The 142,595-nt window shown below is 50.7% G+C and overlaps 2 protein-coding genes across 15 annotated transcripts; both read right to left on the bottom strand.

Moving 5' to 3' along the window:
- Positions 1 to 56,504: 56,504 nt before the first annotated feature.
- On the bottom strand, positions 56,505 to 63,322 carry AAR2 (AAR2 splicing factor). 2 transcript variants are annotated; one of them, XM_035344091.1, is made up of 3 exons: positions 62,541 to 63,322; positions 60,873 to 61,102; positions 56,505 to 57,725 (listed from the first exon to the last, which is right to left on the bottom strand). In XM_035344091.1, the coding sequence occupies exons 1-3, from the start codon at positions 63,295 to 63,297 to the stop codon at positions 57,558 to 57,560; spliced, it is 1,155 nt and encodes a 384-aa protein (XP_035199982.1). In that variant the 5' UTR covers positions 63,298 to 63,322; the 3' UTR covers positions 56,505 to 57,557. The 2 variants fall into 2 exon arrangements, with proteins under 2 accessions (XP_035199982.1, XP_035199983.1); XM_035344092.1 differs by lacking the exon at positions 56,505 to 57,725 and adding an exon at positions 59,875 to 60,690 and having other exon boundaries at positions 60,824 to 61,102.
- Positions 63,323 to 64,235: 913 nt separating this feature from the next.
- Positions 64,236 to 136,374, bottom strand: EPB41L1 (erythrocyte membrane protein band 4.1 like 1). 13 transcript variants are annotated; one of them, XM_035344233.1, is made up of 25 exons: positions 136,325 to 136,374; positions 102,234 to 102,426; positions 101,051 to 101,215; positions 97,935 to 98,039; positions 97,810 to 97,852; positions 96,678 to 96,753; positions 96,118 to 96,336; positions 95,924 to 96,011; positions 94,751 to 94,903; positions 93,871 to 93,968; positions 93,157 to 93,332; positions 92,537 to 92,685; positions 91,745 to 91,780; positions 89,499 to 89,690; positions 88,009 to 88,107; positions 80,060 to 82,762; positions 79,387 to 79,494; positions 77,805 to 78,203; positions 76,322 to 76,429; positions 75,794 to 75,874; positions 75,501 to 75,563; positions 74,486 to 74,581; positions 69,915 to 69,995; positions 68,794 to 68,910; positions 64,236 to 67,404 (listed from the first exon to the last, which is right to left on the bottom strand). In XM_035344233.1, exons 2-25 carry the CDS (start codon positions 102,399 to 102,401, stop codon positions 67,396 to 67,398), a joined length of 5,532 nt encoding a protein of 1,843 aa, XP_035200124.1. In that variant the 5' UTR covers positions 102,402 to 102,426; positions 136,325 to 136,374; the 3' UTR covers positions 64,236 to 67,395. The 13 variants fall into 13 exon arrangements, with proteins under 13 accessions (XP_035200124.1, XP_035200126.1, XP_035200125.1 ...); XM_035344235.1 differs by having other exon boundaries at positions 80,063 to 82,762; XM_035344234.1 differs by lacking the exon at positions 136,325 to 136,374 and adding an exon at positions 109,233 to 109,359.
- Between the last annotated feature and the right edge of the window lie 6,221 nt (positions 136,375 to 142,595).

Here is a 142,595-nt window from a genome sequence, read left to right as displayed (position 1 = left end):
AGGAGGAATTAATGTGAAAGGCTTTATCTGGAAGCACTGTATGGAGAGAGCATGTGGGACATAGCTGGGGCAGCAGGTGCACGAGGGAGCAAAGCTCAAGGTGGTGCAGAGCAAGGCAGCACCGAGGTCTTCTCTGCTGAGCAGAGACAGGGGAAGGCTGCTGTGAGGGATGGTGAACTTTGCTTTCACTGTGCTGAATTGGGCTGATGGGCCTCCATGAGGAAACGTCAGCCAGGCTGGCTGATTTTTTTTATTATTATTATTTTTTTTTTTGAAAGAAAGAGACAAGTCTGGCACAGCACGGTAGATCTGAGAGTCACCATAGAGATAGCGAGCGGTTGGAGTTGGTGGGTGGTGGAGATTACCCAGAGATAATGTGTGAAAGGAGAACAGAAAGGGCTGAAGGACAGGATGCTGTGGGCATCCAGCAGAAGAGGCAGGCGTTAAGGAAGAGGCAGATAAGTGGAGATGAGAAAGACAGGCAGAAAACCAGGGGAGGACATCAGAGAACCCCAGAAGGATCAGACTTCTAAGCAGCATGGCTGAATGTGCAGAGACCATGAGAAAGATCAAAGAGGAAGAATGAGCATAGCTTTGAAAACATCATGAGACACCTGGACTCTGTGCTGAGTAAGTGGGACAGAACAGAGATGGTGTGGCTATAGAAGTGAGGAGAAGAAGGCCTGAAGGAGAAGAACAAGAGCCTGAGGGGATTTCTCAAAGCACAGAAATGTTTGCACTGTAAGCATAAGGGCTTCTAGTACAGCAGGAGGTTAGGGAGCGAGCAGAACAGAGAAGAAGAGGGGTGTGAGGGGGCTGTCCCCGTGGGATGGAGGGGACAGGGTGGCCAGGGGACTCAGGGGGGTCTATAAGAATCCCACTGAGTTGTCAGGGGGGATTTGTTCCACAGAGGAGCAGAAGAGGACAGCAGTGGCCAAGTCAGAATCTCTTACATCCCTTATGAAGGTAGTGGCAGGAGGCTGTGTGGGAGGTCAGTTTAATAAGAGAAACAGAGTCATTTAGGGAGGAACCAAAGCCAACAAAAACTGATTTAGCTCTCACTGAGAACTCGATGAGACTTGCAATACAGCACTGTATGAGGCAGTGTAGAGTCATAGACATAGTGGTGAGCATGCACAAAGCAATTCTGGAGCTGTTGAGTCTATAGGACCCTGAGAATAACAACTGTTAACTGCTGAGAAGCTGGAGTGGGCAAGGGAGAGGCACATAGTGAGCCCAAACAGGAGCACTGCAGTTCATGCTCAGGCGCAGGTGCCCTTGCTCTCAGACACGGGAGGACAGAAAAGGGGAGATGCACTGAACTTGAGACAAATTGGCATTTCCTATGAAGAGTGATGTGGCTCTTCCTCTGAGAACTTACAGTCCCCTGCATGTTCAGGATGTCGCAGACACCTCAGGAGACTACTGTGGGGTGAAAGGACAGAAAAGCAGCGGTGGGTTGTAATTGTTCAGAGCCATGTGCACAGCTCAGAAAGGCTCAGTGCAGGCCTCCTGAGCCTCCCAGATAGGCAGAGCACAGGCCTGGTTTGCTTTGATTCCTGTAAATGAATCATTTAGAAATAAACTCTTCTCCTTTCTGATCCTTGCTGAAAGCAAATACTGTTGAGTAACAGCCTGGCCACAATACCCCTAAAAGAAAATAAAATATCCCTAAAGGTGAAAGCCAGAATCAGCCCAAGTGTCACAAAAACTAGCACTGTCCGAAAAGGGTACCCCTTACTGCTGAGCTTCAGTGCAGTCTGACCATGAGGAGTCTCCAGGCAAAACCAAAGACTTGTCTTTCAGGAGACAGAAAACAAAATGCAGTGTGTGAAACTAGTGCCTACCAGTGCTGCCTGCCAAATGAGGGACAGTCCAACACGGCTGCACTTTCAGCTTAACCACCAAGAAATCAAGACAACAGTATTCAGAGCATGCACACATGCCCAAACCTTGGTCCCGGATTCCTGTGCTCTCTGTGTCCCTCTCACAGAAAGTAACTCCCTGTCCCCCTGCACTCCTTTTTGTTGGCAGCTCTGCACAAAGTCTGTTCCCTCCAAGGAGGAATGGTCCATCACAACAGCCTCTTCTACTCCTTGTCATAAAATTTCTCCTAACCAGGTAGGTAATGTCTCATTCCTCCAGACAATGTGGTTTCACTGGAGTCTTGAAGCTCACCTTCTTTCTGAGGAAGGATGGGGCAATTATCCCTCAGGCAACTAAAACCAGATTATGGATCTCTTACCATACCTGAATGTAACAAACCACTGGCACACCTGAGGAGAAGCAGGTTTCAAACGAAGTACAATCATCACCTGTAGCTGATGGTAAATAGCACTACCTCAGACAGTGTGCAGGAGAGAGCACACCAAGAACTGAAGACTTGGGAAGGAGAAATAATTAACTGGACAAAACTCAGCCACACTCTAGTATTTGTAAAGCACCAAAGTCAATTCAATACATAAGATGAGCAACGAGTGCAGGAGAGCACTCGTTGTATAAGGCCATATCTTTTTACGTGAAGGGATGTCTGGAAGGAAGGCTGAGGAGTAATGGGATAAAACTGAAGGAAAGAGCTCAGGCACTTCAGAAAAAAGCTTAGGCACTTAGAGAGAAGAGGAGCATCTGCAGCCACACTAGGCCAGATAGGGAAGTGAATGCGGGACAGGTGACCTCCTGCTACAGAACAGAAGCTGCCAGCAAGCTGGATCAGGGGAATCTCCCCAACAAGAGGGACTGCAGAGTTAAGCACGTTATCCGCACTTCATGACTTCCTTGGGAGCATTTGCCACGAGCCACTGTTGGACATAAAGTGCCACACCAGACAGGCCATCAGTCTGCTCCAGTGTGACTGCACATTCTAGTGCAAGAAATCATGTCCTGGGCACTAGGAAACAGTTCGCAATAATGCCCAAGTCTTCCTTGAGAGATACTTAGTCCTTGCAAAGCTCTGGGTAATAGTCTATGAGAGAGGAGCCAGTACCAAGAAAGGAAGAGGGAAATGATTAAAGCAGTTCTGGCCTGTCTTCCATTAGCTCAGGAGGCCATCTTGCTGGCTTGTGCTGACTTCAGCGAGTGGGCAGGCCTGCATCTGCTGCAAAGGGGAGCAGCTTCACTCTGCGGCCACCCAGCAGCCACAAGCACGGGCAGGGACAGCCGTCGGGGCCAGGGCCATGCGGGGCAGCACACTGCACTCACCTGCACCTCCCCACCACGCAGCAGGTGCCCAGGTGCCAGCGTCTGCACTTTGCTTTGCAGCACTTGGCTCCTGGAGGCTGCCCCTCGCTGCTCTCCTCTGCTGCCAGCCCGGCTGCAGAGCTCCAGGGGAGGTGCTGTGAGCAAGAGAGGACAAAACAGTTTGCAAAGAGTGCAGTGAGTCAGTCGGCTAATTCAAGGCAAGAATTCCTTCCAGAAAGGAAGGAAGGATGAGGAAGAAACTGCTTCTTCTGTAGGGATGAGGCCGGGGAGGCTAGATGGCAGTGCCAGCACTGCTGTGCAAGTGTCTCTCTGTGCTCCCTGCCTCCTGCTCCATTTTGTCATATGGGCTCTGGGCTGCAGCTGCACACTCATGTTCACCCTCTGAATACAGGGCCAATTTCCCAGGCTGTTATGTGGAAAGCCCTGGGCTTGACCCACAGAGACTTAGACTTAGACTTAGACCCACAGAGGCTTAGACTTCATGTTTAGAGCAGCCTGCTGCCTCTGGTACCAAATTTCATTCCGACTTCATTTCACATTCACGCTACTCCAGCAGTACTGGGGGGGGGGGGGGCCCCAAGTGATGCCATCCCAGGTCAGCCACTCTGCTGTGGTTCTTTTCTAGTTTAATTGCCAACAACCACTGATGAATGCCTGTGCAATGAATGGTGAGGTGGCCCTGTCTGAGGCTTTAAATGCAGCAATGAATACTGGATGGACTCTGGGTACCTACATATCACAACTGAGATCATTTTCTAGATGCTTGTTGCTTGGCAGCCAAAGGCTTAGAAATGTCAATTTCTAATTAAAACCATGCACCCAAAATCTACACACCCTCCCTAAGACTCAGTATTTTTATACACTGCTCTCAGCTGCAGTGGGCACAGTAATAGCTCTCAGCATGCAAACGACCAGGAGCAAGCCATGTTTCTGCCAGGGAGAATGCAGGTGAAGTATGTGCACCAGCTCAGCAGAAGCACATTCAATGAAAAAAAAAAAAAAAAAAAAAAAAAAGAAAACAAAGAAGAAAAAAGTGCAACCTGGTAAGAAGGGAGATTTAGGATGTGACCCAGAAAAAAAAAGGAGGAAGACTTCACTGGAGCACACACAGGAGCAGAAAAAACAGTGTTCTAACCCCAAAAAGATGGCAGTGTGTTGTCACTTTGCCACATGAGATGTCCATGACAGGGGCTGGACCTGGGAACAGGCTGCACAGAGGAGCTGACAGCCTGGCTTTATCAGTGCAGCATCCCTCTGGGTACCTGTGCCTTCCCCTAGCACCAGGATCCTACCCTGGCAACTGGTCAGTGATTGATGAGAATTGAGTTTCTTATAGGAACTGGTGTGTGCAATGCCAGGAAGCTGAGTCTAAAGGCAAGCCACAATACCCAAGGCAGTCCAGCTCTCACCCAGCCCGGTTCCTGGTTTCGCTCAGTCAGCAGACAAAATAAACCCAGGCTACTGTGACACCAGTTCTCTGGTAGGGGCAAGGGGTAACTCCATGGTGAAGTCCAAGCATGAAAAAATCAGCCTCGCTGAAAAGTACAATAGGATAAATTGCTGTTTCTTAAATCCATGTGATTGGATTACAGATTTGGAGAGGTTAAAAATAATAATTTTGGCAGTTGTATTTGCTTTCTGGTATATAAACCTTTACACTTCACACTTCTGCAGTTTCTCTACATGAGCGTGCCCCCAGCATGGAGAGGAGCTGGGACACTCACCTGCATGTGAGCCAGCACTATCACAGATTGCACCTACAGTGAAGTTCCTGGTGAAACCTGATGCTGCTGGGTGTGCTCACCCGCTCTCAGAGGTCTATGATGATGGGTACAGTGATGCTGGAAAGATCCCAGAGCAGCTGCACCAGACCAGACTCTACTAGGGGTAGCCGGGCTGAGGGAGCATGGGAGCTAGAGGAGCACTTTGCCTTGGTAGAAAATTTTATTTTTGGAAAAAAGTTTGAAGAACCTCTTTTTAGCATTTTTCTCACAGAATAATTCTGGGTTTCTGCTTCTAAATGACATTCGATTTCAACATCTGAGCTAGTGATAGAATGAATATTTTTACAACCTGACTGAATTCAAACCAAAACGGTTAGAAATGATGAAACTGTCATCTACAGAGCAAAGCAGAGGTGGGCAGACATCCACCACGTTGATGGCTGCAGGATTATACTTGCTTGGCTCAGGCTGGAGAAACGTTTCCAAACCTGTCCGTTTGCCAGTACCTCTGACCTAAACCACACTGGGGTTTGCCCAGGGAGGACTTCGTCTGGAAACCAGGTATGAACACACCTGCGGGGTAGTAGCTCTTGCTATTTTGGAGATGTTTTACCATGATGAATAAGCCTCAGTACTAGACTAATCTTTTTCATCTTCTTCCCTACCTTTCTTTATGCTATATTCAGCTGATCTCGTAAGATGTTTGATTGGCAGGTCATACCTAACACATTTTCATTTAGCTTTTCCAGATACCTTGTCAAAGGCTTTCTCAAAAGGACTTTGATACCTTACTTTATTTGCTTTGGATGGAGTAAGCAATTCTGAAATTGGGCCCAGTGTGAGATATTTCTTCTCACAGATATGTCTCAAATAACACTTCTGTTTTCCTGAGGGGGCTAAGGATCTGACATCATGTATGCCATAAAATCATCCTTTCTAGCTAGTGAGGCAAAAATGTGCAATGGTGAACAGAGGGACTCTTTTTTTTTTTTCTTTTTTTTTTTTTTTTTTTCTCATGCTTAATGGTCAAGCCCATCAAGTTACCACAGAAGGAATAAAATCCGCTTTTCTTGGTTCAAATCCACTACTCCTTTATAAAAAATGCAGCGGTTGCATATCAGCAAAAATCTTCACTTGCTCCATCTTGTTAGCAAGTGGTGGCCCCAGAGGTGAGGGTATGGCAGGTGGTGGTGACCAGCAGCTTCCATTTCCACGTACCATCTCCAAATACCATTCCTGACCAAAGTAAAAAGCCAAAAGTCAGGTGTTGCTTCCCATTTTACAGGGTGCTTCTTTAGAAAAACTCAGCTGGGGAAAGGACCAGCTTTTACTTGGAGACAAGAGAAATGCAGCTTCCACATAAAGATCAGGTCTGAGTTCCCTCAAAAAAAGCAGGATTTCCAGGGGCTGAGGGTGAGCAAACTCAACGAGTGGCATCGCTGAGCTATCACAGAGCAATTAGCTTAACACCTGCATGGAGGAAAGTCAAGCAACACAAGGAGGTATTTTGTTCAATGGGTTTAGAGGCATCCACAGACAAGGGGTTCTTGGTTCAGGGTGGCAGAGTATGGCTAGTTTGAAGGTGCAGCATCAGCATACCATAGGATAGGGCCAACAGTTAATTATCTAAAAAAGACAACTATAAGCTTCATGAAAGCTTATAAAAGCTTTACAAAAGCCTAATAGAAATAGAAATAGAAATAGCTGTGTTTTGTTTTTAAAATCACTTACAACATGGATTGTTATTAGTCTTAATTACTTCCCTGCAGTTTGGAGATACCACTTTTTTTTTTCTATGTTTCAGACACAGAAAGCACACGAGGCACATTTTAGAGATGAAATAAAAAGGCCATTGTAAAGTGCAGGGAATGCTGTGATGCCTCAGGAGTGGAAGGGCTCCCTGCTCCTTCAGAGGAGATGTATGGCCTGGGTGCGTGGGGCAGGGGGGCTGCACAGGACCCCAGGAGCTGGCCAGCACCATGATGCTGTCTGGTCCTGCGGTGGTCAGGCTGAGAAGGAAGGAGATGGCAGAGCCACCAGGCAAGCTGAAAACCACCATTTTGCCCTTTCCTGAGCAACAGCTGTGGTTCTGCTCCCCTGAGCACACAAAGAAATTAGAACTAGAGGAAGTTCACAGCATATTAATTCATTAGTTTCATTAAACTGATGGCAGCAAGGTTTGGGCCAAATGGGAGTGTTGGGATGCAGCAGGGGCAGGCCTGTGGTACTCCTTGCCACGGAATGTTGCAGGTGCCAAGAGCATATGGGAATAGAAGAAGACCAGATAACTGCTTGAAAGAGAAATGCATGAGGGTTCACCTGTAATAAGCATGAAAATAAATTAATAAATGGAAATAAGTGAAATCCTCAGGGAGGTTATTAAATATCCACAAACCAGATCTGGCTTGTGTAGTCCCTGAGCTGAAAATATTGGGTAATACTAGGAGAAAAGATGATGTGAACTTGTCCTCTTCTTCCTCCTTCCTTGACATCTGTTCCTGCTGGCATGGGTGGAGCCCAGAGCCAGGGCTATCTGGACCCACAGCTGGGCATACATTAATTATCGTCACTAGGCTTTGAGAATTTTTTATCTTTTATTATTATTTTTTTTCCTGAACCACCACAGCAGTGATTCTAGTCTGAGAGGGGAGTTAGACCCCTAATGCGGAGGACAGATTAATTTGGGAAGAATTTTAATAGTCCTTGTAAATAGCACATCTGGGTTTGGTACATCTGGCACTGCTGTGAGCACATCAGAAGCATAGACCTCCTTGAGGTCTATTTTTAATGGACATCTCTGAAACCCATGAATAGCCTTGACAATATTGTTAGTAGAGGAAGGATCCTTTGGTGAGAGCAAGCAGAGCTGCAGGAGAAGGCTAGGGCTGAACTCAAAACACCCAGCCGAGCAGTGCATATTTGCTTTCCACTCAGGTCCCATTTAAGGAGCAGATGCAGCCTTAGAGGACTTCATGAAGGCACCACCTCCAACAGCTTGTCAACCTGGTCATAGTTGTATTGCTAAGATGTGCACTGGGTCTCCCAGGCTTTGGGCAGCAGAAGGCATGGTGAGGACCACCAAAAGCCAGGCAGAGCAGGGGAGCAGCTATTTCCAGGTGGTGTGGATTTGTGCCAGGCAGGAAGGGAAGCCTTTGCTGTGAGAAGGGCTCTCCAGGGTTACACAGAGCCTGTCCCTGGGTTTTTGGGATGAGGAGATCCTCCTGCCCTTCATGAAGGAGGATCTGATCACATCTGTGCTGGGGATGGAGGTTCACCTCAGGCCTTGACTAAGATGGCTGACTCCCTGGACCAGTTTTGGAAGGAAAAGTTAGCGAGTCCCCATCATGTCTGTCCCCAAGACAGGTGGGAGCCCACCTGGTCAGCAGCAAGCACCTGCATGGGAGCAGCTCCCAGCTGTGCCTGGGCCACAACCAGGGTGGTCCGGGCACATCACCTGCTTTGAAATGCAGAGGAAGAGCCCTGCCTGTGTCCAGGGACAGACCCACAGCATGGACAGACCACACTAGGCATGCACCGTGAGAGCAGCGCTCTCCTTTATACCAAATACATCATTTTGAATCTTTGAAACACTCAGAAGCCCTTAAATCCACATTTGTTCAAGGCATTGACACCACTGAGAGGCTGAAGCTGAGGGAAGAAAAGCAGATTTTTCTGAATTACCCTGTCATTCTTAGAGACATACATATATATATATATATTTTTTCACTGACAGCCATTTTTTTTCTCCTTTACTGACAATCTGTACATTTCCCAATGGCTGCTGCTACCTGTTTGGGGCTAGGGCATTAAAAGTAGCAGCTCTGGCACTGGGCATCCCAGCTCCTCTCCAGAGCCTCTCATGGAGCAGCAGCACCAGGTCCAAGGCCACGCAAATTTGCAGAGATGCCACTGGGGTGTGGGGTCTGTGGGGAGGGGGAAGGGGAGGGGGAGTGGGGGGAGCTGATGAGCCCTGGGCACATGCGTTCAGGCTTGCTTTGGCTTGTGCCATGTCCCAGGGCCAGGCTGGGCACTTTACACAGGGGCGCCTTGGCCAGCTCTGCCCTTAGTGAGCCACCCATCCAGGTGCTCCACGTGCAGTTTCCTCAGTCCTCCAGGGGCACCAAGGTGACCTTCACTGGAGCCGAGGTCACCCAGCCAGGATGCAGCCACTCTAGTGGGTGTTTTTGCTGGAGCTCACCTGCTTCAGCCCTTCTGTGCTGCTGCAGATGGAGTCAGAAGTGATCCTTCTGGCACTGTTTCGTGGGCACAGGAACTGCTCCTGCCCTTCATGGGGACAGATGTCTACGTACAGTGGCAGCAGATCTTGCAGAATCTCTCACCAGGGTGAAAGCCTCATTATTTTACCGTTGGGTCAGATGTGGCAGTTGGAGGTGGCTGCGAGGAGCCACCTCTGCTCCTCTTCATCCCTCCAGGCCCCAGGGTGCCTGGTGCTGCGGCAGCACTGGGAGTTCCCAGTGCATGACAGTGGACAGCAGAGGCCGGGTGCTCCGGTCAGACGCCTCCGCAAGGTGGTTTCCTGGGTGCCTGCAGGGTCTGCATGAGGGAGGGTTGTTGTCCATCTGTTTGTCTGCCCCACTGAGGCTGTGAGAGGTGAACGGGACTGGCTGTGCACATGCCTCAGAGCTGCCCTACCTGTGTGCCTAAGCAAGGAATTTGGGCAGTGCCCCCTGACAGATTTGTAGCATCTCGGCACTTCCCCAGCTGCTGGTACTGCCAGTGAGTTCTAGCACTACCCTACAAAGCATGAGAAAGAAATGTATGGATCTCAAGCCAAGGTAAGATGAATGGGTTATGTCTTCCAGCCAGGATTACCTGCTTAGCATATATATGAAACACCCAGCTGAAGAGAAGACGTGAGGCCTGCCGCCTGACCAGGGAGGCTGGGCAAAGGGATGTCGTGGCTGCCGCGTGCAACTCTTGGGGCAGGCTGGCATGTGCGCTGTGGAAATTTGAATGGGGGCCAGAGAATTGCTCAGAGTGGGAAGAGAAACAGGGTCATGGCATGGGGACAGGAGAAAAATGCTGCGGGGACATTGCTCTGTGGCTCCCTGGACCTTCTTGAGCCACCAGAGCAACAAGGAAAGGGTGAACAACATGCAGCTCACCCCAGGCTGCCCCCTCACAGTACGTGGTATGGGTAACAGGTCCTCTGTCCAACACAGTGACAATGTTAGCAGCGACAGACCACATGGGTTGGATATGCTCCCGGGAAGCTCAGAATGTACTCAGAGTGATATCATAGCCCCACGAGGGAGCTGGGCCTCACCTGTGCAAACAAGGAACAGAATTAGAGCCCAGAGGGAAATCCAGAGGCTGACAGCGACTCCCTTAGATGCTGTCTTCTCCAATGATTCTGTAGGTCCATGGAGGATCCCAGTACTCCCAGCAGACTAGTTGTCCCTCAGCGCTGCCCTGCTCTGTGCCGGCGGGAGCCTGGAGGGGAACTTCCAGCAGCGTCAGCTCCATCCCTGTGTGCCTGCAAATTTTGTGAAGAGTGTCAGCATCACGGGAGAGTAGGGAGACCCACTTCTGGCCCCGCTGCATCAGTCTGGGCCATGGTCATTGCAGTCACCAGGCTCCATGACTGCAACATGGCCTCTGCAGCCCGCAGGGAGCCTGGCACTCGCTGCCACTTGGCGCAGGCAGGCGGTGCTTGGCCTGCAAAATCCATGGGCAGGCAAGGGGCATCCAAATGAAGGGCAATGAGCTGCTGTTACCACTCACCGAAACCTGGAAACTGCATTGAATATGAAATTGGCACATTTGAGGACCTGCTTTAATTTCGTCTCAGGAGAAAACTGTCCTATAAAATAAGCAATTCTGGAGCAAATATAGTTTGGAAGACAGAAGAACAAATTGTGTTTTAAAATAAAATGTTCATTTCATACTATTTTATTTTATTTTTTCTTTCCCTCATGGATACAAATTGCATTTCTTTACATTTCTGTCATTCAAGATGTGTCAACAGGTGTACTGTGGAATATACATCAGACTCACACTGGGGCAGAGGATTCTGGCTCTTCCATTATTTTACTCAAATTACTGTATTTGTTTTATATAATTCTGAATGACATATTTAGCATAGACTGAAACATCTTATTTTCTAGATCAAAGTGTTTCTTTGTGTTTTAATGAAATACTTTGACACAATAGCTCTGTGCTAGTTTAAAATGATTATTTAATATATTGAAAACTTCTGGTCCTCTAATTACTATGCTGTGTGCTTGTCTTCCTACCTTTAGTGAATCATCAAAACATTTCACTACAAAACAATTGTATTAGGATCAGTAACAATTGTACACACCGTGATGTGTCTTTTGATGAGGTGATATGTACACTGGACCACCATATAAAAATAATAAGTGATACAAAACAGAGGACTAGAGTAATGATCTTGAAAACAAAACTAGTTTTGCAAGTAAATATTGTTTCCTGAGTGAAATTTGAAAAACATTTTAAAATGTCAGGACTTGACAGGATTTGTAGGTGGGTGAATCTGAAAGCTATTTGTCTCCTATCCACCTCTGAACTTAGATGAAGAGCTGTCTAAGTAATGTGTTTGCACAGCTGCAGTGCCCTGGGACAGGCTGAGCTCACCTGGTGCTCTGCAGCACCCTCCAGACAAATGACCTGGTGCTTGTGAGGCTTTTACATGCAGTCCTGCAAAGTATCCAGACCGGTAGGCCAGGGCTGTTGTTTCAGCATCTGGTCAGCTGCTGCTGCGTTCGGTGATCTTCATTGAGTACAATCTGCTGGATGAGCACTATGGCCAGCTCTGCTGGGCAGCTGATTCCCCATGCAGGGCAGAAGGTTCTCCTCACTCTCTATGGAGTAACTCCTGCAATATTCAGTCTGTTGCTTCTCATAGAGGCATGCCAGGCAGACGCAGCCGGACACCACAGATGGCAGTGACCTGTCCCAGAAACGACAGGATGCAGCCCTCAGGTGTAAGGCACCTGTTCAGTGCATAGGAATGCCTCCTGTGCTCACTTTCCCATTCCCACTTGTATTCTTTTATCCAGGTTTAATATATATTTACCTGCATGTTGCCCAAATTCCATCCTATTCCTCCCTTTTTCTGTCCCTCATCTGTCCATTCACAAAATGCTCTTTTCCTATGGATTTCCTTCACTTGTTGTCTGTGCATCTGTATATCTCTCTTTTTTTGTTTGTTTGTTTTTCCACTCATCAGGTGATTAATACATGTCATGAAATAGGGAAATGCTCTCTGCCAGTCTCCTCATCCTTCATTACAAATGCAAGTCATGCTCTTTTCACAACAGATTTCAAAAATATTGCAAATTTTTACATTCAAATGATCTATTCTCTATTTACTCAGTAAAGTAAAAATAAATAAATAAATAAATAAGTGTGATTTGGGTTGTTCTCAGCATGGAAATATCCACTTTGTGAATTTCAGGAAAAAGGCTCAATTTTTAAGAAAAAAATCTCAAAAGTTGAAAAACTGTGTACCAGAAACATAAAATTTTGTCTCTGCAGAGCTGAGATCTTCTGTTCTTTTGCACATCTCAGATCACAGTTCAGTATGACCAGGTTTGGAAGATTAGGAGTCAAAAGTCATTGGCTTTATTAACCAGGGACCACATCTGCCCTCAGTGTAGACCATGCCAAATGTACATCACTCATGCTCCTGCAGACTGCAGAGAGATGTGCTGTCTGTTCTAGATGAGTCTTATTTACTGCACTGTAGATGAACCATGAAAGGATCTTTAATGCTTTTCCACCTACTGATCAGCTACTGTACCTATTCCCTTCTCTGTTTACCTAGGTTTGTGCTCACCTGGCAGTTGTTTGCCTGAATCTGTCTATCTAGACAGAATCACTATCTAGTGATTCACCTTCTTGTCAACATACCCAGAGATCTGGTAGCATTGCAGCCTCTTGTCCATCAAGTAACTTCAGATTGCTGTACTGTGTACATGAGCATGTGCCTGAAAGACACAGTTAATGTATAAAACCAATGTATAAAACCACTGGATTTTATTATTTGTCATTGTTTTGGCTACTGTTGTATTCCTGGACAAGAAGACCACAGCAGGAAGACATCTGTAAATGGCTCTGACAATCTAGAAATTAACTGCAGGGGAGGGACAGAGCTATTTCATGCCCAGTCCAGGCTCCACGTCTCACATACAGCTTGCTTAATTTTTGCCAATTCAGATGGGTTTTGTCTAGCCAGCTGCTATACAATCCAGGTCTGGACTTCCTGGAGCTGAAGCAGGATCAGGTCAGAAGAGAAGCAGTTGGCTGGCATGGGCAGGTGGGCAGGGAACCACAGGTTGCCTCCTGTCGTTGGCTCTGCCAAGGCCCCAGGGACCCAGACAGAAAAAGCTGTGGAAAGCCAGCTTGCTGCTTGCCTGTTGTGAGCATTAGCCAGACTATAAACTTGTCCTGCACCTTATTTCAGAGTTTCAGGAAGATAAAAGACTTTGTTCTGAGAAAAATAAATAAATAAATAAAAATGAAGGGAAGCATCCCATCAGAAATGTCAAACATTGCCCAGTGGCTGGGTACTGCTCCCCAGGGTCTGCAGGATGTAGGTGGTGAGACAAAAAGGATGGGAACACAAGTCAGAGAGAGTTATTCACTCTTTTTCTCACTATGTAGGAGCTGAGCCAGGATGGAAGCCAGCTTTACAACTTTCAGAAGCTTCTGAACACCATGACACCACGATGAGATGGCCAGGGAGGACAGCCGGGGCTTGTTCTGCTTATTAAGCTTCTCCTCATAAACATTCTCTACTGGTCACAGCCTGTTCTGGCAGCAGAGCTTTGAGCTCCTTTCCTAAAAACCCAAGTTGAAGGAAGGATGTTTACTCCCCTCCTCTGTGTGATAACTGCTCTTTTCGTGTGCAAATGTACAGCAAGTGTACAGCTTCTTGTGCCTAGCCTGTGATCTGGGAAGGTGCTGGGTATCAGGCAGCACAGGCAATTTGTGCTCCTGGTCCCTGATCCTTGACAGTGTGCTGCAAGACAGTACACTGCTCTCTGTAGCTCCCCTGGCTGCAGGAAACATCCAGAAGCACTGCAGGAATTCCTAGCCAGATGCATAAACCATATTTATTCACATGGCATATTATGTAAAGCAAGATTTCGGCTCGTTCTATATTTGTTTACCACAGGTTAAAGGAAACTAATCCTTTCAGTGTTGCACTGTAGGTGTGGTGGCAGTAATGGGGGCTGGACACAGGTAGTGACCACTCAGCAAGGCCGGAGCAGTGCTGCAGGCCAGGGCTGATGCCACCAAGTTGGCTCATGGGCTCAGCAGAGCCAGGGTCCAGCCTGGTGCAGGCTGGGCTGTGGCAGGGGCTGGCCACCACGGTGCCTCCTGGAGCCATTCTGTGCCTGGCCTGGAGCCCTGCTAGCCTTGTCCTTGTGGGCGGATGCACCCAGGAGCTATGCAGCGTCCCGCTGGTGCAGATGCTGGGATGGTAAAATGTGGCTCGCAAGCCTAGCAGAAAAGGTGACAATGGCACTTTCAGATGCTTCTGGGTGTGACAGGCACCCAGAAAGCAATGTCACTTTGTGTAGGATGCAGACAACTGCTGTTGGCAGGCTTGGTGTGGTGGGGCGAAGCTGTCCACCCCCATGTGCCAGCACATGTACATAAATCAAGAAATACTCCTCCAAGGAGGCAGCTGTCCTTGTGTGAGAGACCAAGAAACATCACACTAGTCAGCTTGACAGCGTTGCACAGGCAAGCCCCAGCAGCTGACGTGTATCAAACATCTGGCAGAGAACCAGCTGAAGGCAGAGGGAACTTCCCCTTTCTCACTCCATCCTACCAGTTCAAGGCTTTTGTGGACTCTCATATGGCAGAGATAGGACCCTGCAGCCCACCCAGCCTTAGCAGCCAGCAGCAGCCAGCAGCTCTGAGGAGACCTTATAGCAGTCTTTCAATACTTAAAGTCCTACAAGATAGAGAGGAACTCTTTACCAGGGTGTATAGTGATAGGACAAGGGATAATGGTTTTTTAGCTGAAAGAGGGGAGATTTAGATTTGATGTAAGGAAGAAATTTGTTACTGTGAGGCACCAGAACAGGCTGCCCAGAGAAGCTGTGGATGCTCCAGCCCTGGAAGTGTTTAAGGCCAGGTTGTATGGTGCCTTGAGCAGCCTGCTCTGGTGGGACTTGTCCCTGTCCATGGCAGGGGTGGTGGAACTGGATGGTCTTTGTGGTCCCTTCCAACCCAGGAGAGGTGCTCCAGCCCCTTGATTCTTTTCAAGGCCCTCTTCTGGACTCATTCTAATACTTCCATGTCTTTCTTGTGTTGGAGGTCCCAGAGCTGAACACAGGACTCCAGGTGGGGTCTCACGAGAGCAGAGTAGAGGAGAATCACCTCTCTCAACCTGCTGGCCACACTTCTTTTGATGTAGTCCAGGATACGTTTGACTTTCTGGGCTGCAAGTGTACATTGCCTGCTCATGTTGAGCTTCTTGTTGAACCAACACCCCCAGGTCCTTCTCATCAGAGCTGCTCTCAATACATTCATTCTGCACTCAGCCTGTATTTGTGCTTGGGATTGCCCTGACCTAGGTGCACGACCTTGCACTTGGCCTTGTTGAACCTCATGAGGTTCGCACAGGCCCAGCTCTCAGCTATGTCCAGGTCCCTGTGGATGGCATCCCTTTCCTCCAGCATGTTGACTGCACCACACAGTTTGGTGTCATTCACAAACTTGCTGAGGGTGCACTCCATCCCACTGTCCACGTCACCAACAAAGGTGCTAAACAGTGCCAGTCCCAATACTGACCCCAGAGGAACACTACTTGTTACTGATCTCCACCTGGACATTGAGCTATTGGCCGTAACTTTTTGAGTATGACCATCCAGACAATTCCTCACCCACTGAGATGTCCATCCATAAAATCCATGTCTTTCCAATTTAGAGACAATAATATTGTATGGGACAGTATCAAGTGCTTTGCACAAGTCCACATAATAATGTCTGTTTCTCCTCCCCTATCCTCCAATGCTTTAACCCCATTGTAGAAGGCCACCAGATTTGACTGGCAACATCTGCCATTAGTGATGCCATGTTGGTTGTCACCAATCATCTCCTTACTTTCCATGTGCCTTCGCATAGTTTCCAGGAGCATCTGCTCCATGATCTTGCCAGGCACAGGGGTGAGACTGACTGGCCTGAAGTGTCCCAGGTCTTCCTTTCTTCCCTTTTTAAAAATGGGGGTTATGTTTCCCTTCTTCCAGTCAGTGGGAACTTCACCAGATTGCCACAACTTCTCAAATATGATGGACAGTGGCCTTGCAACTTTATCCACCAGTTCCCTCAGGACCCCGGGAGGCATTTCCTCAAGCCCCATGGACTTGTGCCCCTTCAGGTTCCTTATCTGGTCTTGAACCTGATCTTCCCCTACAGTGAGCAGTTCATCAGCTTCCATTCCTGCCTTTTCCTTCTGGGGCCCAGGCCATGTGTCTGGAGCTCTTGTCAGTGAAGACTAAGGCAAAAAAGTAATTGAGTACCTCAGCCTTCTCTATATCCCAGGTAAGCAGGTCTCCTGTTTCCTTCTGGAGAGGGCCCACAATTTCCCCAGTCTTCCTTTCATCACTAATGTACCTATAGAAGCCTTTCTTGTTGCCCTTTATGTCCCTGGCCAAATTTAATCCTAAAAGGGCTTTGGCTTTCCTAACCTGATCCCCGGTTTCTCAAACAATGTCTCTATGTCCCTTTCAGGCTATCTGTCCTTGCTTCCACCCTCTGTAGGCCTCCTTTTTCTGTCTGAATTTGGCCAGGAGCTCCTTGTTTATCCATACAGGCCTCCTGGCATTTTTACCTGCCTTCCTCTTTGTGGGGATGCATCACTTCTTAGCTTGGAGGAGGTGATCCTTGAATATGAACCAGCTTTCTTGGGTCCTTCTTCCCTCCAGGGTTTTGTCCCATGAGAAGATCCCTGAAGAGGCCAAAGTCTGCTCCCCTGAACTCCAGGGTAGTGAGCTTGCTGTGCACCCTCCTTGCTGCCCTCTGAATCCAAAACTACATGGTCACTGCAGCCAAGCTTGCCACTGAGTTTCACATTCCCTACCAGTCCCTCCTGGTTGGTGAGAATGAGGACCAGCATAGCACCTCTCTTCGCTGGCTCCTCCATCACTTGAAGAAGGAATTTGTCATCAATACATTGCAGGAACCTCCTCGATTGCCTATGTCCTGCTGTGCTGTCCCTCCAACAGATATTGGGGTGGTCCCCCATAAGGACCAGGGCTTGTGAGCACGAGGCTCCTTCTGTTTGTCTATAGAGGTCCTCATCTGCTTGGTCTGTTCCCTGTCCCTGCCCTCCCTGTCATCCTGACCCTTCAGCTCCTCACGCATCCCTGGGCAGAGCTCCAGACACTCCAGCTGCTTGTTGACATAGAGGGCAATGCCCCCTCCGTACTTCCCTTGCCTGTCCTTCCCAAAGAGCCTGTGTTCTTCCAGGTCTCTTGGGGTAAGGTACCTTGCTCCTATTACCCCCACCCTCCATGGCACTGATTCTCACACTCCTGTGTTACAAGCACACCATACACAAGTCTGAGGACTCTCTGACTCTTTCAGGAGGGGACCTGGTCTTCCTCAGAGTATAACAAGAAGAAAAATTGGTGTCTGTCTTCCTCAGGAGTTTTCAGGAAAATTAATGTCAAGCTGTGCTGGTAACATTTGTGTCCCTGAGAGACCAAAGTTTGGATATAAAGGACTGAGAGTCCCAAATAAAATGAACTGGTGATCAGAAACTGCATCTGAGACATCTGAGGATGCCAGCACTGAAATGGTGGAGAAGGAGCACACAAAGGGCAGCAGGATTTGGCACAAGGGAGCAGGGAGCAATGGATAGGCCAATGCACTGGGCAGGGGGGAGGAGGCTGGAGGATGCTGCCAGTGCAGGGGAAGCAGTAGGGATGGGGGCTCCTCAGCATTAAGGCCCAGCAGCAGCTGTGCAGATGGGGGAGATGGGCACTGAAAAGATCCTTCGTCCTCCAGCTGAGCTCCCAAAATGTGCTGCTGCCTGTGTAACCCCAAGCCTCGCCATTCCCCCTCTCTTGCCCAGTGTGTTTCTGATGTCGTTATATTTCCCATTCTCCCCTTTCTAATAACAGCAGCTTCTGGCACAGCACACCATCACCCTGCTGCCAGACAGCCTTGGAAGCTGACAGATCCTTCATGTGAAGCTGTCTCAGCAAACTGACAGCCCTTTGTAACCACAGGGACTAAATCTCAGCTCCGGTACTGGGACAGGAAAATCCCCACATGGGCGTTTGTAAGAAACCTCGTGGCACAGAGCAGCACCTCAGGCAATGGATGTCACGTGCAGATAATGTCCACATCCAAGGGTCAGTGGCCCCAGCTCCTTCACGGCCTCTCTGAGTCCTGCCTTCAGTGACAGCAGCGGAGAACACAGACACTGCTGCTCAGTGAGACTTGGGGATCCTGGGTGTCTGGATGACATTAGGCAACATCCCACAGCTGCTAATTGGGCCAGATGTCCCTCCTGCTGCTATAATTGGCATTTTCCAGTGATCTCCCAGAGCCAAGTCTGGCACTTCATGTTGTTCATCTAGACGTTATTTAGTGAGGATATCCTTTTCATTAATTTAGTTCATTAGTCCTGACTCTTCACAAAACTTCTCACAGGTCTGGTCATGTTCTTCAGTCGTTTCTCTTAGATCAAAAAAACATCAGTGGCAAACCTGGGCCTGCCATACTCTTCAAAATGGACCCTTTTCTGGGAAGTACTTCAACAGTGAAGACAATGGACAAAGATGAAAACACCTCTTGTTGTAGATGCTGAATCCTCAAAAACATGGGCTCGCTTTCTCTAAGGGCATCTCCCAGACACTGCAGATTCACCTAGGGCAGGAATTAATTTGTGGGGGGAGCTGGCTGAGACAGCAGAACATGCTTACTTGCATAGAGATGCACTGTATTCCTTCAGGTCTCCTTCTACTCATCAAGGACCAGTGAAGGGATATGGGCTTTTTCTCATCCCTCTGTTTGCACCATGCTGCACAGGGCACTGAACCAAAAATGGTTCTCATGTTTCCCTGCTGCTACATGCTACGTATCATCCCTCCAGAGCACCCCTCCAGCATGAATGCTGAACCAGCTGCTTCTTTCCCCATCCTGGGCAACTCCTTTCAGAAATGCCCACGGACTTGTGTGCTGCAGCTTGTAAATTCTGAGCCAGGGTGTTCCCTCTGCAATGACCTCTAACAGGTCAACAGCAACAGGACAACTTGTGCTCCAGGAGCCAGCTTGGATATCTTCCTTTGGTGAGCAAGTCCTACTTGGTTTGAGGTTAATTCTGTGTCTTTCTGTTGACTTTCTGAGCTTTTTTTCCCCTATATTTGAATTGCTAAGAGATCTTATCCAGTAGCCCTGGTGATTTTGCCTTTTTAGATTTATAAGAGCCACAAACTCTTCTGTGCTCTGTGTTGATTTCTGCACTTTATTCAAAGGCACCTCTCAGCTGCTCAGGTTTTGTGCAGAGTGTGGAACTCCTCAATTTTCTGTAATACGCTGTGATAGTTTCCTCTGCCTGCCTTAATTTAAAGTATTAAAAACGTCATGTGCTTCAGAGCAGGTGACAAGTAGGTGTAAGAAATGAAGCTGTCTTCTGATAGTCTTCCTTCTCCAGCTCGTCTGCTGCTTGAAGAGAAACAAGAAAGCACCATTTATATTTTCCCTTCTACCCTGCCACCTTTGCAAGAAGTCACGCCTTGTGCAGGGCTTTTAGTAGGTCTGTGCTTGTCCCTGGGTTGCTGATCACCTTGCTCTTGTGGTTGATGAAGTCTGTCCTAAAGCCATCACATCCTGCACCAGCCCAGGGCTAGGAGACTCAGAGAGGCCAGTTATGAGTCTGGAGGAGATGATTTGAGACCTTCTCTGAAAAGATGGGTGACCATCTTACATTGCCACATGGTGCTCTGCTGAGAGGAGCCAAAGTGGGCTGATGCCAGGGTGGGCAGGGCCCACAGCAGTGGTTGTGCTCAGACAACAATCGTAGACTGGTGAAGAAACATTTAGAGCCACCATCACTGGAACCATTACGGATCTACAGCCTTGCCTGGCACTGGCTTTCCCAGTCCTGTCTGCAGCAAGGACAACACAGCATGAGAGCTGACACCAGCTCCAAACCACCATGGGTGAGGCTGAACATGGCAAACCTCCTCTGCCCTTGGTTTGCTCACAGAGGGATTAAACCCTCTCAGTTTGTAGCAAGAGGCATTTGCTGCCTGTGCTCATACAAGGTCATAATGGCTGGCATCAGGGCTCTATCCCAAGAGTCATGAGAAGTGGTAAATTGAGATTGGTTGTCCCATGATGTATCGGATGCCCAGGTGTCACTGCCAACAAACCACAAGCTCTTCTCCACTCCTCTTTGCTCCCAGGGATGAAACACCACCAGGAACATTTTTCTGCCTTGTTTTTCTCATCTTTCTGTCAGCACTGTTGAGGGAGAAAGGTGAGGTCTTGCCAAGGCACAGCACTTACCTTGTTCTGCCATCAAAAATCAAGTCAACCCAGTGACGCGCTGTTATTAGCACTGAATGCTGGCACGCTGGGACATTGCAAAAGAGAACTTAATGCACAGGGCACTGCATGTGCATCCACACAAAGGAAGTAAGACATGAGGGAAAGCACAGCAACCTGGAAGATATGTAAAGGTCCCAGGTGGCCTGGGGTTTTGGAGTTGTGTGTCTTTTCCCTACCTTGTTTGCTATAGAAGAGAATCGTGGTTCCTGGTTCTGTCAGCCTCATTTTCAGACTTCATTGCGGAGAGATGGGAGTACCATAAGTAGAAGGATCATTGCCATTGCTCAGGAAGAGTAGAGGGGAGTGGTGGTCTTAGAGGGGCAGTGAGTCTAGACCTGAATGGCCATCTCAAAGCATAAAACCTCATGCCAGCCTCTCTCTCAATGTGTTTTAATGTCACAAAGCCAGTCACAAAGCAATGTCCATCTCTGCTGCATTCCTGTTTGCAAATGATGCTGAGTAGCAGCTGAGCATAAGGTGCTACACTTGCAGCTGGGACTGGATGGTAGCTGTGTCAGGTGTGTAATAAATTAGTGGGGGTTTGTTCATTGTCTTTGAGGAATTTGGAGGATCTGCTGAGGAGATAAGGGTGCACAATTTAATGGCCTTGATAAGGGGGAGGATTAAGCAAACAGATAGCAGGAGGGGGTGTTGGGTAAACATCCTTGAGTGAAAACAGACTCTGTGAAGTTCCTTACCACAAGACATCCTTTTTGCCACTTCACTTCCCCCACCTGAACACGAGCACAACGCGTGATCACCGGCAGAGGAACAACGACCCCCCTCTCAACAATAGACTGCGCAGCCTCAGCCAGTTCAACAAGTCCTGACAAGCCGGAATTCGACTGCTATAAAACAGCAACCCTGGAAAGGGAAGTTGCGTGCTGTTGCGGAGCGGAGACTCCCCAGCTGCCCAGCGCTGTTTTGCTTGTGTCTGCTTACTTGATTAATAAAATAATTTCAATAGACCAGAAAATTGTGTGGTCTAATTTATAACAGGTGTGCATCTAGAAGAAGAGCTCTCTGGACATGTCCAGAAATGATTTCCTTTCTGTCCTTTACCTTCACAGTAAGAATGAGCTGAACTTGATCTAAACTGGAGCCCTGAGGAGTTGAGTGACCTTTAACCTGTCTCTGAAAGCTTTGTGGTTATCTTTTTCTTTAAAGAAAAAAAAAATAAAAAAAAAAGAAACAAAGAAAGAAACCAAAGACAGTGGCTATCCCAGTAGAACACATAATCTCAATTGATTCCAACTGGCAATTTGCTCTTGCCTAGCAAGAAGCTTGGGAAATTAAAAAGCCAGCAACAGTCACAAACAAGTGACAAATAGCAACAAGCCCAGTAATCAGAAAGGCTAGGGAGCTGAAAAGATGTTTGCAAAAGGCCAAGCATGTCTCTGGTGTAATGTGGCTCCAGCAGGAACTGCACTTCTTGCAGTGCTGTTGGTTGGAGACAGCCTGTCCTTGGCAAGCAGCAGGGAGACAATTAAGTCTGCTCATTTCTGCTAAGGCCACCTCTTGCTCCCTGACAAAAACTTCAGGGGCTAAAATGCTTTTCATCCCCATTTTTCTTGGGGAGCAGAATGCTTTGGGTTGTATTTTTTTTTTTTTCTTCTTCCTATAAGTAGGGGCTTTTAGTCCAGGATATTTTGACTCAGTCTTGGCTTTGGGACAGTATTGCTCCTGCCCTGTGCCTGGAGTTGTGGTGGCAGGGATGCTCTGTGGTCACAGGGCCCCGCAGATGTGACCTGATGGCTTGGGGGACATCACACCACCCTGTGCTTAGGTGATGTCCCTGGAGGGCATCAGATGGATGCCCAAATGGAGTTCTCGACCACCTCAGCTCTTCACCTCAGCTTTCTTGAAGGCAAGCAATGCTATGTCCTGGCAGGGCTGTATGATTTTGCTTCGGGGCTGGAAGCTGCTGTCTCCGGTGCAAGCAGGCAAAGAATTGCACATAGGCTGTGAGCATTAGTTGTGCTACATTGCTGGCCCAGTGGCCTGAAGGATTCAAGAGGCAGGAGCAGTCCTGCCAAAGTCAAAGGAAGGACAGGAACTTCCAACAGCCTTGATCTCACTTATCCCTTCACCTTCCCCTGTCCCCCCCAATGTGCCAGAGCCTTTGCCAGCACAGTAATAAACAGGAAAGCTGCCCCAGCAGGACTCCAAGATCCTGCCTTCAAAGTCTTTTCAGTGTGGACAGGGCTGCTGATAAGGGAATGAATAAATCAGTGAAGGGATGGAGCCTGCTGCTCCCCTTGCTGCAACAGCCAAAGGGAGTTGGGAGGTGACCTGGGTCTGCACAGGACACAGAGGAGATGGGGTAGGGGGCATTTATTGTGCCCAATAGCCCAGGGGTTGGCACAGCTGTGGATGGCATTAGGCAGCTTGAGCCAGCCAGCTCCGGGACTATGCTGAGCCACCAAGGCAGCCTGACAGTACAAATTTCCTGAATGATTCAGGGACAGACTTGTACACCATGAAAAACAAAACAAAACAAAACAAAACAAAACAAACAGATCTAATTCACAGATTGAGTTAGTGGAGAAGAGATAAGAATCAATCCACTTAGCATTTTTGCTGAGCTGTATTTGGCTAAACCAGATTAGGGGCAGATGCTCAGCTAGTGTAAGGTGGCACAGTGCTTTGGGAGCCCATAACAAAGCACTAGTGTGCTTCCTTCTTAGTAATCTCTAGTCTCTAGGGGCAGCGCAACACTAGTGCAAGAGCTGTAAAGTGACATTAATACTGAGAGATGGATTAAATTGGAGACTTGGAGGCAGAAATATGCATGAATTTCTGAATTCACTGGGCATCTCATGCTAGCCCTTTTGCAGAGAAAGGTGATGCACAAACGACTCAATACCTTTAACAAATGTTGCCTCTGGCTTTGCTAACTCCCTTTGGTCATGGTGTTTGCCTGGGGCTGTTCAGATCCCCAAAACCTTTATGCAATGCTGCAGGTGCATGGGGTTCTTGCTCTGCACACCAAGGGGAGAAGGGGAAAGGGTGGAACCCTGATATTTTGTAGATTCCTGAGACCTTACAAACATATATATCCTCCCTCTCCTTCTCTACACCTTCCCCAAGTCTTTACAGCAAATTCAGCCTTTTTTTTTTTTTTTTTTTTTTTTTTTCTTTTCCTTTCTTTTTTTCCCCCAACACTGAAAAGCAAGCTTAACTGCTACGTTTGTCACCCAGCTGGCTCCTCAGCCATGGGACTCCCACAGCTTCCAATCTGAAGCACTTTGCAAACCCATTTAGTTATGCATTAATTTCATGAAGAGACCAAGGCTGAAAGCATAGTTTACCCAGGACATGCCATGGTTTGGTGAAAGAGCATCATATAACAGCCATGAGACCCTGAATCTAACATCGCTTTGCTGCATGGCTGTGGGTGCATCACATGCATGTTCAGCTGCAAACCAGCAATAGGGCCATTCTGCTTGGGACAAGGCAGTACCCCCTTGGTGTGGCTGAGGGAATGCGTCTCTCTAAGGTGTAGGCAGTCCTTCCTTGCTTCCTTCCTTCAGTCCCTGGGGTCTCTCAGAGGATGAGGTGCGGGGAGAAGGGAGAGGCACTTAGATGTCAAAACAATCCACTTCTGAAATTTTATTTTGATTTTTTTCATGAATATTTAATGAACAAAACTGTTTCATCCCAGTTTTCAAACAGTTTTTTTCACCTTAAGATACTGCTGATTCACAGAGACGAAGGTAAAGCAGGGAATGGGACAATCCTGTATCTTCTCAATTCAATCTATACCAAAGCTCCTAAAACCTTAGTATCAGTGCCGGAGTCATTGTCTTTCCACTTTGTCACATGTTGCTTGTAGGATGAAGATAAAGGTGGAAACAAAATCCTTCACAATAAACAGCACCTTGGATAATGGTGACTAGGGCTGCCTGCCATCTCTTCTTCACAGCCACACAGCAAGTGGTCCAACTCCCTGAGCTGCAAAGAGGGGCTGGCTTCCTGGCACTGCCTCCTGCAGTGTGGGACTTGCCCAAACAGGTGCAGTGTCCCCAGAGAAAGAACAAGTCCACCTTCACTACTGTTAACACACAGCTGGGATCAGGTACCATTGTTCTGCATTTTGTGCAGACAGAGTCACAGCCAAGACAAGCCCAGAAGAGGGGGCAGGGGTAACTGGGAAGGGGCAACTTGTCTTCCAGCACCAGCTGGGGACTACTGGAAAACAGTATATGCCCCTTGTTGGCCAGCTGGCCATGTTTCCCCAAAGGTCTCATGAATTTTATTTTGGTTATTGAGTCCGTAGAATGACAGAAAGGTTTGGGTTAGATGGTCCTCAAAGTCCACACACTTCCAACCCCTCTGCCCCAGGCAGGGACACCTCCTACCAGACCAGGCTGCCCAAAGCCTCATCCAGGGATGGGGCATCCACAGCTTCTCTGGGCAACCTGTGCCAGGGCCTCACCACACTCTGAATAAAAAAAATTCTTCCTTACATCAAATCTAAACCCACCCACTTTTAGTTTAAAACCATCACCCTTGTCCTATCACTACATACTCTTGCACAGAGTTTCTCCCCAGCTTTCCTGTAGCCTCCTTTAGGTCCTGGAGGACTGCTGTAAGGACTCTCTGGAGCCTTCTCTTCTCTAGTCTGAACATCCTCAACTCCATCAACCTATTTTTATAGGAAAGGTAATCCAGTCTCCTCACCATCCTTGTGGCCCTCCCACATGGACTCCCTCCAACAGGTCTATGTCCTTCTTACATTGGGGGACACAGATCTGGATGCAGCACTGCAGGTGGGTCTCATGAGAGTGGAGCAAAGGGGAAGAATCACCTCCCTGTGCATTCACACACTTCCAAGAGGATAAAACCCTCTCGATAAACAAGGGGCAATCTGGATCATGAGGAGGGGCTTGGGAGATCCTTTCTGTGCACAAATCCCAAACAGGAATGGAGGGAAGTGGAGTTGTCCTCAACCACCTCCAAGCCCTACTGGTGGCCCTGGCAAGGACATACACCCCATCCACCTCTTAATCTCCTGTGATTCCCCCTCTGGGCAGGGCAGCTTCCTTTCCCCTTGCTTCAGACAGGTCCAAAATCAACGGTACCAGCAGCCCTGTGACCATGGTCCTGCACCACTCTGTGCTGCACTGCAGCGTGCCACCAAGGAGCCCATGGCGAGACTGTCTGTTCCCAGTGAGTCAGCCAGCATGGTGCAAGGCTCCTGGTGTGCCAGCACTGCCAGCCAGTGAGCACACAGCTTGCCTTTGCACTAGCACCAGTGGCAGGCTGCAGGGGATGTGTCTGCAGCAGATAATGGGAAGAGGAAAGGCAGCGCCCTGAGCAAATGTCCCGCTTGCCAGCATACCATGGAGGCTGCTGCGGACACAGCCGCCTGCTTTGAGCAGGGTTTGCTTCAGTGAATGAATGAGGCAGCTGATGAATATTCAAAATTGGCAAAGCAGATCACTTTCAGCTAAATTTGATCACAATATGGGATAAATTAAGACACTGGATGAATGCATTTGAAATGAAGTTTAAAAGAACACACTGTACAAAGTCAGGAAAGTAGGTTTAGCCAAAATCTGACAATGTACACAAACAGACAAAAATAAAGTTCCTTTCACTGAGCAAATAATGAGGTCGGGATATCAGCCTCTCACCAAGTTCCTATGGAAACATTTTTTTTTTTTTCTTTTTAATTTAAAAATTAAGGAGTGTGGGGGAGGGGGGGGGGAAAGGAATAGCAGCTGGGAAACGAAAGACGCTCAAAAGGTTCAAGAACAGAGGGAGGTGTTCAACATGGGCATTATCTGGTGAGAAAAACAGCCTTATGTCCAGTGAGGCCCAAGGAAAAAAGACAGGCTTGTTGGGAAAGGCACCGCTATGGAGCATGAGCAGGGCCCCACAATGTGTGTGTGTGTGGGAGGGGGGGGTCATCCACTGATCCTCTGCCCACCCAGGGAGGTGGGGTGGGATGGAAGCAGACACTGCCTCCCTACCCCATTAACAGCCAAGTGAGAGGACAGCTCATAGTGCTCATCAGCTAACAGAGACCAACAGGCATGTGTGGGGCTGCAGGATGGGGCAGTTCTACACAGAGGGCAGGAGCAGGGGGTGCTGGCACCCAGCACATTTCCAGCTCATTGCAGGACACTGGACTCTTTCAGCAGCTGGGAGAGGGGAGTGGGGAGCATTTGGGCTCGATGCAGGGCAGTGGGCAGCACAGACCCCTGAGAGGATGGGAGAGCTTGCAGGAGACACAGAGGTGACAAATGGAGGTTCACGCTCACTCTTCTGAAAGAAATAAATTAGTGAGGGTCCCTAAAGGAAAGTGAGGGACAGTACTAGACCTGCCTTGGCTTGAGGATCCACGGAACTGAAAGCAGAGGGAGCAGTGCAAGCAGGCAGGCAGAGAGCTTGCTTCTCCCAGGTGAGCAGCATCCACTTGGGGATGGTTTTAGCCCTTCTGGCAGGTCTGGGGACAGGAGCAGGAAAGGACATGCGGGTAGCAGTGAACAGGAGAGCTGAAGGACCTTGCCGAGGTCCGTGCCTGGCCCTCCCTGCCCATGCCAAGGCACTGTTCTGCTGTCAGGTGGCCCCAGCTAGCCGAGCCTAAGGCCCTGTGCCAGCCCCAGGCATGTGCAGCCCAGGCCCTGCTGACTGCAGGGACCAGCACCAAGCAGCGTGACAGCGGCTGAGGGCCAGTCAACATGGGCCATGTCCCACCTTGCCCTGTTGCAGACCCAGACTATGAGACAGACTGCAAACATACCAAATGTTGGTGAAGACCAGCATCCTGCCATCCCCAGCTACACACCAGAAACAAATGGGGCATGACAGCATGGAGAAAGGGCTTTGTCCCAAACCAGATGTTGATGCGCGGAAAAGACTCCACAACCGTAAGGTTGTAAAGTAGGTATACTTTATGGAGGTGTACTGGGTGGACTGGGAATAGCTTCCCTCAAAAGTGCGCACCTGCCCAGTCGTCTCTCACAGTTTTATACATAAATACAATTACATATTACATGAGCTCTAATACATATTCATTATTTTCCCCAAAAAGGTGGACCTCTTCCAAGTACTCATTTCCGCCCTTAGCGCCTCCTGGTTGCGCCTGCACAATGGTGGTCGTGGGCAGGGGTCTTTCAGGATGAAGACAGCAAGGAAGAGGAGGTTAAACTTTTTAACTTTCTGGACTTTGACCTTCTGTTGGACAGTATTTAGGCTTTTTTTGCTTATCTTTGCCTTGTTTCCTGCCAACAAGTTGTTCATCCTCCCCTAACGAGTTGTTCGTTCTTCCCTCATCCGTTGGCCTTCAGCAATATCTTCCTTTTTACATCTGCTTCTCATAAGGTCTTCATCTACATCCATGATAATTAGGGTATTTTTAGGTTCTCATCTACATCCCTGATAATTAGGATATTTTACCATATATGTAGCTAAATATTAATTCGGATAAGTTTTAGCATCTTCCCCATCACAATGTCAGCTCCCACCTTCCCACCCAAGTGGTTGGGAAACCTGCTGGCCTATGAGGACTCTTATGGCATATGGCCTCCTTCTGGAGCCACGCAGTTTGCAGGAGGAGAAAATTAAAGGGCTGTCTATCACGCTGACATGAACAAGTCTATTAGCAGCCCCTGGCAGGTGAGAGGAAAGCATTAGCATATGGAAAACGGGGGAGGAAAGGCAGCGTGTCTGGGACTGTTACGACTGAGCAGACAGGTGAAACCAGAGACGTTATAAATAAATCCCCTGCACACACCCCCAGACGTTCTTGTGCGAAGTCTCTGACAGGCTCAGTGGTGCGGGGTCAGGCCCAGTGCAGGCAGGGCTGGCTAGCAGGCTGTGCACTGCGCACAAGGAGCTGCTGGCACCGGCCGCACAGCAACAGCAGAGCAGGCAGCAGCTCCAGCTGAGAAGGGGAGCAGGAGCCCAGGCTGCTGGGGTTGGGATTGGACTGGGACCAGCCGTGGCAGAAAGATGTGGGGGAATGGCTTTCCTCAGCCATTCTTTCTGCCCAAGGAGCTTGATGACTGGGTCAATGTAATGCCTTCTCTGTCATGCACCCAGGAGGGTGTTTATTGCAACATCACTGCCCTCGATAAGCGCTCTCAGTGAATGAGAGGAGAAAGCCAACAGCACTGGAGCTGGCAGGAGCCACATCGGGAGTGACCCCAGGCCAGCGCTTAAGAGTAGTGCAGAGACAGGTGGAGGCAAAGGCCCATACCTTCAAGCTGTGATTTTGAGAAAATGACATACAAAAGGAGGTGGACACTTGCATGCCAAGAAGAGTACAGGCTCTGCAGCACAGCCCCTTAGGAAGGCGTGTGGACAGTTAGATGCCCCTCTAACAGTGGCAGAAGAGGCTTCTCAGACTTTCCTGTAAATCTGACCCTGCAGCAAGACGTGGTATGGCAGAGCAGTGGGGCCTGTGCAGCCCCCTCACCCCTCCTCAAGGTCCAGGCAAATGACAGTTTATAGCAATGTCTAGTTTTAGGCCTTGAAGAAACAGTGATCTGAAGCCTGTGACTGAAGAAACAGTGATCGGAAGCCTGGGACTGCAGCCAGCTCAGGCAAGTAAACCTGCCCTAGGAGTCTAGGTTCAGTCCCTGAGCACAGGAGCAGGGTTTGGTAGGTGTGCAGAGCTGTGGCATACTCACTGCGCTATCATCCCCATGCAAACCCATGAGGTTCAGCAAGTATGGGTTATTTTTATACAAAATAATAGCCAAGGTCACCAACAAATACAAGCCCTATTCCCCTCCTCAGCTACAAGAGAGCTGACCAGCTTTCCAAATGCACAGGGATGCACAGCTCTGCACATGAGTTGCTGATGCCTTTATGCATGTCTGGGTTTGCATGCATAGTTTGGGAGGCAAGGCTGGCAGCCTGGACTGGTTAGAAGTTAAACCTGCACACAAACATCCTTAGAAGGCTCCAGGATGGCTTCTTGACCTCCACACATCCCTATCCCAACCCTTGGCAAGTCCTAGAGAGTCATGTTGCTGCCTTTACTGGAAAACACTGCTGTACCAGGGATGTTAATTTTTTATTTATGGCTCAGGTTTGGAAAACAAAATCCTGGTGAATATGCCTTTTTGGGAGCTTCCTGTAAGCAATAAGAGAGACAGAGGTCAGAGACAATGAAAGGAAGAACCAGCTGCAGGAAACCTCCTGCCTACCCTGTGACCCTGGCTCTTCCCTACTTCTCCAACTTCAAGGCTCCTGTCTCTGGCCCTGGTGATCATACTGTGCTCAGCAGGTCTCACCCCCTTGCTTCATATGCCCTTAAGGAGAACTTGTCTTTGAACTTAAAGTGCTACATATCTGTCAGAGGCATCCTGTAAGAGTGCATTTCTTTCACAGCCCAGGATTTCAACCCAGTGTCCTGAGCAGGAGAGCAGCTCAGTGTGGTGGGAGACTTAAAATACTGTCAGGGCCACTGACAGGCTATGGGTAAGGGACGGTGCAAGTTAATAGGGTCCAGAGGCCAGGTGTGCTTTAAGAGATTGCCACCAGGCTGTCTTCCACAAGTGAAGCTGGACTACAGCATTGAAGTACCTTCCTGTGGCATCCCAAGAGCTGGATCAGAGAGACGCCTGGTCATACCAAGTGCTGCTGTCCTTCCATTGCAATGGAGGTGTGACCTGTAGGAGAGATCCTTTGTATATTTGATCCCTGGCTGTTACAGGGGAACAAGACCTGGAGTCTCTTTGGGAGCAGGGGTGGAAGACAGGTGTCCTGCTCCCTCTCCTCATCCCTGGAAATGAGGAGGATCTGGAAATGATCCGGAAATTATCATATGCAAGGCTGCAGTGACATGCATGTGCTGAGTTGTCTGCTGTTGCAATTAATGGCAGCCATTATAAGTGCTACAGTAATTATTTCTGTGTTGCAGCTCAACTTCCATGTCTGTAACTTGTCTAATCTCAGACTTCATCTGAATCCCACTTCTGGGAACTTTCCAAAGCCTTTGTGTTCAGCTGGGAACATGCTGGCAGCAAGAACACCGACCTCTGCTTGGGATATGGCTATGGGAGTGCAAAGCAGTCTCTGGAGGAGGACCAGAAGCAAACCCCTGGCCTGGGGTGATGTCTGCTGCCACTTGGGTCATTTACCACAGCCAACTGCATACCCAGACAGCTTCTCTTCTCCAGGTGCTTCTGTCCTGCCCCATCTATAACACCCACGTTCTGACAAAACAGAGCCCAGCACATCACAGCTCTGATAGGAAACAAGGTCAAAAAGTACAAATGGGGGTGGGCTAACCCCACAGATATCCCACGGGGCTCAGGACCAGCATTACCATAGCAAACACCAACACACCACACAGCAGTGATCTGGGAGGCCTTAGAGGCAGGAGGTGCTGGTGAGATGGTGGCAGGAGTGCAAGTCTCCTTTAAACTCTTACCATTCATTCCCCCCCCCCCAAGACTAATGGTGCCTGAACTTCACAGCAGAGTTCTTTTGCAGAGTCCCTGGTGGAGGCAGTGCGGAATAACTCATCCTTTCTGTGTCGACTTGAGTTGTCAGCACCAAGAAGAAGCTCTGGTGAGCCACGTGGCATTTATGCTTATGAGAGAGCAGAGTAAACATTACACAGTTGTGAATGTTTTGTGTAAATGAGTCAGCATGGTCAAAATACACTTCCTAGGTACTAAACCTACATGGGTTGCCCAGGGAAGTGGTTGAGTCACCACCCCTGGAGGTCTTTAAAAGACGTTTAGATGTGGAGCTTAGTGATATGGTTTAGTGGAGGATTTGTTAGTGTTAGGTCATAGGTTGGACTAGGTGATCTTGGAGGTCTCTTCCAACCTAGATGATTCTGTGATTCTGTGATCTGAGGAGACTAATCTTTCTGGGTACCACCAGTTTGAGATCTGATAGATATCAGTCAGAGATCTGAGGGCCAAATGGGATCTCAGATCTTGCATGCTCAGGAGCTTGAAAGCACTTTGTCATTGATTTTGAAGTTGTAAACACCCCAGTCTGGCATTACATTAATTGGCTGGCAACCAGTCCAGTGCGCACAGTGTGGATGAGACATTTTTGTGTAGCTCTACCCCATGCAAAAGGTCAGCATGTTCACTTTGAAAGCACTAGGGTTTCAAAGAGATATCTTCCAAGCCTCTTCTGTTCTTTGCAATTGCCAAGACTACGAGGTGGCAGAGACACACCTAGCACAAGCAGGCAAAAGAAGATGTTTCCTTCCCTCTCCACTGGGACAACAAATAACATCCAAGGCTCTGGTATGACACCAAGCTTGTTATCTTAGGATCATAGAATATCCCAAGTTGGAAGGAGGGACATAAAAGGATCATCAAGTCAACCCCATTATTTTCAAAGATTGATCAAGAGATAACAAGAGGGTGGGGAAAGGTCAAGCTAATCTTAACCTTTCTGAAGCTAGATTCACAGCCCAAGCTGTCAGACAACCCCAGGACCACTGGCTCAGGTGGTCAATACCCATCACGGAGCACACTAACAGAAGACAGCTTTATGCGCTATCAAGGGAGCTAATAAACAAGCAGTTTATTAACACTGTCAAGTGGACTTATGTCCTTAGTGAAAAGGTAGAGGGACACTTATAACACCCCACTATAATTCAGTAAGTGAATGAACAAAATACCCTAATGGAGTTATAAATCTTGAATCCAGAATTCTCCTCTTTAAAAGATATAAATAGTGAGTGCTTTTGGGCCACAGGACCAAGAGGCATTGTTGAGAAATGCACAAAGCAAAGAACCAGTTAGACAGCCCTTTGTCAAGGGCAGTTTTCCTTGGACTTTTCCATGAACTCCCAGACAGGCTCTGCTCAAAGGGCCTTTCTCCCAGTCTCAGCCAGAGACAGGCACAAGAGGTTCCTGCTGAAGAAAGACCAACCCTTTGGATGCTTCACCTGGTACCACTCAGAGGGCTAGGTCCATGAATGGGACAGACACACTGGATGTGCAGAGCCAATATTTTTGTTACAGCAAATCTGATTTGCATGTGCAGGAAGGAAACTGACTGCACAAGAGATGGGTGCTGTCATCAGCATGCACAACCTCCAGCACCAGAAGAGCTAGATCCCACCTCCCCCTTTGCCCTGAGCCCTGAGATGTGCAGACATGGCACCACGGTCTGCTGCACTAGCAACTCCACCTCTCAGGAATCAGGCTGGGAACAATATTAGCCCCTGACAACAAAACCATAGTCTGTCATGCTATTGTGACAAGAAGAGCTTTTTGAGCTTGGCCAGAAGGCCAAGTACACCCCTGTAGCAGCTCTGTTCTGCCTCCAGCACTGCACCCATGAGGTGACTGTGGATCTGCTCGGCTCTTGTGGTGCTTTGGATCCACTGAGCCAGTCCTGCACTGGGTGAGGAGCTCGCATAAAATGTCTGAGCCTTGCACTAACAGTCAGAGAGTCGAAAGGAGGCCTTCAGACACAACTCAATTTAAGAACCCTGGGAGCTACAGGTCCACCTTGTTCTACATTCAGAAGCACAACACCATGTGGTTATTTTGGGGTGACAACCTGCCACCTCTCTCCAGCAATAGCATCTCTTTGCCAAGAGATTGCTATGGAACGTCTGCAGGTAAAAGGCACCCTGCCAACAGCTCAGTGTAAAAGTGTGCTCACAGCACCCAGGCCAGTGCTGCCCTTGGCCTCCCATTCCTCTACCTCTGGATCACTCCCCCCTGGACACTGCAGCACCCTGGGGAACAGGAGGGTCCCAGGCCCAGGGTAGCAGCTTACCTTCTGAGGGCTGCAGGCACTCCAGTCAGAGAGCTAGATCCTGGCAGAATGCAGCAGCACAAGGAAACAGAACAGCCATCACTAGCTTGCACAGCCCTGGGCACTGCACAGACACAGTGCTGGCCAGGACATTGGGTTTATCATTCTCCATTAATTAAACGCACTATGGGAGTACTGGCATCCACCTGGAAAGTCATCAAGGACAGGCATGAGGAAACTTCATATCAAGAAAGGCTGCCATTGCTTGGCATTTACTTCTGGGAGTCCTTGACTTAGAGTCCTGTTTCCCCTTGAGATAACAAGCCTGTTTATATTCAACCTCTTTATGCATGGAGGGAGGGCAAATGACCTCCAGGCTTGGACTGCTCCTAAGGAAGTTCATTTGCACCCTTCAGCTTGGGTCAAGCAGGCTGGAGTACTGACTGTCCAGACCACAGAGGGCTTAGGGACTCGGAGGACAACATCTAGTAGCAATGAGCAGAAAGGTGCAATAAAGTGGGCTCAGGACAGCCGGACACCGATGACCCCTCCCAAACAGCACCTGTGAGTCCCATTCTGACACTGTTCACGAATGTTCACAACATACCCACCTGACTCTGGTAACATCTCTGTGTCTGCAAGGCATCAGCTCTGCAAATACCTGTTGGACTGCAGGCATGCTGTTTCCTCCACCAAGATGCACCATGAACAAATAGAGCTGTCAGTAGCACTGGCAGTGCCAGGAGGAGCAAGCAAGCAACATTTCCTGCTCATAAGGTAACAAACTTCCACCTGCAGTAGCTCACACCGGCCCAGAAGCAACCACAAACCCATCCCAGAGTCCCATTGCTGTGCAGACACCCAGGCAGGACTGGGCATCTTCACTGTAGGGTGGGCAGCAGGGCTTTAGCATGGTGTGAAGCTGATGGCCCGTGCTGAAGCATGGCTGGTGGCAGGGGGTGTAGGTGATGTGCAATGCAAAGAAACCTGCTCTGAAACAGCGGTGACATGGCTGGATGCCAGCCCCATCCCTCTGGACAGCAGCACAATGCTGCCCTGGATGGGCACGGTGGCAGGACGGGAGCAGGGCACCCCAGCAGCACCAGCTCTTGCCCTTGCTGATGGCTGTGTGTCACCGCTGGCTCTGTGTCCCCACAGACACTTGGCACCTGCAGGCAGTGCCTCTGCAAAGCTGCTGTTACTGAGCACCACAGCACATCTGCACAGAACTGCTATTGCTGTGCGAGAAGGGAAGGGTGACCTTGTCCTATATTTTAAAGGCCGCTTTTCATCTACAAAAAGCAGTCAAATGATGGCAGAGGAAGGGAGGAGAAGAGATGAGCAAAGCAATGTGGCCGCTGGGCAGAGAGGCAATGCCTTCCAGCTCAGCAGTGCTCTTCCCTCATTGGCACAGGGGTAGTAAGAAAGGGGGTGCCCCGCTGGCCCCATCTCTGCGCCCCTCCTCTCCTGCCCTGCTCCATGGCAGTGAGGGCATTTGTGGAGGGCTGGAGCTGTGGGTTAGAGAGCAGGGCAGCAGGGCTGTGCCCAAAAGGGCAGAAGAGGGCAGGGAGGAGCAGGAGTATTTGAGCGCAGCCATACAGCTCTGAGTCAGGACCCCCGAGGAGCCTTGGCCTGGGCTCGCTACAGCCCCCAGCACCCCAGCGGGCCTCCCACTCGGGTCCAGTGCTGGTCTGCCAGACTTGTGCAGTGTCTGCAGCAGTTAGTGAGTTTAATCACCACCAGGCATGGGAACTGGGACCCCAGCACATCCCAGTGATGTCCTGTTGTGGGAGGCATACGGTAGTCCTCATTTTTTCAATGAAAGGTAAAACATCTCTGCAAGATCACCAGGTTGGACCATCCCAGTCCAAATGTGCCCTCTACCCGGTCTCAGAACTTCAGGACCCAAATGGAGAAACCCAATAGCATGGTCAGTTTTGCCAGGGAAACACAAGCCAGACTGAACCATGCAGCCACCTTCCCACAGCTCCAGGGACACCACCTGCCCCTGTGAGCAGAGCAGGCCCCCAGCCTGCATAACAGGGCTAGAAAAACTCCTCCAGGCACCTGGTGGGATTCAGCTTTGTGCTGCAGCTGTGAGATTTCACTCCAGGCTCTGGAAGGCACTTCAAAAATATGCTTGAGCATTTTCCTGCTTCAGAGCTTTAATGACAGTGCATCACTTGGTTGGCAGGTGCTGAGAGCTTGTGCTTCCCCCCTCACTAGCGACCAAGCATTAGAAGGAGAAGGAAAGCTGCATTATGGGTTGATGCTCTCCATTCAGTCTCCCATTTTCTAGAAGGAAAGATTGTGCAGCCATTAAAGAAGAAGGCATTTCCTGTACCCCAACCCCTCAAAATGGAAGGCTTACTCAGCATTGTACAATTCAAGAATTTCAAAAAAAAAAAAAAAAAAAAAAAAAAAGCCATGCTGTCTGCAGAGAGGAAACGACAGGGAAGGTCAGAGCAGGAGGAGTGCTGAGGGGCCATGGGTTCTTCACTTTTAGTCCTTCTGACAGAGGCAAAATGTTGTCATGAGCACAGGGAAACACCAACACCCTGCTTTTGTACAGCAGAGCTCTCTGCAGGCCCTTCTAGCAGTTTGTGTACAGACACATAAATATGCTGCAAGGGTCAAGTGAGCCGCAGTCTGGGCTGGCTGCCTGCCTCCTTTGGGGTATGAAGGCAGGCTGAAAAGCAGATGGTGTGTTATCCTTTCTTCAGTCTCCTCCCTTCCTACCATTTCCTTCCACACTGCCAACCTCTCCTAAACTTTGGTAGTGCCACAACTTGAGAAATCTCCATGTCTGGAAGGAAAGGTTGGGCAAGGAATCCTAGGCCTGTGCTGATCTTCAGAGGTAGAGTACAAGCTCCTTGATGGCCCTGGAGAGCAGCGTGGAGCTTTTAAAAGCTGACTTTCTTTCCTTTTCCTGCTCCAAGGGGAGTACTTGGGAAGAACAAGTGGCAAAACGGAGCAGAGGACAAAAAGCCCCACTGCTGCATTTGGAAGAACAAGACATCCACACAGCTGCAGAGACAGTTTTGTTGCTAATTGTTTTTACAAGGGGTTAGGCTAGGTTGATCATTAATATTAAAGTCCCAGTAAATTATGCATATTATGCATTTGTATGAGGTGTCCTCCAGTGAAGCTTCATGCAGTTCCCTGCATTGTTAGTCAGCTTCCCCCGAGCATGCCAGTTTCCTCAGCAGCCTGCTCACAGAACTGGTGGCTGCATGTCAAAATGCTTCATCCAATTAAGAAAACAAAACCCAAAGCAAAAAATGAACACATGCTCTCAGCCATGGGGAGCTGATCCCTTCCTGCCAATGGAGCACAGACTCCAGACAAGAGGGGCAAACAAACATCATCACTGCCGCCTTCTAGCAAAGGTGACAGAGTAGCCAAAGTCAGGATCTCTCTACCAGGTGGAGGGGAAAGGAAAAGGCCATTTTTTGCCCACCCATCCTCCCCCAGGGATGGACAGATCCATAGCCCTAAGCTAGAAACAACTATCCTGTCGCAAGCCAGATCTACTCTTCTCCATCTCCTTCCCACAGCTCTCTCTCTCCCAGTTGTGGTGCTTGGCTCCTTGAATTCTGCTCCTGTCTCTTGTTGCTGCTCATATTGTATGGAAAAAAAAAAAAAAAAGTATCATATCATATCATTAGCAGGCCATGCACACGATTTTCTGGTACACTGTTTATTCCCTGGGAGGCAGCTCCTTGCAGCTCTGTGCTTCATTCAGTACAAGACAGAAAAATCATGTTGCAATGAGTTGAGCAACACCACTTTGTACCTGTCAGCTACCACGTGCTTCCAAATGCCCTGCACAGCACGAGCTCCCCAAGCCTGCGTGCCTGGAGTAAGACACCACCATGGACACTCAGTCCAGGTTACCAGGGCTGTACTGCAAGGCTTCCAACTGCTCTTTTCCCTGCCACTCATGGCTGTGATAGCCCCATGGCCTGTGGCAGCAGCTTGGCTTGACATGCCTTCACAAGGACGGGGAAGCCATCGTCTGCTTTCTGGAGCTCCCCCTGAAAGCTGCACTTTTCCAGATGAGCAGAGGAAATGACAGATGTTTGTGTTGCAGACTGCCATTTCACAGCTGCCTGCCCAGCTTGCTGCAAGGAGTATGAGTTCACAGCCAGGTAGCCCCTGCGCACCCACTACCCTGAGCTCCCAGTACTTCCTCTGCACATTTTCTTCCAGTTCCCAAACTCCACAGCCTCATTTATTCCACTAGCACACATCTTTTCTCTTAGCCTGACAATGTGGCAATAACTGGGAGAAGCCTTGGCTGTGTTTCCCAGACCTTCTACACTTACCCTGGTCCCTGGGGTCTTTGTCACCTTACTGCAATATCCCCAATGAGCAGCTGCAAGGGACCAGAACCAGAACACTCCATATAGAGAGCAAAACACTGCAGGAGCACCTCATTGCTTTGAGGGAGTCAGAAGGCCACATCAGGGCCCTCCTTGCTTGGCCTGCATTAAGGATGGGCAGACACAGAAAGGTCTTCAAAGCTTAGGAGGAGCAGCCCTCCTCCTAAATGTGTTTGGCAACATGTTGGCAGGGAACACTCTGAGAGCCACAGCGTCCGCCACTGCTCACCTTCATCCCCACCAGTGTGTCAGTGTCAAGTGCCACATTTTGAGCACAACCCCTTTGGCCAGACAGTCCCCGACCTAAGCAACAAGGTTTCCAGATCCTTTTTTTTTTTTTTTTTTTTTCTTCCCAGGTGCTCCTCTAGACAAGAGAAGGCTGTCATGAAGGGCATCAAGAGATGGTTAAGCAGCAGAAAATGAAGAGAGGACAGACAGGCACACGTGGGACTGACACATCTAGAAGAATCTGTTTAGTCCAAAGAGGACAAGTCAGCTCAAGACGCAGCCCTCTTTTTCAACTATTTCCCATGGGCACAGCCAGTAGTTTAGGACAAGGGCTTATCACTGTCAGCTGCAGACCCCACAGACTCCTCTCTGCAAGGACCCAGAGCATGGGTACCAGCTAGATTCCCCCTGGTCAGACAGATTTGGGTCATTTCCTGAGCCAGAGGTTTCAGATATATTACTGTATTTGCCCAGTTGTTTCAAATCTCTTTTAATAGTTCTGATCTTTACAACATGAGTAAATCAGATGCTGAGTGGAATAATGCTTTCAAGGTGATCGAGCACTTGCAGCAGCTCTGTCTACCCCAGGACTCAGCTCTTCCCCACACCTTTCTGGTTTCTCAGACATGGTGCTACCAAGACACAGGCACACACCAGCATCCCCACACTTCTCCCCATCACAGTCTTGTCACTGCAGAGCAAGGGCACAGCCAGTAACACCCGCTGAAGGCCCTGGGATCACATGGAGGCTCTGACTGAGTGGGAGACAGACAGAGCAGAGGGATGGGGAAGCACTGGCAGGCCCATGTGAGCTGCACCGGGCTGATGCATGGCCAGTGGAGGGCATGGGAGCTGCTGGAGGCCGTTGAGGACCAGAGTCACCCAGAGCTGAAATGCTCCAAATGCTGAGGTCCCTCAAAGATCTCCTGAGAACAGCTGTCTATCCCAGGCAGCCTGGCACAGGGGTAAGAGGGGCAGGAGATCCCCATTCTGGCCTCATGGTGGAAAGGGGTGTGTGTACCCTCAGCAGCTGCCTTGCCCTAGGTCACTGGGAAGGAAGGGACGAGCTGGTACACAAAGGCCACCCATGGTGTGGATAGAGCAGTGCAACTATTTCTTCCCCAAGAGCTTATATTCTCTGCAGAAGTCTTTTCCATTTGCTTCTTTTTACAGAGCACAGTGATTAGCCACTCCTCAATGCCTCTGCACCTGGGGCTGCTACACGTGGGACAGGGACACCCACTGTTCTCCCACTGCACAAGGCAGGCGAGCATGGATGCTGAACCAGCACGCAGCCTCCCAGGACCAGGTGGCAGGGGATGGAGCCCCAGCAGAGGTGCCTTGGGCTACGAGCATGCCTGGGCTGAGGGGTGAGGCAGACATCAGGGCTTGACCACCAGCTTCAGCCCTCAGCTACCAGCTGCTTCCTCCTGCACCCCAGTGCCACCATGGGTGCTGAGTGTGCCTGGGGGCCCTTGTCATGTTATGCTGTGTACCTCGGCACTATCAACTGCCATGTGGACAGACAGCTGGGTACCAGCTTTGCCCTGTAGCCAGATGCAACTTTGGCTGAGGCTTGCAGCTGCAAAGAAGCAGGAGGAGCTGGGACAGAAAGGTAGCTGCCATCTTAGCTGGACGCATCCTATAAAACACTAGATCCCTGCCCAGCCCCTGCCCCATGCCAGGGCACTGACAGTAGGAGAGGGCTTGCTCTGCAAGGGGCTGCACACACACATTGCTCTGCAGAGCTGCTCTCTTCAGTGCAGCAGGAAGCTCTGAAGCCTTTGTCATTCAGTATCCCCATATGCTGTGTACACAACCACCCTGCACCAGTGAGCTCTTCTGCTGAACTACAGATACAGCCTGCTTGTCGAGTGTGGAAGGCGACTGCCCAGTGTTAACATGATGTTTTCGCTTGGAGCAGTCCACAGCAGCCTGTGAAGAGCAGATGGGTGCTCCATGGTCTCACACATGAGGCATGGGGTTATAACACAGCATCAAACTGGATGTGGCTTGATGTGGTCAACAGCATAAGGCTCATAGGACTCTCCGTTGGGTCCTTCTTCATTAACAAGCTCATAAGGTGCTGTAATGGCAGTACTTGGGTGGATAGGCATCTGCTGGGGAAATGCAGGAGGAACCGCAGCTCAGCAGTCTCCCCACCAGACCATGATCACTACTACAATAGCCATTTCCTCAGAGCATGTAACTCTCCCTTTGAAGCTGTCAACTTCCATGAGAGCCAAACCTCTCTCTTGGTGTCAGGCAAAGGCAGAAATTCCACAGGGAAACAATGCCAAACACCCTGTCAGGGACTGCCAGTAGGTGGTTTGCTGGAAACCCTATTCAGGGCAAGAGCATTCCTTGCCCTTCTCTGCAAGCCACAGCTATGGAGAAAGCATTAAGCCCATCTCTGAACCTTGAACCTCTGCTCCCATCCAGGCTCAGGCTAAAGGACTGCCTTGGCTGCCTGAGAACCACGATGCACAAAGCCAGGATATACTCTCTTTCATGGCCAGGGATGTTGCAGGTTCTACCTGTGGGCTGTACAAAGCCATGCACAAACCCGTCATCCTCAGCAGCCTGTGCCATGCAGATCAGAGGAACACAGAGAACCTTAGGTTTTTGAAGGGAAAGAACGACATGACTCCAGGCTGTTGTGTAGCTGAAGCAACTTTATTGTCTAACCCATCTACTTATATAGGCTTAGCATAACTACATGCTTTTATCACACAACTTGGCAAAGTTTGCTCGTTAGCCGTTATTATTGTTCACAGGGTGATCACGCAGCAGCCCTGTCTCCGGATGAGCAACAGGCCTAACTGCACCTGTTGTTTTTTAACCTTCCAGTCTCCCAATTATACCTCCTTTATCTTCAGGCTACGTGACTTTTGCCTCATTCTGCATTTTCCTTTTCTTACTTCACTTCTGTGTCTAACACACTCCACATACTTTCTGACTGCTTTCCCACAATTCCCCCTCTTTTTATTTCTAACAGCCATGCTGATTGCATTGAGCGCAAAAGCATTCTTTGTAAGCATTGAAACAAGCATGGTACAACTAGCAACAGGGTGAAAGTCACATGCAGAATTATGATTGTAAAATAGCATGCCTACTAGAATCTACATCAGTCAACAAGCCACTAAGCACTAGGGATGGTGCTTCGCTGCGATGCTGCTTCTCACTCGCACAGCACAATCACACACAGAGGCCTCTTTCACTTTTCATTCATACCACAAGAAAACATCACTTAAAATAATTTGTCAGCGGCTTCAGGAGGTCCTTGTCTACTCCCGTGGTGAGCGGCTGAGAGTGGAGACCCCTCCGAGGAAAATGCTCGGGGTGCACCTAGGGGCGTCCATTCCACAGTCGATCCCACAGCCGAGCAGAGCTGCTCCTGGCACAAGGAACGATGCTATTATAGTTTTGTATAATTACACCAAAGAGATGCATTGCAATAAGGAGCAAGTGTGACATTGACAATTTGTCTCATGGTTTGGTTTTTGCCCATGTAATTGAACCTTACACATGATGTGGCTGTTACACTTCCCAGGATATCTAATTCCTGTGGCTCGAGGGGCGCTCGTGGCAAGTAGACAGTCCAATCTTTGTTATCTGCCAGGATCCCCACCAGACCTTTAGCACTAGCCAGGGACAGGCACATCGCTTCTTGTCCTCTCATCTTGGCGAGGGTGACCCAGATGTTGCGGCATGGTTGGATGGAGACCCAGGGCTGGCAATAACTGCTGACAGCGGCGATTGTGAGGAGGAGGCCAACCATGGCCTTAGCCTCTTGCTGGTACCCATTTTGGTCCGTGACCTGTGGAGACACAAGCATACCCTCGACCCCAAGTTATTAGAGGCTGGGGTCCCTCCCAAAGACCTGTATTTATTTATTTATTTCCATCACTAAGGCCTGCTCTGATTGTGGCACCCGTGACAGCGTGGAATTCATATTTTTGTAATGTTTTACTATGTGCAGTACCTCTTTGTGAGGAAAGGGTAATGCTAGGTGATTCATTACTCAAAGCGCTTTTCCCAACCTGTTCTGTGGTGTTTCCTGGGTGTCTCCCCCTTTTTGTTTATTTAGCAGTGCTTTCAAGGTGCGATGTGTGAACTCAACAATGGCTTGACCCGTGGGGGAATGAGGAATTCCTGTGATGTGTCGGTTACCCCAAGTTTGAAAAAATGTTTGAAGGGAGTGGATAGTGAATAGGCGGGGCCATTGTCAATTTTTATTTCCTTTGGGATGCCTAGCACTGCAAAAGCAACATGGAAGTGAGCCTGGATGTGGCGACTAGTTTTACCCACTGCAGCTGTCGCCCAGATAGCAAGAGAGAAAGTATCTACCGATATGTGAAATATTTCAAGCAACCAAATTCTGGAATATGCGTTACGTCGGTCTGCCATAACTGTAAGGACCGTAGACCTCTATGGCTTACCGTTAAAGACGGGGTCGAAACATGTTGTTGACAGTCAGGATGTGTTTGGGCGATCAATTTGGCATCAGTGATCGAGATAGCGAATTGTTTTGCCAAGACTTTGGCGGATTGATGGAAAAAAAAAGGCATGGGATAACTGTGCTTACTCCAGCACCTTAGGCACCAGGGCAGTCTGGGTCATATTAGTTAGCTGGTCGGCACGTACGTTACCCTCTGCAAAAATACCAGGTAACATGGTGTGGCTCTGCATGTGAATAATACAATACAGGTGCACTCACTGCTGTACCAAAAATAACAGCTCCTTAAATTTTAGAAACAAGGTTTTTTTTTTTTTTTTTTTTTTGGCATGTAACTCAAATGTGCCCTTTCAATGCGTTGAGCAACACCTACAGCATATTGCAAGTCCGATCCACTATGTAAAGGTACTATTTTTTTTCCTTTTTTCTTTTCTTTTTTTTTCTTTCTTTTTCCCAATTTTTCCCTTTTTTCTATTTTTTTCTTTTCTTTCCTTTTTTTTCTTTCTTTTTTTCCTTTCTCTTTCTTTTTTCCCTTTTTTCTTTTTTTTTCTTTTTGTTTCCTTTTTTCTTTCCTTTTTTTTTCTATTTTTTCTCTTTTTTTATCTTTCTTTCCTTTTTTTTTTCTTTCAATTTTTTCTTTCCATTTTTTCTTTCCTTTTTTTTTTTCTTTTTCTTTTCCTTTTTTTTTTTTTTTTTTTTTTCCTCTGGCTGCAATGTCCTCGATCACTGCATTGATTCATCACAAATCATGCAGTAATCTCCATTTCCCGCTCTTCTTGATGACAAACACTGGTGAATTCCATGGGCTGTTTGTCAGAACAACATGTAAACCCACTACATGCCACCCCTTGCCTCTCTGGAAGGCATATTTAAGAATAATCACAATATACTCTTACTTTACAATCATCACAATCTTCACAAGCTTCACTTACATCAAAAGGAAAAAGAATTCCCCACTCCAAAATAAACATAACATCATCACTACACCGACGAGGTGGACAATTTACACACACACCACCCCTCGTCCCTTCACCACACTAATATGAAACATATTCCTTACAATTACAACTTTCTTGAATTCTTCACAACTTTTACATTCACAAAAACATTCGATCTATGTTTTGCCCGTTGCTTCTCTCAGCTGTCATCCTTATCTCAACTTCCTTGAGCCCCACGTTGGGCGAGTAAAAACCTAAAGAAGTTATCACAGATTTGGGGTAGGAGGTTTAAAGAAACCAATCTTCCAGCAGTATCGGACAATAAATGGCACAGAAACTATAGTAATGCTGATTTGTACTGGAGCAAACAATTTGTGAATAGCATATGCCAACAGAAATGTGCCTGTACCAGCAGCCCTTTTAGATTGCAGCGATGAATCACGGAAACCAAGTTTGAAGAGAACTGCAGTCATACACACACCATTTGACACAGACAGGTAGAAGATTCCTAGAGATACTAATGAAAATCCAACGTGGAATGAAACCCCTACAGCACCACGTTCTTTGAAAACTTTTTCAGCTGCTGGGATTTATTGCGTTTCTTGTGTTCACAGCTGAGATCTGTGGCTGCATTTTCAGGGGATCCACCCACATCCTTGGCCGAGCTGCCGGCGGCGGCCCGCAGCGCCAGCAGAGGGGCCGGCGGGCTGAGGGGGGGGCCGGCCCGGGGGTGGAGGGTGGGGTGGTGGGGGGGCAGCAGCGGCGGCGGCGGTGCGCGGGGGCCCGCGGGGCGGCGGGCCCGGGCGCAGCAGCAGGCGGAACATGGCAGTGCCCGGTGCGGGCGGGCGGGCGCCCGGAGGCGCTGATAGTCGCAATTGCATCGAGCGCAGAGTGGCCGCTATGGGTTGGGATATCGTCTCTGCCTCTATTCCCAAGTCTGTCAGGTTTGCTTTCTCTGGCGGTACGCAGTCACCGCTTTTTATTTCACCTGCCTGCGTAGCCTGTGCGGCCATTGTCATTACCCTTTCTTCCACTTGTCATGATCTCAGTGTCTCAGTTGCGAAGTGCCAGGTCGTCATCACCTCAGCAGCTGTTTTATCTCCCCCAGAGACAGCGTCCCATAGAGTTGTCCCAGCATTTTTCCAAGTTTGTAAATCAAACACCACCAAAACCATTGACGGCGCACCATTCTTTTGTAAAAACTTTAACAGTAGTCTCAACTTATATGAATCGTATTTCGTCCCTCTTTTCTCTAACAGCTTGCTTAACAATTTGACTATCGCCTCCTCCTCGGCCAATAGATTTGCCCCCATTGTTCTTCCCACTGCTCACCTTGGGATAGGCGTGGATCCGGATGGGGAAGTTGCAGTCCAGCTGTCAGCTTGATTCGTTCAGCAGGGTTCCCTTCGGATGCTATGCCTGCGTTGTCTGTCCGTATTTATCCGTATCACGGCGGGGTCACCATTTGAAGGGAAAGAACGACACGACTCCAGGCTGTTGCGTAGCTAAAGCAACTTTATTGTCTAACCCATCTACTTATATAGGCTTAGCGTAACTACATGCTTTTATCACACAACTTGGCAAAGTTTGCTCGTTAGCCGTTATTATTGTTCACAGGGTGATCACGCAGCAGCCCTATCTCCGGATGAGCAACAGGCCTAACTGCACCTGTTGTTTTTTAACCTTCCAGTCTCCCAATTATACCTCCTTTATCTTCAGGCTACGTGACTTTTGCCTCATTCTGCATTTTCCTTTTCTTACTTCACTTCTGTGTCTAACACACTCCACATACTTTCTGACTGCTTTCCCACAGGTTTTACCAAAGGAGCTGCTGTACCAGACACCAGCAGATGTGCCAGCACAAGGATGCTCAAGAGCATTTTCATCTCTGCTTTCCTCCATCAATCTAAGCCTGTTCATTTGGTGCTGAGGTATAAAGATTCAGCAAGACTGTTAATACAGCCTGCATAGACATGCATATGGTGCCAGAGCCCTCTCCTCAGCTGCAGCCTGTAAGACCCAGACAGGTGGATAACATCTGCAGGTGTACAGCACTTAGCCCAGCACAGGTCTGCAGGAGACAGTCCAGAGACACCTACAACCAGAGGGAAAACACACTGGTCAGAGATAAAGGCTGTAAAACACAGCCAGCTTTCTTCTGCTCAGAGCAGGTCCAGGTCAAGTGAAAGGAATTGACACAGGAATGGCTATCTCCTGCAGCTAGGGTGTGAGCCTTCTGGAAGGTCCCCAAAGAGACAGAGACATCTGGTGACAGTCATCCACACTGCCCCTTCCCACCCACATCACCCCAAACACCAGCCCTGTAGCTGCAGCACCTGGTGGTCACTGAACACGTGGCACAGGCTTCATTTCAGGGAAAGACCAAAGTCCCACACTGGCCATGTGAAGCTCTGGGTCTGGCAATGGGGGACCCCTGCACCCTCCTGCACAGGGAGGGTCAGGGGAGCAGTGCTCCAGCAACAGTGCTGGGCCAGCATTCAGGTGACACGGTGTGCCTGTTCACAGAGCAGCTGGGCTCTGCCGTCAGTGCTAATGAGATGCATGGCTTCCTGCATCTGACCTTCTTGTGAGCAGCTTGTCACTTGCCTGGGAGAAAATATGTGCCCAAAGAGAAAAAGCTGTGAGAGAGGGAACACGCAGAGAGAAGAAACAAAGCTGGGGGTCACTGGCTGTCATCCATGGATGGAACAGACCCACAATCCAAGGTCAGAGCAATTTGGAGAAAGGCAGGACCAGGCCTCTTGCCTCTAGCTACAGTGAGTTATTCTGATCCCGGTTACTTCCCTTCAGGCTGGGCACTGCAGCTGCTGCAGAGCCTCAGTAACCTCAGCAGCAAGCTCCTGCTGTCCTCCACACTAGCTCCTCTTGCTCATAAGAATTCAGAGAGAATATTTCTTGAAGTCTTCATTACCAAAATGCTAGCACGTGCCAGCTGCATGGAGAATCACCATGAAGGGAACAAGTCCAGGGGTGGAAGCACTGCTGGCCCTGGGGAGACTGCTACCCAGCAAAAGGGTGATTCAACCACCAGAAGGACACAGGAAAGGATTGCTGCACCTGTGGTGGTTTAACACCAAGGGGTAGCTAAGCACCACCAGGCTGCTCTCTCACTTCTCCTCAAAAGGACGGGGGAGGAAATAAGATGAAAAAGCCCATTGGCTGAGATAAGGATGGGGAGATCACTCACCAATTACAGGCAAAACAGACTCAGCAATAAATGAGATTAATATAATTTATTGCTTCCTGATAACAGACTAGAGCAGGAAGAACTCAATGCAAACTATAAACACCTTCCCACCACCCCCCCTCTTCTTCCCCCCCCCCCCCCCCCCCCTCCCCCCCGAGTGTTGCAGGGGAACTGGGAATGGGGGCTTCGGCCAGCCGTCAGCACTTCTTCTTTAGCTGCTCATTCATGGTCATTCCCTGCCCCTGTTTGATGTGGGGTGCCTCCCATGGGATGCCATCCTTCTGATCCTGTGTGGGCTTCCCACAAGCAGCAGCTCTTCAAGAACTGCTCCCACATGGCTCCATACCATGGGGTCCATCCCCCAGGAGCAAACTGCTCCAACCTGGGTCCCCCACAGGCGGCAGCTCCCCCAGATCCCTGCTCCTGCGTGGGCTCCTCTTCACAGGCTGCAGCTCCGGCCCGGGGCCTGCTCCTGCGGGGGCTCTCCATGGGCCGCAGCCTCCTCCAGGCCACATCCTCCTGCTACACTGGGGGCTCCTCCAGGGGCTGCAGCATGGACATCTGCTCCATGTGGGACCCATGGGCTGTAGGGGGACAGCCTGCTCCACCAGAGGCCTCTCCACAGGCCACAGGGGAACTTTCACCTCCTGCCCTGCTTCTGCACTGACCTTGGGGTCTGAGGGATAGTTCCTCTCTCAGTTTCTCACTCCGCTCTCCCAGCTGCTGTTGCACAGTGCTTTTCTCCTTTCTTAAATGTGCTCTCCCACAGGCACAACCAGCATCACTCATGGCTTGGCTCTGGCCAGCTCCTTTTGGGGCCGTCTGGAAGTGGCTCTCCTATAACATGGGGCAGCTTCTGAGCTCTATTCACAGAGGCCACCCCTGCAGACCCAGCCCCCCTCCCCCAACATTGCCACATAAACCCAGTACAGACTCATGTTGCTGCTAACAGAAGGGGCTCACCCCAATGAAAACGGCATGCCTCAGACTCAGCACAGCTTTCAGCCTGCAAGACAGATGGGGTTTTCCTGCTTTTGCATCCAGTGGTTCAGGAGTGAGAATGGTTGACTTCAAACTGTTCAAAATAGGGCTGCTTGGTGCTGCTGCTTGCAAAGGTTGCTCTTTAGGTACGTTACTATCCAGCTAGGTAGCTCATCAGGCTGCTTGAAGAGGGACCAGGAGTCATTTTTTCACGAGTACATTTCCAACCCACATCAAGTAGCAACTGCCAGATGGCCAGTCAGGTCCCTCACTGCAGAACTACAACCTGCCACAGGCACCCATGCATCTCTAACATCTCTAACTGTGCTCTGAGTTGAGATCCAACGAGGGAAGTCTTGCTGTCAGGGCACTGCCATCAACCCCAGCTACAGGACCACCAAAGGTAGGAGGGAGCAGAAACCCATGGCTCCTCCAGTCCTGAGCCCCAGGCACCTCACCTAACCAGCATCCTGCTCAGCATCTGCACACCTTTTTCACACCTTCAAGGAGCTATGTCTTGCCTGAGCTGATCAGTGTGCTCATCACCAGTGAATTAGCTCAGGCACTGCCTCCACTGCTAGCTTTTATAACCAACATGAGCATCTGGCTCTTGCATCTGAAGTCTGGTCTTATGGATTAACCACAGCAAGTGAAGAAAAGCACATGACAAATCACTAGTAAAGATCACTTGTGAAGCCTGGCAAGTTGGCATCTATTGGAGTGCAAACCACCTGGGCAGAGCAGCCACATGTATTTCCTAGGTGGCGATACCCTCATTTTCAGGCAAGATTTTTTTTTTTTTTAAAAGGCCATAACAAAGATGCAGTGGGTGCTGCTAAGTCAAAATAGAGAGCATTTTCCAAATACTCTGGGCATGTCAATGCTGACAAAACCAGTACTGGTTACTCAGAGCAAACCAGCAAAGTGCAAAGCAGTACTCTTGATCCCAGCTTCATTTCAGGAGGCAGAGAACAGGTTCCCACTGAGCCTTGCATTACAGTTCTAGACAGCCATTAGGCTGAGTGGGGTGAACTCAGAGCCCTGCAGCTGGTGGAGCCAGGTAGCAGTCAGAGGGCAGGTGCCTGGGACAATCATCCACCTGCTCAATGACTTCTGCTTCCATTCCCCTGGGGTAGAGACCAGGTCAGGACGGCAGGGGAGGCATGCAGAGCTCTACTCCACCACATTTTCTCAGCAAGTCAGTAGAGTCAAGAGAGGCAAAGACAAGTAGCAGAGGGAAAATCTAGTGAGGTGGAGAGGAGGAGAAACAGCTTTGAAATCCAGTGCACAGACAGGTGGCTACTGGTGAACAGCAGAGGTCAGGCAGCAGCTGAGTAGGACATTGCATCCCACAGCTCCACTAATTGCAGAGCAGGCATAAAGATGCTGCTGCTTTGATTCTATGGACACAAGACTTTGATATAGACACCATAGTCACAGCTGTACATGTCTCTTCCCAGTGGCTGGATGCAGTAATCCTTTGCTCACATACCTAACAGAATGATTTCATTGCCTCACAATGCTTTCATTATTGAAACAGAATCATAAAGTTTGGAAAAGACCTCCAAGGTCATCTGGTCCAACCACCCCCTAAACACCAATATTACCCACTAAACCATGTCCCTAAGTACCATATCATCCAACCTTTCCTTAGACACCCCCAGGGACAGTGACGCCACCACATCCCTGGGAAACCCATCCCAATGCCTGACTGCTCTTTCTGAGAATAAATGTCTCATTTCCAAACTAAACCTCCCCTGGCGCAACTTGAGGCCATTCCCTCTAGTCCTATCACTAGTTACCTGTAAGATGCTGACCCCCAGCTCCCAAACCTTCATTTCAGGTAGCTGTAGAGAGCAATGAGGTCTCCCCTGAGCCTCTTTTTCTCCAGACTAAACAAACCCAGTGCCCTCTGCTGCTCCTCAAGCAGCTGAGGATCCACATCTTCAGGACATCCAAAGCCTTGGTTGCACTTTCACTTTACTTCATGGAGTGTTTCACATCTGTTTTGCACAGGTGCTCACCAGTGTGTTCAGTGTGTGTTCAGAGAATAGAGGGCTAGCTGTGGATGCTGAGCTCTTGCAGACCCACAGGTCTCATCCCAGGCATGCCTCTCTATAGCTCCTCCATCCTTCACTGCAATAGCAGAAACAATGCAGGTTTGAGACCACACCCATGCAACAAAAGGGAGAGAGGAGGTTTTGAGAGGCATCTGCAGTAGCCAGGGCAAGGTCCAGAGGTAACTTGGGCTGGCAGCTGTGCTCTGCAAGCATCTGCACCTCCAGAACTGTGTGCTGCACAGGCTGCTCAGTCAGCTCCTGGGGAACCTGCACAGTGACACAGGCAGAGCCAGCCAAAATATGCTTTTACTGAGTAGTGACCTGAGATGAACATGGAAAAAAAAAAGTTTATAGCTGGTTGAAGACAAAAACTGCAGTTTCCTTTCAGTATTGCAGCACAGGGGAGGCAGAAAGAGTCAGTCACGTTTGAATTGGACTGGGACCCCTGACATGGCAAGAGAAGTTGGCCAGTCTTTTGAAGCACAGATGAGTGCTTTGTCACTGAAGAAGCAAAGGAAGAGGTGAAGAAAATGTAAATCAAAGATAACATTTTCTTTGTGAGTGTAAAAGAATCTTTGCAGGGAATGGTGGATAAAAAGGAAGGTGGAACATCTTGCTAATGTGGAGAACTCTTGACCTGTCTGCTTCTGCTGAGGAATAAAGGGAACGAGAGCTCCCAAACAAACATTAGATCACACTGGTAATTGGTCTCGTTAAGAAAGTAAGCCCATTAAATGAACACACTTAGGCAGTGTGAACTTCTGGCAATGCTACACATGCACAGCCCTCCCTGGTGATCCCCTGCTAATGAAATGAAGCCACAAGAGGCCCCAAGGGGTCACACACAACTGCTGGATGACGTGCTTAACAGGTCTCTGCTGGATTGCACATAGATCTCTCACTAGTTTGTAAGGCTCACAGTAATGATTAGCAGAATCTCAAGTGATGTTTTTTAAATTCTGAAGTGTCTATTTTTAAAAAACAACAACAACAAACAACAAACAAGAATAACATCAGACAAGAGACCACACTCAGTGAAAACAGGATGTGGTCTGCAAGGCACCCAGCCCTGCATCGCCTCCCCTCCCCAGTGATGCGATGGCCACCAATCCATCCCTGCTGCTCACAGGCCCGCGGGCATCAAAGGGCAGTGGGACCAGGGCCCTCCTTGCCCCCTTGGTGTGCCCCTGGGCTCAGGTCCCTTGTCAGTTGAGCCCCCCCCCCAATGTCAGCGAGGCCTCAGGACTCCCCTCTGATCAGCTGAACTGCTGAGCTCACCAGAGACCATAGCTGGGACTGTCCTCCCCACCGCTCCCCACTTCCCTGTCGCTTCCTGCCCCTCGGTGCCGCAGCAGAGGTGCCCTGCCAGCGGCCCCGCCCCACAGCAGGACCCCCTTGGGGGGAGCCAGCTCCCAGCCCCTGTGGGACCAGCAGCACACTGTAGCCTCAAGGGCACAAGGACTCCCACAGAGAAGGAACAACAAGCAGCACTCTGTGTAATCATTAACGTAAATACATCATTGTAAGTGCTTAAAGTCCTTGAGAAAACCCTATTCAATGAATAATTCACCTTCCTGTGCCTGGGAAGAGTCAGCCTCTGCTTTGAAGGAACAACTGTCCCCAAAGTGCGGGGTGTCCCAGAACAGCCTGGTGCAAAGTCTGTTTTGTTGCTCCTTCGAGCAGGCTCCAAGAGCAGCCAGCCCCTTCCCAGATGAGCATGTGAATGCAAGGCCTCAGCACCAGCACCAGTGTCACCTTTTTGGCAGAAAGCCCAGCACAAACACAGAATATGTCACCAGTGATTGGGAGCACTCCGTGGAAGAACTGCCAGTACAACCAATTCCTTGGACTGGCCGGAGCAGGATGATCTCTAGCTAGCTACATGAGCACCCAAAGCTGCTGAGTGCCTAAACCACAAGGATGGATTGGCCAAATAAAATTGTTCATATAGCATGCGTGCAGGAATTGCAATATCCAGTGCCAAACCTGTGAAGACAGAGACATTCAAAGGTCCTTCAACTTCACTGAAAACTGTTTTTCTGTAAGCTTGGGATGCACAGCACAGACTCCCAAAAATGATTAACAGAACTCTATCTAAGCAAAGATGGCATGTTTAAAAACCACCACCACCACCACCACCACCCAACCAACCAACCCTGCCTCCCCAAAAAAGCAAAATCAAAAAAGGATTAAACTGGTCAGATTTTCAAGGAAATCCATTTTCCTTGGAGATCCTTTCTGGACAAACATGATCATCTCTCTACTTGCTCACGTGCACTTATTCTGTGATTCCTGAAAAATACTAAATTCTGCTTTCAGTCAGAAGCAGCAGCTCTTTTATCACAGGATTTCATACAACATTCAATACCTCCAAAGCAAGGACAAAACAGTAACTACACTTCCAATGCTGAGAGGGAATGTCTTCTCCAAACTTAGCTTTTTTGATAGCAACATCCTCCATGTCCCTCATTTCCAGACCTTAGCAGCCTCCTGTGAGACTGCAGCTCCCAGATGAAGCCTTTCTAGATTCCACCTGCTCTTTCTCACCTGTAAAGCTGCTGCTCAGGTAGATGGAAATCCGGGAGTCTTGAATCTAAAAACAAATTACCATTTCCTTTTTTTTTTTTTTTTTTTTTTTTTTTTTTTTTTTTAAATGAATACCTTTAAATTTGAAGTTTGTCATCTGTATTAGCGTTTAAACTTGCTTTATAAAAATCATGGTAGTTACTTTTATGCTGTCTTCTCATTCTAATGAATTCAGACATAGTGACAAGGGCTGGGAAGGAAAAGCAACTTTTGCTTTTAAAATAAACCTCAGCTTCCTAAATAAATTGAATGTTGCTAGATCCAGCTTTGAAAAGAACTGATGAAAACTGCAGCCCAGGATAACACCACCTCCCATTCTGGTAAGTCCTGCACATGCCCCAGGCAAATGCTGTCCCTCGCCTCTAGCCCAGCACAGAGGCTTTCAGCATCTCCAGCTGCAGCCAAGAGCTCCTCTCTCCGCTCTCAAGGAGGCCTGGGGCACCATACCTCTCACCCACCCACTCACTGCCGACTGCCCCCATTTTTCACCACCCATCCTTTGCAAGTCCCATTAGATTTATTGAATTATTTCTAATGGCTATGGTGGGAAGAGACATGATTTTTACAAGATGAGGAACTCTGGCAAGAAGTGAATGAACAAAGGGACACTGCTGGTGGAGGGCAGAGTGCTCCTGCTAACTAGCACCTCTAGTTAAGAGGGTAGTTTCTAGATACAGGGTAGTGTTCCAGGGCACCCACGCCATTGTGACTGAGCTGCAGGCTCACAAGCAGATGGGGAAAAAATTCAAGCGTTAAGACTCTGGAGATGTGAAATTTGGGAAGTTTCTCTGCACTTCAGATCCACATCCTGTTTGCCCGAGGAGGTGCAGGACATGGGAATGGCCAGCCAGGCCACCAGCACAGCTGTCACATCCCTACAGATGTGCCTGAGACGAATAATTAACCCTTGTGTGATTCTTTCTCCACCTCACTTCTTGCCTGCCCAAAACTGAGGCATGGCAGGGGCTTACCAACACGCCATGAGTCTGGGAGCGTAAGCCAAGCTCTGCTGGAGGCCCTCAAGGTCTGGACCTTGGCCCACTGCTACAGCTGCGTGACCCATTTCTGCACTAACTGCTGCACCCTGAGAGCGGCACGCTCCTCCTGAAATTGCAAAGCCCACAGAGCCAGCTGGAGCACACCCAATTAATCCAAAACAGTGGCTCTGAAAGTCTGTGTATATGGATTTTTCCTCCTATTGATTAACCCATTTAGACTTAGTTTATTTATTTGTAGTAAGGCTGCCTGGCAGTTCATTTATGCTCTCTTAAAGTGGCCCCTGCAGAGTCAATAACTCCTCTGCATTAAGTACAGGCTCCAGCTCGGCCACACTGGTTGGAGCATCCTCCCAGCTGTACTTCAGCTCCACTCTGTGGCCTGTACAACACTTACCTCAGTGGGACAGGCTCCCTGTCTGCTCAGCAGCCTGCATACAGTGAAGATGGGAGGTGTACATTCTCTGAGGGGGAGCAGAAATAGCTATGAAGTAGCTGACCACATCATGAAGGAATGACCATTCACAGCACATCCCTTTTATAGTAACAGGGCTACAGAATAAACCACTGCTATAGCTTTGCTGGACAAAGCACAGCAGTATCAGGGGAAGATTATTTCCTTTTTCAGAGGAAGGGATCCAGACATTCTGTTTCATCTCTTTCCATATTCCAGAAGCTCGATGCCAACAGCTCCATCTACAGCAGCTGACATTTTTTTGTCCAGCTGTCAAAGGTGCACCTGAGCAGTAGCAGAAATAAACATTGCTCCAAACAAAGGTGATGTATGTCAAGATACTTAAAAATCTCTCTCTTCTGCTAATTGCTAGAGGCACAAATGACAAATGGGTATCTATCATTTGTTATTTTTGGATTAGAAAAATAAGGGTACAACACTAACAAGCAATAGAATAGCCTAATAAAAACAGAAAAGATTTTAACTGAAATAAGACATACACAGAAAAGCTTGAGTTAGCATAAGAGACCATTCAGCAAATAATTAAAATTCAACTCACCATTAAGCAGTATAAAAAGGACTGAGGAAAAATTGCTGTTTCAAATAATAAACAACCCTAAGCTCACTTAACATTGTTAAAATCACAGTACTAACAAGCTATGCAGTGTCAATGATTGCTTTCTACAGCTTCTGCATCTGCTTGGTTTCATCTTCAGTTTGCACTGGGAAGACAAAAACACCTCTACCTGTCTGCACAGCATTAACAATGGCCTTGGTGCTGTCCGAGGTCTGCAAGCATTGCTGTCACAGGAGCTAAAACACTGGTGAGATAGTTCCCATGTGAAAACAAACTTCAAAACTACACTGTGGATGTTCATTGGTGACACAATGAAGTCATCAGCAGCAGTCCACCTGAAAACAGATGAAAATGGTTCATCTGCCTTTTTGACTGTGGGAAAGATGTAGGTCAAATGGCAAAGGAAGCAGCATTAACTGGCAGGACAGGTTGTGCCATTTCTTTTCCCAGTGAAGTAAGGGTGTGCCACAGCACTGGGATGGGAGGGCAGCTTTCTCCAACCCCAGCTAGATCATTTCACATCTTTGAATTTGAAGGGTCAATGAAACAGGAGCAACTCTCTTCAGTGTGGTGCAGGAGAACAGAGGTCATCACAAACAGAATAAATAACACTGAGTCTCAAAAACTCAGATTTAGCTAACGTTAATGAGCCTATGAGTAAAGTGAAAAAAAAAAATGGAATGGTGCTCTCAGGGTTGAATGTAATCACAATGAGCTTTGCATTGTAGACATGGTCTGCAGTGCATCTTCAGGGAATCCAGTGTCATTGTAGATCCCTAAGTGATTAGCCTCACCCAGTACTGAGCAGAGTCCAAGCTTCAAGACAATTTGCAGTGCAAGCACAAGTCACAGGACAGAAACAATACCAGTTTGCCTCATTTGCACAACTCTGGCAACTGGACAACTCTCCACATAAACAGAAAGCCAACATACCTCACACATCAGTGCTATTTCACAATGCACCAGAAGCTGCTCAGCCTGACCCTAATTCATTGTTGAATCAGTGTTGCAAACATCACCTCTTACACTTCATTAGCTTGCAGTAATGTATGCTTACACACACACAAATCTCTTTTGCTTCCAGATTATTATATCCGTCTTAGCTGGAAAGAAGGGGTAGCGTTATCATAGCAACAGATCACCTCAGGCTATATAAAGGCAAGAAGATATTTCTTCCATTACACATTACAACTTTCCTTTTATATCCTCCTGACTTCAACAAGAATAACAGCTTTCCTCTTTCCCCTCTCAGATTTAGGACCCCTCTCGCCTTGCCAACAACCAACATATGTTGCTTTGTATGTGCCAGCTTCCCTCTTCCCCTCAAGTATGTAATTGATTCACATAACAGAGGTGAATTCTGAGCACCTGACCTCAACCTGTATTTAGCTGAACGTTCACTGCTTCTGTTCCACATCTAACAAGTGTCCCTAAAGGCCTATTTCTTCCCCACCTGTTTTGTGGGTCTAATTAAAGATATTACCTCTCCCTATTACAACCTTGCAAAAAGAAAAAAAAAAAGCACAATGGAAGGACAATTACATTTCCTGTTCTTGGTTGCTAACAGTGTAGTTCATTATAGGAATCTGGCTCTTACACACTTTGTTAAGCCTCAAAGACAATAACCGATAATTAATTTCCAAAGACACACTCAAAGAAACCTATCCATCAAACAAGTGGGAGCACTGCCAAGACAGTCTGCTGAGAGTCACTGAGACTGCTGGGACGGGCTGGTTTTGAGGCAGGAAAAGCAGAGAAAATCCTCCCGTTTCCCTTACACAGGAAGCCCCCCCAGGCTCCATGCTACCTTTGCTGCTTACTTACATCAGTAACCGCTGTTCTGCTCCAAAGCAACAGAACGAGTCATCAGGTCGGTACAAAGAGCCAACAAACTGAAAGGCATCTTTCATCAAATCTGGGAACACTCCTTACAAATTATTTGTCCAAATGGCAACTGCAAAGACAGTACTCTGGTGGATATAAGCAAACAAAGAGCAAGACACGAGAAGAGCACAGTCAAACAATATGTCAAGGACAAAAAAACATGTAAAGAAAGATTTAAGAACAAAACACTCACCAAATTGAAGTAACCTCCCCTAAGAGCCTTCGGTCAATACTGAGTCTATTTAAAATGGACAAATCAAGACAACAGAGTAATTGAGTGTGAAGACTGTGAGGAAATGGTAATGAAGCAGCACACAAGGGCTTCTGACAGCTGATTCCTGTGGTAAGTTCCTGATTATATCACCGCATCACCACAGACCCCCTTCCCAGAACATCTCTGCATCATGCTATGTACCATTATACTATGAGTTGTCCTTTGATGCCACAGATACCATTGTGATGCTACTTCTGGGGACACTGGACATCCCAATGTGAGGGAAAGGCCAGTGTCATAATACCAAAAACTTGGGCTAGATAACTCATAAAAAATTTGTACAGATGTTTTCTGTAGGCAACGCTAAGAGAGTAAGATTTATTTTAAACTTTACAGACTAACAAGCATGTTATCTTGTTAGACATGCATACAAACAAATACCTGAAGAAGTCTAACAGCTAAGAAAGTAACAAGCAAGTTACAGTACTAAATCCTTGTGCAGCTCTGAATGAGCCCCACAGAATTTTCTTACAGCCTGCCTTGGGGGGATGGGGAGAAAGAAAAAACCATCACCTGTGAAAGGACTTGAGATTTCTGTTTACAACAAAGCAGTAGTGTCCAGTTCATGTGAAAGTCTGATCTTTTATCTCAAACTGGCTCTCCTCTGTTCCAACCTGTGTGACTATTGTCCAGTCATTATATTTCTCATTATCAAAGTTCTAACATTCTTTTATATCATGCTAAACAGAGCATCTGCAGTAAATACAAAAGCTTCAACAGAATTAGAAGAAAAGCTATCTCAGTATTAGTGGTATAAAATCGGTATAAAATGGGCCTGAATTCCGCTGTGGCTTTGAGTCCTCCACCACAACATGGGAATAAATCACATAAGTCTCAAACAGTTTTGAAACAGTTCTGGTTATATTCCTGTAATTCAAGCCTAGAAAAGCAGTTCTCACAGTTTGGGCTCAGGCTGAAAAAAGCTGTGATGACCTACTGTGGGCTTACACTCCTCACTCCTGAGACATCAAACAGGATTGGTAAAGGCTCCAAGCATTAAATGCAGCTTCTGTCTGAATTGGGTGTGACCTCCGGTCCAGGAGGACAGAAGAGACCAAGGATCTAGTAGTTGGTTCAGTATAGAATGAGAAGTTGCTGCAGAAGAGCTAGAAAACAGAAACAAAGTGTCCAAAGCATCCATACCACTATATTCAAACAGGTCCAGTAACTCTGATCTTCTCATGAGGTGACGAATCCTTCCTCCTTCCATATTTTCTACATCTGTTTCTACAGCCTAAAGAGGAATTAGCTGCAGAAACAGACTTTAGGAAGCTGGAAAAGTTAAAGAGGGTGTAGAGAAAAAGTTCTTTAAAAAAGCTGTTTTTAAGTGGGTGATTTGCTTAGTCCACCTGCACACCCTCAGGAAGTTCTACCACTACAGGAGCACAGTCATCAGGCTCTGCCTCAAAGTCCCACTTAAATTTCTTCGTTAGGTGAGCCTTGAATTTTTCAGCCTTTTTCCTTAGGGTCCTTTCAATGGCAGCATTGCATGTGTAGGAAAAAAACACCTAAAAGAACAGAGTAAATGTCAGTAAGAACTCAGCTGTGGCAGAAATTGTGCATCATCAACAGTGTGTTCCAGGTACAGTTAGGTCTACTGGGAAAAAGGATCAGACATCCTGCAAACCAGCTTTGGGGCAACCTAAGTGCAAAGCCTGCACTTTGTCTCTCATCCCACAGCCAAGACAGATGGACGTTCTGCTTGTATTCCACTGAGTTAGCCTTAGAAATATTTGCACTAAGGTAATAACTTTGTTTCAAGCAGAAGTATATATGTTATTAAATATGTATTGCAGAATTCTGAAATATGCTTAACTGTGAACAATAAAACCCTCTGGCAGAGCAGGAGGGAAAAATAGAGACTGTGAATTTTTATCTGCCACATATCCAATTTTACAGCATGAATCAACAAGGCCAACAGGTAATTATACCCATTTTTTTCTCGGTTGGATGGACCACGAGATCTCCCGGCATATTTTTGTAATATTGTATATTCAACACTTTAGGAAACATAGAGGAAATGCAATAAAATGCCTTGGAGGTAAGAAAGGAATGGGAGCTCTCTTGAAAAAGTCCAGTTATTCCAAGCACAGCTATTAATTTCAGCACAGGGCACTGAAATCTGGAATAACCTTTGAGGGTGGCTCCTCTCCACCATTCAAACACGACAAATCTATAAACTTTTCATGAATTCACAGCCTTCTGTTATCATTTTAGGAGTTAAAATACCTGTGCATGATTACAAAGGGCTTTTAGCCTAAAATTCCGTCTCTCATCAGCCCACTTCTGATCCTATACCAAACTTGTGGTCCAGAGTTCATTTCCATAGGAAGAAATTTGTATTTCAAAGTCAAAGAAAAAATTCATTGCACAATAGAATTGAAGAAAAAACTGTTCAGGGGAAAAAAAAAAAAAAAAAAAATCTTACTTGGAAGAAACCCACTGACAGCTGCATAAAACACTGACAATGAACAGCAAAGTTTGTTGCTTTGCTTATGATCATTTGCCCATTCCCTGATCGTTGTAGTGTAAAACTAACTTTTGGTAACACAGCTCCCTTACACAGAAAGACCGCTATGACAAAAAAGATTAAAAGATTATACCTTCCACTTCCCCTCAATGAATTGCACATTAAAATACTTATTTTATCTATCTTTCTTTCTTGAAACAGTGTCAGGGTTGCATACTCAATGGAGGTTATATTGCACTCTTCTTGCTTTAGATCAAACTCCAAAGATAAAATTGCTGCACTCAAACCTGAACACAGATAACACCCCCCAGCCTCTCCCATTTGGCACTTCCATCCACCTGCCCACATCCAGGTAAGACTGTTAACTCTGATAACTGTGCACACAAAGTGACTAGGTAACGCAAGTCCCTAGCACTGTTTCAGCACATCCATGAAATCCCACAGGAGCAGGGATGCAGAGAACTCTAAGCAAGGAGAGTCTCAGTTCAACCATAAGGCAAATTTCTTTTTCATTACTAGGAGTGTGGTGACTCCTTCTAGGGATTAATGGTGATCACTGAAGCCAACACAGCCACGCTAAGGGCATCAGCTTACATAAAAAGCAAAGACAGATGAAATCGCAGGACACACAATATTCAGATGCCCAAAAAGGAAAGATAACCAGCAAGACAGAATGTTTCCAAAATTTCCATCAGATGGAAAGAATGGCTGGTTGACACATTCTTTCTACTGCTGTAACTTCACAGGGCTAAGCGTTGCTCGGTGAGTATGCTGCAAACAGAGGCAGATTTTCCAGTGTGATGGAAATGGGATGGAAAAAAAACAAAACAAAAAAACATCAAAAATAAAATAGGAAAAAAAAAAGAATTTTGTAAATCTGAATTTGTAAAAAATCTTGTGGGGTCCAGTGAAGTCAGTCACTTGATTAAAGCGACGCTTCCATATCACTTTACCCAGCAAGTTAAAAAATAACACCTATTTTTCCCCCCCGCCCCCCAAAATGTACAGCAGGATCTTGGAGTTACAACTAGAGAAAATAAATCATTCCCTGAGAAAGGAGAATGCAATACCAATTTGCCACAAGCATCTCTAACATAACTTACTACTAGTTCCTGCTGGGATTAAGTTTCTAATGCTGAGTTTACCAGTGTATTTGGTTATGGCTTTTTTTTTTTTTTTTTTTAAAAAAAAATCTCTGTTTTCCTTAGACATAAAATTTCTGTCTATTTGCTGATCTGTTCGCATGGTTAAAGCGAGTGGAAGTAAGTGGCTTTACTGCTGCTGGTTTATAGATTTGCTCAGGCCCACCTCAGGATAAGCAGAGTATTTCTACATTTTGGACTAACCATAGATTTCCTGTGAATAAGAATTTGATTCTAGGAAACCTTCACCTTTGTATAAAGATAGCAGGAATGGCAAGGCCTCTTAAATACTATCAATGCCCTAAGCTCAATAAGTTTTAACTTCAACTTGTCTACATGCTAAGCATACCATTCAAGCTGACCAAAAATTATCATCATCAGTCTTTTATGCTACACTTTTTTTTCTTTCCTTTTTTTTTAAATGAATGGTATTTGGGGGAAGAAAATCTAAAAAATAAATACATTAAAAATATCAACAAACAGACATCATCTTGCACTTGCTCAGCCTCTCTCACAGCTGTTCAACTTAACGCAGCTAAAAGCTTGAATCATTTTTAGAAAAGGTATGCTGGTACAATCCGGTCACATTAGATGAGCTGCTCCAGAACTCCAAAACTGTGCTAATGTACCAGACTACTTCCAGCATTATTTGCAAGGAAAACATAACAAAACAGACACAGTCCCAATTCTGTGTTGTAGCTATCTTCATTTGCCTTTCATCTCATTGCCTCACTTTGCTGGCCTCTGTGCATGTAGACTAACTCAAACTGATAATACATTTAAGTCTTCTAGGCAGAAGATCAATATATTAAACTCATTGTCAGATCAAGCTGGGGGATGACAAGCAAGTGGCATTTCTGTGTAAATAAAACAGGGAAAAAGTAAAAGAAAATGTAAGTGTCCTTAGAGAACACAGGTTCCCTATCTTTGATGGAGCTCACCAGCAGCTTACTTCCTTTGGAAGCTTCTCCCTGAATTTACTCTGATGTCCTTTAAGCCCTCTCCTCCCACTCCCATTTTTCAAGAGATAGTCACAGACGTACCTGTAAGGTGCTGGTTAAAAAGTTGTCCTGGGAGACGATGTCCACAAAGAAATCAGATGGGATTTCATTGAGCTGGTGATACAGCACAAAGATGAGATTGGTGTAAAGGTCTTGATACTTTCCAACAGCAACTTCAGAACGGCACAGAATATTTAAGAGTCTTTTCCAGTGTTCAAATGCATCATATACATTCCCAATCAGGAAGCAGATAAAAGCAAACTGCAACTCAGCTGCACATATTGAGCAAAACAAAATAAAACCTACATAAGTTAAAGCATATCCAAAGTACACGTCCTCTTAAAAGCTCTGTAAGTGATTGCATAGATGCTGGGTTTAACTTTTGCATATAAACAACATTCTGCCCTCCAAGCAATTCTGCTATTAGCAATTGATACTCCAAATGCTATTTCCTAATGCTCTGCTCTTCAGCTTTAGCATAACTGGGCAGAGCTCGTTGCAACTCTGATGATTGTCTCTGGAGAGTGACTTTGCTGGAAACCAGAGTACAGAGCTACCTTAGGACTTCCAGTGTCATCCATGTTCTTAAGACCACTCAGGATACACAATTATAAAAACAGACATGGCTGGTACTCTGCAAGCATTTGTTCCTCCTGTGCCTGGGTTTCTAAAACCATACAGGAGTGCAAACGCCTTTGAGCAGAAGGGTGCTGGAACACTGGAAGAGGTGAGTAGTGCATTAATGGATGTTTTTCCATCATTGAAATAAGAGCCAGGACATGGTCTCACTGGATGCTTAGCATCAGCCAGAAAAATGGTGTCACCATTTCCAGGGCTCTGGGAAACTTAACATATGATGATGCTCTTTGTATATTCTAGAATTTACAACAATTTTGATAAAGAATGAACTATATAACATTAATATAGAAAAGATGGATGAATAGAAAAACAAAGGCTTACTCCAAAGCTCAGCAATCCTGATGCTCTGGCTCATGTCCTTTGTCCATGCTGCCACTGAACACACTCCCCCAGGACTGCTACAGATTTGACATTTATTTGTATCACAAGCTATCAGAGAAGTCTAGCAAGTAATTACAGCACTGTGACCAGGAGGCACAGCTCCAGTACAGGTGCCCCATGTGCCTCCCTGCCTGTTGGTGAACTGATATCAATACAACACCAGGAAGGGGACAAGAATCTGAGAACTGCAACATTCAGCCCTGTTCAACGTTCCCAGGACCCTGCTGGCTCTGTCCTCAAATCATTTCATAGCCAAATTACCAGGCTGGTACCTGCATACCAGCAGCAACATGCTGTGCCTGCTTGCCAGTGGGGGGGAGGGGGGGCAGAAATCTGCAGTGCCCCCCAACAACAGCCAGCTGTGGTGGATGCTTTTGACTTAATGTGAGGCAATCCAGGCTCTAAATATATTAGTGCAGCACCCAGGAACAAGAGAAGCAAATGTGGCAGTCAGCAGCCACAGACACTATGAATGCAAGCGCTTACATCCCGGTACCACTACTACTAGTACAGGCCCTGCAGAGACTGCAGCCCCCACAAACTTTCTCTGTCCCTTGCAGTCACACAGTTAAAAGGGCACATGTGAACAAGGTCCATGGAACAACTTAAGGCTTTGTGCTGGGGCTCTCATTTTCACAGTGAAACGCCTTCATTTTTTCTAAGTGCCTATGTGGAATACTCTGTACTTACCGAGCAAATCCTGAGGCTGGTTGGCATATCGCTGGTTAATCACTTTTTCTAGAGCATAGCTAAGGTCCATGCTGTGCCTTGTAATCTCCTCTGGAGTAGCTCCATCGGGGTACATCTGCTTTGGCAGCTCTGTGAATCTGATCTCAGTGCCAGCCCTCGGCTTCATCTCAGGAAGCCGTGCCATGCCCTCGGCATAGCTCTTGCACCCCGTGTCGTACGGGGGCAGGTTCTGCCCCGCGCGGTCCTCGGTGTGCTTCCCTGCCACAACGGGGAGCACTTCGGAGAAGGCGGTGATCTGCCCGCTCTCCGGCTGCAGCTTCCTCATCACCGATTCGCTGATGAAGTTGCTGAGGGAAATCCATTTCTTCAGGGTCTCGTAAGGGTAGGGCCCAAGGAACTTGTCCATCTCCTGCAGGTTCTCCCTGAGGGCCTCAGCCTCCCCTGGGGCCGGGGGCGCCAGGTCCACCGCCTCACTTGCGGCGTCCCAGCGCAGCACCCGCACCTCCCGGCGCTGCAGGCTCAGGAAGAAGCCCGCCCGCGGCCCCGTCTCCCGGCTGCCGGCGCCCCTGGCCGCGCTGTAGTGGAGGAAATGGACGCCCGGGGGGATCATCTTGACGCCGCGGAACCGGGGGCCCACCGCCCAGCTGTTGTAGTCGATGCCGAACTCGGTGCCCTCGGGCAAGCCCAGCACGACGACGGTGGCGCCCTCGAAGAAGAGCCGCTTGGCCAGCTCGGCGTCCAGCTGCGGCCCCGCCATGGCCCGGCCGCGGGCGGAGTGGGGCACAGCGGGGCACGGAGCAGCTCGGCTTTGCTCGGCAGGCCGCGACCGCCACAGCCGGGCGGCGCCACAGAGGAAGGCGGCCCTACCGCGCTCCTCCCCGCCCGGTCCTTCTCCGAAAGCGCCCGGGCAGCCCGACGCCGAGGCACGGCCGTTCCGGGCACGGACACCTTCCCCGCAGGTCCTGCCCCCCCGCTCGGGCCCTAAAGGCTCTCGGGGGCTCCCCGCACCTCGTAGGGGTGCCTCAAGGGTTCCCAAGGCCCCGACGCCCCGGGCGGGGATCGTCCTCCTGCCCGCGGACCCACGCTGCTGCAGGCCTCCCCGCCTGCCAGCCAGCGGCCTTCTCCTGTGGCCCCCCGCACCCTTGCTCCTCCCCACGGCTCCTAGAGACGCCTCGGACCTGCCTTCCGGTCCAAGGCCAGCAATTGCCTCGTTTCGACCCAAAATCGCGTCCCTCCACCCCCCAGGAGGGACTGTCACTTATACAGCCCCCGAAGCTGGCAGTCACCCCCCAGCTGCACACCCAGAACCCCGCGGTAGGACAGACAGACCGAGAGCCCGGGACAGACACCCAGAACAGCATCATCACCTCCCAGGACAGAGGAAGCTCCTCAAAGACAAGCACAGCCCCCTCCTCCCTATGTTTTGAACACTTCACAACCACTAGCCTTCTTCACTGCATTATACAAACACACCACACACCAGAGCTGAGGGATAAGCTATAAGGAACACCTGACTTTCTTGCACCTCCCTATTAGACAGCAATACCCAAACTGGTGTCTTCACTATATACAGGGGAGAGTTCAGTGTTTTATTTTGCAGAAAACCTGGTTGGACAGCCCCGCCCCCCCCCCCCCCCCAATTTTTCCATCCTCTCACTGGGAAAGAGTCCAATAGTCCAATGAGGCGACAAGCTGGTTTAGCATCAAACACATTTATTTCACTTTTATTGACTACAGGAACAGTGAGCACACACGCATACACCACCGAGCACTGAAAAGGAGTATGACTGAAGTGGGGAGAAGAAGAAGAAGGGAAGAGAAAAGGGGAGTTAGTGAAGGAACAACAGAGCACTGCAGTTGGTTGGTAAGGTGCTTTTCAAACAAAAATAAATATTTATTGTTACTGTTAATATTACTCATGCAATTGCAGGCCAGGTTTGGAATGGATTTACGGGATCAGGTAAAAAACAGGCACTCATGTCTCTCATCCCTTTTAACAGAAAGGCCCCCTGGAAGAAAACAAATGGTAATCAGCTATCCAAAACAGCAGCAACACGAGGGGCAGGCTGTGAGAGCCGAGCCCACAGGGGCATCAGTTGTTGCTGAGCAGCAGAAACCCACACCTCACCATGTGAACAAGCAGTGAGCTTTTTTTTTTTTTTTTTTCTTCCTCTTTTCTTTTCTTTTGAACATTGTCACCCCCATTAAACAAGCTGTGGAAGCCAGGGAACTGGATCCACTCACTCCACACATGACTAGTCTGAGTCCAAACTCACATCAATTCTAACTGCATAAGGCCACTAATTTTAACAGTAACCTTCATTTTTATAACGGTACACAGATGAAAAAAGCAGGTATCTATCTTCAGAGTAGCCTGTGGTTGGTTGTAAGGGTAGCAAAGCCACATGGGCTCCTCTGAGTATGAACTACAGTGTGCTGAATAACAACCTGCACGGTGTGCAGATCATTGCTAATAGGCGAGAAGGGCTAGATGCCCTGTGCGGGCACTGAGAACTGATCCTCTGTCACCTGGTGTGTCTCTCTGAAAGTGTGACTGCTATTGACAGCTGGCTTGGGTGACTGCTATTGACAGAGCTTGGGTGTATATAAAAAGAAGGAAAATTAGCCTCTTTGCAACTGCCTTAATTCTTTCTGTTTTGGGGTCTGGCCTAAAAGCAGCAGTTCACAAGCAGATGAATGCACTCAGACAGAAGCTGAGGGAGACCCCACAACCAACTTCTCCAGGAACATGACTGCACTGGCATCAGCCATCAGCTCTGTCCACTGTCAAAGTAGCCTGTGCTCAAGTCTTCAATGCTTGCAGGGGAAACCTATACACCAGAAGGAGAACAGACTTCATGAGGACATAATAGCAAGCAGCTGGTGATCCAAGGCTTACAGAGACCGGGACAGAATATTTGGTAAGGGAGGTCTGCCCACAACATCTTAATGGCTCAGGCTCTCCCTGCTCACCTTCATCCTCAGATCCATTGCAGAAACCAGTTAAATGCACCTATTTCTGGGCAGTCTGTGTGAAGGATGGGAGACTAAAGGCAAAATGGTGCAGAATTGTGGGCCCTTCTGTTTATGCAGGAGATAGAGATAATCACAAAATGGAAATGTGTTAATTTCCTTTCCTTTCTGATTTTTGTTCCAAGTCTAGTCTAACTGCCTGGTTCACAGTGTACAAGACGCTGGGCTTGGCCCATAATCCCTTTCCAAAGGCAGCCATAGAGAAGGCCTGTCTCTGAAGGCAGAGTCATTGTGAGTTGTGGGGCAGGTAGCTTCACTGGTATCTCCTAGACACATTCCTTCTTACATAGAAGGACCAGGCTTTGTCATCCAGCCTTGTGCACTTGGGACACTGCAGTGATGGAGACAACGTGGTCTCTACTGCCTACCCTTGGACCGCACCTGGAGGCAAGGACAGGGAAGGACCGCCATTGCTCTGCCATCACCATCACTAACCATCGCACCCTGGGCAGCAGGGAAGCAGGGCAGAAACAACTACTCTGCCTCCAACCCTTCCTACTACAAATCTTGAGTAACTGCATTACTGGGATCCAGAAACAATCCAAATCAATCCAAAACAACCCAAAAGTCTTCACAGCTCAATGAGCTGAAGAGAAGCAATGAACACAGTCCTGCAGCTGCTACCTTGTTCCCAGCTGATGCTGATGTCTTTGGGTGGGAGCCAAGAAGAGGATCTAGGGCTGCAGGAGCAGCCTGAACCTCCTTTCTTGCCCTTCCAACTTACCACTGAGCAACCTTTTCCAAACACCACATACTGCAACAGGAAACCCATCCCTCCTCTGCCATGTGGATTAGTCAACAGGACTTCTCCCACCTCTCTCTCTCCCCTTCCTCTCTCTAAACAGCAGTGGCTGACACCTTCCCTGTTCTCTTCGTGCAGGACTAAGAGTCCCAATGTGATCTAAAAGTCTCAAAATACACCAACCACAGTCAATTAAATACGTAATAATTTAAAAATGTCATCATATTTACCAGTGCTGTTGAATTATTTCAGTATTGTTCCCCCCCCACCTTGTTATATATAATAATATACATAACTTAAATGCACATCCATATGAAAGCACTACAGGTTGCATTTTTATAAATGAGAAACCATATACATATCATTTGTTTTGTTTGAAATTAAATCAATTCTTAAATATGTTCAGAGAACAAGAGGTTGGACAAGTGCACAGAGGAGGGGAAGAGTTAACAGAACCCCAAAAGATGCAAAAGAACCGGCATGGAATGAGGAGAAGGGTGAAATCAAACTTCCGAATCGGAAAATAACTCTAAAGTAATAAGCTCAATGTTTTTCTCTCTTCTTTCCAGAGGTGGGGAATGGTTTTGCTTCTGCTTGTGTTTTATTTCAGTTTGGTTATTTCTTGCTTTGTTGCAAAGCAGTTTTCCTTTCCATTTAATGTGCAACAAATGAACTCATGATTGTGTATCCTTTAATGTAACATGCAAGATGGTGGCTTATTGTATTATTATTTTTTTATAATCTTATTTTATCACCAATCCAGTAAATTCTTCAATTTAACTGCAAAGAGGGTGGTTTTGTTTGTTGTTGGTGTTGTTTGCTATTCATTTCCAGCATATAGCAGCAGTGCAAGGATGCATTTTGTTTCCTGTTTATATATATATATATATGTGTGTGTGTGTGTTTATGTATGTATATATATATATAATATATTTGCTATTCCTTTTAAAAAAAATTTGTCTCTCGCCATAAACATTGCAGCCAGGATGTCTATGTCTTGCTGACAATTCCAGCATGAAGGCTCCTTCTTCACTGTTCTCCAGGTTTGAATACAGTTGTTGACTTCCAAGAACATGTTGGTCAAGATTCCTGTACAAGGCAGATGAAAATGACTGATCATGGGGTGTTCCCTTTCTGACTTACTTGACTGTAACAGGGTTCCTGTTTGTATGAGGGTAATGGACAGTAAATTTGCAATCATTTATGGACACTGTTTGCGCTTCTTTACCAGGACGTCTGGTCACTAGAAGGACCTCTTAATTCACTGAGCTGGTATTGGTGTATGAGGGAGATATCAGTGGATCACTGATTACTTTAGGCCATTAAATTATAATTGAGTGGCTCCCTAGGAGATGCAGAAATGTCTAGGCTTATTTGTGCTGTGTTAAAGGAAGTAAGAGTAGACAGATGCAGCAGCCTTTTCTGACCTTCCAAACTGAAAATCTTCATATAATAAAGAAACATGAAATCCCATTTCCAAGAGGCCTCTTGAAATGCACTGTCTAGCTCACAACTGAGCTCCCTCAAACATTTTTCAGTAGTGAAGCTGCCTTCAAAAGTTTCCCTTCCCTTTTTCAACATGCTCCTCTGCCCCTTAGCTGCTCTGTTACAGAAGTTAAGAGGTGCCATGGCTTTGCTGTATAGCTTGCTGCTAAATAGCTGTAGCAATCTGATGGGGGAGCAAAGGGGTCAGAGTAAGGGGGTAAGAGTGGAGTAGGACTCCTCAAGCCAGTTTTGCCCTGGAGAAAAATGTGTGTGGAGCTCTATCTGTTTTGAGGCATCTGTGGGGAAATGCAAACCTTGTGTGCTGCTGCCTGCACCTGCACGGTTCTAAAAGGACAACCTGGAGAACAGGGATGGGATTAAAAAAAAACAACTCTTCTTTTGCAAATACCGGTCTGATACTTGGGAATGTCTTTACAAAACCTGTTGCCAATTTTCTCAGCCTATCCATATTGGTATCACCTCTCTCACTCCCTGCCCCAGGGAGATGAGCAGGTCCTTCCTCTTTATATGCAAATGATTCTGACCCCTCTGCTGACCAGGTGGCATACACACACAAAATTGCTTCTGGTGATGTGGCACGGGCTTTATAACCACAGCCATGTGACTATGCCTGTAATCACCATATATTGGAACTGCTGGCCGAGAGCTGCCACTCCTGTGTCACAAAGCAGCAGCAATTGCTGCCAGCACCTGCAGCTGCTGGGGTCAGTCCCAAACACTGACCATGACTACCTGTGGAAATGTGCCCAGGCTGTTTGAGCAGGAAGGTGAGTAAAGCCCATGCACTGTGGAAATGCATGCTCTGCCTATGCAATCATATGGGGGCCTAGGCAGGCATCAGTGAAGAACCTCTGCAAAGGACTCCACTGAGTTATTCCACATGATACGGTGTAAGGGACATGCAAACACACTTTACTGCATACATCTCTTACACAGCAGGTATAAGCTGTACCTGGTAACTTCTCCACCTACCTGAGGTTTCTTGTCTCTTTCCTCTGGAGAAGGTTCTGTTTCTCTGTATACCACAGCTTTGGTTACCAGCATGTCAGGATGCTGTAGTTTTGCCTCTTTGATTGCTAAAGCCAATGCCTAAAATCAGAATGATGAAAGTATTCATTGACATTTCCATGAAGTCTGGTATTAGCATTGCTCTCAACCAGCAGACAGAAAGCAGCTAGACCTGAATGGGATTCCAGGCAGACACAGATGCAGAGATTCAAAGCTGAACCTACACACAATGGCCTAGTAGAAAAGGCCGGAACCTATCACTGACCGGGTGATTGTATAGCACTGGGAGGCCTTGCGCACTGCCCTTCATTTGCTGTCTTTTCTGTAGAGATGCACAATGTCCCAGGCTCCCTTCAGAACCCCAAGCAAAGGAAGACCAGTAATTATCTGCAGAAATACCATAGGAAAAAAAAACTAAAATAGTATTTTTACTAAATTTATTATAATTCTTAAAAATCTAAAATTAATTTTATAGTCTGTTGAAGATCACTTTAAAGTACTTTAGAACTTCAATTTCATTTTTTAAGCAACAAATCCCAAAGGATTAGGTCACAGGGAAATGACCCTGCAACCTGAGGGATTTATATCAAGAAGTTTTTCACTTTTTGTTCCTATGTCAAGGAGGCAGATGCAAAACAAAGTCAGCTGGAGGGAGTCAACCCATAGTGAGACTGCAAGAAAGAAAGGGAGAACCTGTCTCACTGCAGGGTATTGCAACAGAGAAAAGGCAACTGGAAACGTAATCTGTACTGCTGCTTCACTTCTGCAACAGGTGCTGATGGGAGCTGGGCTGGGAACTCTTGCTCAGTATAAACCAAATGATCCTGTCCTTTTGCAGGACAAGTGGGTGATGACTGATGTCACTCCTTCCGAGATGGAGCTGGGGTTTCCCGTGAGTACCACTGTACCTCCTGGAGGTACGCAACTGCCCTCTTCTATGGCCTGTGCAGAGCTGGTAGGTTTGGGGCCTCAGGGCTCTGTTTTCAGAGTGAAGGACCAAACATGTACAAGCCAGAACCAGAAGCACTGAGTGACATAGCCAGGGGCAGCCACAGCTGGGCAAAGCCAGGGCATTCAGCTCCTACCTGGTCCTGGTCCACATCTTCATCTCCTGTGATAATGATGCGCTTCTCTATCCTGGTCTCTGAAAATCCTCCTTTCACAGTCTGCACAAGAAGAAGACACAGTGCTCACTTGCAGCCCCCCAGGACCTGTGCCCTGCATCGGCCCCACACCTTGCAGCCTACGGGCTTCTGCAGCAAAAAGACTAACAAAAGGCCTTGCCTGAAGCCGTTTGGTCACAGGACAGATAGTAAGATTCAGAAGCCAAGAGTCATCATGCTGCCTCTGTCTGCATGTGAAGGAAAGGAGTCGGAGAGCACCCAACAAACCAGTTCCTGGCAGGTGTAACTGCCCACCAGAGGAGGGACAAGGCCAGCATCACCTTAGGAACTCCCCAGTTATTTCATGTATCTCCCCCTAAGCTTGGCTCAGTGCATGGTTGGAGCTAGCACGACACAGCTAATCACAGGGGCGTAGGAGAAACAGGGCATGAGACAGCAAAGGAAAACTGCCAGTGGCAGGCAGTTGGTGGAGAACCACTCTTGACTTCTCAGGTCTCTTGCTGGGTTTCTACTTTCATTTATGTTTATTTACTTCGGGAATGAAGTGGCCATGGTGAGGTCCTCTGATGCAGCTATACCTCCTTAATTTTCTAACATCTCTCCCCTTGCCTAAGCCACTCAATCTCTAATAAATCCAATATACCAACATGAACACAGCCCCCATAGCTGAGCTGAGGTGAGGTGCTTTGGCACTGGTGTGAGGTACCTGGCAGCTGTGCTGTGGATTTTCTGGACAAGGGATCTGACTCGAGGTATGCCTGGATTAACACACACCAGTTACAAGGACAGGGAGTTGCACACATGCTGGTGGTAGCCTAATGCAATCTCTTCCATCCCCACTGCTGCCTTCAGGACAAAGAATTCAGCAATGCCAAGCTCTGCTTTTCCTTCTTGACCCAGTGACTCTCTTCCCTCCCAATATACCAAGGTATAGAGGTGGGAATGGCACTTGGGCACAGTCCATGGGGGTGATGAACACCCATAATTCGTCTAACACAGGTTATTCTTGTCTGAAATCCCCTGCAGTCATGCCTGGCTGCACTGGATGGGAAGCACAGCAGGGCTGAACTGGGCCAGGGGCTCTTGGAGTGCAGCAAACGGCCAGATAATGATCTCCCACAGGCCAGCAGACACTTTTTCAGATTGTAAGGAGGGGAAGGGCATCTTCTTAGGAGACAGGACATTGTCGTGGGAGACTCCCTTCCAAAGGGAACAGAAGGCCCAATATGCAGACCAGACCCACTTCACATGGAGGTCTGCTGCCTCCCTGGGGCCTGGATTAGGGACATGAAGAGAAAACCTCCTGCCCTGCTTCAGCCTTCAGTCTACTTACTACCTGTTACTATTTTTTCAAGTAGGCATTGATGAAGTTTCAAGACGAAGTCTGAGGGCAATCAAAAGAGACTTTATGGCCTTGGGGAAACTAGTTAAGGGATCAGGAGCACAGGTGTGTTCTCTGTCTCTCCAGTTGCAGGGACTGATGAGGTGAGGAGCAGGAAGAGCCACCAAATCAGTGTCTGGCTCTGAGCCTGGTGTCACCAGCAGAACTTTGGGTTCTTTGATCACGAGTCTTTTTACAAGACACCAGCAATGGATGGCGTTCACCTGTCTCTAAGGGAAAAAAAGGATCTTTGCTCAGGAGTTAACATTGCTCATTGATAGGACTTTAAATTAGACTTGAAGGGAGAAAGGGATAAAACCAGGTTTGACAGAGACAAGCCTGGGGGTAGTATGACAATGGTTAAAGGACAGTGTGCTAGCAAGGTTCAGTCTGCCGCCCCTGTTGAGGTATGGGATGGAGAGCCATGTGGTACCAAAGGTACAAGGGATATTGTCAGGATAGAAATCACCAGTGCCCAGAAATGGTCATGCAGGAATTAGGGATTCTCTGCCCCCCAAAACATGGCAGGATCGCTAACTCGAGTGAAGTGCATCTACACCAATGCACACAGTATGTGTAACAACCAGGAGGAGCTGGAAGCCATTGTGCAGCAGACATATTAGGCTATGACACAGTTGCTATCACCAAAACATGGTGGGACAGCTCGCATGAATAGAGTGCTGCAATGGATGGCTACAAACTCTTCAAAAGGAATAGGCTAGGAAGGAGAGGAAGTGGGGTAGATCTGTGCGTTAGGGAGTCTTTGGATTGTCTTGAGATTAATAACGGCAATGACGGGGTTGAATGTTTATGGGTGGAAGGTTGAATGTTTATTAGGGGGAAGGCCAATGAGGCACATGTCCTGGTTGGTGTCTGTTACAGTCCCCCTAACCGGGCCAAAGAGGCAGCTGAAATATTCTACAAACAGCTGGGACAAGTCTTGCAATCGCTAGCCCTTGTTCTTGTGGGGGAATTCAACTTACCAGATGTCTGCTGGAAATAAAACGCAGCAGAGAGGAAACAGTCTAGGAGGTTTCTGGAGTGTGTGGAAGATAACTTCCAAACACAGCTGGTGAGCGAGCCAGACTAGAGACAGAGCTGGACTTTTTGCTTGTAAATAAGGAAGGACTTGTAGGTGATATGAAGGTTTGAGTCCACATCGGGCACAATGATCGTGAATTAATAGTTTTTGATTCTTGGAAAAGTAAGGAGAGGGATTACCAGAACTGCCACCCTGGACTTCCAGAGGGCAGACTTTGGTCCTGTTAAGGAGACCGGTTGGCAGAGTCCCTCAGGAGGCTGTTCTGAAAGACAAAGGAGTCCAGGAAGGCTAGACAATCTTCCAGAAGGTAATCCTAAAGGTACAAGAGTAGGCTGTCCTCACATGCCAAAAGATGAGCTGGTGAGGAAGAAGACTGGCCTGGCTGAACAGAGAGCTGTGGCTAGAGTTCAGGAAGAAAAAGAAGGTTTATGACTTTTGGAAGAAGGGGCAGGTCACTCAGGAGGACTATAAGGATGTTGCGAGGCTGTGCAGCGACAAAATTAGAAGGGCCAAAGCCCAGTTAGAGCTCAATCTGGCTATTTCTGTTAAAGACAATAAAAAATGTTTTTATAAGTACAAGATAAGGAGGACTAAGGAGAATCTCCATCCTTTATTGGATGCGGAGGGAAATAGCGACAAGAAATGAGAAGGCTGAGGTACTTAATGCCTTCTTTGCCTCAGCCTTTAGAAGCAAGGCCAGTTATTCTTTGGGTACTCAGCCGCCTGATCTGGTAGTTAGGGATGGGGAACAGAATGAAGACCAGAAGGAAATGGTTAGTGACCACTTAGATCTACGCAAGTCTATGGGGCCGGATGGCATCCATGCAAAGGTACTGAGGAAGCTGGCAGAAGTGCTCACCAAGCTACTTTCCATCATTTATCAGCAGTCCTGGCTATCAGTCCCAGTCGACTGGCGTCTAGCAAACATGATACCCACCTACAAAAAGGGCTGGAATAAGGATCAGGGAAACTACAGGCCTGTCAGTCTGAGCTCAGTGCCAGGGAAGCTCATGGAGCAGATTACCTTGACTACCATCACATGGCACTTACAAGACAACCAGGTGATCAGGCCCAGTCTGAACGGGTTTATTAAAGGCAGGCCCTGTTTGACAAACCTGATCTCCTTCTACTACAAGGTTGGGTGCATGTGTTGATCTGCTTGAGGGTAGGAGGGCTCTGCAGGAGGATCTGATGTGCTGGACTGGTGGGCTGAGGCCAACTGTATGAAGTTCAACAAGGCCAAGTGCTGGGTCCTGCACCTGGGGCACAACAACCCCAAGCAGCACTACAGGCTGGGGGAAGAGTGGCTGGAAAGGTGCCTGGCAGAAAGGGACCCGGGGGTTTTGGTTAATAGCCAGCTGAATTGATGCTACTGGTCGATAGCTGGCTGAATAGGAGCCAGCATTGTGCTCAGATGGCCAAGGCCAACAGAATCCTGTTTTTTATCAGAAATAGTGTGGCCAGCAGGACTAGGGAAGTAATTGTCCCTCTGTATTTGGCTCTGGTGAGGCCGCACCTCAAGTACTGTGTTCAGTTTTAGGCCCCTCACTACAAGAAGGACTTTGAGGCCCTGGAATGTGTCCACAGATGGGCAATGAAGCTGGTGAGGAGTCTAGAAAACACGTCTTACAAGGAGCAGCTGACAAAACTGGGATTGTTTAGCCTAAAGAAAAGGAAGTTCAGGTGAGATCTTATTGTGCTGTACAATTACCTTAAAGGAAGCTATAGTGAGGTGGGGATTGGGTTCTTCTCCCAAGCACCAAGTGATACAATGAGAGAAAATGGCCTCAAGTTGCACCAGGGGAAGCTTAGGTTGGATATTAGGAGAAATTTCTTTACTGAAAGAGTTGTGCAGCATTGGAATAGGTTGCCCAGAAAAGTGGTTGAGTCACCATCCCTGCAGGTCTTCAAGAAACATGTAGATGTAGAACTTAGTAACATGGTAAGTGTTGGACTCTAGTATTAGGTTAAAGGTTGGATTTTAGGTATTTTACAACCTGAATGATTCTATGATTCTTCTGTACCAACAACAGCATAACTCCACATTCCTCAAACTCCACTGGCTTTCATCAGCCCCCTCTTGGCTGCCCCATTTGGAGATGCTCTTACCTTGGTAACATGGGTAGTGGTGGAAGTGGAGAGGGTTTCTGCAGTGGCACTGAATATACTGGTGAGCACTTCCTTCCCAGCGGAGCTGCCAGTAATCTGCAGGACAGAGCAGCAGTGTCAGCAGGGGCTGCCATGGGGGAGCCTTTAGGGCTGGCTCCCTTGGTGCTTCCAAAGGTCTGGGACCTTCCCACTGGGACAATGTTGCTGAGGTGAGCCTGTCTGCCTTACTGAGGGGAGAGCACAGCAAGGGAAAAGTTGACGTGCTGTGCTTCTGACTGGATGTGTGTTTTCATGTGGTGCAGAACAGCTGCCCCAAGCCTAGACCAACTAAAAAAGTCTGCAGCAACGAGATGATTTGATCACAGCATCTCACTCTTGCCCATAAGTGCCTTGGGCCACTGTAAAGGCAGGGCTCTCAGGCTTCCTCTGTCCCTAAATGCAGCACTTTGTTCTGCTTTTCGTGGAAGCATCTGGGAAGCCTGAGCCAAGCACTGGCTCCCCGGGCTCCAGGCTCACCAGGTGACCAGCATGGGGTGGCATTTGGCCCATGGCATTTGGCCAAGCTTGATTCCATTTCAAAGGAATAATCAAGTAGGAAGACACTTTATACAGGAAGGGCTGCTGCTGGGCAGGGTTGTTGATGGCTGTCACCTCCAGGGAGTTAGGAGACGTTAAGCATGGCCCTGGGTAGTCTGGCAGCACCCTCAGTGCTAAAGATATCTCAAGTGGGCTGAGACTTCACCAGGAACTGGGCTATTTTTTATTTTACTTTGGGGAATTCTCCTCCTCCAGCTGATGCTCAGGGTGTACATCCACCACAGGAGAAACACCACAGGCATGGTTCCCCAGCCTTCTTGCCCCTCAGTACCCATGCGCCTGTCTGCTCTCGCCCGGTACCATGGGATTAGCCACGGTCACTGTGCTGCAAAGGCAGGAGGCCAGCGGGATGACCAGCACAGCTCTGAGGGACTGCCTACCTCTCTCCTTCCCTCCCTCCCTCCCATGCCCCACTCACTGGTGACACGGAGCGAAGTTCTGTCACGGGGCCAGCCCCTTTCCCAGGCTTGGTGGTGTTATCCTGAAAGAAGAGCACACGGGCAGGTGAGCTCGGGCACAACACACAGGCCAGTGCAGTGAGCTCCAGAGGGCAGCTTTGGAGCAGGGCAGCTTGCCCCAGAGCCTTCGCTGGCAAGGCGAGGTCTTCCTCTCCCCACCCTGGCAGCATGGCCTGTTTCAGCCTCCCCCCCAAAACAGGGGGATGGCATGGGACGTCCGCAGCCCCAGCACCATGAGGCCAGCCCTGCTTACTGAGGTTGTTGGCACAGTCTCTGCGGTGACTGCCTGAGCAGCAGCTGTTGCGTCTTTGTGGCCAAGGGCGCTTCCTTCCACCTGCCAAAGGCAAAGACAGCCTAGTGAGTCTGGAGGTGCCTGTGAAGGGGCTACATCTGCAGAGATGGAGCTTTACTTCCCTGCTGCCAGGAAAGCAATGCCCATGGGCCTAGCAGCACAGTGTGGAGCACATGGTGACTATCCCCCTCTGCAGACGTCGCCACATCCAGCACTGCAGCAGCATGGCAGGCTGGGCAAGGGAAGCATGTGTAGGGGAGGGATTCAAGGGCGCCTGCATGGAAAAGTAAATGCAGAGTAACTTTGGACAGGCTTTGAATTGATGTTCTGGGGAGTACAGCAAGACAAGAGAAAGCAGAGAACCCCAATGGTCTTGGCTCAGCCACTGGCCCTCATAGCACTGGTGTCTGGGGCCAGTTTTTGCTGGACTGAGGCTCTGCAGAGCCATCAGGGAGCAGGTCCACAAGAGGACAGACCCAGCCATGTCACCTGGGCTGCTTCTGGGGTGCTTATCAGGTAAGGAGCAGAGGCTTCTTCAGGATTCTTTGTGCCCAACACCAGGCCAACAGTCACAGCATCTGTTTTCAGGGCTTGTGACTGCAGAAGAAACATGGGAAGTCAGCCACTGCTCCGACACAACCTGCTTCCCTGGGCACACCAAAGCAGCCTTGCCTGGATGACACTTCAGTGGTCCTCCTGCACCAGTGTGCCCGGCAGAGCCCCACTGCAATCTTCTGCAAGTGCCACTGTGTGTGACAACCTGCAAGTGTCACGCTGACCCTCACCAGACCAAGAGCAGAGGCCAAGCTGCTACGCTGGGCAAATAGCTACCATGCAAAGAGCCCTACAGGACTGACGTACCTCAAATCAGACCCGATGCTCCATCCCAAGGCTGCCAGGGATTTTTTGGACAGATTTACAGACACCACAGGTCAGGGCAAATTGGTCTTCACCCACCAATGCTATTTATCTTGTGACCTTTGGCATTTCTGAATGATCTGCTTCAGTTCCTGACAGCTGTGGTGACACTTGGCTGCCAGACAGAGGCTCACTTGGAGAAACTTGGGTTTCCAGCACATGCCCAGCGTTTCTGAGTCAACTGCCCCTGCTGAGCACTGGACTTGATAATCCAAGCCCACAGCCCAGCAGCACACAGCATGTGATGCTCCAAACAAGGGCTGTCTCAGAGGCAACTTGCTTTCTTCTGTAGTGTCCTTCGGGCTCCAGGTTTGAATTCATGCTGCATGCAGCTCCAGAGAGCAGTTTGGGAACTCACCTGGCTGGGGAGCTGTGGCCAGTGCTGACTGGCCCAGGCAGAAGATGCTCTGGCCCCGCGCAGAGGTCATGCTATATTTCATCCAAGGTGGGGCTGGCTCTACTGTCCTCTCTCAGCAGCATATGCTCAGCTTCCCCTCGGACACACACATGACACATGCAGCTTCCTTAGCCCTGCTATAAGCACTCCCAGCATACGGCTGGCCCTCAACGACCTTCAGAACTGCTCTCACAGGCTATTCTGCAAACCTCTCCTGCCCAAGCATGATCAGACAGGATAGTTGGCAGCACGTTTCTCTTTGCTGAACAAACTGGGAACTGACTTCATGCAAAACACAGAGACAGAGCCATTAGCTAGCAAAACATACCCTTCCAGCTGCTGACATGCTGTAGTGGTGTGAGGGACAGGGTAGGCAGCCAGACACAGAGTATTAAGAGACAGTGATGACTTCTTCTGGTTAGCATGCAACAGAGCCATACCCCTGCCCAAAAAGAAAGAACCATGCAAGACAGACAAGAGCATGCATCAGGGTAAAATAGTTACACCAGACAGGAACCCAGGCAGTCTGAAAGCTAGCATGCTCTTCCAAATTGATGTGGGACTGCACACCAGGAAGGCAACACCAAGCACCAGGACAGAGAACATGGAGAGATGACAGCACCAAAGCAATCTTGGTGGAACAGCTTCCCTGTGTACCTCTAGCTGGGAGACATCTGTGCTGGGCTGATAGACTTTCTCCCTGACTTTGACATCCTCTTCCAGTTCAGGAACTACTTTGTCAGTTTGCTGGAAGGAAACCAGGCCTTCATCTTCCATCTCATTCTTGTCCTTGTCCAGCTCGGGCAGGCTCCGGGAGATGTCCTCAAAGGCTGTTCCATGGAAGTCACCAATCACTGTGAAGTCCACCTCTGCTTCCAGGCTGGAGGTTGAACTGACTGTGATGCTGGAGCACTTGCGCTCGATGGCCAGGTGGTTATCCTTCAGAAACACTGCGTCCTTCTCCTGGTCCTGCTCCTCATCACCAGTGTCACTCTCAGGAGCCCTGTGCCGAGGTGGCTTAGCTTTCTCCTCGGTGCCCTCCCTCAAGCCCGCTCTCTGAATGAGACATAATGATGGAGAGATATGGAGACAGTGAGCATAGCATGGCACAGCAACGTGGGCTGTGCTGACGGAGGAGAGGGGGGAGGAGGAAGAGAAAAGGCTGCAGCGAACATCACAGAGTAGAGTTAAACACAACTCAAGCATGGAAACTGAAACCTTTCTGACAGCAGCAACTTTGCAGGGGTTGGGGGAGAAGGGTTATTTAATCTGATTTTGCCAAAAGCCTACTGGTAATTAATCACTGGAAAAAAGGGTCAGGCACACAGAAAAGCTTGGCCAGCTTAGAGGCACGTCAGTGCACCTGGTGAAAGCAGATGTATGCAAAACAACAGCTCTGTTAAGAGACATTCAGAAACAGCTCAAACGCCAATGCTATCATACACCGGTAAAACTAGGAACGAAAAAAATGAAGACAAAGGTAAAAAAGAAGAGTTTTAAAGAAAAGGGCCCCATCAGCAAGGTACGGTGAAGGAGAAGCGAAGGAGCGTGCCAACTGCACTGAGCTCAGCCCAAGTGGAGCATCTGTGTGGGGCTGGGGGACATCGCCCCAGAGGGAGGAGGGCTAGACGCACCACAGCTGCCCACCAGCCCCCCTCCAAAGGCCTCGCGCAACCAGGGGTGACCCTTAAGGCATCGGATCATGTGTTTGGTCAGTGTAATTGACAGCACGATCAGAGCCCAGGGACTACCTCCCTCCACTAGCTGCTCCCCAAACACAGGCATACCTCTCAGCTCTGCCATCAGAGGGTACAACTCTTCTTGCCATATTTTGTCATGAAGCGATGGGAAATCTAGACCCATGCTTTATTTTGCATCTTGCTCTAGGCATTTCTCCCTTAGAAATCATCCCACTAATGCCACGGGAAGCCCACCTCCTGGACTCTGGTCCAAACATTTGCTGCCAGAGCCATCCTCTGCAATGTGCCAGGCTCTGCTGGCAAAGGAACTTTTTGTTTGCTCTGCTGGAAGGTTGAGAGGTATGAGAAACAGGGTGTCAAACAAATGCAAGAGGAACACAGCCGTGTGTGTGTGTGTGTGTGTGTGTGCGTGTGTGTGTGTGTAAATACATTCATAACAGCTCTACCGGGGGAGAGGAGCTGGAAGCACACAGTCCTCAGCTGCTTAAGGTGAGCTATCATACTATGGCAAAAAGCAGTTAGTAAAACAGCAGTGAGACCTGTAAGACCACTGGAACAGCAGTCTTTAAATTCTCTTCTTTCATGGTGGATTTTACAGACGGGTCAGATAAATCCTTTTCTTCCCCACTTGGTTCCTGAGATTTGCTCTGGATTAGAGAAAATGGTTAGTTTTAAGGAAATAACTCTGTAGGAGCTGATCTAATGCTTACAAGAGTAAAGAAAGCTAATTCATCATCCAGCCACCAGCTTGCCGAAGACAGGGGAGGATGGGTGAGGCTGGTGAGCTAAGCAAGAAGGGTTATCAACGTAAGAAACGCAGGGGTGAAGCTGGAAGCGTGGGCATGTTGCTGATTGGTGTATGTACATTTGTGGCAGAGCCACACCTCTTTAATCCAACCCCCCATCTCCCTTTCTTGCTCCTGGACATGAGGCTTGGGTGCTCATTTTCAGGTTTAGCGAGTGGCATTCTCCAGGTTACCAAAATGTCAGGCGGGAGGAAGTATCACAAAACAAAAAGCTGATGAACCAACTGGCCAGCAGGTCTGCATTCAGCAAATAAGCCTGACCGCACACACATACATAAAAAGACAGGGGATGCAAAGCGACTGTTCTCAGTCAATGGATGTGTGAGATGCCACTGAACATGGTAAATAAAGAGCCACACAACATGCGCATGAACTTTCCGTCCGGACAGTTCATTGGAAGAGTTACCACGGCTTCTGCCAGTGTGAGTTCACAGCCGGAGTCAGGGGAAGCCAGGTCAGCACTGTCTTCTCCATGCTCCAGATCAACAGAAACATCTTCCTTCAGAGACAGGGGCTGAGAGGAGTTTCCTGAACCAGCCCCTTGCCCCTGGAGGGCAAATGAGCCCACACTGGATGCCAGTTCCACCAGAGTACCTGTCAGCGATGGAGGTGAGATGGGGCCTATGTTCAAAAGCACGTCCTGTGTCAGATTCATCTTCCCCTTTGCTTTTGTTGGTGTCTCAATTTCAGGCAAATGCTCTTGTTCCTCCTGGGCTGCCCTTTGCTCAGCTTCACTTTGCTCAAACATCTTAATCTTAGAGGCCACTGAGGTCTTCTTGTAGCTCTCACTGTTCTGCCAGCTACCCAGGAGTGGGGCCTCGGTGATACCTCTGTGTTTCTGGGACACAGTTTCTGTCCTACCATCCGTACACATCAATGGCCCAGACTCTCTTTTCTGTATCCCACTGCTCACTTGCAGCTCTTCACTGCCTTCACATATAGAGGTTGAAAGCTGGAACATTGTGCTTTCTTGACGTATTCCCATTACAGTGGAGTGGAAGTGCAGGACATCAGCATCTTCTTCGGGAAGCTGCACTGGCTGTCCCAGAGCAAGGTCACTGTCCTTAGCAGGTTCTCCTACCACAGAGCTCCTGCCTTGCAGAGCTTGTCCCACATTAAACTCCAAGTCCCAGGGCGGCTCTTGTGCTTTGGTATGTGCAGTGTGGAGTGGCCCTCCAGACTCAGGACCCTTTTGGGGCAGGCATCCTATAATGGTCTCAGCCTTTTGTCCTGGTTCTTCTGCCCTGGGAGGCAGCTGTTTCATGCAAGGGCTTTTGTCATGGGATAATTCTTGCACTCCACAGCATTCATCTCCCATCAGCTTTCCTGATCTGGGCCCTATGTTCTGGGAGAGCTCTTTTATCACAGGCTTTTCTTCCTGGAGTGGCTTCTCTGTGATTCTCTGGACTCCCGTTGTAGTGACAGGGTTTGAGTCCTGGACATCCTCCCCTGTGGTCGGATCTCTGACCAGGACTGTCCCTGCTGTGCTGTCTATGTTTTGGTGTAGTCCTCCTGCAACAGGACTTGCATCTTGGTGTATTTTCCTTGTAGCAAAGCCCATATCTTGTGGTCTTTCTTCAGGTTCAGGACTCACATCCCTGGCTGTTTCATACTCTGTCACAGGGCTCATATCCTTGAGTGCCCCTTTACCTACTGCAGAACTTGCCTCCCTGCACGTCACCTCTTTTGAGGGGTTCACATCCTCCAGTATGCTCACACCTCCCACAAGGCTGGTGCCCCGGGACAGGTCTTGGCCTTCAGATTCTGTGTTCTGGGCTGGTTCTGCAGGGACAGTGCCTGGTTGCTGGGGAAAGGGCCCAGGGGTGGGAGTGCTGGGTTCATCCTCCTCCAGCCCTGCAGTGTCATGAGGACAGCCCTGCTGAGGCACAGCTGAAGAGGATGACTTAGCCTCTATCTCTTCCATCTGCAGAACCACTCTGGAGCTTTCCTCCTCAATCCCATCAGGTATGGTTCTTTCTGAGAGCCTCCACTCTGTCACAGAGGCGTCCTTACCCCACTGCTCTCCTGCAGCTGGGCTCTGTTTAGGGTTCTCAGCCCTACTGCCTTCCCCTTCCAGGGCACACAACTTCAATCCTCCTACTGGGCTTTGCAAATCCTTTTCATCTGAGCCCACCTCCTGGGAACACAACATGGTTTCATCTTTCTCCTGTGTTTCACAGCCCCTAAGACTCACTGTTGCTTCCTCTTGCTGCACTGACAAACAGTGCTCCTGCTCCAAGGAAGGACGTCCTGCAGGGCTTTTCCCATCACAGACTGTCTCAGGCTGCTCTGGCACTACGGCAGGTTTTTCTGATACTGCTCTCTGTTGCTCATAAACTGAGGAAGTGGACTGGGACATTTCTTCCATGGGTGCTGTGGGCTCTGATCCCTCTCCTGGCCTGTTCACTGTGGTTTCTGGCCTCTCCACCAAGTCAAGCTGTCCTCCTGCCTCAGAAATCAGATGTATTTTATTGTCCTTCTCATCTCCCTCTAGGTCTCCTAAGTAGATGATCCTCTGTGTAGAAGTCTCTGTGTTGCCATCACTAGACTTCACTTTAATTTTAATGAACTCTGTGGTTGCAGTTAGCACTCTGGCATCCTGCTTCCTGGAGGCTGCAGAAACATGCTCCTCAGAGATTATCTTGCTTTCTCCCTGGGGCAAATCTAGCCCCAAAGTCTTGGTCCTTTGCTTCTCTTCAGGCTTCTGGCTTGGCCTGGACAGACCTGGTTCACTTGCAGTTACTCCCTCACCTTTCTCTTTGGGCTCCTCCTCTGCTCTCTCAGGTGGCAAGCACTTTGCCTCCATGCTGGGCTCCTCCCTGGTTTCCTTCTCATAGATCTCATCCTCCCAGACAGACTCAAAATCTTCAGGACTAGCAATCATTTTTGCTCTCTTCCAGGTCTCCAGATCTGCATCTGTTGGCTCTTCCTGGCCAGCCACTTCCTTGGCTTTCCCTACTGCCATCTCCACTTTCGACATGCTCACACTCATTTTCACCTCTGAAGTACCTGCACGTGCTTCTTCTTTCTTGACTCCCAGAGCTTTCATTAGAGCTACCTCTTCCAGACTAGAAGTTTCTCTCTCTATAAATACCCAATGCTCCGAGCCCTGCATTGCAATTGGAGCAAGAAGAGTTAGCATCAAACATACTTTACCTAACAGCTGATGATTGCTTTCATGAGTAACAAAAAGCTGATGTGCCTTAGATGGGGTTGACTAAATTAATATTATTGTTCATGCAAGAGTTGAGGCAGAGTATATACGAAGAGCCTGACAACTGATGGCATTGATGGAGAGAAGGTACTTAAAATAAGGGGGCTGATGCTGTGAAAGTGGCTGAGCCCCTCTATCCTCTCTAGGGCTTTGGACCACCTTCTGTTATGGGCAATGGCCTACCAACATACCTGCAAAACCTGTCACTTTTTTGGAAATAAAGAAGTGGGAGCAATGCTCTCAGCAGGCACATTAACAGAGCTCCCCATGAGGTAGGGAAGTACAGCAGATTAAACCAAACTGGGACTCCCTATTTCACTCCTGTTTTTAGCTGTCCCTAACAGTTTCTATGAGATCTAAGGGTGAGATTTTGTTGTAAGCAGTGGTTGTTTTGTCTAGCTTTACTCTCAGTTTCATCCACATGCCCTAATACAAAATTGGACTGAGCGAGAAGTAGCATGAGCAAGAAGAGAAGCCACCTTAGGCATCAGCAAGGCCCTTTCCCCTTCCTACCAGATGCTGCCACCTGGATTCACTCCAAGGTCCATCCCTCCTTTCCAGATCTCCTGGGAAATATCATCAAAACCAATTGTTTAGCAGAGGTTTCTAGCAATGCTGAAACCATGCAGTTCAGAAAAGTAACCTTTAAACTGTTAACTACAATGAAAAAACATAGGCTCGGCGGCTGAGATAGCTGCAGGGACTGCAGCAAGGACCAAGTGAAGGCTGCAGCATCCTGCAGCAAAGACACAGTGAGTATTTGATACAGCACACAGTGAAGCTATGCTGTTGTGCAGGGGTGGATGCCAGATTACTATTACTACATATACTTGGTACATTCATGTGTTTGTCCTGCAAGACCCCCGAAGACTTCACAAGCTCCAAGGACAAAGCATGGATAAAGTTTTTCCACTTCTGGAACAGAAGGCTGAAACTAACCCATGAGAACACAGCAGCAGGAAAACAGCAATGGACACTTGTACTGATGAGGAAGCCCAGAAGCCTCCTTAGCCATCCTAGGGTATACATACTGCACACACACGAAGGGCAGGGCTGCGGGTCCTGTAGAGCTCACCACAGGCTCCCATTGGCCACTCTGGACTGGCTCTGCCCACACCACGGGATACCTAAGACACTGGCCAGTAGGACAGAGCCAGTGTTGCTTTTGCAGGGTGAGAGAAACTGACCTTCTGCAGAACCTTCCTGCATGTCAGCTGCAGTGAGCTGGGGGTGGCTGCACCCTCCCTACTCAAACAAGGAAAACAAAGTAATGCAAAGGAGAGCTGGACCAGCAGTACCCTACACAGAGGGGCCAGGGTGCATGTTGGGAGTGGTTACACCCAGAATGGAAACCTAACTGATACCAAATAAAGAGAAACAGAGGACAGAAGGAAGCACAGAGAGAGAGAAGGGAAAACGAGATTAGAGGAGAGCGAGAAAGGAGGAAAAACAATTGATAATGGAAATGCCTCCACAAGGAGGGGAATCAGAAATCACAGAATTACAGAATGGTTTGGGTTGGAAGGGACCTTAATAAACACCCAATTCCAAACCCCTGCCATGGGCAGTGACACCTCCCACCAGCCCAGGATGCCCCCAGCCCCATCCAGCTGGGCCTTGAACACCTCCAGGAATGGGGCATCCACAGCTCCTCTAGGCAACCTGTTCCAGTGCCTCACCACTCTCAGAGTAAAAAAAGTCTTCCTTTTATCTAATCTAAATCTACCCTCTTTCAGTTCAAAACTTCAGTTTAAAAATTGGTGAGAGCACCCAACAAAAAAGATGCCACTAGTTCCTGCCTTGTTTACCAGGTGCCAAAGAAAGGTCTATGGCTGCTGGCACTCAGCATCCCAGGCTGTGGTGCTAGCACCACCTGGGCAGTCAGCATACCTAGTGCTGGCTCCTTTCCCTGCCACGCTCTGGTGAGAGCAAGTGGCTGTTACACTGCAGCAGAAGGCTACGGAGCAGGCCTGAACCATTAAAACTGTAGGCACTGAGGAGCCTACACCTTCAGTAGTTCCATCCCCTGCCAGCTTCCCACAGCACCCCTTGCACAAGCCTCCCTGGTATCAATTCTCAGTGTACCCGCGTTCCCAAAAACTGTCTGCTCTGCAGGCCACTTTCCCCACATCTGCCTCTCCCAGTGATCTCCTCACATGGTTTTGTTTCTTCTTTGTCCACAGAAGCAACAGCAGAGGTATTCAGTGACTCTCAGGCACATCTGTGTCTTTCATGGGTAAGTTTGACACAGGAAGCACCGCTACCATGAGCTAAATGGGTACCTTGGGCCTACCAGGATGCCCAGGTCAGTTTCCAGCCTTTTCTGAACACTAGGAATGCTCATGGTTGATTCAGCTAGAGGACTGCTTACCTCCCTGAGGGTACAGCTCTTCTGGTCCTACAATGCAGCCTCACTGATCGACCCTTTCTGCAGCCAATGCACTGATAGACAGGGCACAAGCACAGGTACAGATCTCTTCAGTTTTTTCTTCCCTTTTCTCTGGCTGTAAGACAGAGTCCTTTGGAGGAGACCTTCCCCGACAAAGATGATGAGCCTGATCAGGATACTGCTCTGAGGTAAGGCTCTAGACAAATGTTGTTGTACATTAAAGAGCATTAGGTTAAGTCTTCTGAAGCCTGGAACAATGTGTTGATCCACAGCAGTACCTCATAATCAGTAACAAAAAAACGAAATCTCCATATTTCTTTCTAAACCAGCTTCTCCTCAAACCTTGTTGGGATGAGCATAGCCCATGCCAGGGAAACAGCCATCTACCCTGTGGTATGTTCTGAACTCTCTGCCCCAGATGGTTCAAGGCCAACTCTGGCCACAGCTCTGGTTCCACAGCTCTCGGCAGCCCCCCAGAGCCTGAGGACTTCTGGGCATGTTCAGTGCAAACAGCTGGATACCTCCAGGAAAGCAGAGAACTTCTGCAGCTTTGGAGCCTTTTTTTTTTTTTTTTTTTCCCTAACATGTCTTCTCCAGAGAACAGGAGCAGCTGGGAAGGACATTCTCACCACGGCCTTCATGTCACAAGAAAGGACAAACATGGAGGTGGGAAAGAAATGCAATGACAATGTGGAACAGAGACAGCCTTCAGAACCTGATGGCTGCAGGCAAAGCTCACAACCTCAGAAGAGCCCAGACCAGTCAGGAGGTTTTCCCTTTGGCACTGTTCAAGGTACCTGCCATTTTTCTTTGCTCCTCTGCAAATAAAAAGACCCAGCTCACCTGAAAGGAATGCACAAGCTTCACAATAAGGATGGAAGAATTAATGAATCCAAGACCAAGATGACACTGTTGTCACCTGAAGCTGAGGAGATTCCAACTCCCAGTCCAGCACTCTTCCTGCAGCAAGAGTGAGAACCAAGGAGGGGAAGGTGGAGAAGTGACCTCACATAAGCAGGGGTGGCAGATAACCCAACCTCGGCAACCCCATGGGCACCAAGGGAGTTTCCACTTAAGCATGATGCAAGCTCTGCAGATGTGCCGGTTTTCGTGCAACATCCTCATGGGATCCTGACTTCCTCATGGAGAGTGCCAGCCACATGTGGGCAAGGCTGCATACATCAGATGCTGAATCTCAGCTGCTGATGTGTGGAGAGAAACCTCAGGTGAGACCAGCTGGCTGTCAGCACCTCAGCACAGCCCTGGTGCCCCGAGGCCCTCTGGAGAGCAGAAGAGAGGAACATGTGCATTAAGTGCAGCGTGCACACCTCGTTGCTGTTTTTTCTGTGCAAAGGCTGCAGCATTCTGCTCTGGCAGAGATTGCATCTCACTTCTGTAGACAAGTGCAGTACTGGCACCTAGAAGTATTTCACAGCAACCCCCAAGTACTGGCACAAAATGGGTCCCAGAACAAAACAGGAGATGCTGCCACAGAGCCCAAGCCTCACTGAAGGTGCATTTATCCTTGCTGAAGCCCAAGGCTGTGCTCAAACCCTCACTCATATCCATCCCACATCTCGGGAACATGTGCTTCAGCCCAGGTTCACACTCCAGCTGTACTGGTGGAGCAGAGCCTGCCCCTGCCAGCGCTGGGATCTCTAGCACTGAGCCAAGGGCTGTTCTGAGCTATGGGGCAGATGCTGCCTGTGCAGGCCAGCCAGCACAGGCAGTGGCCCAGGCCTATGTTCAGTTTCCCGAAGCACAGTGGGACTGGACCCCGGTGGGGCCAACAATACAGGCCTGCCCATCCTGCCTTGGCTCATCTCCACAGCACAGTCCCCGTGCACAGGGAGAACTCCTGGTCACCCCGCTTGCAGCAGCATCACACCTGGGGACATCAGGGAGCATCAGGGTGGAGCCAGCCTCACCCTTGCCCCCTCCACCCCTACCCTGTCCACCTGCCCCAGGCTGATGCTGCTCCCCTGCTGTGTTTTCTGGGGGCACTCAGGGAGGACACGCACCCCAGCACCGCTGTGCACTACATTTCAGCACAGTTGGATCCAACCACATCAGAACCAAGTCTTGAAGACCACTTTTCTTCTTCTCAGTGGTATCTTTTTTCAGCTGTGCCAGGAAACAATCGCCACCACATGACAACGAACCCTGAACGCAAGGAGTGCTGTGCCCATGTCCTTCACAGGCAGGGAGCACACAAGGACTTGGAAGGCAGGGTGATCCTGCTTTGTACAGGTGCCAATCCATCATTTTTGATGCATCCAGAGATGCCCTACTTCAGGGTGCTGGGGCGTCAGCAACTGTAACTACAGCTGAAGGAAGGGGAAAGCACAAGGGATTGCTGAAGACAGCATGTAGCTGGGTGCATGTCTGCACCTGGAGGAGACACCTGCAGAGAACCTGTGCCGTGGGGCTCAGCACTTGCCTCCTGGGACCCCTGGCACCAGCTCCAGCATGGACCCTCACCCAGAGCACAGCCAACCCTGGGGGATGCCCTGCCACCACTGGCCAGTGGGGCTTCACTGGAAGGTCTCCCAGGACCCTGCCTCACAGATTCAAAGCAATAGGAACAGGAGCAGATTCCATCAACAGCCCTGCCCCAGAGACCCATCCAGAGGTGCCAGAAAACAGCTTGAGTTCTGCTTAGAGGGCAGGAACACCTCACACTGTCTGAGGGGCACCATGAGAGGGCAAACTGTGAAGCCAAGGGTGGGAAGAGAAAAGGGATGATGATAACCTCAGGAGAGGAAACAAGGCTTTTCTGCGTGAAAGACTCGATGCATAGGGAAGCTCCATGCTCAGATGCAATATTGTCTAAGGTGTCCTCTTCCATCCTCTGTGTCAGCACGGAAACCCCAGCACCCATGGGGAAAGAGAGAGAGAGAGAGAGAGAAAGAGAAAGAGAGGAGAGACACAGACAGACACAGAAAGAGAGAGAGCACATGAGAAAGAATGAACGAACAAATGGGTCGATGATGGATGGATGGATGGATGAACAGAAGTCACCAGCTATGCCAACTCTAGATGTTATATTTAGGTCTTTCTTTGCACACTATACATATGCTTCTAAAACAGATGTGAGGTTAAAAGCCTTCCTCCTCCTTCCGCCTTGGCGCTTTGGTGAGGGGTTGTACCTCCTGCAACTCACCTCTGCCTGGGTTGCTCTGCAGCCCCAGCTGAGCCAGCCCTGTATCTCCAGGGGACCAGCAGGCACATGTGCACACTACAAATTCCCCATGGAGAGGCCCCAGATGAGCCTCCCCCCCAGAGCCCCTCCTCGTATCACAGTGCCATGAGCTCACTTGCCCAGTGAAACAGTTCCAGGACAGAGCTGGGGCAGGGAGTGCCCCACATGCAGAGTGTATGAGGCCTGAAGCTCAAGGCTGCTGGCTCCACAGCTCTTGCAAGGGAGAGGACGCTGAGGTGGGGAGAGCAAGCATGGAGGGTCCAGTGCTCTCAGCCCACATGGGAGGGAGGGAGAGGGTGTCCGAGCTGTGGAATACCCACACCATTGAGGCCTGGGCCACTGCCTGGGCTGAGCCAAGCACGAGCCTAACCCTGTGCAGCACCCAGCTTCACTGCATCCACTCCCCTCGGGCAGCGGGAGGGGTTGCTCTGCACAGCCCAGATGTCCTGCTCCAGCACCCCAGACATCTTCCTTTCTCTCCTAGGGCAGATGTCCCACTGCAAACCCAGCAGATAAAATGCCAGGAGGACAGGACACGAATGCATAATGCCAGCACATCACCACTCAACCCAGCGCCCCTCCTCTGGCTCCCACCAACCAGGTCGTGGCAGGTCAGTGTGCCACGGAGCACCTCTGCAGGAGCCCAGCCCCGCACTCCTGGGGATACCCATTGGACAAGACTTGCACAGGGTGCTGACAAGCAGGAGCCTTGATAGGATAAAGGGTGAAAAAGGCCCAATCTCACAGCCCAACTCACAGGTAACAAACACATCCCCTGAAAAGGACAAGTTTGACCCCATGCAGTGCCTGGGCATAAAGGGAGATCACTACCAGCAGAGAGGAAACAGTTAACTCATCACAAAACTTAGAGACAACCGCCTGGACAGAGACTCCCTCGCTTTACCCGCTGTGCCCAACACATAGCTCCCACCGTGCTCTCCCCAGGGCTGTGATAGAGGCAGAGACCAGGAGCCCAGAAACTGATGAAGACCACCCATGAACAAGCTTGATCCCATCCAAAGATAAGCAGCAGAACAAACCTCGTTGGCCTTTTCTGGGGTTCCCTTTGGTGTTTCATCCTCATGCTTGGGCGAGGAAGAGGCTGGTGAGGAAGGCAGCCTCCTGTCCCGGTCCCTGTGAACCAGCTTGCTGTTGGGCTCCTTCAGCGTCCGTTTCAGCTCATTGATGCTGGCCTGATGCTTTAGCAAAACGTCTTCTGGCTTGTCTAAAAACTTGGGGAAGGAGAGAGGAAGGTAACCATGGTTAAAGCACTAGCCAAGGCAAAAGAGACATTCAGGGACACTGGGGAGAGGCTGCTTTACACTGGTCTTGAATTTAGGGTCTCAAGAGCCAAATGAGTAGCATACAAGAGCATCCTGGGCTGCAGTTCTCACTAAGACCATTGCAGGAAATGGAACACCCCCAGTGGCCTTCCTTCTGTGCAGGGCACAATATGCCCCTTTGGCATCTCTAGCATGGCCTGCTGAGGGTGAGCTGAACCATCTACGGAAGAGAGAGGGCTCTCCTTAGGGATCAAGCAAGGGACAGGGGCCCACTGGAAATATCAGCAACCTCATCTCTGTTGCTCTCACATGCAAGGCACAAAAGTACCAAGAGCCTCTGTCCCAGCAAGGCAGGAAACTGCAAGAGCTTCAGGGAGTCACCCATCGGCATTTCTGAAGGAGTGCCTTCAAAGTGGGTTTCTGCTGAAGGGCAAGAGGTCAATGGCTGGTCAAAGATGACCAACACGGATCCAAACCTGCATCAACTTGGACCAGCTTGGGCCCAACAGCAGTCTGGGGTGGGGTTGGGTCTTGCCTTCTGTAGAAAGAGGACACCTCAGAGAGCTCAAGTGCAAGGTTACATTTAGGTGTTAAAGAATCCTTTGGTGATGTTACAGGCACCAGGGTGGCTCCCCTTGTTCTGCCACAGAGGTGGGCAAACTAGCTCCGAACAAGAACCCGGCTTCTGCTTCAAACTCAAACCTGGTTTGAGGTTCGAAAGGAGTCAACTGAAGTACCTCCCCTCCCCCATATCTCTGCTCAGTGAAATCCCAGAGATCCAAAGGAGTCCCATGAAAAGCCCAGACAAATTATACGGATCCAGAAGGCTCAGCAGAATTCATGAACGAACTGTCCACTTGTCCACTTGCATGTGCTTCATGGTTTGCCCACCTCTAGGCTCAGGGTAGTGCCAGGGGGCACAGGGCTGCGGGAGCAGCACATGCACATGCAGCAGGGGTAAGCAATGAAGCAGACAGTGGAGGGACCATGACCAGTGCTGGGCTGGGGGGCAAGATGCCAGCCTGCAGGAGCCATGGTGTCCACTGCACCAGCAGGGTTTGCCCTGCTGTGCTGAGCAGGATGCCAAGAGCTGCTAGTGAGAGTGCAGCAAGCCCCATCTCATGGCCACTTGGCTAGCACTGCTAGGGCTGCACTGGCCTCTGTTGACTGGTCCAGCGATGATCCGAACCCCACTGTGAGTAGAAGAGAAACCTGCAGAGCAACTGTGAATTTTAGGCTGGGATGAATCAGCAGACCCAGGCCCGGGACATCTCTGCTGCCCATTTCTGATGGAGGTAGCACTGCAGACACAGGTAATTTGTGTGAGGGGAGAACACAGCCCCCCTCCTGCCTGTGATAGCTCACCCTGGTCAGGCCAGCCACAGCTGGTCAGGAAGCCCCTCCGCTGCATGGGGGTGGATGTCAGTGTCTGCCTCTGACAGGTCAGCGCCAAAGGATGCTCAGGGACTCATTTGCTCCCGGCAGGGCAGAAAGGAAACAAGGGGCTTCATGAAAAGCGAGCCTCTGTGCAGGGCACGTGATGCAGAGCCCAAGTCAGGAAAGCCAAAAACAAAGCATAGGCCAGGAGGTGGGAACGATGGGGCCAGCCTGTGCCAGTGCTGTCTCTTCAGTGGGAGAGATAGGGCCACAGGGTTGGACAGAGAGGAGACATGAGGAGAGGACATGGAGGAGTCAGTAACATGAGCAGAAGCCAAGTCTTCCCAATGGGCCAAGGACTCGGCATGGTGGCCTGGCCATTGTGCCTTGGGAGGGCTCTTGCTCACACATACAGTTAGGACTACCTTACTTAGTGGGATAGAAGATGCTGTGTGTGCTCTGGGGCAGATCCCCAGCTGTCTGCTCATCGGGTGTCTCTAGCAGGCCAACCCCCCACCTCAGTGCATCTTGTATTCCAGTAAATAGGGTGACACAGAGTGGTGCTTTGAAAAGGATGGACAATATGATGCACCAATGAGAACTAAGATACTCCAGAGAGAGAATACCTCCTGCTTGTGCCTGGGGGTTGTTTCGTGCTCCGGCTGGCAGCAAAGAGAGGGTTAAAAGTAACCAGCAGGGTCAGTTGAGGAAACTTCTCAAGAGCATCACAGTTAAGTTGAATTCAGGTGCCTGCACAGGGCCCGGCTGTGCCCCCCTGCCCCCAGTCAGAACTGGTTATCAGCACAGAAGGACTGAACCCCCGCTCAGTACAGGGCTGAGATAGGCTGGGCCATCCTGAGCCAACCCAGGGCTAGGGCAGAGAGCAGAGGGCCATAGCTGCACACCAATGGGGCTGTGGGCACGGCCATGGGGTGCCCAAGCAGGGCCGTGCAGCACTACAGGGTACCAAGAGAGCAGGGGCCCAGCATGCTTCCCATGGCTAGGGAACCCCTTGCTTGCATAGTGGTGACTGCTGGCACACCTGGCCCTTCCAACTGCCCCGTGATCAGCCCTGCTTGGGGACCAATCCTGCCTAGGGACTGGGCTTTGCTGCGGGACCAGCCCTGGGGAAAGCTGGAGGATGCTGGGGGAATTGGAGCTGCTGGTAGTGCTGTGTCCAGCGGTGAGGCCAAGAGCCATGCCCCCAAGCAGGATGGGTCATACCAAGCACTGGGCTTGCCTGGTGGAGAAAGGGATCCAGATGACTCTGCCCTGATGTGATCCTTCCCACCTGTAGCATGGCCCTGAGACAGGGAGACAGAGCCCTGATGCCTGTGTCCCAGCCTGCTGCATGTCTGCTGTGGGCGCGGGCCAGCCCACCCATCTAACTCATGGTCCTCTGCCCACGAGGTCTGTACCTTCAGCTCCTTGATCTTTGTTGGGGTAGTCACCTCCTCGTCCTCTGTCTCAGACCGTCTCCCACTGCCAAATTCACCATCCTCATCCTGCTTCTCACCCTCTGCTCCAGCATCATGGTTCTCACTGACGGAGGCTGGGCGTGAGAACTCTGTGTGTGCAGGGAGAACCCAGGTCACATGCAGCAAGCATTTTTTCCCAGCCCTACATGCCCCAGCCCTCCACCCCAGTCTGGCTAGGAGATGGTGGCTGTGGAGCCCCAAGACCGTCTGAAACAAGAAAGATGTGTCCTAGGGCTTCTTGGTGGTGCTGATGACCCGAAGTTCAGCCCACTTCTCCCTCTCTGCACCAACCTGGCCTCCACATCTGCTTTGTGCACAAGGAGCTGAGGACAGCCCCATCCTCAGGCTGCCCAGACCCCAGCCCTGGCTCAGCAGAGCCAGCTGTGCCTGAGGCCCTGCTGCTCACATGTTTTGAGCCACCACTTGGTGTGGGGACAGGCCAGGGGCATCTAGTCAGGGACAGCCTCCAGAAGTGACCCTGGCTGCACCCCTCTGAACAGTGGCCTCCTTGCTCCCGCCAGCGGACCAATCTCCCTCCCCCTCCCCAATTTGGGGCATACCTCCATCAAGGCTGCGAGACATGGTGTACCGTTTGCTGGAGGAGCGCTCAAAGAAGGGGGCTGGGCGGTCAATGAGGGCGCTGGCCTGCCGTGTCTGTGCCTGCGTCCGCCCACTGTAGCGAAACTTGGAGCCCATCACCAGGAAGCCCTTCGGGGGTGGCTCTGGGGACACCAGCCTGGGGATAGGAAGGGTGGGGTCGCATCGGTGAGTTCCAGCCATGCCCCCCAGCACTGCCCCCCAACACCAGTGTGCAAAGCAGAGCTGAGACCATGGTGAAGGAGAGGGGCCAGCCACAGTGCAGGGCTAAAGGAGTGATGGGGGGAATTTAGGGCCATAAGATGAGCACTGAACCAGCAAGTGGTCCTGGGCAGCAGTAGCACAGGGTAGCCAACAGAACAGAGATGGCTCCACACATGAGGAGGACAAACCAGAGCCTCCACGCCTGGGGCACAGCAGGTCTGTGGCTGACAGAGGGGCAGAGCTGTTCCCTCCCTGTGCATGAAAGGCAGAGTGGCCAGCCAGACCCAGGGGGCTAAAAGGCAGGGGACAGCCCACGCACACAGAGTGGGAGGATAGCCAGATCCTGCCTGGAAAGGGAGGAAACACTGGCAGCTGGGGACACTGCAGGAGCTCCCCTTCCCCACACAAATATGCTGGAATGGGCCAGAGGCAGGAACATTCCTGCCTCAGAGGCCTGGAGAAGGGCTCCTCACCTGAAGAAGGTGTGATGCTCTATGCAGACCTTCCAGAGACGCTTGGCAGAGCGGTGGTTGGGCAGCTTGAAGCCAATGGTGCTCTCAAACTGCTCGTACTTGGGGGAGATAGAGATATGCTGTTACAGGCAGATCCTGCTCTAGAGGATACAGTGGGATGGGACCTGCCTTGCCAAGGCCCTCAGGTTGCCTTGGCAGGAGCCATGACACAAAAACATTTTCAAAACAATGCTGGAAAGTTCCATGCCCAGCCCCACTGGGTGGTAGGATCATACTGCCTAGATTTTTGGCCTAAGCACTTTCCTCAACTGTAAATGGATTTTCAGTGTTAGAAAAACACCCTCAAGAAACATAAAACTTTTATGTCTTGTTTTGGCTAGAGAGAGTCTCTCTCTCCATCTCAGATGCACTGTCCACTGGGAAATGTGTGGGTGGAAATGCATTTTCCCATCAGTGTAAGTAAAAGTAAAGAGAGTGAAAGTAAAGTCAGAAAACAATGATAGAAAACAAAGGAAAAGCCTCTTGGCCCCCCCCCCCCCCTTTTTTTTTTTAAAGTATGGAAGACAAACATCAAAAACGGTCCTGAAATTCCCTTCCTGGGACACCTTCTTTTACCAGCAGGGTCACAGTGTCTGGCTTATGGGAAAAGGAGTGTGGGGTGCCCTGAGCCTGCAGAACTGCTGTGGCCAAAGACTTGTCAGTGAGAAAATGAGAGTGCAAACAAGAAAGCACTTGCTGAAAGCCTCCATTCACCACAGGAGCTTTCCTCTCTTGGCCAGCTGAGGCCATTAGCTTTGGACTCCTGGGGCAGAAGATGAGGCTAGGAAAGGACCACCCTGCACACCTCCACTTTAGGCTGCGCTGGGCCCATTGCACTCACCTCACCAGGGCGGATTTTGATGTAGAAGTTGCTCCTCTTGTAGGAAATTTTAAGGATCTTGGGCCAGGCAAAACGGTTGATCCTCAGCCGGTCCCTGTAGATGAGGAGGCCGTTGGCACAGACGCCCAGCATGATGTCGATGCCCTCTGAGTCCTGGAGGAAGCAAGAGGGACAGGAGGAGATGGTTCAGCAGCCCAGTAATGACCAGTCCATTCCGGAGTGCCATGCTCCCTCCTGCCTAGCACTCTGCTAAGTGGGACCAGCTGGCAGAGGTCACAGAATCACAGGATGGTTGAGGTTGGAAGGGACCATGTGTTTCAATCCCCCTGCTCAGGGAAGGCCACCCAGAGCTAGTAATACAGAACCATGTCCAGATGGACTTTAAATACCTCCAAGGAGGGAGATTCCACATCTTCTCTGGGCAACCTGTGACAGTGCTTGGTCACCCATATAGTAAATAAGTGTTTCCTGATGTTTGGAGGTAACCTCCTGTGTTTTAGTTTGTGCCTATTGCCTTTGGTCCTGTCCCTAAGCATCACTGAAAACAGCCTGGCTCTGTCCTGTCTGCACCCTCCCTTCAGGTATTTATAAACATTGATGCCTTCTCTTCTTCGGGCTGAACAGTCCCAGCTCCCTCAGCCTTGCCTCATATGGGAGGTGCGACAGTCTCTTCATCATCTTGGGGATCCCAGAACTGGACATAGGGCTCCAGGTGTGACCTCATCAGTGCTGAGCAGAGGGGAAGAACCACCTCCCTTGACCTGCTGGTAATGCTCTGCCTAATGCAGCCCAGAATACTATTGGCATACTCTGCTGCAAGAGCACGATGTTGATCAATGTTCAACTTGCTGTCCCCCAGGACCCTCAGGGTCTTCCCTGCCCAGCTGCTTTCCAGCCAGGTGCCCCTAGCATGTCCTGGGGCCTGGGCTCGTTCCTCCCCAGGGACACGACTTGGCACTTCCCCTTGCTAAAATAACAGTTCCAACCCTGTTCAGCTCTTGCGCTCAACAGGCACCCAAAGCAGCTTGCACATTTAAACTCTCTCTCTCTCATTGCTGCACCAACTGCAGGAAACAGGAGCTGGAGCTACTGTAAGCCCCAACGTGCCAGAGGTGTGCTGGCATCAGGGCAGAATAAGGCTTGGCGTTGGCCATCACTCCCACAGCCCAGTACCTTGGCATGGTGCAGGTCCACCCCATACATGGAAAGCTTCTTTGCATTCTCCAGGAAGTGGATTTCCGCTTCCCCAGGAGTCATGCCCCTGCAGAGAGACAGAGACGGAGACACATGGCCAGACGCCCCACAGGGCACAGGCCAGCTCCCCAGTGCCTTCCCTCACCAACAGCCTGTCCCCTGCCGCAGCTCACCGGTAGGTCTTGTGCAGTTCCATGATGCGCTCTTCCAGCTCCCGTGTCTGGTTGGGGGCGAAGCGAAGCTCACTGACATAGTTGCCCACATGCTCCTCGGCATCGTAGTCGCCCAGTTCAGCCTGCACGGCATATGAGCCCAGCAGGGCGTGTGTGACAAAGGAGCAGGGGAGGCGCCCCGTGATGATGTCCGCACGCAGCTGCAAGCACAAGTAGTATCTGCAGAAGGGGACAGAGGGTAAGAGCAGGGCAGAGGTATATGAACTGGAAGCAGGCTGGGGCTCCCTGTGGAGGCTCTGCATGTAAAGAACACCCACTCTGTACCACTCTCTGTGGGACTGCCAAGTCCTATAGATGCTTTCCCAGCCCCATTCTGTGTGACTTAGATGCCACTCACAGAGGAAAGACAGCAAGCCTCTGACAACTCCCCTGGCTACCCCTGCTGCTGTCCTGACTGAGTGCTGCCCCTCCTCATGCTTCCCACCTGGCCCTTTGGAAGCTGTTCCAGCAGTTGTGCCCAAGGGCACACCACATCGTAGGCTCCTAAGGGCAGTCCTCACCTTGTGATGTCCTCCGTGAGCTGGGCAGGGTCAGGAGGGTAAAACTTCACAGTGAAGGCGAAGTTCCAGAGTCCACCTAGCAAAGGGAGGGAGGAGTAAGGGCAGGGGCTACACTGGCTGCCTGCAGGAATCTCCCTCACTCCTGCACATGGAGTGAACACAGCATCCAGGCATTTATTAAAGGGTCCCAGGACTCCACCCAAGCCTGGCACAGGGTCAGGAAGCTCCAAAGGCTACGATGAGGCAGATGAACCCCTGAGAGGTTGTGCAGCTCCCAGCTGCTCTAGCCACTCAGCTGTCAGGACAACAGTGCAATTTGGGTAAATGTCCCCAAACAGCTGGGAAGAGAAAAGCATCACATCTTGGGACCCATTAGCTCAGCTCACTCCATGCAGATACTAACACTGCCACAGCAAAAGCCTCACATGTCCCAGTGAGGTGACATCATAGGCAACAGCCCTTCTGCCACTCCAGTGCATGGTGCAGCAAGGCAACATCTTGGACAAAGGCACTCCTGCATTCCAGTACCCATTCCAGTAAGCTCACCCCACCTCCACCCATCCCCATCCTCCCTGCTCTGGGCAAGAGGAGATGGCACCCAGGGCGGGGACCAGGTCTCAGATGCTCTCCAGAGGCACAGACGGGGTCTGTGATACCCACACCTGTCACGAACAGGAGAGGAGGTGGGCAGGGCTAACAGGCACCTGAATAAGCTGGGCTGTTCCTGGCCTTGACCATGCCTCAGTGCTTGAGTTTGTTGGAGTGCCCCATCAGCTGATTTAACTTACCTGACAGAAAAGGACAATTATTTTCTGCCACACTACTAAAATGAGCTGATGGAGGGCACAACAAGGACTGAGCAGCCAGGGACAGTGCACTAGGGAGGGGGCAATGAGCAGGGAGGCTCCCTGCCACAGCAGCTGAACCTGCACAAGGCCTGATTTCCAGCCACTACCTTCCAGGTTTCTCATGTGCGACTCCGTGGAACACCAGACCCCCAGCCACATCCCTGCCCTGTCCTGTGATCAGCTGGGGACCTGGAACCCACCAAGTGCACAAAGTTACAAGTGGCTGGGGCCGAGCTGTCTGGGAGCCCAGCACTGGGGAGGAACGGCCCTCTCCAACCACTTACTGCGGATCTGCTTCTTGATCTCTTTGGAGGGGTCCAGCCAGTTCTGAAAGGAGGAGATAACATGTCAGGGGGCTGGGGACCCTGTTCAGCAGCGGGGTGGCTGTAGAGGGGTCCCCCATGCTCACCTTCTGGCTGTCGGAGTCACAGAAGGTGAGGCCAAAGTAATCCTTCTCCAGGAGGTTAAGGTGCTCACACACCATGTCAAAGAGGACCTGGCCTCGGGCATGCTTCTGCAGGAGATACAGAGAGGCTCATGGTGAACCAGCTCCCTTGTGTCACCAGAGAGCCAGCAGGCGAAGGCAGCGCCCACCAGACACAAGACACCTCCATCCCCACCTGCATCGGTATTGGCTGGGAGCAGCCCCAGGATCAGGGCAGCCCTGCCCCCCCCAGGCCACCACACAAAACTGCTGGGAGCTGCCTTTGAGAGCAGCCCCCTTGTCTGGCAGTGCTTGGCCTGGGCCCACAGACCCCATCGGGGTGCCACGTGCTCCCCGGGCCGCACAGCCCACGGTGCAGCCTGTGGCAGGTCCCACAGGCTCAGGGACACCCGGCAGCCACCTGGCTCATCCCCCATCACACCAGGAGACAGTGGTGCCAAACCAGAGCAGGGTGCAGCCAGACCAGACACCTCTGCTGAAGAGCTGGGATAAACATGTCCCAGACCTCGTGGTGGATGCTGCTGCCTGTAGGCCAAGCTCCTTCCCAACGCCCTCCCCACAGCACAGCAGGATGGAAGAGAAGCACAAAGAGCCTAAGACACATGCTGTGATGGAAGGTGCCCTCATTACTGGTCCTTTGAACTCCCTTGTGTATTTTCTCTTCACTACTGGAGGCAGTGAGGCCCATGATTGCTCACTGAGAGGCTCACGTGTTTCTCACACATTTACAGACTTCTGTGACCAGGAGCTCCTGATTTACCTACCCTCTCTGAGGTACCCATTTCTATGAGTACCTCTACCAAGCGCTACAGCACTGGAGCCACTCTCACAGAAACCAGCACAACTACAATATCTCACTGCTGCCAGACCCCAGCCCTGAGCTCCTCCTGACATCCAAATCTCCTCCAGACCCCATCAGTTCCTGACATACCCTTTCTGTATCCTTCCCTTCCAGCTAACCTAGATTTCCACAGCAGGGGTTCAGCACACAGCACACTGAGGGGTATAACACCAAATGGTTTGATCTCACTTTTTGATTTTTACAGAATTAAGAATTAACATCCTCTGTGTGCAGACAAGGCAAAACTATTTCCATGGGGCCCAGAAGAGAGAAAGAAGAAATTCAGCACAAGCCTTTCTGCGCTAAACAATTCCTCCTCCTCTCCCCTATACCCCAAATTACATATTTAGAGAGCAGGAGCTCTGTGTTTGCTGAGTCAACCCTGTCCTCTGCACTGCAACAACAGAGAACTTGACCTCATTGTGAATAAAGCCCTGCATGCCCCAGCTCACTGCCAACACCAAGCACTGGGAACAGAACCAGACTAGAAACAAAGCCTAGGGGGGGGCTGGGACTGTAATGCTCTGCTTTTCCTAAGCTTGTTGAGAATCATTGTTCTGCTAACAAAGCAGCCAGCCATTGTACATCCCAGATTTGTGTTTGCATGCAGGTTTTGCTTGGCAAATGAGAATGGGGATCTGGGGAAGGATGATACCACCACATGCTGCTTCAGGGCTGACCGAAGTCACTCCTTTGCCCCATGAGCCCAATGCAGTCACAGGAGCACTCGGCTCTGGTTACATTGTTGGGAGAGACTTTCATCTTCATGACAATCCATCTTTCCACAGCCACTAAAGCTCTCTGTGACAGACTTTACCACTAAAGTGACAGTAAGGGCTGCTGGAGCCCAGAGATCAAAGGCACCACTGCTGGTGCTGGAACCCAGAGGCCAGACCTCCCCCGCCAGCTGCCTTGGGGCATTCACTATTCCTGTGCAGCCACAGAGAGCAGGAGCGTTCCTTATGTTCATTAATCCTGTGCAGCAGAGACCTCGTGGAACCAGGACCTGCATACAGATGCAGGTCTGCTGTGCACAGTCTGAGCTGTTGCCACCCTGCTGAAAACAAAAACCCCTCCACCCACTTACCAGCAGCAAAGGTCTCCCTGACAAAGGCTCCAGGATCTCTGCTTCTGAACAGTCTCAACTTCTGCATTTTTAAGTAAAGTTTCTCAGAAATGTCCCTCTGACCAGGAAAATGCTGCAGGTCAGAGACGTGCTGCCTCCTCGAATGCAGGCAGGAGACAGAAGCAAGTGCAGGAATTGTACATGCCTGGCTCACAACCCTTCTCCGAGCTGCCTCTTCCCCACAGTGGGTTCACAGAGCCCACACCCCAGCCCAAACTCTGGGCTTGATTTAATTCTAGGTGTCTCCTAACCTTGTGCTGACAAGGTGGCCGCTGGCAGGCGCCAGTCCCTTCTGTTCCTTCCTGCAACAACAGCCACTACCAGGGAAGCATACGCTGCCCACACTCGCATTGCACGCTTGTGACACTGCACAAATAGCGAGCAGCCCACACACCCACAGCAAGGTGCCCAGGCCCGCTGCTCTGCCAACGCACATGAGGGTGCATCGACAAGGACATGCATGTGTATCACCTTTACTTACACACATGCACTGCTGCCAGGCTTCAGCACACGTCCCATATGGTCCCTAGCCTGCCAGTTTTATGGGGAAGGACACAAGGGATGAAAACAGGGAGAATGGGGTGAGGTGCAGTTTGTAATGCTGCCAAAACCCATGTGGGTCTGTCTGCACACATGCAAACCCATCTCGGGGAGCCATGTGTATCTGCACATGTTGGCCTCTTTGCACAAACACATGCACACACATCCTCTGCCTTGGCACGTGGGACAGCAAACACGCTGTGCTCCTGAGGTGTCAACAGAAATGCTGGCATACATATGTGTCATGCACATATTTTCATGCAGAGCTTTATCTCCATCTATTAAGCTTCTGCTTTCTACACTCTGTTTTCCATAGTGAGTAGCTAACAAATTTGGACTCTCTAAGCTGAAATTTCCTGCTATGGTCTATCTTTCCAGACTTTTTGTTTGTTTTGAAATTCCAACTTAAACGGTCGTTTCTACGGATCATTTTGTCTGTATGAGAAGTACTCCAAAGCTGTCCTTGGAACAGCCCTGACATCAAGGACTTGCTGGAGGCCAGCTGTAGGCTGTGCAGGGTTCCTAGGCTGAGATGTGTCCCCTGCTCAGCTCCGGTGCACTCCTCTGACTCACCTCCACTTCGCACTCATACTCAGAGGCATCAAGCAGGGTCACTCTGCAGAGGGCACTCTTGATTTTCTTGTTAATTTTCTGTGGTGACTTCTGGGTCTTGCTGGGCGTTGTTTTATCAGAGAGCCCATCAGTCTCACTGTAGTCCTTTTCCTCCAAGTCTGTGCCCTGGAGGGTGAGATATGCACAGTTACTTGGCACTGCTGCCAGGATGGGAGCCCTCGCAAGGCCAGCAGAGGAGGCCAGCGCTGCCTCTGCCCCTTAGCAATGCAGGATCCCACAGCTAGGTGCTCACCCCGAACCCTCACCCCCCACTATTGCCACAGTCACAGTTGGAAGAGTGACCCTGCAAAAAGAATGCCTGTGGGCCTGGTGTTGGTTCAACAGCTGAGACCTCCCTATCTGGCTGACTCCTAGCAGGGCTGAGGCAGCTCCGTGGCTGCTGGAAGCACTGGCAGCAGCATGAAGCTGAGGCTCCCCTGCCTGGTGGCAGCTCTTGAGGGTATCACAGTTGCTCCCAGCCCTGCTGGGGCAGTTCAGCTGCTGGGACGCTTGGCCACCTGCTTCCTTCTCCTGCCCAGGATCTGCATGAAGCAGCAGTGCCATTTCTAGCCACTATCAGCACCTTGGACCTTCTTTTTTTTTTTTTTTTTTTTTTTTTTTTTTTTTTTTCCCTGTGCATAGGCACTACTGCTCTGCACAGGCTGGTGCAGGCAGCCATGAGGCAGCCAGCAGAGCCCATGCACTGCACCAGGCGTGCAGGGCTTCCACACATACATGCCCAGGCTGCCCCGGCTGCCTTGCTCAGGAAGGGAACCGCAGTGCAGAGCTTGGGAAAAGTGGCTGTGCCAAACCCACGCTCAGCAGGCAGGGCCTCTGCCCTGTGCCAGGGGGCACACCTGATCCCCAGGGAAGTCAAGAGGCTGCAAAGCCACAGCACAGCTAATGGCCCTGCAGAAAGCAGTGCTTACATAGGGTCTGTCACAGAGCAGCTGGGGCCACCTCCTCTCTGCGGCAGCAAGCTTGGGGGCTGGACGAGCTGAGTGCCAGGCTCTGCCCTGCTCCGAAGTATGGGTCTCATGCCAGGAGCTGCTGGCAATGACTGAAGGCCTGATGGTCATCCAGACCCACAGTCTTTCCCTTGCTGTGCCACCTGGGCCACAGCTCCTGTCCCTTGCCTACTCACCAGCTCCATGTTTCGGGCGTCAGGCTGTGCCCCAGGCTTCTCGTTGGCCTCAGCTTCCCGGCTGGCAGCCACAGCAGTGGGACCGTGGGTGGCCACCTCCAGCTGCTGCTGTGGGGCCTCCTCCTGCGCGTTCTTCACCTCCGAATCGGGACCTGTCTCTGTTGTCATGGCTGCTCGTCACCCTGACCTGGAACTGAGACAGAGAGACAGAAAGCGTCACACCAGCAACCCTGCTCCCTGCACCCATGTGGACCTTAAGTCCCTAGCATTGAGATGCCCTAACACAGACTGCTATGTGCATTCCGCCCTGCCAGCCATGGATGAGAAAGTGTTCAGCCTCCAACCCTGCAGCAGCCTGAGGCTGAGGCATGGAGAGGGATGGCAGCACCTCAACCCAATGGCAGCTGAAGCCTGCTGGGGAGCTGTGTGCAGCAGGGCAGGCAGGGTGCATGGGGGCAGGCAGGACACCAGGTTCCCTCCCTAGCACTGTACTCACAGAGCTGGAGCTGTATCCCAGCTCTAGGGCCTTTGGTAACTGCAGCAGAATTTATGTATATATATCTCCTACATAAATATGGATAAATATTTATACACAGAATATATATATATATATATATAAAACCAATGAAAGATTTTATTCTGGGAAGAAAAAAATCAGGCTTTGAGTCAGGTTAAAATGCTGCATTAACACAGGAATTTGCAAGCAAAGACAACTCTACATAGTGCATCTAGGATGGCTGTTTTCTCCCCTCTGTATTCCCACTAGCCCAGCATACTGACTGTGGGAACCCAGTAAGGCTGAACCCTGCACAGTAGGCGGGACAAAACCTGCCTCCAGCTCCAGCTGTCCATCCTGTACAAGATGCAAAAACAAAACTAGGGCCAGGAACACAGGGGAAGGCAACTTCAGTGCTTACTGTCCCTCACTGGGGTGCTGAGTAACATATTTTGAAATGGTGCCCTTTACCTTGTCCTTTATGCACATTATGCTTGCAGCACACTATCTCCTTCCCCAAAAAAGTTGTACTAAATGCAGGAAAGCACAAACAATAGAGTATACCTGCTGGCGTGGGCAACTCTAGCCAGGCCTCACTGTTCAGAGTATGAAGTGGAGAAACCAAGGCACAGAGTCCCGCTTTTGGCTTCTGCCAATGCCTCTAACAAGCCCTCACCAGGGCAGTACAAGGCACAGTGGCAGTAGATGAGGCAGCCCCTATGCTCACTTCTTGCACGGGCAGTCTGAGCACATGGCTTGAGGCTGCAGGGCAGGTGTGGGCAGCCATGGGGTTGGTGGGGGCTCCTGGGGATGGCCCCCGCTCCCACAGGACATCGAGCACGCTTTGTACCCATCACCCTTCTGCCACTTGGGCTGCTCATACCCTAGCAGTGCTTGCCTGTGCTAATGCAGAGATGAGCTCGCAGCATGGCTTCAAGCCTGCCCAGGGGCTAGAGAATTTGCTTGGTGACATTGCATCCCACCACTGTCACCTCCTGTCAGTTCTGACTACCCAAATGTTCTAGCAGATATGAGAGCAAGAGCCAAGGTCAGGACCACCACCTATGACAGTAGGAAAAAGACTGCTGCATCTGCCTGGGTCGGAGTTCCCTTTCCTCATGGCAGCCCATAGCCAGGACAGCACTGACACAGCACCGGCGTTTTGCCCTGTGCGGGCGCAGCGTCAGGGCTGCCTCCAGCCCCCACCGCCAGGAGGCTGGGGGTGGGCAAGTGGTGGGGAGGGGATGTGGCCAGGGCAGCTGGCTGGGACCCACCAAAGGCATGTTCCACAACGTGTGGTAACAGGCTCAGCAACAAGAGCTGGGGAAAGGGGAGGAGAAGGGGGGAGCTCTCCTTACGAAAGCGTCTGTCCTCCCGAGCCACTGCTGCTACGTGTGCTGAGGCCCTGTTTCCCAAGGCGTGGCTGCACATCACTTGCTGATGGGAAGTAGAGGATGATTGTTTTATCTCTTTGCTTCTGTGTGGCCTTTACTGCTTTTTATTCTTTTCCTTTTAACTATGCCTATCTCAACCCCTGAGCCTTTTTTTTTCCCCCATCATATTTTCTCCCCCGTTCCTTTGATGAGGGGGAATGGGAGCATGGCATGGTAGAGTTCAGCTAGCCATCAGCAAGAAACCCCCAAGCATCTCACATTGCATCTTTCGGGTGCCCTCAGCAGAGAGGGGAGTTGTGAAATGTCATCCAGAAGTACTGCTTACACCTGGCTTGTGGTAGGGGAGAGGCAGAAAAGAAGCATGCCTGCCCAGCCAGCAGCTGTGGCAGCCCAGCCCCAATGGCATGTGGCACAGCTGGCAATGCCTGAGGTCACCACAGAGTGACTCAGTTTACACCAAAAGAGCTGGAATTTCTCCCTTGCCCCTGTCCCAAGAGGCACGGAGTGCCCAGCCCCATGTGTACATGGCCAGGGAGAGCCAGGACGGACCTGCCTCTGTCTCCTGAGAAACACCCGCTCGCCTGACAACCCCAAGTGCTCAGCCAAGGGCATGAGAATATTCTGAAGGACAGCACTGGTTTATTTTTTCCATGGAGGAAATGGGATGGAGGGCTGCTGCTTTTCAACTTCAGATAAAAGTTACACGCTCCCACTTCAAATGGGTGCATGAAACACTTCAAAATGCTTCTTGATGTGTGATTTTTTAAATTAACGTGGAATCTCTAAATAGCAATAGTCACTTTGGGCCACCCTAAATTTTTCACTTAAAGTTTCTGAAGTTTCTTACAAATGAAGTATGTGTCCCCACTTCAACATGTCAATCCCCATGGAAACACCTCCGCTATGACTGGATTGGTTTCACCCAAAGGTGGCAGGCTGGGGCTTCTTTGCCACTCTCATTGCACACCTGCATAAGTGCATGCAGTACTCACCTGGAGAAGGAGCTCCAGGGGCCCCGTGCTTTGGGCTATAAGGTACGGGGACCTGCTGCAGCAGGAGAGAGCACAATGCAGAAGCTTCAGGGTGGCTGAGCCAACGTGTAATGTTGCCAGAAGCACTGAGCTCTAAGGAAGGGGACTAATGTGGCCCCAGATACATTTAACCTCCTCACTCACATCCTACCCTATGTTCTCCTGCCCTCTGCCACCCCCCTTAGCCCCCTCTCACCAGTCGCAGCACAGCTCACTCCCACGGGCCGTTCCCCCTCCTGGATTTAGGTGCCACCTGGCTCCTTGGCAGCACCAGCACCTGCATCCCTGGGACACAGCAGGAAGCTAAGGCTTAGCATGGGTGCAGAGCAATCCAAGCACCAATACCCAGCAGGGACATGGCAAGGGCCTATCAAGCCCATCCCTGTGAGCGCCCAGGAGGCCACGTGGGGCCCCTCAGTGCTCTCATGTCAAGGCTCAGAACCAGCTGCACACTGCAGAAGCTGTGGGCTCACTGCATCAGCTGCAGCTCAGTGCTGCTAGGGAGTAAAAGGCTGAGCTGTCGCTTGGAAGGGCATCACGGCTGGCAAGTTCATAACTCATAGCTCATAACTAATGAGCTTTCTGGAGCTTTTCTTGGGCAGCACCAGCACCAGCCAGTGCCCAAGTTGAGACACAGTCTCCTCCACAGCCCAAGCTGTGTGCCCTGTTTCACCAGCCCAGCTGAACACATCCCCAGGGTCACCCCAAGGCAAAAGGGGCACGGGGAATGCAGAAGCAGGGGCCAGGGATGGTCAGGGCTGGCTGGGCACTGGGAGTCAGCCTCAGCCTGGCTCCTTCCTGTGCAGAACGCTGACACCCTCCAGCACCCCCAGCACTCCATCAAACAGCTGGAGGCCCAGCCACAGGAGAAGGCTTCCAAGGAAGGCAGGAACACCAGTGCACTGACTGTCCCCACAGTACTCAGGGACACAGACTGGCTTCCCACCACAGCATCATGTCTCCCAGCCATCCTCCATGCAGACGAACATGGCCCACGCTCCCAGCTCATTGTTAACAAGCAGTTCCAGCCCCTTCTTCCCCCCAGGGAGCCTAGTCAGCTCATTTTCCCCAAGGATTTTGCTGCATCACTCAAGAGCTCCAAAACCAGAGGATGTTTATTACCAGAGCATCTCTGTGACTTAAGCAGGAATGATCTGAGCTTCAAAGATGGAAAACACACTTCCAGACAGCAAGAAGCTGGTTGTGCATTGCTTGCCGTCTAACACTGCTTTTCAGATGCAAAATTCAGCTTCTGCCACCTCCCCTTGCAGAAAAAAAGTTCAGCATCTCTGCACAGGAAACCCCTGATGTGGAGAGCCATGGGTGTAATATGAAAAGGACATAAACCACCCTTTTGGCAGCTTGCTACAACCTAACATACATTTGGCACCACAAACTGACAGGAGAGGTTTAGAGCACAAGTGCAGCTAAACTGTCTGAGACCAGTGGAAATGCTGTCCCAAACCGTTCAATTTTTTTCTAAACATTGCCTACAGCAGGAGCAGGACAGGATCCAAACCTCCAGGGTAAGCAGCCTGCCCATCCTGTCCTGTCGCTGTCCCTGGCTCCCAGTGTCACTCCTCGTGCATCCCCCTGGAGCAAAGCCATGCCCAGCACAGACCCTCTGGTGTGTGGGATGAGCCACCAGTGCCAGAGGCTGCCACCCTGCACCTCCTCAGCACTCCTGTCCCACCACCTGGCAGCGTCACAATTTCCATTTCAAAGTCAATCTGCACAGGCAAGATTAACTCCACTATTCCCCTTCCAGTTCTGCTGACAAAACCACAGCACCCCTGGAGCCAGCTGCAAGCAGGTTCTGACTTCACAAGGCCACTGCTGCACTGCTGGGACCGAGGCCAGAGCATTACTAGGGCCGGTGGCATGCCATGGTGCAGGCTGGCACTCAGTGGTGACTTTGCCAGTGGCTTCCACCAAGCTCTGCTGATGCTGAGCACTGCTGGGACTGCAGATCCCACTCCAGTGCAGGGACGTGTTGCCCCAGAGCACCAGTCCCTGCACTCTGCCTGCACCCTCAACCCAGCACCTCACCCCTGCCCTTCTCACACAGACCAGCTGTTGTTTACTCCCAGCACCCCCCTTTGCTCTGTCCCAACCCGTCGCAGGCTCTGCCCACCTTGCTCCAGACACCCCTGCTGCCCCCCTGCTCCCCAGCTCTTGTGCCAAGGCCAGCAGCAGTCAAGGCAGGATGGGCAGGAGGGGATGGGTACCATCCTCCCAGCCCCTTCCTCTGCCCACCCTCCCAACCCCATGGCTGGCAGCAGGGACATGGAGCTTGCTGGAAGACTCCTCCGCACTTGCAGGCCACAGGACTGCATGCCACACACAGCTGGTTTCCCCAAACCCGATTTTTGGAAACAGTTGGCTCACTAACACTGAAACTTGATACAAAATCAGCTGGAGGATATTCACAGCATGGCGAACTTGAGGTCACACAGCTGGAGCTGGTCAGAGCTCCAAGCTGCAGAGACAGGCACACCAGAATGGCAAAAAAGCCTTAATGGGATCACAGGTGGACCTGCCTGCAATGCCTATGATCTCCCATAATCTCCTCCTCTTCTCTTTTTCTTGGTGTTTTCCTCCTCACCCCCCTTCAAGCTGGTGTGTGGATTCATGGATTTCCCAGAAGCTCTGCCCCCACAATTTCCCAGCACATCACAGCTTGAGCCTCCGCAGCACTTCCCTCCCAGAGCTTCCGCCTTCCCTGCTGCCTCCAAACAAACAGGGTTTTGCCTGATCCTGCTTTTCGCTTCCACCTTCCCATTCACTCTGTTCTGCTGGGTTAGCTTTAGAGGCTGAGCATCCCTCTTTGCTCCTGGGCTTAGCCATCCTCTCCTTTCCCTTCCTTGAGGATGCTGCCTATGCAGAAGCTGGGGGTGGAGATTTCTGTTTCTGAAGCATCACAGATGTATTCCTGCAAAGCCCCCTGTGCAGGACGGAATGCCTGCACACACTTCCCAAACCTCAGAGTAACCAGGGTGCTCAGAGCTGGACAACAACCGGGTGGTGCCCTTCTCCCTCACCACTGCATACAGCAGCTACCAAGGGCCTCACAAGGCTGCTCCGGGCAGCAAAACCTGCTGCCATGCCGCAGGACAGACCCTGGCCCCAGGACAGACCCTGGCCCCAGGCCTGCTGGAGATGGGGTGCTCCCAGCAAAACAGCACCAGTGTGGGGAGCACCACAAGGGAGGTGGCAGCCTTGCGACTCCACATGTGGGGACCCAGCTACCTCACCGACCTCTCAGACACAGGCAGCAGCTTTCCAGAGCTGACTCCAGCCCTCAGAGGAGCTGAGGAGCTTGCCAGGCCCGCAACAGCCATGCAGGTATACTGGCAGGCCTCAGGTGTGGTAAGGAGTATAGGCAGTGCCTTCCAGTCATCCTGGAAAAATCAGAGAGGAGCCCAAGGGAACGTGTGCCCAGCCATCCCAGCAGGGAGGCTGGGTATCCTCCAGGGACAGGTAAAAGCAGGAGGAGGACACAGATCCCCCAGAGCCCTGGCACTACACAGCACCCAAGTCCAGCACCTGGCACCAAGCTGTCACCCAGCCTGGTCCTGGAGGCAGCTGGGAGGCTCGCAAACGCCAGACCGGCTCCACCTGTGCATGGCTAGCCCCCTGCACTGTGGGAGCAGCCCAGAGCACCGTGTTTGCAGGCAGAGAGCCCTCTCACATACAGTTCTGCCACAGGCCTTGCAACAAGGCCAAAAATTCCTACCAGCTGCCCTGGTGACAGAAGCGTGAGGAGGTCAGGAACATGGGGTGCTCCCAGCTCCTGAAGAGCGAACACCACTCCTCCTGCAGGGCTGGAAGGGACAGAGACCTGCATGGCCACACCCTGATCCCCAGCTGGAAAATTGCCCGCCCCCTCTCCCCCTGCCCAGTCTCTAGGGCCCACAGCGCACCCAGACTGCTACTCTGCTGGGCAGGCGTTACTGCTGAAAGCCCAGGTGCTGCAGCTGCCTGCAGGGAAGCAGCCAGGTCCAGACGGCCCTGGGCAGCCTGCAGCACCACAGAGCATCCTGCACAGCTGCCTTCTGCATAGCGGGGCAGGTCCTACCTTGGTGCAAGCTCCCAGTCCCCATGCTGCCAGAACAGCTCCTCTCCGCCGGGCTGATGCCGTGCATAAGGGAGTGCTTTCTGCAGAGCAGGCGCTTCCTCAACTCCAACACCCCCGCGCATTGATTGATGTGTACTGCAGCCGCAGCAGAGCTGGGAACTGGGCTGCCTTTGGCCCTGCCAGCCGGGGATCTCCCTGCTCCCTCCCCGCCCCCCCCGCAGTGCTCAGGCTCCCCCAGGCTGGGCTCCCACATCACCAGGAGCTCTGCACCTGCACTGCAGCCCTCAGCACAGCACAGACCCCGTACGGAAGATTATGCCAGCCCTGTCTGCCTCCCTCCTAGTGCTCAGCCTCTCTCACCTGCAAATATCTGACTCATCCCAGGCCAAGCACAGGAGGACAGGCTGCAATCATTCCAGCATCCTTCCCATACACACACCAGCCAGGAAGGAGCTCCGCCACTCAGCTCCTATGCAGGGTTTTCATCAAGGAGCTGGGCCTGCTGTACAGTTTCATTCTGAGTCACTGTGGCACTTCTGGGCATCATCCAGGTCTCTTAGGTTGCAGGGCAGAAAATACCATGCTACCTCTGAAATGTGATATCCAAGTACCCCACATCAGCAGTCAGATCAAAGATGTACTGACAGCAAAAGCTGAACAGAAGCTTTTTCATCAGCCCTGTCCACACCAAAGAGCTTAGAGTGACATCCAGCATATCTCTGCTTATGGGACATGTGGCTCCTTGTCCCACTCTGCCTCCCCAGGGAGGAAAAACACCACACTACTGGAGCCAGTTACTGCACCACATGTGTATTGCACCCCCATGGCACCCAAGAGCACAGAGTGCCTGAGTATCCATTAAAGCATAGCGCAAACATCACTGCAGCAGAGGATGGATACTGCTTTCAGTGAGCAGCAGGAAACCCTAAAGCACAAGCGGGCGCATGGCAGAGCTGCTGTGGGACAGCCCAGGTAGCGCCCAGCACCCCTGACCTGAGCAGCCCATGGGGGGGATGGCAACATGGGGGCTGCGCTTGCCCCTGCCCTTGTGCCACACTCACTCTTGCAGGGAAGCAGTAGCTGCGGGGCCATGCTGCAGCAGGCTGGGGGCTCACGGAGAGCACCCAATAGTTCAGAGAGGGGCAGCTTTCAGTGCCAGGCCTCTGGCTGCTCTCATGTAGCAAAAAGTGGTATAATAAGCAGGTGGTATAACTGCTCAGCAGGAGGACCAGGGAGGACACGACTGCAGAATCGCAGCCCATGGACCCAGCACCCCCCAAACAACGCAGCACTCTGCTCCTGCCTTGCCATGAACCATGGCCACACAGCAGCACCCAGTAGACAGGTCCCACACCAGAGGTGATCACCTCTCAGCCGTAGCTCCTCAAAGCTTGGCCTTTTTGCTCCTGTTTCTGGCAGCCGGGGTTGTCCAGCCAACTGGGGCAGGCAGGCAGTCTGACAGCAGGGGCTGGGCAATGCTTGCCAGGCACCAACAGCAGCACCCAAGCAGCCTTGGAAGAGCAGTGCTCAGGGAGCAGCCACCAGTTTGTACAAATGCCGACGAAAACTTCAGAGCACTCCAGGCCATCAGGAGCCCGACGAGAAGAACAAGGCAGATAAAGTCTGGAGATATGCCAGCAGACCCCAGGCAGGCCTCAGCTCTCAGGGGTGGGCACCTACCCACAGTCTGGCCAGCTAGAGCCTGACTGCACCAAAGGCAGAAGCAGAAAACCCTGCTCAGCCCTGTCTGCCAGCAGCCAGTAGGGCAAGCTCCCCAGAGTGCCCACTGTGTGAAACTCACAGTTCTCCACCATCAGGACCTCGTGCTCCTTCCCCAGGAGCATTCACCTTAGGGGGAAACAAAAGGGCAGGAACCAGGCTGCAGCCCTGAGGGTAAGCCAGTTGGATGCTGGCAGCATATCAGAGAAACAGGCTTTAACACGAAGATTTCCCCACCATCACCAGCATGGGTGGTTGCTTGAAGACTTTTGATGGTAAGAAGAGTGTGACCAGATAGTTCTGGGGCGTTGAAGAGACTCAGATGACACTGCCTGTCAGCAGTACATCCTCAGCCAGCACCATCCTGTTTGTACCAAAACTGTAAGGCCCTGATGCACACGTTGACATCTGTGCCACACAGAGCACATAACACAAACACCTTTTACACCTTCTGAGAAGACTAGCAGGAGGGGAGCTCATTTTTGCTGTGAACTCTCCTGGTAATGAAATTTGCCTTTGATCCCTGACCAGGACCACAGTGCAGCCCTGCAGCCCCAGCAGCCCCAGGTGATCCCCACACAGGTTTCCCCAGCCCTGCTCCCCAGACAGATGCTGCCTCCCTGCAGCAGGGTGCAGGGGGACACCAGGCCCTCCCGTGCAGCGCTGCAATGTGTCCCGCCAGCAGCTGCTCTGCTCCCTCACGCCACTCAAAGGCATCATTCCTCCCAGCTGGTGCACGTGCTGCTGGCTTGTGACAATTTGGGCCTCATACGGGGTCTCCTCCACCCTGTAAACAGCATGGAACAGCACAGACAGCAGGGACTTTCTGCCTGGAGCAGGTCACAGAGCCCAGGGAACTTGGTAAGCAGGGCAGGGGGACCTTGCCCCACTGAGACACAGAAGCCCGCAATGCAAAAGGACCACAGACATCATGCACAAGTGTGAGCATCTCAAACAGAACTGCATGACCTGCTGTATAAGGATGGACATCGTACAGGGTGCACACACTGTCTAGGTACGGATCCTGCAAAATACAGTGGAACTTCAGTGCCCTGGAGGTGGCAAGAGCGTGGTTACAGCTGGGGACACATTGGAGAAAGGCTCGGGCTGCTCCCCAACCAGCAAGAGGTAGCAGGACAGACCAAGGTCAAAGCCTTCATCCCACAGTTCTCTGAACAGTAAGCCCCTCATGCTCAGTATGTTTTGACCCTAATTTGGATATTTGAACCCTTAATTAACTCTCTGACCCCAGGAGAGCAGACATGGACAAGCCAGGCCCACAGCTCCCAGTGGGTCACACCAGATGAGCTTTTTCCTTGTGCCCTTTGTAAATGTGGGAACACTTCAGACTCAAAGCCCTGTGGACAGCCCTCTGCACAGTCCAGCACGGCTCCTGAGGGCTGACGTGGCTTTTCCCCAGCAGCATTGGACCCCTGCCCCTGCTAGGAGCCCTCCTTTCCTCCCAGCACAGCAGATCGGCTGGCAGACACCTCTCCCACCCTGGTGTCACTCATCTCTAAGCACCCACAGCTGTGAAAACACCAGAACCACTGCAGCACCTGGCCACAGCTCACAGGACCAGGTGGTGAGACATGGTGCTGTTCCACAGAAATCCCTGCCCACTGCCACGGGGCTAGCGCCACCTCGCAGTATCCAAACAAGGGGAAAACATGCAGGGCACAGAGGATTTGAGCTCCTTGAGGCTCAGAGCCCAAATCCTCTCCCACAGCATGCTGCAGCCACAGAGACCCACCAGCTGTGAAGCAACCACAGACAGAGAATCGAAGAGCAGAAAGCAGAGGGAGAGGTCAGGCCAGGGCTAAGAGGAGACTAACAGACAGGAGGAAGAAGCAGAAAGGGAGAGATGGAGCAGACAGAGAGAGACCCTGAGACCATAACCATGGCTCAGATTGGACTTGACACATGATGGGAAGGACCTAATTTATCATGTCATGTACACCCCAGCACAACAACAGCTCAGCCAAACTCCTCAGCCCTTAGCAGCATGGCCCACAGCAGGAGGGATGCAGCAGCAGCACTGCCACCTAACACCGTGCCACTGCCCCATGCCCGCTCACCCCAGGGCAGCTAGTGGGCCTTCAGCAGGCCTGGCAATAACCACAGGACACCCCCATCATCTGATCAGCCCTTAAGCACATGAAACGCTCCTGCACCAGCTCTTCAGGAAAGTCTGTAGAAAACAGAATAAATGATCTTAACTCGGTCCCTGGCAAGAAGCAATGCGCCCAGCCAGAGGCAGGAAGGCACTCAAGCCCCTGGTCTGCCAGGCTAAGAAGGACCCGCAGCACCCACACCTCCGGCCCAGAAATACCAATGGGGATGGGGACACAGGATAGGAGCAGGCACCAGCCAGCTGCCCCCCATCACCCCCATGGCAGGTATCTGCATCGGGCTGGACATGTAGACCAGTATTAAGGCACACCAAACTTCACAGAAGAAGCACATGGATCTCAAACGCCTTCACTGGTGGGGAGCACCCAGGGAAGGGTCAGCTGGCTGCAGCCTGAGGCTTTGCAGAATGTAAAGCCCCCAGTGGCCTGCCTTCAGGGAAACAGTTTTTTCTCACTCCAAAACCCGCAGGCAACTTGGCCCATGGGAATCACAAGGCACCCGAGACCTGACCAGCAGCGGAACTCTGCTGGGCAACTGCCCCCCACAGCATGAGTCTGCACTGCCTCCTGGCTGGGGGATTCAGGCTGCATCACGCCAGGCTGCCAGCACCCAGAAGCACCCAGCCCTTCACAGGGTCCCCTGCCACCCCCAGCCCCCATGCTGGCGTGGCATGGCGTGCCCACAGCACTCTGCCAAGCTCCTCACAGGCCCATATGCCTGAGGATGTGTGGGGTGCCAGAGAGAGTGGGGCTGGGGGGAGCCTGGCTGCATCCCAGCCCCTGGCTGTGTGCAACTTGCAACCAAGGGGAAGGCAGAGGTGACCACAGCAGTGCTGGAGCTTGGCTTTCCCCAAGCTCAACACCGTGCACCTTGAAGGGAACAAGGAGACACAGCCCTGGTGGCAAGGCATGGGCAGCTCCAGGAGTAGGGAGACAGCAGAACAGAAGGTGGGAGCAGCAGCAACCCTCCTACTGCACGAGCAGCTGCGCCAGCAGACAGATGGACACAGGTTTTACACCTTTCAGTCTCAAACATCTAAACATCTGCATGAAATCCCAGGTCAGTGAGGGCAGAGGAGATCTGGAGTAGAAACGAGACACCAAAATAGCAATTGAGAACAGGCAGAGTGGGCTGGAGGCCATGCTGGGCAGTGGGAGCAGGACAGGGCTCAATTGCAAGACCCAGCATATGTGGGCCACAGCGGGACAGCGTGGAGCCCCCACCTAAGGTGGCTGCATGCTGCCAGAACAGCAAGAGTGACTTTTACAAAAACCTGGTAGAAAAGAAAGCTGCCACACTCTCCGTGGCAACACATTTCGACACATCAGCACCACTACGGAGCCAGTCCCGACAGTCACTGCACACCAGCTGCCAGGACTATTAGCTCAGTTTTGTCTTGGACTGTCTTTGTTTTTGGAAAGCCATCTGTTTAACCACCCCCCAAAAAAAAGAGTCAGGTGCAATGCAGCCTTCATCACTGCATTCAGAGGCAAGGGACATTTGTTGCAGTACCACCACAGGGGCCATCCTCAGTGGTTAGAAGAGGTGAATGGAGCCCTGACACCTTATTCAACTTCTTGCAAGCAACTGCAACAATCCCAAATACAGACAAAGGGATGTTCCCTGGATGACAATCCCCACCAAGCCCCACTTGTCCCTGCAAGGACACTGGGCAGCCCCAGCCTTCCAGGGATGCCTGGAGGCCCCCGCTGCACACCCAGTGGCGCTTCAGCTCATGCACTGCAGGAGGAGATGGGTGCATGTAAGCCACTGGAAGGCACTCCACGAGGGAGGAAGCCACAGTGGTGGCAGAGCACAGTGTGCACTGCCTGGAGTGAGAACAGCTGCCCCCATGGACAAGCTCCCCTGGTTTTAGCTTTTAACTCTAGGGAGAAGCAAATGAGCCCTATGGGGAAGCACAGGTCCAGGCAGCATGCCACAGTTTTTGGCAGGGTCTCAGAGACTTCCGTGTGTTTCAGCGCAGAGTTAGGGCCAGAAGAAAGACATCAGCAGTGGTACCATCCCTAACTCTGCTGTGGTGTTACTGGGCTTAGTGAAAGGCCAGCTAAAGCCTCGACTGTCCCATGGAGATCACTCACCTTCACCCCAAAGTCCACTGCAGGCCTCCCAGGGGAGAAGCAGTCTGGAGACCAGCCCCAGGGCTGTGATGCTTCCCCCAGAGCAAGCACTGACCTATGCGTGCCAGCTACAAGGTCCTGCAAACACAGTGGCTTGCTGACTCATCTGCCCTTGCTTTTCACCACCTCTGCTGACCCTGCTGAACCACAGCACCATTATCTCTCATCCTTCCAATTGCAGCTGACATAGCAGGCAAACATTTGTATTCCCTACAGCAATTCAAAATGCTGTTCTGTGACTCAGATGCTGAAGGACTGCCAGCTCCCTCTGACCAGTGTGGGATGCATCTCAATTCTTAGAAGGGGTCACAGCTAAATTGGGGTTAGGTTTTAGTTCAACAACACAGTAAGCCCTTAGATCCCAGCAGAGGCAACTTCAGCCAGAGAAGCCTGGCTTGCAGCAGCACACTGCTGGGGCACTGCTCTCAGTTCCCCCCATGCCAGCCTGGTGAAACTGTCTGCCAACCATTATTTTGGAGACATTCACAGACCAGGAGGAAAACAGTCTCTCCTGCATGGAGCAGTTTTATCTACAAGCGTGATTCAAGGTTTCCTTCAACCCCAAATAAGCCTTTGAGTGCCAACCTGCTCACAAAACCTGCTTAAGGGGACAAGGCTCTTTGAGGACAGACCCAACCTGAGGATGGTTCAAAAGTCAGGAGTAGCTAGTGGGGGCTGGCAGGGACAAAGAGCCAGGGATCTTTTCACTCTTGTTCTCTTCTACACTGGTCCCCAAGCTGCCAGTCCTGCAGGGCACATGTTTAGGGATAAAGAGAAAAGGAGCCTGGAAACAAAATCCCATCCCACCAGCAAGGAAACATAAAGGCCCTTCCCTTTACCTCTCTGACACCCAGCTGTAGACCAGCTCAGGCCACAAAAAGGGTACCCACATACTGCCTGGGGCATGCCCAGGAACACTCATGCCTGCATACCCCCTTCCTGACAGCAACACCAGAGGTCTGGTGAACAGAGGTCTCTGAGAAACAGTCATGGACAGATTGAGAGCCTGTGGGTAAAAGTTAATGAGCAGACCAATAAAGGACAGTTTGTGGCTGGGGTCTGCTACAGGCCATCTAATCAAGGGAAGCCTGCTGATGAGGCCTTCTTGCTTCAACTACAAGAAACATTGTACTCACAGGCCTTCATCCCGACGAATCCTGTCATCATGATGATCCTTTCAAGCACCTGGATATCTGCTGGAAAAGCTACACAGCAGGCTGTAAGCAAGGAGACTCCTGGAGTGTCCTGAGGATAAATTCCTGGTCCAGGTTTTAGACACCAACCAGAGGAGAAGCGTTACTGGGCCTGGTGCCTACCAATGAACATCAACTCATTAAAGAAGTTATGGTTGGGGGCAGTCACTGCCCATCCATGGCCCAAGCAGAAAGGCTGCAAGAGCAGTGCAGGGGCTGCAGGAGCATAATGGAGCATAATGGTCCCTGCCCAAAATGGTCTTGACCCGACTTGAACTACTTGTCCCTGTTTAAGATCTCCTGTTTAACATCTCACATTAGAAGCACCAAAGCCACCATTGGTACACAAGGGCTTTTGTTAGAAAACTTGCTGTCTTTAAACTGATTCCTCTTTTTTCGTGAATCCTGGCTCATCCTTTCTGAATGCCTAAAGACATCTCCACTGTGGCTGCCCAGTGTTGCACCATCAGCAGAGAGCAGACACAGCCCGGCTGCGAGGCACTGCCATGATGCGCATGAGCACCCACTCTGCTCCAGCCCCGCTGAAAGAAACCATGAACCACATTCCCACTGCTGAGAACAGATCAAAGCAAGGCTAGGACGCTAGGAAATTCCAGAGCAAATAATTCCAAATAAGCCTAAATGATGAGAGAAGAACTTGCAAAGCAAAGGCTCCCTGCTTATCGCAGCACTTGGCAGGCCACTGGTGAGCCCAGCACAGGGCACTGACCTCCCGACATGGTCTGAGCGGCCGCAGCAGCACCAGCAGCAAGGCAAAGGTCTAGGCAGGTAGGGCAGGATCAAACTGGCAAGCAGCGTAGCCACTGCTGAAGACCTACAGCTCAAGTACAGAGTGGACATGCAAAAAGGAGGATCTCTGGCTTATGCCGAGCAGAAAAATATCCCAGCCTTCCCAGGCTGCTGCAGAGAAGGGGCCTCACACTCCCTGGACATGCCCAGGAACAGAAGAAATGACCTTTTTAGTGAGAGAGTTGGCCTCTTTCCAAAGCAAAGATGTCTCTTTGGCCTTGGAGATGTTTAAGCCTCATAGGCAATTATCAAAGGTAAGAGGAAAATGTTATAAAGCACAGAACAGACGGAAGAAAGGATAACGGAGTGCAGGGAGAAGAAAAGGAAAGTCATCCTGGAGCTGCTGTGGGGTGGGGAGCAGAGCAGCATGCATGCTTTACTGCAGCTCAGCAGCTGGCCTGCGCAGGGGATGCAAGGGAACACTGCAGGGACCCAGGACATACGAACAGATCTGGGGCTGCTGAGAAAAACAACTGCTGCTGACAACAAGGTATCTCCTGCCACAGGACCGCAGCTGCTCCACTGCGCTGTGGGCAGCCCCCCAACCCACACCACCCTCTACAAGTACTGTCATCAGGCTCCTGCCCGCCTCCACCCAAAGCACTGGACATACTCACTGTGCCCTGGGTGCATGGGACAGTCCAGCACATGGGCCCCAGTGCAGCAATCCTTAGTACCAGGTCTGTGCACAACCAGGTCTCACAGCAGCCCAAACTGACCCTTTGGCAGTGCTGGCACTTCTATCTGGCCCTATGCAGTGTACAATACACCCTGTGCTCTGCTCAGCCTGCGCTTTGGGGCAGGTGCAAGATGATCAGCCCTGAAGCTGCAGGGATGAGCATCCCCCAGGCAGCCTCCCCCAAGCAGCCTCCAGCCTTGCAGCCTCTGCTCCCTGACAAAGCACACTGTCCTTGCTGGCCTAGGGAACCTCCCAGTGCCTCCCACATCTGCCAGGTACACTCACTTCCACTTTGTCTCAGATGGTGTCTCAGTAACTGGGGTTCCCAAAGACCACACCTCGCACCAGACCCAAAACAAAGCTTCCCAGGAGATATGCTCGCTGGATCCAAGGTGCTTGCTGAGGGAGCCAACAGCTGCTTCCCCGCTTCACTAGACCAAAGCTCAGCTAGGCTGAGCATGGGATGCCTCAGAGGCGACAAGAAAACGGCCCCCAGCCCTCCTTTCACTGACACAGGACAGCCTGGGCACTGGGTGAGCCCCATGGCAGGGTCCAAGCACAGGGAGCAGGATGAGAGCAGCAGTTCCCCCTGCCCACAGCCAGGAGGCCACTCTGCTCTCCCATCTGCTCCCCAGCGAGGCATTTCCCCAGGGGCCAAAGTGCTGCCTCGGGGGGGGGGGGGGGGATGGAGTGGGGGCGAGCCCAGTCCTGTCCCAGGCTGGCTCTGCCACAGCGCAAGGCACAAAGCGTTCATACACAAAACAACTGACTTTCTGTAACAGATTTACCCTCATCCTCTCCCACTTTACACCTTTTACACATCCCATTTGTCAGTCAGCAGCAATTAGCTCTGCCTGTGCTGCTTTCTGTCTGCTTTATATTCATGACAGAAAACAAAACCACATTAATGCAGTGCTGTATCCTCACAGTGACACACCGACTGAAGGGATGCAAGACACGGACTCCTGATGGCTCTTGAACAGGAGACGTTTATTGCCATTTTTCACTACTACATATACTTTCCCTGTAACCCCTTGCGCTGTCCACGCACCTGAATCGGTCATACAATTGGTTAGAGACCCTCAGACACGTGCCTCAAGCCAGCCAGCAATTGGCCATTGCCCAAAGCTCATCTTTAACACTGTAGCCAATTTACTTTATGTTGACCTTGCTCATGTTTTTGTTTCTACCGCTTGTTTCCTCATTATCTCTAATTCAGGGACGTGTGAAACAGTGCAAAGCCACCTGCGAATTCTTTTCCCACAATCGACCACCAGGAATTCAGGTCCATTTCCCAAAGCCACCCCAACGCTGGCCTCCAACGCACCAGTGACCAGCGCTGCAGTGCTCGCTTATATACCGGAGTCCCAAAATATACCTGCAGCAGAGATGAATTACGGCTGCTGTGGGAAGAACTGTGACTTGGAAATTTCCATGCTCTAAAGCATTTAACAGATATGTTAAAGTTGGACCAACAAGGTGTCGAAGCAACTCGAAGTCAAAGGGCTGAGCAGGAGCCAGAAACAGTGACCAGGAGCCCAGGCAATGCATGCTGGAAAGGGACGCGGTGCATATGGCCAGAGAGACAGACACCTCCCCATCAATCTGAGCTGCAGGGAGACAAAATTCAGCCAGTTGCCTCAGAGAGGGAAGGCAAGAGTCTCATGGATTTGCACAACCTTCCTTTTGTTGCTGCAGGTCTACCACGCTAACAACACACTTCACTAGTCTCCCAAAGAGAGGAGAATCTGCCACAGGGCTGGGGAAAATCTGTCCTTTCGCTTTTCAGAATGGCCAGGCACTACAAAAAAAACAAACCAAGGGCAAATGGAAAATCCCACAATGACCTGCAAAATAGAACCAAAAAAATTACTGCTGTCAGGCTTCAGCTTGCTGCAGGGCTTCTGCGTCTTGTCTGCAAAAATCCTTCGTGTCCATAAAGAAATCTCAAGCTTGGAAATCACTGAGCTGGACACACATGCACTTAGGATCCATTACTTGAGCCTCTGACCTTGCCACACACTGAGCTGAGCTACAGCATCGAGGATGGGGCCAAGCCTTCTGAGAGGAACACGTCTGAGGTAGTTATGACAATTTAAATCTCATGTTGAAGTTAACTGAGCCCAGAAAGAATTCAGAAAAACCCTGACTAATTTTCTTGAAGCATAAAAATGGTACTTGTTACTCAGCCTCGAGCTGGTTCAGAACAGCTCAAGGGATTTTCAGGGGTGTCCACGAGTGCTCAAAGGTCACCAGCGTGCTACAGACAAGTATGGGAGACTCCTACCAGGAGAGGCTGCTTCTTGAAGTGGCTGCCTGAAAACAGAGGTGCAGTGCCTCCTTTTTCACCCCACTTGAGCAAGTGGCACACGATAGGATCATCTCCACTCCAAAACCATCCTGGCCACTCTGACCATTCCCACCACCCCATGATGGGGCAGCAGCTTCCAGCCACCAGCTCCTACATCCCAGTCTCCACTTTTAATTTGAATTCTAAAAACACATGTGCTGAACAAGGAGCCTGGCACTGTGGGTTTGGGGATCAGAGGTGTCTCCTGGCACATGCACCCACAGAGGAGACAAATTATCCTGTTCTCTGCCCTGGAGATTCAGAATGGTAGGGAACGCGTATGACTGAAACAATGTGCTGGAAGGCATAGCCAAGAAGGGGGCTGTGCTCTGCAGCCTCAGGATGGTGACAGCCAGACATCAGCTGCCTGCTCACTGAACTGCCACAGCAGCAGGAAGCAGGGCAGGGGGCTGAAAGGTGAAGCACGCTTTACAGACTGAGCACATCTCAGTGCTGGCATACCTCACAGCCCTGCTTGGTAAACACTGTAAAGATTAGGGAAAACAGCTTGTCTCCCTCCTCTCGAGCTGCCCTCCTTCCAGACAATTAATTTCATCCCTGCACCAGCCCGTGGCTGTCTTGCACTATGGCTGTGAATCATCAGTACCCAAAACGCTGACTCACAGAGCTAAGGCTCCAGATGCTGCTGACGTGGAAGCCCTCATCCCCAAAGCTGCCTGTGCTCACACCCCACAGGCCTCCTGTAGGCCCTGCGCTGCCTCCCCTGCAAGTCCCCAGGAGGTCACCGCATCCTTTCATCAGCAAGGCAAACACTGCACCAGAGATGCTTTGAGAGTTTGTTTAATCCAATTCAACCCAACACACAGAGCTGGCCCACCAGCCTGACAAGCCTTTAATAGTTTCTGCAGTAGAAACTCCTCTCCCTCCACAGCCTGCTTCTCCTCACATCAGAGGTGTTCCCCAGTGTCTCATCCAAATCTCACCTCCTGGGCTGTGGGAGAGCTGCTCCAGGGGAGAGCAGCTCCAGGGGAGAGCTGCTCCTACCCTTCTACAATGTCAGATCTGCATCTCCCCACCTTTCCCAGGCCACAGAGCACTGCTGTGTCCAAACCAGGCAGCACTGGTTCCTACTCCTTTTGCCACTGGGGTCTTGGCCATGCAGTGAGGGTGTGTTCCAAGTAACCTTGCTGCCCACAGCTGGACAGATCCCATGGTTCAGCCCTCCTCTCTGCCTGGCTCCTGCAGATCTCTGCTAGCCAGGATAACAAGACTTTGCTATTGCAGCACCAAGATTTACCTTCTGGTATGTAACCACAGATGCAGCACAACAATGCTAGCAGCTTTCTAAGACCCCTCACCCCCACGTTTGTCTCAAGTTCTCTACATCCCCTCCTCATGCCCCACTTTTTCTTCAAATCAGTCACAGAGATGGATGTTATAACATCCAAGTCTCTCCAGGCAATCACGATCTCTTCTGATGTTCTCCCTTTATTGTAAAGCATTTCCCCCTTTGTTTAGCACCCAAGGCATCTTCCAGTTCTCAGTGACCCAACTCCTCTGCCCAGCAAGAACTTCAATGTGCACACAACAGGCAGGATGAAGGCATGCCACTGCAGCCCACAGCCACCCTGTGCAGCAGTTACCACAGAAATGGCACAGCGCTGGAGAGCCTGAAGACTCACCCACTCACCCGTCCCCTGCCACTACTATCCAGGTCTCCATGGAACCATGAGGTTCTTGCAGGTGTCTTTCCTCCACCCACCCACAAGCCTTGATGTCCATCCACACTATTGCATAAACGTATCTGACAGCCAAAGTCCCTGCAATCCACCCTTTCTCCATCACCTCTAAACCTGCTCCCTCCCACCCCTTTGCCAGAAGGATTTTGGAAATGAGATGTCAGACCAACATAGCGTGATGTTCTGCTCAACGTGTTGTCTGAGCAGGAGCAGGTCATGCTAGAAACATATTGAATAGCAAGTGTATTCCCTCTTCACATCAGACACTCTTTCCACCAGCCTGTGGGCAGACCTTGCACTGCCCAGACAGAGCTCTGCTGCCTCGTTCTGCTAATCAGAGCAAGCCTGGCTGACTACACAACAGCCAAGTGTCAGCAGGACCTGGCCCTACACAGCTCCTATCTTCAGGCAGCTGAGAACAATAAAGCATGATCCTGGCACTAGAGAAGATCACCACTAACTAACCACAAGAGAATGCTCCTAGTGAAACCACAGAGACACATTAGTTCCTGTCCCTCCAGCAGATGATAGCTCTATCCCAAAGCCTGGCGAGCAGTATGAGAGAGCAGGAAGTAAGCAGAGAGTAATGGAAAGCAGGAAGGTATCATCAAGGCAGTCTGGAACAGTCTCCTCCTGAAGACAGGCAGAAGCCTGCCTTTCTTGAGGGTCTCAAATCAATATATGGCTTTACCAGCTACTTGAGACATGTTTGGCAGGATAGGTGATTGATTTCCAGCCCTGAGCAGAGCCCGGCAAGCTTGGGCTGTTTAACTGGTGTGCTCTGCAATCACTAACCAGATCCTGAGTTCCTGGGAGCAACCAGGGCGCTGGGCTGGGGAAAAGGAGTCAAACCCAGGGCTGAAGAAGCTGCTGAGCACTGTGGTGAGAAGCAGATGGTGGATCATCATCCACAGGGCACATAATGGCCAGGGCTGGAGCTGCTGCACTATGAGCTGGGTCAAGTAGGAAAAAATACGAGGGTAAAGATGGGAGGAGGAAATGACCCTGAGGTAAAATATTTATACAAGTACAGTGATTATATGCAACACTTCCACAAGGTTTGGGGTGCACCTCACAAAGATCCTCACAGTACCATCCATGCAGCCCAGACAGGGTGAGGACGGCCCACTTGCAGCCTCTCTCAGTGAGGTTGGCAATGCTGCTCTCATGCAGTGAGATCAGACTTAATTGACACATGTTGAATCTGTGTTTGGGCAATTATGTATTTATATTATGTCAGCAGTTGCCAAGAGCCTGGACATCTGCTTACTCATCTTGTGTTAGCCCAGCAGCACAGAAACATTTGACCCTGGAGCATAAAGTTGTACTTTTCCAACATGCCTGACAGCCAGAAAAGTGCCTCCCCTGCATCAAACCACACCGCTCCTCCAGTGTCATTGCCTTCTGGAGATGGGCAGCAATCTCCTGTAACAATATCCGCCAGTTTGGTGTCAAAAAAAACGTCCATACATATCTCACCATGCTATCCTCAGAAAGCCTGGTCAGCCCCTCTGTGACTCCAAAGTCATCAGCATCATGCCACACAGGACTTCGGTAAAACATGAACCATGAGAAAGGGCAAAAAATGCAATGCTGAGATGTCACTGAGTTCAAATGGAAAGGGTAGGGATATCCCACAAGTCAGCCTTGAGTTTATGGCATGACAGCAACTTGATCACCTCCTGGGCTCAGGAGGGTACTCAGCTGCCACCACTGAGCCGGGAGCATCGGGGGCAGAGCCCAGCACAAGAGACCAGGACCAGACAGCAGCTCCATCCTCTGCTTCAGCAGCACGCGCCCAGCTGGACTCACAGATCCTGGCAGACTCTGCCTTGCTTTAAAAAACACACACACAGCCCTTCTGGCACCAGAAAAGCAGGAAAGAGAACTTTGACCTCTGTCCCATTCCCCACACTCCAGAAGGGCTCTGCAGCTCCCCTGCCCAGTAGCACCAATGTGCATCCAACACCCAGCTGGTGGGACTGGGCTGCTCCGTGCCCAAGCCTGTCCAGATGCAAAGGGCATACTTTGTCCTCCCCGCTGTCCAGCTCCCACCGCACACAACAGCAAACAGCTGTTTTTCATGACCTAGGACATTTTAACAGCGTTTCAGCCACCAAGCTCCTACCATTTCAAGTGACACCTCCCAGCTGAAATTCAGGAACAAATCGCTCCGACCCTTCCCAGGGGACAGCTCAAGAAGTCAAGAAATACCTTTCACACTACTTCATTAGCATGCAAATGAAGATCTCTCAACTGGTATGTCAGATGAGAGCATGATTCAGCCCTGCAAAAACACCATACATTTCTCCAGATTGAAGTGCTGCCGAGACATTAGCAGTGAGACAAAAAAGCAGGCGCAGACTGCAACTTGCAATTTCATCCACATCTCATGTCGCAGTTTGCTTTCCTCCCTGCACTTGTAGGGCCATGTAAGTAAGGCCAGGACAGGGCCGTCCTCTACGCCAGCACCCAGCCCTGCAATGTGGGACAGGGCAAGCACCCAGCTGATACCCTGCTCATTGCTGGACACGTGTCCCTGCAGCTGCTCTGCTGCTAGGTAGCTCCTTACTTCCATGCTCTTCCTGCAGCCCAGGAAGCTGGAGGCCAAAACACTGAAGGCACCTGCCCTCCCCTGCCCTGGGTATGACCGTGCCTTGTGCCCAAGCTGGGATGGTGGTGACAAGCAGCAGTGGCCCAGTCCTGTGGTGACTGCTAGCACAGGACACTTGCCACTGCCAGCATGGGAGCAGCTGCTGGGCCATGGCATGCCATCTGTCCACTGGAAGGAACAGAGCAATTTATTCCTGAACTTACTCAACTGGGTAGGTGTTACTTGAAAGGGCAGGAGGCTGGTGGCTGAAACCCTGTTTAAAATGCCCCAAGTCTTGAAGAACATCCATCACTGAGCAGTAACGGCCCAGATGCTGCAGCATCGTGTACTCTGTGGACCACCAACAGCCTGCTCAGTATTGCTGGGCTGTCTTTGTTTTCCTGTGCACCCACCAATCTCATTGTCCCCTACACACTCCAAGACCGGCCGTGTGCAGCATGCCAGGGCCCTGTCTGTGCCAGCCCACCTTGGCCTAGGCAGTAGCAACACAGCCAGAGGTGCTGAGCTGCTGCCACCACAGGGCTGATTCTGTTCCCCAGCTCTCCCATGTCACCTTGACTCCCTTGTGCATCAGCTCCCCTCCCTGTGATGACAACAGTTCGTTACCAAAAGCAGAAGCGCCCACCTGTCACCAGCCTGCTGGAAAACTACACCAGCTGCAAGGCAGAGGCATGGCCGCCCTCCTCTGGCAGCCGCCACCCCATGGGTAACCTCCCTGCAGCACCAGCCACCCCTCCTCCCCCCTGCCCCCCCCCCCCCCCGCAGCAACCCCAGGCTGGCTATCGGCCAGAGCAGCTTCCAGCACCCATGGCTCTCTGGCACCAGTCCCTCTCCCACACACAGAGAGCCCCACTGCCATGCCATCTTCCTGCCAGCACAGCTGCAGCAGCATGGAGGCTTCAGAGAGGCCCCGGGACAATCCAGCCTCCAGCACCCCCCGCAATGCCCGCAGGCTGGTTCAGCCTTCAGTGCAGCATGGACACTGCTTCTGCGAGCTCGCATCAGAGAGCAGCTACAAGGCAGCACCCCCTGCCCAGTGCTCCACTCCCACCTCCAGGATGGGTGACACGCTGGCCACCTGCATGGTGCACGAAGCAAAGTTGGGTCCTTTATGGGGACCCTAAAGCTCACCTCACATCTGGCCCCCACAGCTCAGGCACCCAGGAGCATAGGGCAAGGCACAGCACAGAGCTTGGCAGAGCAGAGCCCTGCACGCAGCAGAGCCAGCAGCAGACCAGGCAGCCACACACCACAAGCCGTACCACTGTCAGCAGACCTTGCAGATAGTCCCCCTGCACTGGCTGCCTGAAATCTGCCCTCTGCTCCAGGAAAGAGCATAGGGGGCATGAAGTTCATTAAGGCTTCTTACAAAACACAACACTGTACAGCTTGCCTCCTCCACCAAGTCAAGCAGCTCTGTAAAGCCAGGAATGTGCCTCCACGAGGCAAACACATACCTTTTAAAAGGGACATCTGCACTGTCAGCAGAGTATAGAGGAGACGCTAGAAGCAGGGAGACAGGAGCTTTATGATACCATGATATGATAAGACCCAGGGCATTCAACAAATTTCAGCAAAGGTCCTGAATGTGGACAGGAACCTCACAAGTGTTAAGGAAAAGAGCAAGGGAGAAAGCAGTTCGCTTAACATTCAACATGCAAAATCCTTTGATGCATGTCATATGGGCAGCACCCCTGTGTGATGCACCCTCTGGATACTCTGCACTATAGGGTTTAAGCCACCACCCACAGCAACCTCCCTTTCCTCCGGCCTACAGCAGCTACAAACACAGCTCTTTCTCATACCAGAGGATCTCATTTGATCCAAAGCATTTTGTTGTTACTAAGAAAGGATTCTCCAAGTGCCTTACAAATACCTGGGACTGGGAATGGACTGTTAAGAAAACAGACCCAAGGCAATAACTTACCCAGACAGGCTTGTGATTGCCCTGAAGGACAGCCTGGAGTACTGACACCTGAGCAGTGCAGCCGCTGATGCCTTCACAGGTCATCCAAACCCTTTTGAAGCACCTGGATGTTCTTCTTCCCACCCCTGTCTCAACACAGCCACCACGTAATGAAGACTAAAGGCCCCCATGCTTCACCTACATAACCTGTCACTGTCTGGAGGGAAAACGTGCTCACTCACCTTGCCCAGCATCTCCCAGCCCCCTGCCCTGACCAAGGGGCTGCACCTGAGCTGCTGGTGCTGGGGCCTTGCAGGAGCCTTGTGGCTCCTGGCTCTTCTTCCTGTTTTGGTGCAAGCCAGCAGAACCAGGCAGAGAAGCAGCACTGAAATGGAAGCCCCAAACAAAAGAGCCACCAGAGCTTCAAGACAACTTCCATCCCCATGGTGAGGGTCTCAGCAATCTTGGGCAGAGAAACCCCAAATCCTTTGTCAGTGATACCCAAACACTCAGGGGTGCCCTGTTCCCCTGCACGGAGCAGGGCAGCCGGCAGCACCTCCCACTGAACTGCTGGAGAGAGGCGTGGACGAAGCTGGACTCACCCAGCAGCAGCGCAGGGAATAGTACCTGGAAAGCTCCATCTCTGTTACTTGCTCAGCAACAGGCATCAGCAGGAGCCTCTGCAACCCACACCCCTACCAGTTCCAGAAGCTTTGTGAGACCACAAAGCTCTGTATCTCCTTCACATGGCTTCTGCTTGAAGCACTGGGACATGGCTGTGCTGGGGACATGCTCTGCTGCCGCCTCTCCCTACGCCTGGCCTCCCACCGTATAGCCCCCAGCTTCACTTTGTACCCAAGGACTAGAGGAAAGGGAGGAATGCTTTTAGACAAGGAAGACCTTCCACTCCGAGTCCAGTTGCTGCTTCTGGAAGCTGACAAATGATGGATACAAAAAGGAAAAAAAAAAAAAAATCTAAACCACTCCACTCCATCTCAAGCAGCCAGCCCAGCCAGTCTGGGAAGGGCAGCACTTCCATGGCACCACACAACCTGCTTTCCCAGGGACAGCAATGTTTCTGGGCTCCCCCCGTGCTCTGGCTGGCATAACCCTTTCCAGCTTGGTTCGTCTCTCCCAAGGCCCTGAGCTCCAAGTGCTGAGGACACAGCCAGGCTCAGCAAAGCCTTACAAATCCAGAAGCACCTGCCCAAACAATCTGCTCCCTGCACAGTGCACACTAGCAATCTGCCACGCCAGCAGAGCAGGATTCCCAACCTGCCACACTGCCTCCATCCTCCACCACACCATGCTCACATTTGCTGCTCGACAGATCACTGGTTGTAACCAGCAACAAGCCCAGGACAGCACTTCTCCACCTCCGTAACATGCTAACCCACGGGACAGAGCCTTTGGGGGCATAAGAAGGGAGTGCTCTGCACCAAGGGCAAATCACAACTCAGCACTGTTGCTGCTTCCCAACTGATACAGACCAACATGTTGGAGAAATTCTTCCAAACATTGCAAAATTTCTTTGTAAGGAAGAAACTGATACAAGTCCACAGGAAGAAAAGCAGCAAAACAGTAAGTGAAACCAATCAGGAGCTGCAGTTCAGTGCAGGAACTGTTCTTGCAAACACCTTTTTGGACAGTGCCTGCAAGGTATGCGGTTGTTCAGCTCATTTCTAAGTGAGGACAGATTAGCAGCTAGCCAGCACAAGGAGCTCCTCGGCTGACGCCCACACCATACTCCCTCATGCACCTGGACACTGCTACGCACAGCAGAGTACTCCTGCTAGAGGCTGAGCTGCTGACACCTCCCCGGGCACTGGTTTAAACTTGTCCCAAGACTGCAAACAATGCCACCAATTCATCTCATTTGCTTTGTATTATTTGCAAACACAAAGATCAAAAATATTTTTTTCCCCCTCTCTTCAGCAGAAAGTCAAAGTCCCGTGCCCAGGCAGGTTTCAAACACAGCAAGTTGCTGCCTGCAGCCTGGGGCCAGGAAGCCAGCCGGCGGGTGCCCCTCTGCTGCCCAGGGCAGTGCGCACCTTGCCTGGTACCCCTGCAGAGCCCAGGAAAGAACTCAGCCCAGGTATGGCACCAAGTCTGCTGCTTAATTTTAACCCTTTTCATTCTTGGCAGCTCTCTTCCACTTTCCACACACAATCAGATTTTCAAGAAGGAATAACCCTGTTGAGCAAGATTACAGCAAATGCTCCCCCATTGCAGGGGAGCTGCAGAGGGAAAGCTTGCACAGGAACAGATGAGGACCCGGTTTTTCCAGAGTAAGGAGCAGTGACTCCCTGGGTAGATGGGGATATCACAGTCAGTTATACAGATGATGCACAAACAGTTCTGACACACAGATGCACAAACCCATGCCATTACACACCTCTCATTACATGAGAGACACACTGAGACCCCCAGTTCCTGCTGTAAAACAGCTCCAGCCTTGCTTTCCCCCCTCAACATCCAGCCAGATCTTCCCTGGGGATCTCAGTAGGGATCCCAGTAGGGATCATCCCAGTAGGCCTCCCAGGGATGAGGGGGACAACTGCTGGTAAGCAAATATTTCTAGTTTTCTGTTGATCCCCCCCAGCCCTTCCATTTACCTCTTGGACAATCCTCAACGGGTTTTTTTTCCCCCCCCCCCCCCCCCCCACTGTTTAATCTCTCTCCAGCTCCCAGATGTATCCTTATTGCTTGCAGAATCTCTTCTAGATTTGATGAGTCTCAAATTCTGCACCAACCCCTCCCCCCCCCACAGTAGGTGACAGGCACTCAGGGAACTTGGACAATTAAATGACAAGCAAAGGAAAGGCTGGAGAGGTTAAAAACAAACAAACAAACCATAAAATAAAATAAAATAAACTACAACTGAATTAAGCCTCTCCTTTCCACCACACCTAAGGGCAGAGCCCTCAGTGATAACCAGTGAAAGGCCTACCAGAGCTTTCTGCTGTCACACAGGGGTGGTAGGAAAGTTCCACTAAATAACACAGGCATGCGGGGGCACAAAGGAGGTTGCTGGAGACAGACCTAAACTGGGGGATCAAGATCGAGCTGGCTGTGCCTGGGGTCACAGCTAAGCTCACCCTGAAGTAGGGAAGCACCATGCAGCAGTCATGGCACAAAGAAAGAAATTAATGTTTTACCACCAAAGCAATCAGCGAAAAGATTAAAGTTTACATGACGCGCAAAGTTCCTGATCAAAATTTTTTCCCCTGATCTGGCAGGTAGAGAAACATTTTCAAAATATCATCATGGTTTAGCCGACACCTGCCAGGTCTGAATGCGAGTTCTGCAGAACTAGAGGCAAGTTCTCAGCTCCACCATGGTGCACCAGGACAGCCCCTCCACACAACACACTTTTGACCATCTGCGCACAGCCTCGCTGCCAGAAGTAGCAGCACCTCCCCAGCACCGTGGCAGGCACTGTGAGGGCGTTTGTGCCATGCAGAGCTGGGAACAGGTTGGCATGGATCCTGTCCTTGCAGCTCAACTGGGGACCACACCACAGCCAGGACAAAGGGTGCAGAGGCAGCGACAGCTCCTATGTTGATCTGCACTGCCGTGGGCTACAGACAAGAAGTCTCAGCTGTGTCCATCCCAGCCAACCCCTTCTATCCCACGTGTCCCAGTCTGGCTGGCAGGAGGCCACCGTGGCCACCAGGCACAGATCGGCCCTGGCAGAGGGGTGACAGGTCACAGCCACCTCTGGGCCTACAGGAGAAGACCCACAGAAAGCACAGCTCCAAAGGCCATGGGCTGGCCAGTCTGTGGCTGCTCCTCAGCTGAAGGTGGCCCATGACAGGCGCCTTCCTTCCAGCAGAGGGTACAAGTCTGTACTCCCCAGGAGGGGGTTCCGCATGCCTCATTTACAGGATGAAGGCACTACGCAGCAGAGAGAAGACCTCCCTTCCAACCCATCACCCGTGACAAACTGTGCACCACCCACTAGCACCAGACCCTCTGGCAAGAGTGGAGCCCTTGGGGCCAGCCCAAGGGAACTGCATGGAGGTGGCTTGAATACCTGGGTTTCCAACCTGCAATCCTGTAGCGCTTGCATTTGTCTCACCTTCATGAGCCTCTCCCTTGCCTGCCCTGGCTTCAGGGGACCCCCACAGGTAGCCTCAGGCCCAGACCACCAGGGAAATGCCCTCACAGGCCTTCTGTCACCAGCACCTCAGGAACTTCTGCAGGAAGATGCAGGCATGGATGCAATCTGATGTGTCCTCTGCAACAAAGCCTGGGGACAGCCATCAGGCTGCCACCAGTGGCAGCAGAAGGGTGGCCTCTGGCTCTGAGCCACAATGCTGGCTCCAGCCCCATCTCCATCTCCCCAGCCACCAAGAGCCTCCGTTTCCTTGGCAACGCAGATACCGGCACCTCGGCACTCACAGCCAATCCGCCTTGTGAAGAATGCAGCACGCAGAATCCTAACAGGATTACAGCAGGCCTTTTCTTTCCCCCGCCCTCCTGCCCTTTTCATCCAAAACACAGCACTGAATTATTGCCTCGGGGTCAGGAAGAAGCATGGTAAAGCTGTGCCCCAGGGAGCAGCAGCCCCCTGCCAGCCTGCCGATGGGGCCTGGGCCAGTTTGGCTCGAGGCAGGTGGGGCCTGTGCTGCAGTCGCATGACAGATGCGACTCCAGGGCAGGAAAACAGCGCCGGCTCCACCTGAACAGCCTTTGGGCCACTACATGCATGTGGGAGCAGGACATGTGCCACCACGTGACACCACAGGGTTCCAATCTCACTCTCCAACCCATACGTTCAGCTGCTGCTCAGGCTCTGAAAGTTGCTCGCCGCAGCACAAAACTCCCTCCAGAGCCCCATGCACTGCTCCATTGCCATACCAGGTGTCCTGCAGCCTTTGTAGGTGGGGGAAGGACACCAGCCGAGACTGGAGCACCTGGGCAGCACATGGCCTGATGGTAAACAGGCCATTTCCAGGAGACCCCATGCAATCCCACAATATAAAAGATAACAGACACAACAAAGACCCTCTCAGCAGCCCCTGGACTGGCACCAGATGGGTAGTAGGAGGCAGGTGAGCCGTGGCATCCCTGAGCTGCACCCAGTAGAGAGCTGAGTCCTGCCAACTCAGATGAACAAGCACAACAGCCCCACACAACACCTTCAGAGATGCACAACCATGAGAGCAGCAAAGCTATATCTTCAAAGGAAAGCCACAGCTCCTGCCAGCCAAGCAAACAGCACTGAGCGCACACCTAAAGGTGGGGCAAGATTACAGCTCCAGCATGGATCTTGGCAGGGAAACTTTCAACGGCTGGGCAGAGAGACAGGGGTGTGTCAGCGGTGGGCGTGCATCCCAGCAGTAGGGCAACCTAGGGGAAACCAGGCTCCTAACAGGCAATACAGAAGAGGTTAAAAGTACCAGCTGAAGCAAGCAGGGTGTTTGGCCAGAAGCCATCCTTTCCCAATACGAGTTTGAGGGAGTTGGCAGCATTCTCACCAGCCTTCAGGGTACACATTGCCACATACCACAAACCAATTTGCTTAGACAATGCCAAAGCAGCTGAAATGGCGCAGAGCAAGCTTCACTGACCAAGACACATATCCAGTGAGGACAGGCCCTGGATGAAGAGGAAAGTGCACCAGCAGCCCTGAGCCAGGGCAGTGGAGCAGGCACAGTGCCGCAGCACCCACCCTGGGCAGTACCGCCACAGAGCAGACACCTGCCCTAAACTGTGGGTGCCAGCTCCCATGGGCTGTGTGGCTGTGCCCAGGCCATCCTGGGGGGACGGGGATGGCAGCACCACCCTGGCCAAAGTCCCATCACTACGCAGGGTAAAGACCAAAGAAGAAAGAGCACCTTCATCTTCCCAACTACTCTGTGAAATGGACCAAAAGCAATTCTCAGGCAAAATGTGATTAATGCAACTTCCTGAGCCAATTCTTACAATAAGGAGCTAATCCTGCCTGGGGTACTAAGGGACCTCAGCAGCTGCTCTGTGCTCATCTGTTTTGCTGCCATTAGAAACTGCCTGCAAGCAGAGTTATGGGGCTAAATCATCTCAGTGCCATGTGCACGTCCTGACAGCACAGGGGTCTCTGCACTGGGGACAGAGCTGCCATGTGAAGAGCTGGTCATGCCCAGCAAGCCTCCACACCCCGTTGCACTTTTCTGGGAGTGACAGAGAAGGGGCTTCTTGGGAGATGCCATGGCCACACACTCCAGAGCCATCAGCCTGTGCTGGACCAGGCTCTCCAGGGAGATGTCAGGACCACGAAAAATCTCAGCCCTGGAGCACCGCAACCACTCCTCCCCTCCTGCTTTCACAGCCATGCAGGGAAGGTACTGCAGTACAGACTGGGGCTGTTTTGTGGCAGCACTCAAAGACAGCGTATGTAGCAGAGGGAGGGACACTGAACCAAAGGCTGGTAACTGTGACCAGCTTCAAAGAGCAAAATTAGCGTGTTAAGAAGGAGAAGCAAAAGATTCCAATTCACCCATGTGCAGATATGCCCTGTGGAAGGGTGGCTGATCTCTGAGGAGCAACAGACAAGCATACAGCTCAGACCTGTGTCAGAAGCAGGCAGGGGTGTTAGGACATCTGGACCATGCATCACCAAGGATCACCATACATCACCACTCCTCCACAAGTGACTGCAGAAAGCAGTTCCTGGCAATGTGCTCACAGGCAAAAGCAAGCAGAGGAAGGCACTATTCTTGGGGTTTGTTGTCTTGCACCGGCACATAGCAGCCAGGGAGATCAGCTCCAAGAAGGACACAGAAGCAGACAGCCAGGAAACCACAAGCCCAGCCTCCAAGCAGAGTGCTGGTAAAGAAGAGTGTGAGCAGCTGCAGGTGAAGAGTACCCAGAGCAAGAGGAGCTGATACAGGAAACCCAGCTTAGTCAAACACTCAGCCCTGCCTTATTCCAACCTCTTTTCCCCGCTAAAGGCATGCATCAACTCTCAGGCAAGCTGACCAAAAAATACTGTACAGTCTTAGTCCTCTTCTTTACTGTACTGGGAAAAAAAGCACTGGCACAGGTTGCCCAGAGGTTTTAGAGTCTCCCTCCTCCTCAAGAGCTCTTCAAAATCCATCTGAATATGATCCTGGGCAGCCTGCTCTGGGTGTCCCTGCTTGAGCGGAGGGACTAGACCAGGTGTTCTCCTTCCAACCATAACCATTCTGTGATTTTGTGATCTTCAGCCCCAAAAGAGCCCTGTTTAGGGCCTAAAATAGTGGATTCAAAGTTCCATTTCCTCCAGTCACGTCTTGTGCATCACTTTCCAGGAGGAAGGCCACCTCCTTAGAGCAAGCTCCCAAAGACAGTTCTGCCTCTTCACCTCTGCCTGCTAAAATTCAGCAGCAAGTGCTTCATGATATTGATGAGGTACAATCAGCTGCAAGGAAGATGCAGAAATGTAGAGGAATGAAAGGCTGACAGTTGTGCCAAGACTGGGAGCATCACAAGCCCCCCCAGAAGGGCAGGGTCACCCTCCTCAGCATGGCACAGCAGCGGGTCAGGCCACATGTGCTGTCCCAGTGAGGCTCTGCTTGCCGGGACCTTCCAGGCAGCTGGGCCTGCAGGCTCCATGCTGTCACTCCAATGCGTGGCTCAGCAAGCCTCCCCAAACTGCACAGCAACAAATCAGTTCTGCTTCAATGTGCAAGTGTTTTCTCCAGGTTGCTGTTGCATCTGTGCCTTGCACAGCTAACAAGGACACCTGTTAAACAAAGCACAAACAAGAAAGAGACACAAGAAACCCAACATACCCAGAGCTGGGCCACTGACATCCCGCTGCACCCAGGGCACCAAGGCTGCCAGAGAGGGTTTCTTCCTGCTCTCCATCCCCATCGACCCACACCTCACCCACTGGGCTTGATTGCACCCTGTCCACCTGCCTCAGCCCCCTCAAGCACAGCCAAGCTCACGATCAGTGAGAAGGGAGCAAGGAGCCCGTGGGGGCTCCCCAGCATTTCTCAGGGACAGTCTTAAATACAGAGCCAGAGCAGAGGGAGCCGCGCAGGGCAGACAGGAGCTGCCCAGGATGGGAAGGGACACTTCTCTCCCCAGAGAGGGAAGAAAAAGGAGCTTGTAGCAAGAAGGGGGTGGCTCTGCAGGGGAACCTCAACAGCCCTGTTGTAAAGACAGGGACTCACCCCTCTAGCACAGGGGCAAAGCTTCTCGGCAGGCATCACAGCAGCCAAATGCTCCCATGCCAGGCAGCCTTCCTCACTCAGAACCTAAGAGCAGCAGCACTCAGACACCTACCCCATGCCAGAGGGAAACAGGCACGTGGTGACGCAGGGTCATGTGCAAACCAACACTCAAGTTAGGACTGCACTTCTACCTCTCTAATTCCAAAATTGGTATTCCAACACCCAAATGTCTATGCAGCACAGAGAGGAGGGACAGGAAACCCTGTGCTCCTTGTTTTCCCTCCGGGAATGGGCAGAACTGGACCTGCAAAGAAGCCCTCTGGAGGGCCAGTCTCCTAGCTCTCCGCTGGTGAGGAACTGCTCATAAGAACTAATGAACTGTTAGGTTCAGACCAAGGACACCTCCAGCCCCAAGGAGCACATCTGCAGCTCCAGCAAGGATGCGGAGCCCTTACCCACATCCTGAGCACTGCCTGCCTCAGACAGGCAGGAGCCATACCCTCACTGCATAGTGTTGTGACCAGCAACAGCCAGGACAGCAGGGTGCTGGAGGAGGTACAGAGGTGACACTGGAGACCTGGAAACCACCACCCAATCCACCCTTTGCTGCACAAAGCCTGTGAGGCTCAGAGCCATCCCCCAGGCAGCAGAAGCAGTAAAGGAGTGCTACCAGCTGGGAGCAAAGGCCCAGCAGGCTCGGCCTTGTGCTTGCACTGCATGCCACTTGGTACATCACAGACCATGACAAACAGCAGTTGCAGCCACTTTCATCATTTCTTCAGTAAAGTGCTTTCAATCCTCTGCAGATGTTGAGCTTGTTGCCCCCAGTTTACAGACACCACCACCTTCCCTGCATTCTGGCTCTGGAGCAGAGGTAGACCTGCTGCATTGCCCTCCTCTCAAGCTCAACTCATAGGTCAGAGAGCTACAGAACAGAGGCTAGACCTCATCCTCCCAGATGTCCCCTGCCACATGTCCTACAGAAGCAGCTCATGGCTGGTTTCACAGGGACAGCGTAATGCAGACCTGCACCAAGGCACTGGAGCAGAGCAGACCACCCACCTGGAGGGACCCAAGATGCTAACAGCCCTCTCCAAGAATGTCTGGGCCACAAGGCCTTCACTCTTTCAGGTTCCCCAAAAATTTAAATCTGTGGCTCAGATCTCTGTCCATGTTTGTCTTCCACTCCAAGTTGCAAACCCAGGACAAACTTCATGCCAGCTGTGCCCAACCCCACCAGAAACCCTGGGACCTCCTCACGAAACACAGTGGCACATTTTGCTGGTTTGCAAATGCACTGCCTTCCCCAAAAGACTGCACAAAAAAAAACACATGGAAACTTAATGTAAGTGTGATGCCCAAAACAGCTTTGTCAGTAAGCAAAGACTCAGACAGCTGGTAGGAGCCTTCCTGTTGGCAAATGGGCTATTGCCTAACTCCTAAAACAAGAAAAATCCCAACACATTAGCAAAGCCATAAGAATCCCAATTCCAACAGTTCTGCACTTCAGCAGTAGCAGGCCAGGTTTCCTGTAATCCTATGTGAGTTTCTAGCAAAGAACCAGCCACCACACGAACCTCTTTCATACTGCAGCACCATCTCCAGTCTCCTGCCACCAGCCAGCACAAGCCCTTCTACCCTACAAAACCCAGTTTGTCTTACATGAGATCTAGAAAGGAGAATAAAGGCTTTCAAGATAAACTCACACTGCTTCCAGGGGCTTATCTCAGCACTCTGCTCAGGCACAATTCAGAACCTGCAAAGAAGAAATCGGATTTGGTTAAAAAGAAAAAAAATATATCTTCCCAGGGATGATGACAGGCACATGGACAGACAGTAGCCAGGCATTTCATCACAAGATGGTGCCCGAACTGCTCAAGCACTGCATTTAGACACCATACAAATCCACTTGCTGAAGAATTTCCACTACAGATTTCTTCAAATGCAGCTTTACTCTCAAAGAGAGTGACGTGAAAACAGCACCTTCTAAAGCATCATATCTGCTCGATGCATGTGTTCAGAGCCAGCTCTGCTAATCTGACTGGTAAAAGCAAGTATTTACTACAGGCAGCACTGCAGAACCAAGACACCTCTGAGAAGTGAAACAGATACATTCTTGGCTTGCATGGCCAATTGCTTCCCAAGTTCTCATTTCAGGGCCATCTGTGCCATGTCATTGTCTTCTGTCCCTCTGCCTCACCTGCACAGCCCCTCTGACAATGATAGCCCAGGCAAGGGGCAGTGAGGGCAACATCTGGTCTGCAAGACTCTCCTCCTGGGCAATGACGCACAATACATGGGGAAACAGTCTGGCTCACCAGTCCACAGAGAGACAGGCAGGTTTGGCATACCAGTAGTAAAATGAGCAGTTTTAAAAGGAAACACTCCAAGAACTGGATCCTGCAACAGCATTTTCAGAGCCATGTGTTGGATGACAGCTATGTCTAATGGAGAAAGGAAAAAATAAAGGAGACCCATGCAGGTACAGGGAAGAGCTGCAGCCCAGTGGTCTCTACAGTTACATAAAGGAAGTAGCAACGTCCTACCGCACAGCAAGAACACCTTTTTTACAAAGGTTAATTTTCAAATATAAGTTCAACACGCACAGAAAATCTTCTCATAAGCACAAATGCAAAGGCAGGATAACTTGCTTATGCAAAATTCAATCACCTCACAAACATCAGAAACAAACAAACAAACAAAAAGAAACCAAAAGCCCTTTGAGCACTCAGCATCAGGGATTCTGAGCTCACTTGTTCCTCATTTCACACAGATGCAGTAAAACCCTTTCACTCCCTGTCAAGAAAAGTCAGCCATACGCAGCCCTATGCAGCTTGCACTGCGTGAAAGTGCCAAGAGCAGGCTTTGGCTCCACAGGAGCAACACAGATCCACAGCAACTTTCTTAAAAGCTTGCTCAGGGCACAAAAGCTGTTCCACTTCCATTTGGACAGAGTCCCCAGGCAGCACAAGGTGACACGCAGCATCCGAGCATTTACACTGTCAGCCTTCAGCAGCTAGCTCAGATATTGCAGCTGGCTCCAGTCCACATTATTGCCAACAAGGACAGGACCTTACGCTGTCCATCAGACCTGACGCAGAAAACCAGGAGCTTCAGCACCTCCAGGTAAACAAAATCACCTTTGAGCAGGGAGAATTTACTGCCCAGGCCATCCCAGGGGACATGGCTGGCAGCACTGCCCTGGCCAGCATCCCTTCACTGCACAGGGTAAAGTCCAGGGAAGAAAGAGAAGCTTCACTTTCCTGATTCCTCACACCCCTCGATCCCACAGCAGACTCCTTTCCTGCTCCTGCCTCCTCCTTTCAGGCTGGTGCTGCCCCAGCCAAGGACGCAGGTGGAGGAGCCCCACCAGCAACCCAGCTCTCGCAGCTCTGCTGCCGGCAGTTGACACACGGGTGCCCAGCAGGCCAGGCTGACTAGGCTCAAAGACTGGCTGCTCCTGTCCTGAGACGGCTGCACTACACCCCAGGGATCCGCAGGGATCACTCCCAGCCACTCTCCTCACTGGCATGACAACAAGCCCCCATGGCCTTGCTCCTACTCTACCAAGCCCAGAGATTCCTGTGGGGTCCCCATGCTGCTCCCAAGCTCATGCACTTGGCCTTCTCCATCCCAGCTCAAGGACGAGTCGAGCGGCGGAGGGGGGCAAGCAGGCACGCAGCAGCCTGTCAGCCCCCCTGGGAGCAGGAGCGCAGCTCCCATCTGTCAGCAGCCCAGTAGCCCAGGGCTACAACTCACCCCCCCAGAGCAGGAAGATGGAGGGGGCAGACACCACAGGCATGGCAGAGGCACCCAGCATCCCCCATATGCATGTGCTATAGCACCAGCACGTGTGCTGCCAAACAATGCCCTGTGCTCCTGATTAGCCACAAAGCATCCGTCCTTCCTGTTTGCTGCTGCTGCTGAAGCAGTTTTCACTGGGGCTGGCTGCCATTTCAGCAGGGAGACACTTTGGGATCTGAGCTACTGCATCAATATCGCATTAATGAAGTGCTCTGAGAAGGCAGGTATCTGAGAGCAAACCCTCCCCCATCCCTGCTAGCTTCTGCCTCCCTGTAACACTCCTGCTAGCAAAATGCCTACTAGATTGTATCACGATCTCTGCCATGCAGCTCTCCCAGCACAAGGCTGCCCTACACCATTTCAGCCACAGACAAGTGCCTCTGGCTTGGAAACATCCCAGGATGACCCACATTGTCACAAACTCATAGCAGTTATCCAGCCTGACCCTGACAAGGCAAGCGTGAGTGCTGGCTGTCAAAGCAGGCACTGGGACACTGACCACGGGCAGGAGGCTGAATCAGCCCAACAAATGCTGCAGTTCTTGCAAGGGGCAGAGCCCAGCCAGCAATGCTGGCAGGCTCAGCTACTTGCGGGGGTTAGGAGGAAGCCGTATGTCGTGCCCAGCTTGCTCAAATCTAGGCCAGAGCGTTGCAAAAATGTTCATCAGTCCTTCCTCAAGAAAGGAAGTGGAGGGGCAGGCACTGATCTCCTCTCTGGTGACCAGCAACAGGACCCAAGGGAATGGATTGAAGCTGTGACAGGGGCACAGCATGTGGTCACAGCACCAAGCCTGCTGAGTTCAAGAAGTGTTTGGACAGCACTCTCAGACAGATGGTCTGATTTTTTGGGCGGTCCTTTAGGGACCTAGGAGTTGGACTAGATGATCTTTTGGTCCCTTCCAACTCGGGATATTCTATGAACAGTGGGCAAGGGAGGGGACGAGGATTCATGCTGTCTCCTCCACTTGTCCACCAGAATGAGAACACGAGTAGGGCAGAGCAGCACGGCAGCCCCAGGGCAGCTTAGTGAAGCACAAAGCATACCTGGGTAGAGATCCAGCTGTGCACAGCTCCACCCCACACTGCGATCACATCAGCTCCAGTGATCTAAGCAAGAACAGCCCAGCCAGCACTCAGCAGATGACCATGGACCACAACACCATGGGTAATTCTGGCCTTGCAGGTTGTCCTGCCCACACGTGGTGGGACTGAGCTTCAAAGCAACAGCATGGAAGTGGCCAGGCAGGCTTATAGCTACAGTGGAAATTGCCATCAAAACACAGAAGGAGCAGCTGTTTTCTCTACCTGTACTCCCTTTATTACTTTAAACAGTCATCCTAAAGTCAGCTCTATTTCTTACAGATGTATTACATACTAGACCAAGGTAACCAGCAAGGATGTACTCATGCCATACTATCAGAAAGCATTTTTTCAGTTCCTGGAGGAAGAGCCCCAATGAATTTGCAGAGGTAATGGTCCCTGCTTCACATAGGCATACATATATCCTGGCCCAGACCAGACCTCAAAGGGTATTTTTGTTTCAGCAGAGTAGCGGTAGAACAACATCACCTATCAGGAGTTGTAATAAATCTCTCCTAAAAGGCAATACTATGAGAATTCAGGTTGGAAGTTTCCTGACCCAATGGTGAGCATCTCTGTTGGGTTTGTGTTCTTGGTAAAAATTCCACCTTCCCTTAGAAAGCAGTAGACCTCGCTGTCTGGCGAGAGGTGCCTCACACCTTCGCACAGCATCACTCCCCCACTTAGTGACTTTTGCCACCTCTGTCTGGTCACTGGCAAAGAAAAGACTCAACATTTTGTCAGGTGCCATGCCATCCCATGCTCAGCAGGAGCTCCTGCCAGCAGAGACACTGCCAGATCAATAGTGCATCTAATGAGAACATTTAATTGCTTCTCTCGTATGCAGGGGTACTGTTCCCCAACAATTAGAGAGGAAAACCTGCAGGACCACTCCCAGTGCTGCAGCCCTTCATGTTGGGCCACCCAGATGATAGGGCCAGAGAAGGTGGTGAAGGAGCCATTCGTCCCCCCTGCAGCCCATCCCCCCAGCAGCAGGTTGGCAGGGTATGCACCTAGCTGCCTCCAGATGAGCCAGGACAGCTTTCTGCTGGCACTCACCACAGCAAGCACAATTTGCTGATTACAAAGGGGATATCTCATTTAAAATGAACATTCAGATTCCCGTCTCTTCTACCCATAACAAAATGCCTCGTGAAATGGCTTATTCTGTTCTGCCATAGAAATCTGTTTCCATTCAAAAGCCTGATACGGGCAGAGAGAGGGAGGGGGGGGGGGGGAGCAAAGCTAAAAATACCTTCTGAAAGATACCACAACAGCAACAGATTCACAGGAAAATAAAGTGGGAAGGGGGCTGTGAATGTGTTAAGATCCTGTTTAATATCTCCCCAGCCACGTAAAAATCCACCCAGGTCAGAAATGATATTTCAACATTTCCTTTGTGCAAAAGATGACTCCACCCTGTGTTTTCCTCTTCATCTGATACTCCATGAAGGATACCAGCACACATCTCTGCTCCGTCACCAGTCAGTAAGTGGGGCCAAGGCAGTGGGTTAGTAGGAACAGAAGAGGAATGAGTCAGGTGGTTGGAACCTAGCAGAATAGCTGTACTGTAAATCTTCATTCAGCATCAGCTCAAATGTGGGATGCACTTTACACTAGCACATCACCTGGAGCCAGGTTTGACCATGTCTCCAATACCCACAGGAACATCAGTCTTTTGGACCAGACTGGGAAACAGAAGAGATAAGGCAAAACAAAGCCCAACAAGACTACCATGGGGTCTGATTACAGCTGATGGGGAAAGGGCTGGCTTCTGAAAGGGAAATGGATCAGATATTAAAGTGATACCACATTTCATCTCTACAAAGAGGCCAAATACCCAAATAAAACTGCTGACCTGCTGGGAACAGCAGATCTGCAGCTTCAGCCTCATTTGTCTCGTGTTTTGAGCACAATGAGGCCAGCCCAGCCTCCTCTCTGCTCTGTGATCACACGAGACCCAGGATACTGCTCGCCCAGACCCAGCTGCTCTCCCACATGAGGCAGACCCATCCTGAGACACTGTCAAGCCCACAGGACAACTAGTAGTGGAGGGTTTTTTTGTTTGGTTGGTTGGTTTTTTGCCCCCTATGGAAGGCAAAACACAGACCATCAGCGTAAGATGGAAAGTCTCTCCCCTTCCAGACCATTATTTTCTGTGTTTCAGGCTCTGTCCATTACTCCCTCCCTCCCAGACAGTAAGCCTGTGATGTGTGCATGACTATGCACATGTACATGCATACACTATAAGCAGGGTACTATATAATTCTCAGCTTCAATTCAAAGCACCCTCAGCTGTGTAGAGATAAACAGATGTGAAGTATAGTCCTACATTCCCCTGTCCAGCACAAGGAAAGCAAACCTTGGCTTCTGCCCCAGCTGTAGAAAAGCTCAGCCAAACACCTCCTGTTTTGGATGCCCCCATGCACCCCCAAACAGTTCACCTCCTTGAAGAAAGGAAGGGTGGATGGAGCAACTATCATCCCAAATGAGGGACATCCACGGGCCTGGCCCGAACATCCTGCTTTGCAAAGACACACCACATAGACAGAAGAACTGCTGCAGAAAGCAGGTGCTGCTTCCACGGCAGCAGACACAGTCACCCAAATCTTCTCTTCCCTTTCACACTCGCTGAGGCCTTGGACAAAACCCAAGCTTCCACTCAAGGTCTGAGAGGAAAGATGGGTCTGGAACCACAAGGAAATACTGTGCCACGTCCCCACCAACGCCAGTTTCTTCCCATCACCGTTCCCGTCTCCTGTAATGTACTTCCCTGACATATCCTGGAAGCACAACACAGCCCAGAGGAAGCAGTCTAGGAGGTTTCTGGAGAGCGTGGAAGATAGCTTCCTGACACAGCTGGTTAGTGAGCCTACCAGGGGTGGCACCCCGCTAGACCTTCTCTTCACAAACAGAGAAGGACTGGTGGAAGATGTGATTGTCGGGAGCTGTCTTGGGCAGAGTGACCATGAAATGGTGGAGTTCTCTATTCTTGGCAAGGCCAGGAAGGGGACCAGTAAAACCACTGTATTGGACTTTCGGAGGGCTGACTTTGTGCTGCTGAGGACACTGGTTGGTAGAGTCCCTTGGGAGG

This window comes from Oxyura jamaicensis, chromosome 20 (assembly GCF_011077185.1).
Source record: "Oxyura jamaicensis isolate SHBP4307 breed ruddy duck chromosome 20, BPBGC_Ojam_1.0, whole genome shotgun sequence".
In the NCBI taxonomy this organism is placed as follows: Eukaryota; Metazoa; Chordata; class Aves; order Anseriformes; family Anatidae; genus Oxyura; species Oxyura jamaicensis.
Note: the sequence above shows the minus strand (reverse complement) of the source record. Positions and strands in the feature narration are given on the sequence as shown.

Coding starts and splice junctions, on each gene's coding strand:
- AAR2 (XM_035344091.1), bottom strand. CDS start 63,297: ATGGCGGGGCCGCAGCTGGACGCCGAGCTGGCCAAGCGGCTCTTCTTC. Junction 61,103..62,540: donor CCAGCCTCAGGATTTGCTCG/GTAAGTACAGAG, acceptor CAATATGTGCAG/CTGAGTTGCAGTTTGCTTTT. Junction 57,726..60,872: donor TTTTAACCAGCACCTTACAG/GTACGTCTGTGA, acceptor CTGTTCTTTTAG/GTGTTTTTTTCCTACACATG.
- EPB41L1 (XM_035344233.1), bottom strand. CDS start 102,401: ATGACAACAGAGACAGGTCCCGATTCGGAGGTGAAGAACGCGCAGGAG. Junction 101,216..102,233: donor ACGCCCGAAACATGGAGCTG/GTGAGTAGGCAA, acceptor CTCACCCTCCAG/GGCACAGACTTGGAGGAAAA. Junction 78,204..79,386: donor CTGTTCCAGTGGTCTTACAG/GTCTCACTGCTG, acceptor TGTCTCATTCAG/AGAGCGGGCTTGAGGGAGGG.